The sequence below is a fragment of the Balaenoptera musculus genome, chromosome 3 (assembly GCF_009873245.2).
Source record: "Balaenoptera musculus isolate JJ_BM4_2016_0621 chromosome 3, mBalMus1.pri.v3, whole genome shotgun sequence".
In the NCBI taxonomy this organism is placed as follows: domain Eukaryota; kingdom Metazoa; phylum Chordata; class Mammalia; order Artiodactyla; family Balaenopteridae; genus Balaenoptera; species Balaenoptera musculus.
The window spans coordinates 125,500,619-125,633,229 of record NC_045787.1 but is presented as its reverse complement, the minus strand read 5'-3'; the positions used below and the strand labels follow the sequence as shown (position 1 = coordinate 125,633,229).

At 51.7% G+C, this 132,611-nt stretch overlaps 2 protein-coding genes and 1 long non-coding RNA gene across 5 annotated transcripts; all 3 read left to right on the top strand.

Annotated features, from left to right (window-relative positions):
• The first annotated feature begins 17,231 nt into the window (after window positions 1–17,231).
• LOC118893354 lies at window positions 17,232–40,150 on the top strand. Its single transcript, XR_005019456.1, has 3 exons — window positions 17,232–17,488; window positions 37,340–37,480; window positions 40,089–40,150. It is a non-coding gene; the product is annotated as an uncharacterized LOC118893354 (long non-coding RNA).
• Window positions 40,151–52,549: 12,399 nt separating this feature from the next.
• ARSI (arylsulfatase family member I) lies at window positions 52,550–59,910 on the top strand. Its single transcript, XM_036849372.1, has 2 exons — window positions 52,550–53,372; window positions 57,653–59,910. The coding sequence occupies exons 1-2, from the start codon at window positions 53,056–53,058 to the stop codon at window positions 59,055–59,057; spliced, it is 1,722 nt and encodes a 573-aa protein (XP_036705267.1). The 5' UTR covers window positions 52,550–53,055; the 3' UTR covers window positions 59,058–59,910.
• A 6,332-nt stretch (window positions 59,911–66,242) lies between these two features.
• Window positions 66,243–132,168, top strand: CAMK2A (calcium/calmodulin dependent protein kinase II alpha). 3 transcript variants are annotated; one of them, XM_036847235.1, is made up of 19 exons: window positions 66,245–66,501; window positions 83,450–83,544; window positions 91,068–91,127; window positions 97,907–97,961; window positions 98,852–98,917; window positions 99,030–99,102; window positions 102,095–102,197; window positions 103,508–103,591; window positions 103,739–103,833; window positions 104,903–105,025; window positions 105,385–105,468; window positions 107,016–107,058; window positions 109,578–109,618; window positions 114,319–114,351; window positions 115,309–115,357; window positions 121,913–121,988; window positions 124,647–124,741; window positions 128,501–128,729; window positions 128,993–132,168. In XM_036847235.1, the coding sequence occupies exons 1-19, from the start codon at window positions 66,440–66,442 to the stop codon at window positions 128,994–128,996; spliced, it is 1,470 nt and encodes a 489-aa protein (XP_036703130.1). In that variant the 5' UTR covers window positions 66,245–66,439; the 3' UTR covers window positions 128,997–132,168. The 3 variants fall into 3 exon arrangements, with proteins under 3 accessions (XP_036703132.1, XP_036703130.1, XP_036703131.1); XM_036847236.1 differs by lacking the exon at window positions 114,319–114,351; XM_036847237.1 differs by lacking the exons at window positions 114,319–114,351; window positions 128,993–132,168 and having other exon boundaries at window positions 66,243–66,501; window positions 128,501–128,733.
• The last annotated feature ends 443 nt before the right edge of the window (window positions 132,169–132,611 follow it).

Below are 132,611 nucleotides of genomic sequence, written 5' to 3'. Positions count from 1 at the left end.
TGCACCTTTGCTCCAAGGGCAATAGATAGTCTCTGACTGATTTTATGCAGGAGGGTGACCTGGATTTATGTTTTTAAAAGATTGCTATGACCAAAGCATGGAAGATGGATTTGTGGAGAACAAAACTGGACGTGAGGGTGTTGTAGTTGTGGAGGGGAGGTTGGCAGGGAGAGGGTGACCTAGGCTGGGGAATATTTGAATCAGCTGTTCTTAACTTCATGGATCCATCGAGAAACTGAAGACAGCACGAACCTAACCTTTGCTGCAGAAAAATTTGAAGTGTACAGACACATAACATTTTCCATCCAGTTTTAGGACATGGATAAGCATATACCTGAACCTCCTAGGCTTAGGAACTGCTGCTCTAGGAAGAAACAGGGACAGGACCAGGTGACTGATGGAATGTGGTGAAAGAGGAGACTAATCTACATTCAGCTATTTAGGAAATATTTATTGAGTACCTACTATTGGGGATAAAACTGTCTCTACCCCAATAGAGCTTATAGTCTAATGGGGGAGACACAAGCTAAACAAATAGTCATACAAATACATTGTTACAAACAGTAGTAAGTGCAGAAAGGAAAAGGATAGTGTTTTCTTATGGAAGAATTGGAGACTTCCCTGGTGGCGCAGTGGATAAGAATCCGTCTGCCAATGCAGGGGACACGGGTTTGAGCCCTGGTCCCGGGAGATCCCACATGCTGCAGAGCAACTAAGCCCGTGCGCCACAACTACTGAGCCTGCGAGCCACAACTACTGAAGCCCGAGTGCCTAAAGCCCATGCTCCACAACAAGAGAAGCCACTGCAATGAGGAGCCCGTGTACCGCAACGAAGAGTAGCCCCCGCTCGCCACAACTAGAGAAAGCCGGCGCGCAGCAACAAAGACCCAACGCAGCCAAAAATAAATTAAAAAAAAAAAAAAGCTACAGTGGAGTCATGCTGCCTGTGTTCAAATTCCCGCTTTGCCTCTTATTAACTAGGTGACCTTGGGTAAGTTACATAACTTCTTGGTCCCTCAGTTTCTTCACCCATAAAACAGAGATAATTATAATGTCTACCTCATAGGGTTGCCATGAGGAGTAAATGAGTTCTAAGCAGAAATGCACAGAAGAGTTCCAAAGAATAGTACTGCGCTTGTGTGTACGTTAGCCATTACTGTGAAAGCATTTGACAAGATGGAGGGACCTATCTCTTCTTGGGGAAGGATTCCCTGAGGAAATGATCTTTGTGAGGAAATCTGAGCTATATGCAGGGGAGGATGGGGTATGGGGAGAATCCTAGGCAGAAGAAAGAACCTGTGCAAAGGACCTGAGGCAGAAGTTACAGCTAGAGAAGAGGTGAGAAAAGGCCTGTGTAACAGGGCCAGAGGGAGAGCAGGGGGACTGGGGAGTGCAGAAGGTGGGCAGAGGCAGATTTTACATTAAGGATCTTTCTCTTCATCCTCCGAGTGATAGGAAACCACTGACAGCGTAGGCCCAAGAAGGACAGGATGACATTTGCATTTTAATGTGACCCGTGTGAATGCCTAGTGGAGAGTGGAGTAGTGTGTGTATGAGTAGCTGCAGGATAAGTTAGGGTTAGGAGTACCGGCAGGCATCCAGGGAGACTATAACAGAGGTGGTGCTGGTGGCAGTGCAGTTGGAGAGCAGTGGAAGGTTCCAGTTATCAGGAAGTAAAATCGTCACAAAGATGTGTGGGAATGGAAGGTAAGGGAGAGGTAGTGTCAGGATGGACTCTGAGGTTTCCCTGCAAACAGGCAGGCAGTAGTTTTCACTGGGATGGGGAAAACTGGAGACCACTGGGAGGCGGTGTTGGGTGAGCGAGGATGGGAGGGTGTGGAGGGGGACGTGAAAAGTGCAACTTCCACTTTAGATGTGTTGAGCTTGAAAGGCCTTTGGGACACAGTGTAGATGTTGAGTAGGCGCTTGGAGGCCTGGGTTTGGAGGCACATGAGGATGGGAAGTTGTCAGGAGACAAATGATCACGAGGCTGTGGATGAGGGCTGGATTGTCCAAAGAGAAGGCGCCCCAGGATGGAGCTGTGAGACACACCACAGGTTAGGGTTGTGCAAACGAGGATATACCTGCAGAGGCTGAGAAGGAGGGCATGAGAGGTGCGAGAAAACCCTGGAGAGTGGGCGTAGGGAAGGCAGCCAAGGGAAGGAAGCTGAGAGTTTCAGGAAAGTGGGAGGAGTCAATGGGGAATGCTCTGAGAGGTCAGAAGGATGTGGATGGAAGCAGCAGCTTTGGTTAATGACAGACATGGGAAGATGTTGGTAGCTTTGGGGAGCACTGTTTCTGCAGAGTGATGAGAGGGTCAGATGGCAGCGGGTCTGATGAGTGAAGGAGGGGTGAAGGAGGCAGTGGGTCTTTTGAGAAGTATTTGTGTGAAGGGGAGGAGAGAGATGCTGTGACGGGGTCAAAGCATATGTCGGGGAGGGGAAGGTGTGTTAGAAGGTGGAAGAGACCTGAGTTTGTTTACAGGCTGATGGCAGATCAAGGGGAGAGATTAATTAAGGGTGTGGGAAAGAAGGGAGATAATCAGCGAGCGGATGTTCATGAGCATGTGCGAGGGGATGGGATCAGGCATGTAGGTGGAGAGGTTGGTCTTGGAAAGGAGGAGGGATGACTTCTCTAGAACCAAAAGAAGGAACAAAGAGAGGATGGGTGCAGATGTAGATGTAGGTTTGTAGTGGGATGTTAAGGGAGATTTCATCTTGAGCTTCTATTTTTTCTGCACAGTGGGAGGCAAGGTCTTCTGCTGAGAGTGAGGAAGAGGTGGTGAGGAGTCTGAAGGAAGGAGGAGAGCGTGCATTCAGACAGCTGAGGAGCAAACTTGCCCACAAAATCCCCAAATGTCCGACACTGTTGACAACCAGCGTGTCCTGTCCTGTCGGCTGGGTGATTTCCCCCACCATGGGTCACCTACCTACCCACGTGCAAACAGGGGAAAGTACTTGGTGGGGTTTATCCAGGCCCAGGGCTTTGCCAGATGGGTGGGGAAAAGGGCAAAGTGTTCTAAAGTGTTGGCAAAAGAGATGCCCGATCTTTCGGCCCTGGGAACTAGGCTGGGCGGGGTGGGAAGTGAAGACAGATGGGGTCCATTTTCAGGGAGAGAGTGGAAGCCTCCATGGACTGGGCAGCCACAAGGTCAGTAACCAGGAGCCTGAGCTCAGGGTTGGCAACTCGAATTGATGACCATGCCCTGGTGGCTGGTAGGGCTCCTCACTGAGACAGTGAACAGGCTGATAAGCATGCAAATCATTAGGAAGATAAAGGTTTTTTTACCCCTCCAAGAACCAATTTTCATCCCCTTGGGGCATTATGGCCCCAGTTGAGAATGCCTGCCTTAGTAGAATGTAAATTCCCTGAAGGCAGACTGGTGGTCCTCTTGTTGCCTGCATTATTCCCAAGCCCGGTCCATAAATACTGGCCAGTGCAAGGGTGGTTACAGCCTGTCTCCTGAAGAAGAGAGGAGGGCAGAGCAGGCAGGGCACACACCATGAGTACAGGGCTGGAAGCAGAAATGTGGAAGTCTTCTAGAAGACAGTGGAGAAGGAACTGGGTCTTCCGTCCTTGGCTGACCTGGGAAGAAATGGAGAATTGGTATTAAATTAAAAAACAAAAACCAAACCAAACCAAATCAGGATGATCTAATACCTTTGGTCTGGCAACAGGTTGCTTGTTTTTGTTTTGTTCCTAATGAAATTCATTTTAGGCGTTTATGGTTTATCCTTGGCTCCTGGGAGGCAGCCTCTTCTGTGGACAATTTCTCTGTTTCCTTGATTTTCCAAATCATACCCTTCACTGCATTGCCTTGGGGCCCAAGCACAAAATCAAAACATTAAACTGATAAAATATAACATGGCAACAATTAAGACAGCAACAAACAAAAGAGTGCATTAAAAAAAAACAAAACAAAACACACACAAAACTGGCCTCAGAGCATTTTTCTACCACTTACAAAAAGATGTCTTTGTTAGTGTTAGAAACCAGAAGCTTCCAGGCCACTCAACTGTGAGCGCCTCTCGGGTAAGCAGTATGCCTTAGTCATCTTGAATTTTCGAGCAGGGCACTCAGGAAATGAGTGAAGGAAAGACTGTCAGTAGAAGGAAAGGAAGCTAAGCAGGTAGGGCTCTATCCCCTTCTCTTCCCAGCAGGAGTGGCTCCTGCACAGAGGTGGGAGGTAGCTCGATACAGGGGAGAGGTTACTGGGCCAGGAGTCAGGAAACTGCTTTTTTGGCCTGGCTCTACTGTGTGACCTTGGGTTAGTCTCTTGCCCTCTCTGATCTTCAAATTTTCTTTTCGTCAGAGAAGCTGGACAAAAACCCTTCCAGCACAAACACTCTCAAGAGAGGAGCCCATGTGGGAAGACTGCCTTTGCCCCCAGCACCCAAAGTCGGCCCCTTCATCCACTGTGAAAATGGACTCTCCCTGGCCAAGTCACTTGTGCCAGCTGTGTTTCCTGCAGCTTCTTTCTCTCTCCTGGGATGACAATTTCTCTGTTTCTTTTTTCTTCAATCGCACTGGCGATTTTTTAAAAATTAATTAATTAATTAATTTTTGGCTGTGTTGGGTCTTCATTGCTGTGTGCTGGCTTTCTCTAGTTGTGGCGAGCAGGGGCTACTCTTCATTGTGGTGCGTGGGCTTCTCATTGCAGTGACTTCTCTTGTTGCGGAGCATGGGCTCTAGGCGTGCAGGCTTCAGTGGTTGTGGCATGTGGGCTCCGTAGTTGTGGCTCGCGGGCTCTAGAGCGCAGTCTCAGTAGTTGTGGCGCACGGGCTTCGTTGCTCCGCGACATGTGGGATCTTCCTGGACCAGGGCTCGAACCCGTGTCCCCTGCATTGGCAGACGGATTCTTAACTACTGGGCCACCAGGGAAGTCCCCGCACTGGAGATTTTAAAGGTTATAAAAGATTGAAAAGTTATTACTGCAGTAACAAATAAAACAATTCATAGATATATAAAGACTGAGTTAATCTTCCCTTCTCTCATCCATTCCCAGCCCATTCCTGAAACCGAGTGAGGCCCTTTGGGGTTCCCGGGCACGGAGGCCCTTTTGCCCCCAGTTTCTTGTCAAGACTCCAGCCTCCATGACCGTCCCTGAGTTCCAAAGGGCAGATTCGAACAGTTGCTAATCAAGTTGCTAATCCTTCTTCTGCAGTCAAGAAACCACCTGAGGAAAGATTAAAGGAACCAAAGGGACTACCCTGGTGGTCCAGTGGTTAAGACTCCCACTCTGGGACTTCCCTGGTGGTCCAGGGGTAAAGAATCCGCCTTACAATGCAGGGGATGCAGGTTCGATCCCTGGTCAGGGAACTAAGATCCCATATGCCGCAGGGCAACTAAGCCCACGCGTGCCACAACTACTGAGCTCGCCCGCCTCAACTAGAGAGCCCGAGTGCTGCAAACTGCAGAGCCCACGTGCCCTGGAGCCTGCGTGCCACGACTAGAGAAGAGAAAACCCGCACTCCACAACTAGAGAGAAGCTCACATGCTGCAACGAAGAGCCTGTGTGCCGCAACTAAGACCCGACGCAGCCAAAAATAAATAAATAAATAAAATAAATAATAAAATAAATCTTTAAAAAAAGAAAAAGACTCCTACTCCCAATGCAGGGGGCCCGGGTTCGATCCCTGGTCCAGGAACTAGACCCTGCTGCAGCCAAATAAATAAATTAGAAAAAAAAAAAGATGAAAGGGACGAGAGAAGCTCATCAAGATTAGGAGACAGACCACCTGAGACGAGATGAAGGGAGCGCAAGCCCTCCTCACCCCTAATCTTGTCAGGGACCCCACCTTTGAACCATCGTTATAAGCCCCTCATCAGATCCTCCCCTGTTAGGACACATAGTTTTTCGAGGCAGGAGCCCCCCTTTGCCTGGCAAAGTAATAAAGCTATCCTTTTCTACTTCACCCAAAACTCTGTCTCCAAGACTTGATTTGGCACCGGTGTACAGAGAGGCCAAGCTTTCGGTAACATTCCCGACCCTCAGCCCCTCCTTTCCCCAACCCGTCTCAGGGGCCTAGTGTCAGATCCCTTCATGTCCTTCGTCCGCGCAGACACAGACATCCTTCACCAGGTTTCAACCCCCTTTTCCGTTCTCTCTTCTTTCTATTTTACGAAAGGGGATCATACGAAACACACAAATCTGCAACTTGCTTCTTTTCAGTTAATAACATGTTAGAGCCATTTCTCCAGATGTTTGGATCTGCCACGGCCTTTTGAGTAATACTAACAGCTCACATTTGTAGAGTGGGTACCATGAGCCTCTGCTGTGCACCCTAGGCAGCATATAACTGGTTATCAACCCTGTTTATAGATGAGGAAACAGGCTCAGAGAGGTCAAGGCCTCAGCCGTGCAGCCAGGGAATGGCAGCATTCGGACAGGCTCCCGCTGCTGAGTGCCCTTAACCATTCCCCGTGGCACCACTGACCGACAGAGGCGGGAGAGAGTGTGATATAGGTTAGTCCCTTCTAGTTGTTTGGCTAATACAACAGTGCCGCTCAGAACAGCCTAGTAAATACATTCGTACAGACCAGAGCTTTAATTCTCGTAGGATGGAATCAAAAGGGGGTCAGAGGAGATGAATAGGTTTATTTTAATAGCTAAAGCCAGATTAACTGCCAAAAGGGTTGTAACAATCCAGTCTCGTCGGCGTAATTTCTTTTTTTTTTTTTTGACTCAAATACACTTTCTTTCTTTCTTTCTTTCGTTTTAATTTTTGAATTTTTTTTATACAGCAGGTTCTTATTAGTTATCCACTTTATATTTATTAGTGTATACATGTCAGTCCCAATCTCCCAATTCATCACACCCCCATGCCCACCCCCCACCCCTTGCAGCTTTCCTCCCTTGGTGCCCATACGTTTGTTCTCTACATCTGTGTCTCAATTTCTGCCCTGCAAACTGGTTCGTCTGTACCATTTTTCTAGGTTCCACATATATGCGTTAATATGTGATATTTGTTTTTCTCTTTCTGACTTACTTCACTCTGTATGACAGTCTCTAAATTCATCCACGTCTCTACAAATGACCCAATTTCGTTCCTTTTTATGGCTGAGTAATATTCCATTGTATATATGTGCCACATCTTCTTTATCCATTCATCTGTCGATGGGCATTTAGGTTGCTTCCATGACCTGGCTATTGCATAATTTCCTCTTTATGTGGTTATTTCTCAGAGCCGAAAGGGTCCTTGGAGGGCATGGAGCCCAGCTCTCTCGTCTTGCCCATAAGGAAACGGGCCCAAAGGTAGGAACTGACTTGGAGAAGTCCCCAGTGCGGTAGAGGCAGAGGTAGGCCCTGTCTCTCTTCGCCTGGACCATTGCCACATTGCTCTTCCCTCCAGGCAACCTCTGCCCTCATTCTCTTCTCCCCGTCACTCTCCCTTGCCCTGTGTGTTCTTCACACTGCATTTGGCATTGCACCACTCTGCTGCTTACCAAACCTTCCCCAGATGAACCACTGACCATGGGATCAAATCACAGTTTCCTAATAGGCATTCAGGCCCATCCCAGTCTGTTCATCCTTCAAAACCAAGTACAAATGCCACCTCCACAATGATGCCTTCCCTGACTACCCCAGCTTCTCATCTCAGCATCGTCGTCTGCAGCAAGGCCCCCTCTTCCGGCTGCTCCTTCCAGGAGGAGCTACATTGCAGAAGAACAGGCCAGGAGGGGGCAGTGCACAGCCAAAGGAAGGTCTCCCTAAAGGTCAAGGTCGCCAGGGTGCCTGGGGCCCACTGAGGGCCCTGTGGTGTGTACTCCTTAGTCTCTCCAGTGTGGATGCCTGTGGGAAAATGAGGTTCCACCCAGGGCTGTGACCTGTGGCAAATGCCACCTCTGCCTGCACCTCAGTTTGCATCTCTGTAAACAAGAGGGATGGACAAGTTTAATGTTTCTGAAAAGTGCGGTGACTCACAAAATGATTTCAGGAGATACATAGATGGACATTTCAAAATGGAAATCATTATGTATTTATTTGAAAGTGTATTAGACAAAAAATAACCAGCACATCAAACCTATTATTTCACAGATATCATTGCTTAGAGTGGGGCTAAAGTAGGCATTCAAGTAAAAAAAAAAAACAGTGAGTCAATGTAAAATAAAGTATCAATTAAATAATAGTACAGGTGGTAAGACAGCGGTGAATGGCTGCAATTGGGAAAACATTGGTCTGCCTCTGACATTCTAGTTCTAGAATTCTGTGATTTGCGGTGACTCCTGCCCTTGCCCGGGTGTGGAGGGAGGGAGGAGAGGAAGGAGCTGTCTCTAGGGGCTGGGGTGCTGGTTCTTGGGGCGGAGGGGCAGAAATTATGCAGATGGGCCGTGTCCCCACCAACAGCCCCTCCTCTCCCCGTGGAGGGTACCAGTGCTTGCCCCTCTCCCCGCCTTCTTTCTCAGTTTTCCTGCAGTTACTAAGGAGTGGGAGGCTGAGAGGGGCTGCATTCTGGAAACTCATCTGCTCCCTCATTCTCACCCAGCACCCTGTTTGGCATAAACTATTCAGGGTGATGATTAACGAGGATGCAGGAAGGCACTGGGGGTGGGGAGAGAAAATAAGGTGATGTGGATAGAGTTTTCTCACAGACGTGAATATCCAACCTGGAATGACTGTCTAAGGATTCCCAAACTTGCCCAGGCATTGGAATCACCTGGCGATTCACTAGAAAGACAATTCCAGGGCCCCACCTCAAGCAATTATGTGGCCCTTGCATCTGCATTTTTCAAAGCTCCCCAGTAGATGCTGATGCTTCTAGGTTTGCATCTCCCTCAGTGTACCTGGGGAGACACTGAGGCTCAGAGACGTTGTGTCACTTACCCAGAGTCACCCAGTAGATCAACAACAGATGTCCTGACTCCCAGCTCAGTTCTTCCAACTAAGCATCCCTTGCTGAGCCTGGTCCACTGTTAGCAAAGAGAACTCCACTGACAAATGTGGTGCAATTCATCTGAGCCGTCTTTTCCTCTGAGCTTCTCAAGGACTTTCCACAGAAAAGAACATGCTGTGTGAGCAGCCACCTGCTGAGAGGGCCGGAAGAGGTGGTGAGGGGTGGAGGAGGGTGGCAATGGAGGGGACGGCTGGGAGATGCAGGTTCCTCTCTGCAGTTGCCAGCCTGCACAAGTAGCCTGCTGAGGGCAGGAGCCAATTCGGATGTATGCCACCAATAGTTGGGTTTTCACATGGGATCCTGCAGAAACAGAATTAGGAGCAATGACTAGGAGTACATTTCAGATGGAATTCTCTAACCGTGATCAGTGACCTGAGAGACAATTGACCCTGGAGCAACTATCCAGCTCCCTGCTTTTCTTTATTATAAAACATTTAACATGAAAAATATAGGGACAAATACATACAGCTCCTATGTTCCCAGGACCTAGATTGTGAAACATGACATCACAAATAAATAGGAGCTTCTCAGCCTATTCCCCTCCCTCCTGCCCAGAGAGTCACCACCCCATTCCCTGAGGTTGGTGTGAATCCTTCCTGTACATGTTTTCATATTTATGCTACATATGTATATATTCATAAAACACATAAAGTGTTGCTTTGCAGATTTTTGATGTTTTCGTAAATGATATAATATCGTACGTTATCTTCTGCAACTTGTTTTCATTCAACCTTTTGTTTGAAATTTATCCACGTTAATGTGCAGAGCTCTGCAGAATACATCATCACTATTCTAATCCTTTTCATTGTATGTACCACAATTTATTAATCCATTCTCTTGTTGATGGGTATTTATTTCCAGTTTTCCACTGTACAAAACACACAGCCATGGACATCCTTGCATCTGAAGGCCTGGCTAATTTCTGCCGTTCCACATCCAGGCTTAGGCAGGCAATTGTCAGACTTCAGAATTTATGTCACTCTGATAGGGGCTAAATGCCTCTCCTTCGTATTTTTAATTTGTATGTCTTTGATCAGTGAAGCAGAAACGTTTTCATCATTTTATTGGTCTTTTGCATTTCCTCTCCTGTGAATTGCCTCTGTATCCCGAGCCGTGTTTCCCTGGGTTGTTTGTGTCGTTCTTATTGATCTGTGACAGCTTTAATCCTGGGTCTGTTTCTACTATCTTCTGCCAGTTGGTGGCTTGTCTTTTCACTTTATTTATGGAGTCCTGATGCACAAAGGTTTTACATTTTAATATAACCAACAGCACCAATCTCTTCCTCTACTGTCTGGGCTTCTGCGGGTTGCAGAAGCTGAGGCCATTTTTCGGTCATAGCGCCCTTCTCGGGAGGCCCTGGGGTGGAGTGAGAGGTGAGTGGCTTCTCCAGCTGGGCCAACCTGGGCTGAATTCAGCCTGAGAGGTTTATAGGCTTGGTGAACTTGGGAGGAAGTTACCTTACCTCTGGGTTCCAGCTTCCTCACTTGTAAAATTGGGATGAGGGGGAATTCCCTGGTGGCCTAATGGTTAGGACTCAGCGCTTTCGCTGCCATGGCCCAGGTTCAATCCCCGGTTGGGGAACTGAGATGCCGCAAGCTGCGTGGCGTGGCCAAAAACATAAAAAATAAAAATAAAAAAATAAAATAGGGATGAGGACAGTCTTGAGTTCTCTGGGAGGCGGGGAAGAGGAGGGCAGTGGCAGGAAGTCCTGAGGCCCCCAGGCAGGACTCTCTAAGAAAAGTCTCTGGAGAAGCTGCACCCAGAAGGCCATCCCGTGAGGCTGCCCCAACCTTGTCTGGCCCAAAAGGATCAACACAGTCTCTTCAAATCTAACTACATCTCGGAGTGGGACTGGGTCTCTGGAGGAACTGGGACATGGGGAACCCAGATCTATCAGCCCTGGGTCCCGAGGCATGTTGGCTGGCTCCAGAGACAGGGATGTGAGTGGAGTGGCGTTCCTGGCCTCTCAGGAGAGGAGGCAGGATGCACACCATGGCCGCAGAAAGCTGCCCATTCGCCCGTGGCAGCAGGCTTGGGAGAGCACCGGACGGCTCCAAGGAAAACATTTGTCTGGGGAAGAAAGGGCCACACGTGCCTGGTCACTTTCACTCATATGTGACCACATGATGCCCACCAAAACAGGTCTCTTGAGGCCACAGCAGGGCGGTTACCCCTGTTTCCTCCAAGTAATTCATCCTGGGCACAGCACCCTGTTGGGGGGATCAAGCTAGGGGTGGGTGGGCAGAGCCCTCTCAGGTCAGCAGCCTCTTGGACGAGGCCATAGAGCCATGGTCGACGAGGCCATAGAGCCATGGTCAACAAGGCCAGGGGATGTCTCAATCTTTTTTTTTTTTTAGGTCATTTAGCTTATCTTTTTTTTTTTAAACATCTTTATTGGAGTATAATTGCTTTACAATGGTGTGTTAGTTTCTGCTGTATAACAAACTGAATCAGCTATACGTATACATATATCCCCATATATCCTCGCTCTTGTGTCTCCCTCCCACCCTCCCTATCCCACCCCTCTAGGTGGTCACAAAGCACCGAGCTGATCTCCCTGTGCTATGTGGCTGCTTCCCACTAGCTATCTGTTTTACATTTGGTAGTATATATTAGTCCATGTCACTATCCAGGAGATGTCTCTTTATTCACCTCACTTACTGACCCCAAAGTATTACCACTGACACCATCACCACCACAGAGGGGTCAGCCTGCTCAAATGACCAGAGCACTGGGATGGCAGTCAGGAGCATTGTTTACTCTGAAACATCTCTGGATGTTTACAATTTTTTTGTAAAAAAAATTCCCAGGAGGAAGCAATGTTACCGCTGAGTATATACATACATGTATTTACATGACATTGATAGTGGCACATTATACACACTGTGGTAAACCTTATTTATGTTTTCCTACCCTATCTTCTCTTTCCCAAGTTGAGGACAGGCAGGAGTGAATGTTCTAAGAATGATGGATTAGTGAATGGGGTGGTGGATGAATGAATGATGTTCGATCAGGTTTAGGCCTTTTTTACTCTGTATTTCGAGACCCATCCCTGACCTTGGGAGGTTCCCTCCTCCTTCGGCATGTCACTGCAGGTGGGTAAATTCAGGCCTTCTTGACCCTGGCGTGGAGCCATAATGAGGGAACTAAGTGAACCAGGCAGCTGAACAGCTTAATTGTCATTTCCACCAGCAGATGGTTACCAGGGAGACTCAAAGAATGTTAGAACTGGGAGGGGTTTTTCAGCAACGTGGAAGCAGCCAGACAGAATCTCAGATTGGGGGCGGGGGGTAGTCCCCAAGTTCATTAAGACTTTAATTTTTTAATGCTCATTTCAATGATAATCTAAAACAATTAAGAATTATACTTTTGGATCATCTGCTTGTCTGTCTCATGTGCCTCATGTTGCATGGCCATGTGACTACACCCGTGTTGGTGTTTGTATTTATGATCACACGGGCACTGGGAGAATCAATGATTCCACAGTCCCCTGAATAAACCAAGATTTTCAGGTAGATCAAACCGGGAAGGTTCTTATATTTTGTGTCCGCAGACCTCTGCAGTCAAGATCCCTTGATGTATTCTTAGGATCGGTGAGAATTTTTTTAAAGGCATCTGGACGTTACTCTAGTACCAGAAACCCTGGTGAAGACAAGAGGATGCCAGGCAAGGGTCAGGAGGCCGTTTGTGGGTCCTGTCTCTGCCTCTGATTGGCTGGGTCACCTGGACTCTTCTGTCTCTTCTGCTTTAATTTCCTCATCAATAAAATAGGGATCAAAATGCCTTCCTTGTAGGATATTATGGAGGCAAAATGAGACAGTAAATGTGAAAGTTCAGTCTTTATAAATGTGTTCAGCCCTCTCATTTTACGAAGGAGGGGGATGAGGCCTGAGAAGGTGAAATGACTTTTCCAGCATCAATTATTGGCAGAGCTGGGAACTCAGGATCCTAAATCCCACCTGGTGCTTCTCCCACTGCCCCGGGCACCTAGGCCATTAGCAGTAATGGTGTGACTCTAATTCTGGAAAGTGTAGTAATAACATCTCAGGCGGGGCCTGCCACAATTTGGGCAAACATACTATCTTTATTTTTGTTAAAGAGATTAAATTAAGGAAACCAAACAAATAAATGAGCACATTGAACTCCCCACAGCTATACCTCTCTTCCTGGAGCAAAAACAAATTCTTCCTCAGGCAAAACGTCAGACAGGAGGTCGATGGAGACAGAACACCCAACCAAGCACTGCAGTGCCTGATGCTTTGATTTACCAGTTTGCTGGGGTGAAGGGATACTGAGCCAGGCACGTGGGCTTCATTTCAGCACCTGCTATTCTGGGGGATGCAGTTTCAGGTTCAGGGTCACCCAGGGCAGACTCTGAGCTTCAGGAATCAGGGACCATGTCTGGTCAGTGCCGTTTCCCCCAAGCTCAGCTCAGAGCCTGGTATACAGTACGTGCTCAATCAACGTTTAGAGAATGAAGGAATGAGTGGCTTGTGTCACTTTCTTTGTGTTTAAAGATTCGGAGGGGCTTCTCAGAGAAGATTTTCGCACAAATCCCCGTTCAAAATCAAGGAGTTCAGGAAGTGAGGGAGATCAGGGCAGAAATGGCCTGTGGCCTGGATTTCAGGGATCAGGCAGGTGGTAAGCGGGCGTGAGGGCAGGTCCAGAGGCTGAGGTCAGACACAACAGGTTGATTGATTGATTAACTGATTGATTTGTTGGATCAAGTCTCTGTGCTGAACATGTTCCATATGTCAGGCTCTGGGCTGGAGGCTGGGGATCCCAAGTGGAGAAAGTCCTACATCCCAGGAACCTCCAGTCTGCGGTGATGAGCACACAGTAGTGAAGAAGAGTTTGGGCCTCGGAATCAAAAAGACGAGAGCGCAAACCCCAGCTCCACAATGTGTGACCTTGGACAAGCCCCTTTACTTCTTCTCTACATGTCAGTTTCCCTCCCTGTAAAATGAGATGAAGACTAGTAACTTCCTCCTCCGCTGGTAAATAAGATACAATCCAAAGGCACAGAACACCTGGCCCAGAGTGATGGCTTAGTACCTGCTATCCAGCGTAACCATCTGACTGGGACTGGGCCCCACTAAGTATGGGCCCAGCTTCTCCCTCTACCCTGAGTCCTGACCAGCTTCTCTGACCCAGCAAGAGGAAGCAGCTCTGACGGGCACCTCTTGTCCGTGCACATCAAGTTATTTAGAGTTGATTTGTTATTGTAGTTGTCGTGGTTGTTATTTCTCCTAAGAACATTGATGCTATGAATAAACTGTGCATTTCTCTTGATGAATGTGGAAAAGAGTTTCTCTCTGGTGTATATAATAATAATAAACAACCGGAAAAATGAGGACACTGAGCAATCGGGATGAATGCTATGGAGCTGGAACCTGGCTTGGAGGTGTTCTGAGAGGTCAGGTGTTAACCGTATAGTTGCTGGATCATGGAGAGGTTGGGGGTGTCCCCAGGGGAGGATCTGGGGCAGCCAGAGCACAGGGCGTCACATGGTGAAGGGATTGGGGAGAGACTCAGAGTAGTAGCTATTTACTAACTGGTATTATTTGGTTACTAATACCAACATGGAATTATTTCAAAATTTTAACAACCAGTGTGGTCAAAATGGTAAGCACTGGTGTATATACACCTGGGAGTATATATGTCCAGGAGTGGAATTGCTAGATTGTAGGGAAAGTGAATGATCAACTTTATAAAATATAATAGGACTTCCCTGGTGGCGCAGTGGTTAAGAATCCGCCTGCCAATGCAGGGGACACAGTTTGAGCCCCGGTCCGGGAAGATCCCACATGCCGCGGGGCAACTAAGCCCGTGCGCCACAACTACTGAGCCTGCATTCTAGAGCCCGCGCTCTAGGGTCCGCGGGCCACACCTACTGAGCCCGCATGCCTCGAGCCCGTGCTCCACAACAACAGAAGCCACTGCAATGAGAAGCCCGCGCACTGCAACGAAGAGTAGCCCCCGCTCGCTGCAACTGGAGAAAGCCTGTGTGCTGCAACTGGAGAAAGCCTGTGTGCAGCAAAGAAGACCCAACGCAGCCAAAAATAAATAAATAAGTAAATAAATTTATTTTAAAAAATGTATATATATAATAACAGACTGTTTTCCAAATCACTTATCCCCACAGACATTTCCTCTAGCAGGAAGCATCTGGTTGATCCCCATCCTTGTCAACACTTGGTATTGTCAGGTTCCTCATTTTTTTTTCCCAATGTAGTGGATGTAAAAAGATATCTCATAAAGGTCTTAATTTGTATTTCTCGGAATCCTAACGAGGATAAACATCTTTTCATATGTTTATGGGCCTAGAGTTATTTGCTTAAAGGACCTGGGCCTCTGACACCACAGAGAACATTCTGCTACCTGCCTTTATCAACAGCCAGGCGGAGTGGTAAAAGCACCTGGTGGGAAGCCAGGAGACCTGGGTTCCAGGCTCAGCATGGTCACAGCCCCACTCTGTGGACTTAGGCAAGGCATTTGCCTTTTCTGAGCCTCAATTTTACCATCAGCCATGCTGGGGAGAGCCTTATTCTTCTCACAGGTTGGGCAGTGAAGAGATCAAGTGAGATCATGGAAGTGAATGTGCTTTGGGGACTGAAAAATCCTGCAGCAGGCAGGGAGACGTATTCCCTCTTTGAAGACAGTTTAAGAAGGCTGTGAAGCCCGGGAAGCAGGAGCACCCAGCCAGCCTCCTGGAAGCAGAGAGCACCAGCTCCAAGGCTTGAATGAATGTCTTCTTCCTTCTTCCTGTCACCACCTCCAGGCACTCTCTACCCCCCATCAGGCAGAGAAGGAACAAATCCCTTTCACTCATGGCACAAACATGCCTTAGGCACTCTGAGGGGCTTTGGGAACCCAGATTCACACCCAGCTTGCTCTAATGTGAAGACGGTGGGCCTCCTGGGGCCTGGTCCTTTCTTGGGAGGCCTGCCGGGCAGGCTTGCCAGCAGGCGGCCACGGACTTAGCTGTCCAGGCCAAGTCCCAGAGATGCAGCCACGTGACAGTGTCTAACTCTTACATTCATGGCTCTTTCCTCCATTTCTTCTGGCCTCACATCCCTCACCTGTTCAGTAGCAGGAAGGTTAGCCTAGACAGGCATTTCTCAAAGCGTGTGCTGTGGAGCACCAACCATCATGGACAATGGTTAATAAGAGGAGGAAAGATTCTGTGGCGAATGAAACATTGAGTTAAATTATTTTTGCAGCTAACATTTGCTGAATGCGCCAGACGCTGGGCTAGGCACTTTACAAGCATTTTCTCATTGACCTCTTGCAACAACTTTCTGAGGCAGGCCCTATGGCTGGCTCCATTTTACAGGTGAAGAAACTAAGCATTTGCAAGGTTAAATGACTTACTCAAGGTCTCTCAACTGGTAAGTGGTAGAGCCATGATTCAAACCCAGGCGGCCTATTTCCAGATCTCCTGTTCTCAATCAGGTTGAATTAACAGGACATGGTGATAGATGACACTGTGGGGGTCTGAGGAAGGGGAGGAAGAATTCACATGCCCTTTCTCTGATTGAGCTCAGTGTCATATAGTAGTGTCCTGGTGGCTGGAGGAGAAATACAATGAAAAAAAAAAAACACAAAATCCCACCCCACTCTACCCTCCCAGAAGTTCAGATGAGGAGGAAGATTTAGCAGAGCATGAAAACACGCTGAGGTGGGTATGGGGAGACAAGGCTTCCTGAAGTGGTCTCTTTTAAGCCAAGACTTAACGGACCATTAAACATGGGAAGAGGGCGGGAAAAGGGAGCCCCAGGCAGGGAAAATAGCATGTGCAAAGGCCAGGAGCTAAGGCAGAGCATGCAAATCCACAGACACAGTGGATTGAAGAGGTGGGGACAAGGGAGATGAGAGCCTGGACGTCAGCATCCAGGGTAGTCACCCAAGGCCTTGACTTTGAGGCTTCTGGCATGGGACTGGGACAAGGGAGGGGAGGGAATTTGAGGAAGTACTGGGGGAACAGTGGTCTATTGGCTGGAGCTGGGAACATGGGCAGAGGAGTGAGGTTGGGGGTTGAGGGGCTGGTGGTAATGAGCTTGGCTTTGGCCTCTCCAGTGTTGAGGGAGGTCACCGTTAAGGTCTCTTCCACTGCTGACCTTCTCAACTTCCCTGGAAGGGAGGAACATCTCCGGCCCCTCCACCCTCAAATATTCTAGGCAGGAAGGAGCGGGATCTGTTTTGTCAACGCAGCTTGTAATAAAGAGTCTCATTCAGGGAGGCAAACAGCTGCTTGACTATTAATAGGCAGGGGCCTCAGCCGCAGCCTGCTGGGAGGGCCTCGGCATCCAGTTCTGCAAAGGTGAATCGCTTCCTTCTGCCTGTCTGGATTTTGCACCCCGTGGCAGAACAATTGGCCAGGTGCTCATTTCTCAGAAGGTCTCACCCGAAGACTTGGCTGGGGCAGCTTAGAACACATGTGGCAGGGCCCTGCTGAGGTGCCTACCCTCCCCCTTCACGCTGGACCCAGCCAGAGGGAGAGGGAGCCCAGAGGACCCAGAGCTGGCCTGAGAAGCAGACGTCCATGCGGATGGAGGGGAATGTCCGGTTGGGGTCTCCACAGCTGCTCTTATGTAAGATCAAGCACCCACCCTGAAGGGGGTCATGGAGAGACCAGAGTTGGGTGGCTGGAAGGGAAGGGGGGTGTGTGTGTGAGTCTAGAAACAAGAGAACTGATGAAAGGAACTGAAGGGCACAGGAGGTGGAGGTTGAGCCTGCCTGGGGTCAGAGAGAGCCCATGCATGGGGCACCCCTGGTCACGAGCCAGGCCAGGGCTCAGAGGAGTCTGGAAGTCGAGACCTGAGAGGGTGAGGCCTAGGGAAGGCCACAGGCCCCTTCTGGCTGCTGCCATCACGACGCATGACCTCGTGTGTGGCCAGCCAGATCGCCCCTCTGAACGGGCCTGTGGAGAGGGCGGCTGGGAGTGAGCTAATGGAAACCCGACGGGCGCCCTGCTGAGGCCAAGGTCCTGCCGTGTGAGCAGCCCCGTGCTGCCTGCCCGAGCGGACACAGGCCTCACAGGCTGGCTTTGTTCCCACCCTCTCAGGTGGCTGCTTCAGGTGGTGGCCACTTCAAAGAAGCCCCATTTAAAGCAGGGCCTCGCCTCAAGTTTCCTGAGGGCCCTGTCTGGGCTAACGAGATCATTAAGACGCTCCTTGTTAAATGGTTTAAATAGGGTTTGCCTGTACGGCCTTTGGCTGAGCCCTGCGCCCTGGGTGCAGTTTTTTAAAAAATTTTTATTTAATTTTAACATACGTGTATTTGTATCTGCATACATACTTAACAAGGTGCTTGAGAGCGTAGGCTCAGGCCTTGGATTGCTGGGATTGCATCCTGGTCCCCTCACTTTCTGGTAGTGTGACGTCAGGCCGGTGACCTACCACTCCTCAGTGCCTCAGTTTCCCCATCGGTAAAAGGGGGCCGGTAGCCGTACTGCTGAATCACACTATAGAACCATCCGCTGACTCCCCGTTGCCCTCAGGAGAGTGACCAGGCTCCTCAGACTGGTCACAACTTCATGGCCTGTGCATGGCCCCGTGCCTCACCACACCCCTTTCTCACTCTCCTCACGTGGACCACACGCACCCGCCCTCTGGATCAGCCTTCACGTGTGCTCTTTACCCATCGTGGAAGGCTCTTTGCCTTCATCTTTCCCTGCCTCGCCTTCCCTCTCCTTGAGCTCCCCGTTAAAGTTCTGCTTCCTGGGAGGCCTCTGCCGATCACTCACTGGTTCCGTGTGTCCCCCCGACAGCACCCGCTGCATTGTACTGAAATGCCCCGCCAACTCGGTGGCTTTCTTTGCTAGACTAAGCTCCGTGAGGGCGGGGACTCAGCCGCGCTCCTCACGGTGCCTCCAGGGCCCAGTGCTGCACGTGATAGTTTCTTAATAAGTCTCCGTCATTCATTCCCAGTTCTTTTAAAGGTTAGGGCTGCCTCTGGGTCTTCTGTCATTGGCTGTTCTTGAAGTTGCCCCCTGTTCCTTCTCACTGGCCTTGACTCAACCCCAGTGCAGCGAAGCGTGTGCCAGGAAGGAAGCACGGGGTCGGGGTAGGGGTCCAGATCCAGGTGCCCTGGAAGCCAAACCCACCTGGATGCGGCTGTCATTCCTCCATCGACAGCCCGAACTCCAGCCTCTTGATTAGGCCTATCTGGCTCCACTGGGCCTTCCGCTGAGGAGAGGATGCAGCTCTCCGGAGCATTCTGAATCTTTGTACTTCTTCCCCCCCAGAACCCCACAACACTGGTGTCTAGATTGATAGGGAGGCCCATGAAGTGGTGCCCAGCTCCAAGTGGGAGGTCTAGGGCTGTCTGGCTGGCATAGCAAGACGGAGGTCAGGATCCTTACTGAGGGAGGATAATAGCATTTTTCAAGTCACAGGGATGAGGAAAGAGCAGATAAATGGGAGGCAGAGTAAGAAAACTAAAGTTGGGGGTGGAGCAATCAGGCGAGAACCAGGGCCAGCTTGGAAGGGTGAATGGAGGCTGATGGTTCAGGACCAAGTGCGTCAGCAGAGTGAACCCACCACTAACTTGTGCCATTGGGGACAACCGGGCAGCTTACGGGGGCCACTCAGGCTAAATACTCACCTTCCCACTAAACCAGGAGGTCCTCAAGGAGACGGACCATGTACTCTTCACGTCTGTGTCCCATGGATTGCAGAATGAATCTCATATCCTTTCACACAGTCAGCATTTAACAGATGGGTTCTCTTCCCTGGGCACGTGAAATTGATGACACTCCTCCTCTCATAGATATGGATGTAATTTGTTGAGCTCTTACCATGTACCAGGCACGGTGCTGAATACTTCACATCCATCATCTCCAATGCCGTCAGGTCCACGAGAGCAGGAACTGGGTCTGTGTTGTCTCACCACTGCGTCCCCAGGGCCCAGCACAAGCCTGACACAGAACTGATGCTAAATATGTATTTGTTGAATCAACAAACACTCCTGCCTATAATCTGTATTTTACAGATAAGGAGATGAATCTCAAATAAGCTGAGTAACTAAGGTTATTTGGTTAGTGAGATGGGGAAGTCAGGATTTGCACCCACGTCTGTCTGACTCCAAAGTTCATGGGCTTAGCCATGCTCTGCTGTCATGGCTGTTTGTTATCTCAGACCTCGCTAGCAAAGTGTGACCTGAGAACCAGATCACTGGCATCACCTGGGAGCTTGTTGGAACTGCAGATTCTCAGCTGCACCCCAGACCTATTGAATCAGAATCTGCACTGTAACAAGATGCCCAGGTGATTCAGATACACGTTAAGCTGTGAGAAGCCTGTTTTCAGTGGCACACACTTCCTCCCTCCTCCCCAGCCAGTCCATCCCCACAGACCCTCAGGGGGTCTTCGCCCTTGACTGCCAAACAGCCTCATTCAAACTACACTTGGCCATTGCGTCCTTTGTCCTTTGCCATGAGACTGCTGAGTGTAATTGTAGTGCACCTTTTAAATCTTGTATGCCCATCAAGTTTCTAGCACCGGGAGGTACATGTTCATGACAATGGAGAAAGAGTTTTCCAGATGGTGGTCTTGCCTCTGAACAGGACCATGGTGGGGGGGGTCTTGTCTGGACGGGGCCCTTCTTGATTCTCTGCTGTTCTACATCCAGTCACAGAGGTTGTGGATTCTCAGCCCAGCCTCTGTTGATTATGAACAGATAATTTAATCCAATAATTTTATTTATAAACAATTCCCCAATGATTTAAGAGGCTCTGCTTTTTTATGTTTTGAAGATTATGAGTTTGGTCTTTCAAAATAGCTTAAAGAATTGCTTTGTCTAACAAAAGGAACAGAGAAAATGGCTCATGGTTTACTTCACCCAGATTTCCCCCTCTCCCTTCTCTCTCTGGCTGAGGCCCCCCAGGTCTCTAGGCCATTGACCCCCGTGTGTCTCTAGCCTCTCCAATAAATTGTGTGCTGTTCTTGTTCAAGAATTCAATGTAGGAAACAAACTTGTGGTTACCAGGGGGTAACGGGGGTGGGGGAGGGATAAATTGGGAAATTGGGATTGACATATACACACTACTATGTGTGAAATAAATAACTAATAAGGACCTACTGTATAGCACAGGGAACTCTACTCAGTACTCTGTAATGGCCTATATGGGAAAAGAATCTAAAACAGAGTGGATATATGTATGTGTATAACTGATTCACTTTGCTGTACACCTAAAAGTAACGCAACATTGTAAATCAACTATACTCCAATAAAAATTAAAAAAAAAAAAAAGAATTCAATGTAGGGATTTTCTCCAGACTCACCTGACTTCTGCTTATAGGTTTATCTAAGTCAAGAGTTCTTAACCTCAGGTTTGTGAAATGAACTAGGAGGCCTTTGATCACCAAGAAATTGTATGTGAAATTTGGTGTCAGCATGCATTTTTATGGGGGAAAGTCAATAATTTTCTTAGATTCTCCGTGGGGTCTGTGACCTCCAGAAGATTACTGGTCTCTCTGGCCTCTGGACTTTCAGGACCTACATCTGCTTCTCTCCTTGTATTCAGGTGACTTGGATTCTATTCTATTTGTAAAACTGTAAGTTCCACGCGAGTGAGGACTAGAGCCAGTGCCATTCACGTCAGAGGTTCTGCCTTTTAACGTATGAGACCCTTTTGCGAAGCGCATCATCCTCCTTACACCAACACACGTGAAAGATGTTGTAATTTCATGTATTTAGTTTGCAGACAATTCTTTTTTTTTTTTTAAACAATGGAAACTTTTTTTTTTAAAGAATTCTTTATTGATTGATTGATGGCTATGTTGGGTCTTCGTTTCTGTGCTAGGGCTTTCTCCAGTTGCGGCAAGTGGGGGCTACTCTTCATGGTGGTGCGCGGGCCTCTCACTATTGTGGCCTCTCTTGTTGCGGAGCACAGGCTCCAGACGCGCAGGCTCAGTAGTTGTGGCTCACGGGCCCAGCCGCTCTGCGGCATGTGGGATCTTCCCAGACCAGGGCTCGAACCCGTGTTCCCTGCATTAGCAGGCAGATTCTCAACCACTGCGCCACCAGGGAAGCCCCTGCAGACAATTCTTGATGCACTGATGACTTCCCAGACCTCTTAAAAAAAACTCTGCCCTCCTCCCCGCATCACATCCCCCCCACCCCCACCCAGGAATCTGTAGCTCACAGGTTGAGACTTTGGTCATAGATGATAAGAAAGGAAAGATTCTTAAATATTATCAGTCCAATTCCCCCATTTCACAGATGAGGACACTAAGGCTACTAAGAAAAAAAAGTGACTTGCCCAAGGTCAGAATGTCTGTCAGAGCTGGGGCTAGGAAACAAGTGTTCTGACTTCCCGAATTCCATGCCTGTCCCCCACTGAGGTCTGTGTAGCCTCAGCTACACAGACATTCTCAACAAATGTTTGTGAAATAAATGATTGAATATTGGGCATGGTAAGGATACCTGTAGATTTGAAGTTTATTTAGCTAAAAGAAGTTAATAGTCTCTCTCTCTCTCTCTCTCTGTCTCACATACACACACACACGCACACACACACACACACACACACACACACACACACACACACACACACACACACACACACACATGCTTAGACTGCGCCGATACAGCAGTTCGAGCCTGGAGGAAAGGACTGAAGGGATGAGGGGGCTTCTCTCTTTGGAGCTTAAGGTTAAGGAGCCCTAACTTGATTTCATTTGACTCCAACTTCAGTTTCTAATAATAATCTTATCATACCACTTTTCAAGCAGGGATGCATTCATTTGATTATTATTTATTGAGCAACTTTTATGTGTTGAATACTGTGCTGGGCTGAGGATGTGAGGGTCAGTAAATACAGGCGTGGTCCCGTCCTCTTGTTGCTTGCAGAGGTGATGGCTACGAACCTTCTCTAGAAGCCATGGAGACGATTGTCTCCATTTTCCTGACTGCAAGTCTGATACATCTTCATTGATCCAAGGGATTCCAAGTAGCCAGGATCACTTCCTTCTTGTGGTGGGCACTGCTGCATCTGCCACTCCCAATGCCAGGACTGAAAGGAACTTGGAGGACGTTCAGTTTAATGTTTTGTTTCATATGGGGAAACTGAGGCCCAGAGCAGCCACGGGACTTACCTAAAGTAATCAGAGAATCATGGGTCCAGCCAGGACCGTCACCTGGGTCTCGGAATTTGGTCCTGTGGGCTGGATTAAGCCAGGGGCAGAGAGGAGGGTGAAGGCAGGAATAAGGGCAGAAGGCAAGAGGCGGGAATGTACACGGGCTGAAGGGAGCAGGGAGGAAGGCATCCCTGGCTTTTCAGATATTGTTCTGGAGTCAGATGAAGAGAGGTTGCCTTGGATGTGAGGTCAAGGTCACCATCACGGAGAAGTTGTTCTGTGCCCAGCTGCCGAAGCTGAGCCCAGTTCAGAGACTGATGCTGCCGTCAGGAGCCAGGGGGCCTGGCAGGTGGGAAACAGAATTGTTACCAAATTTATGAAGTACTTCCCTGTACTAGAACATTTTTTTTTAAGATATTTTTTTTGGATGTGGACCATTTTTAAAATCTTTATTGAATTTGTTACTATATTGTTTCTGTTTTACATTTTGGACTTTTGGGCACGAGGCATGTGGGATCTTAGCTCCCCTGACCAGGGATCAAACCTGCACCCCCTGCATTGGAAGGCGAAGTCTTTTTTTTTTTTTTTTTTTATTTAATTTCTTTCACTAGTGTATTTTTTAAAATTTTATTTATTTATTTATTTATTTATTTATGGCTGCGTTGGGTCTTCATTGCTGCGTGCGGGTTTTCTCCAGTTGCGGCGAGCGAGGTTACTCTTCTCCAGTTGCAGTGCGCGAGCTTCTCATTGTGGTGGCTTCTCTTTGTTGCAGAGCATGGGCTCTAGGCGCGTGGGCTTCAGTAGTTGTGGCTCATGGGCTTAGTTGCTCCACGGCATGTGGGATCTTCCTGGACCAGGGCTCAAACCCTGAACTGGCAGGCGGATTCTTAACCTCTGCACCACCAGGGAAGTCCCGGAAAGCGAAGTCTTAACCACTGGACCGCCAGGGAAGTCCCTGTACCAGAACATTTATATGTATTGACCCTGTCAATAAGAAAGTTGCTGCCCACCCCACCCTTCCCCAAAGAATTGTGAGGGTTAAATAATAATTATTATTGTTATAACAATAATAGCAGGAGCCATTTATCTGAGATACAAATATGTGAGTTGGGAGTCCGCAGGCAGTCAGACGCAATGGTCAGAGCCGGTGCATCCATCACGATTTTACAGGGAGGAAGGAAGTGGCTCCACGGAGAAGAAATTTGCCCACGGTCCCACTGTGGACCAGCAGTGGGTGGGATTAGGACTTGGGTCCCCCTGCCCAGAGGTCAGGGCCTGGCCTGATGCCCCTAGCTCTGCAGCCAGCCCCAGAGAGGGTGAGCACCGCCTTGAACAGGCCAGGCAGTTTCTGCAGCCCCTCACCCTCCCTGACCTGGGGGTGCAGCCCCACTGGGTCTGTGCCCGCCCTCTCCACCCCTCAGGCAAAGGCATCACCCACAGGCCCAGCTGTCATCACACCTGCGCTGAAGCAAGAGCACTTCTGCCCAGTTGAGTCCTGCCAGCGTCTCTGGGGCCACGGATGTCTCTGTCTCCAGGTGGTTGGCTTTGGGGGTTTCCAGTCTCCCCCTTCTTAGCCAGAGGGGGACGAGCAGAGGAAGCCCCAGGCCTAAAGTTGAGGGCAATTATCTCTGGATAATATGTTTGTGGCCTGGGAGGTGAGAGTTCTGGTGCCTTTACCCACGTAGCAGAGCCAGGGGATTTGCACAGTGAAGGGACACACTCCTGTGGTGAATGTAGGTGATGTCCAGAGATGGCACGGCACACCGAATCCCTTAATGAGTACGAGATGAAAAGTTCAGTTTTATTTTCAGGCCTTCTCAGTATACTGTTTTAATTTGATGCTAACATGTCTTTAATACCTCTTTAAGCCTTGCTAGCCTGTGTGTGTGTGTGTGTGTGTGTGTGTGTGTGTGTGTGTGTGTGTGTGTGTATATATATATACACGCTCACAGTTAAATAAATTTTTTTTAAAGCAGGCCTTGGGCTCGGAGCCTTTGGCAGGCAACAGTATCTAGTTAGAATTTAATAACATTGTTTTTATGGTATTTATTTTTACTTTTAGCTCCTATTTATGGCAGGTGAGACTGGTTTTCCATTTGCAGTAGTGATATAAAGTTTCCATTTTAAAGACATTTGTTTAAGTTAAAAAGAGTCTATTTAAAGAAAAACACTAAGTGAATAATAATACAGGTGGTATGCAGACATAACCTACATGGTAAATGTGGTACGGGTACCACTGAAATCTGGGAAATACTGACACATGGAATCGTGGAACAAAAAAAGTCGTATGTTCTCAGAATCAAAGACCATTGAATTTTAGAAGCCCAGGATTCTAGAATCCCAGGACACAGACTCTTAGCACCATAAATCCTAAAATGAACAATATAATATATATGATACTATAAAACATAGTCTCTCGCAAAATCTTTGCATGTGGAGGAGAAAGCCTTGAAGCCATCTGTTGGTTCAATTCCCTCATTTTGATGTGGGGAAACTGAGGCCCCAAGAGATTAAGGATAGAATGAAATAACATATGTGAAAGAGCCTTGTAAAACATAATATGTTCTTCAAACGCGAGGGATACTTGTAAAAGGGTTCCCCAAAGGCACAGGGCTTTCTAGCAGGGAACTGGGACTGAAGTCAGCTTTCTTGACTCCTGCCCCTGCATCTGGTGCTTTCTTGTCCTCCTCAGCTATGACGAGTTTCTTGAGGCTCCTCTGGCCCAGGCCCAGACTCTGCTGGGAGCAGGGGGACATCTGCATGGGGGTGGCCGGCTGGGCCCCCTCCAGAGGTGGGAGCAGAGGAGAGGGAGGCCGGGTTCAGGGGTCCTGGACATAGGGGATCACGCAGTGCAGTGGGGTATGGGGGTGGCGATGGGGGCACATTTAGTCCTCTCCCTTCTCTTAGCTGTAGAGTTCCCACTTGCCAGACCAGAAGGTTGCCAGATGGCCTCCAAGGGAAAATCCATTTTATGATTCTAACTCAGTTTATTCTGGGGCCTCAGTTTCTTCTTCTGTCCAATAGGAAGCTAACTAACACTTTTCCTGACCCCCAGGTCTGCAAGAAGGATTCCCAGGGTCTTACCTGTAAAGAGAGCAGGGCTCCATCCCAAGGGTGTCTTGGAGAGTCTCAGCGGGAACCAGGACGTTAGGCAAAGCAAGGTCTTGAGAGCTGTTGATGGGATGAAGCGAAAAGAGGTCCATTACTCTGTTGAGAAAGACCTCTATCCCCCAGCTTCTGCCAGAGTGACCTTCCTTCCTCCATGGGCCTGAAATTTATGGGCTCTCCTTGGCCTGGGGCCAACTGCCCTGCAAATTGGGGCTCCAAGCTGTGGTGACAGGCTGGACCACGTGGGGAGGTCAGATATGCTGATTTGACTTAGTGCCTCTGGGTACCCAGTTTTTAGAATTGCCCACTGAGCCCCAGGCACAAAATGTGGCCCCATGCAGGTCCCAGCCCTTCTTCACGCTGTAGGGAGAGGGGGTCTCTGGCAGGGGTCACGGGGGCAGCAATTCCCTCTAACCACACAGCCAATGAGCCCTTTCTCCTGATGACCAGACCTCAGGGAACTCCTTCAGACTAATTCTCCAGGAGATCCAAGGCCACAGAGTTGCCCCCTTCTCATGGGGCACCTCATCTGCCAGGCCCAAATTATCACACCCACATCTGAAGTATGTTCTCTCTCCATCTCCCCCAAGAACTGTTTCATGTGGCTTGTGGAAGGGGAAATGTCACGGGCAGTTGCTTCCCTGTAGCCTCCTAGCTGGGGCTGCAGCAACCTCTCTTCCTGAGGTGGCCCGCAGCCCACCTCCCGGGTGCCAGGGGCCCTGTGTGTTCAGTGAAGTGGATTCCTGTGCAAGTTCCAGGTGGCCCAGCAGCAACCCACACCAACACGCCTGACCCTTCCCGGCCCATCATCCTCCAGACAGGCGCCTGAGGAGGAGGAAAAAAAGGAACCACTTCTCAGCGTCGGCCCTCAGAAGTGTCTAAGCCATTCTCCCTACATTAATCATGGAAAAGACAGCACGCCCCAGCCTGGGAGAGAAAAGGCGCCTTTTTCATCTCTCTGGCTACATGGGTCTCAACACAAAAGTTCAGCTCTGACTAAGCTCTCACTCTTGACAGCTGTCCCACCACCTCTGACCCATCTCAGCCTCTTCCAACCACACCCGCAAAAGGTAACAGGATTAGGTCAATTTCACTTTGCCGAGAAATCGTTCCATAGCCTGTCTTGTCCACTGTGCAGTGGAGGCCAGCTTGGGCTCCTTGGCACCCAGTGGCGGGATCCCTGCCCTCCCTGGCTGTTATCCTGGGCTGGGGCTGTTAAGTATTTCCTCATTAAAGCCCTGGCAGCTCGGCTCAGGTCTGCAAGCCAACACCAATAGTTACAACGGCCCCAGAATGTTTGGACAGATTTCTGCAGTTACGAGTTTATGAAGTTGAAAGGTTTTATCGGCGGGGACCATACTGGTGTTAAGGGAGATCATTCCTCTGGGAAGGGGGCTCTGGTGCTGAGTCTGCTGTGTCTTAAGATCCTAGCGGCAGGAAGAGGAGAGGAACGTGCCAGAAGGAACGAGGGAGGGCAACCAAAGAGCAAGAATAACGAGCCCAGACTGCCAGGAGGTAGGGGCAAGAGTGAGAGGGGCACCAAGGGGCACTTTTCCCTCCAAATGAGGAAATATAAATCCCGCAAAAGGCGAGAAACAAATCCTGACCACCTTTTGCAACCAAAGGAAGCACCATTTGATCTTCACTGTTTTCTATTCCCAAATCTGAAAACCTCAGCAAGGTCAGGGTGCCCAGGGTAGGTATCAAAGGGGCTGAGGACCCCTCTCCCCAAAGCCGATGCAAAATATTGTGAATGTGCTTTCTTGGGGAGAGGATCTCTAAACCGTATGACATTTGAAAAGGTGTCTGTGACCAGAGCTCTGGAGTTATACCTACCTTCCCATTGTGTTGATAGGAGAACTGAGGCCCATTCTAGTCGTTCAACCACCCGTTCATCAAATATTTATTGACTGTCTAAGCACTGAGGCCACAGTAAGGAAGCAGACAGAAGGTGTCTGGTGGCATGATGCTGATTGTCACGGGGATGAAAGGGGGAGGGGTGCAGACATGGGGCCGTGGGACGGGGCTGGTGGTGGGCAAAACCTCTCTGAGGAATGACATTGCAGCTGGGGTTCCAGATTCAAGAAGGAGGCAGCCATGTGAAGGTGTAAGAGAGTTCTAGGCAGAGGAAATAGCCAGTGCGAAGGCTCTGAGGGCATATGAGCTTAGAGGTAAGGCAGGGACCTAGTGTGATAGGAGGGGTATGAGCAAGAGGCAGAGATGGGAGCAGAGTCAGCTGGTGAGATGGATCACGTGGGACCATGGCAAGGAATTTGGGGTTTATTCTCAGGGCAGTCGGAAGACACAGAGAGTCTGGAGTAGAATACTCCAGATAATGCCCACCTAGAGAATCTTCAACTTAAAATTCCAGAAGGCAAGCCCAGTGCTCTTTCTGCGGTATCACGCTGCCTTTCTCCAGGTTGCCCTGCATCCGTCACTCTCTGCTCTTTTTGGAAAAGGAGGAACCTCAAGAAAGGATCTGGGGGGTGGGGTTGCCTCCTTGACCACTGCAATAGTTCAGCTGTAGGCCACTCTGTATGAAAGGGCCCTACTGTAACATCTGGCCCAGAGAGGGAAAAGGGCTTGCCCAAGGCCACACAGCACATTCATGGCAGAGCAGGAAGTAGACCTAGTTCCTCTCCCAGGCCCGTGGTCTCTCCACTGGTCCATATGCTCTGGTTTATCACAACACACTCTGGTCTTGACAGTTAGCCATAGGCCAGGGCCAGGCTGGGGCCCTCAAAGGGGGTGGGTAATGGTCTAGAGCCAAAGGGAATGACAGACAAAGAGGAAGCAAGAAGTCTGGTCCTGGAAGGGAAGCTCAGAGAACGGCCAGAAAACTCCATAAATCTTGTCCTACTGGTAAAACCACTAAAACAATGAAGCAAAGCACCCACCTCTTTTCTATTTTAAAGAAATTCACTCTTATATGAAAAATGAGTTATACAGAAAAGTAGAAAAAATTCACCTATGGTCTCATTGCCCCAAAAAGCCATTGATGAACAATTTGGTATACTGTAGATTTGGGTTCTTCTTTCTCTATTGAACTTAACTCTACCATGGAATGGAAAGCAGCAGCATAGACAGGAAAGAGCCAGACTCTTGGGCCACCTTGCGCGTGACTTTAACCTTGCTGTGCCTTCCTTTCCTGGGGGTTCAGAGGGGGATAATTGGGTACATTTTTTGCAGGGTTGTTGTGAATACACACGATCAGCTACTGGGGGGAGCCTGTGGGCAGGCAGTTGTCCTCTCAGGGCCGTTGTGCTTCTTCCTCTGTGGATTTGCTCCTTCTGTCCCCTCTCCCTGGAGCAGTCCCTTGGCCCTGGGTGTGCAGTGGTCCCTGCGCTTCCTGGCCTAGACCAGTGCCCCCTCCTCTAAGACGCCTTCCCCAGGATGTGCATCTGGAGACAGCCCCTCTGAACCGCCTCAGCACTTTGGCCAATGTCTTATGAGGTCTCTTTCTACTTTGGATTGTGATAACTTCTGCCCAGATCTTCCTTCCTCCTCAACTGTACACTCAGACCTGGGATTTCATAGGCCAGATGCATTTCAAAACAATTTTTTAATTGAAAACTGGGAGACTGAGATAGGATTGCCAACTATTTTCTTTCGCTAAATACACTTGTAAAAGACTATTGTTTCATAATCTTTTAGCGATGATTTCCTTAAAGAAAGGACTTTTTGATATCAAAGCAGGAAGGGCATAACTCCTGAACAAAAGACAATTCTTTAAACTGAGTGAACGAAGCTTTAGGAAAAACTACGTTGTTCTTACTCTCACTTTGCTGTAGATCTATGAAATCTTCCCCTTGGACCAGATTTGGAGATGTTCCTCATCAGACTCTGCCTAGTTCTGCCTAAAAAGACCCTTGGCACTGCTCTCTGCCCCAGCGGGGTTTTCCCCCAGACCCTCACAGCCGTGATATTCAAGGGGTAATTATTTTTTTCACCTCGAAAGAGAAGCAGGGTCTGTGGATTCCAAAAACTGTTATTAATCCTTTAAAAAATGCCATGTTCCAACCAAAATGTGGACATGCTTTTAAATGTTTGTAGTACCTCCCTCTCCCTCTCAACTTTCAAGAAGTGAGGACTTCAAAGGCCATTTCCTTGCAGAAATAAACACTGGGGCTGGAGGTAGGGGAGAGAAACATGGGCTTGCTGAGTGGAAAAGAAAATTGTATTTTCCTTCTAAAAGGCACCCAGACCCATCACCGAGAAAATGGCCTCAGGTCTGCAGGACAATCGTTCAGAAGGTTGAGGACAAGGGCTTGGGGGTGTATGCGGGCTGTGATGACTGGTCCCTTTGCCCTTGTGGGTTCCAACATGGAGTGGGGTTGAGCCTGGGCGATTCTATGAACAAGGGCCATGTTGGTGCCTGAGAACTGCTTTATCAGTTGAGCTTAAGAGCTCGACTCTGGAGCCTCCTAGCTTCATTCACTGCCCAGTCACTTAGCAGATGTGTGGATATAACTTTTCCTTGCCTCAGTGTTCTCCTCTGTAAAGTGGGGGTAATAGTCTTCATGAAGATCAAGCCAGCTGATGCATGTGTAATTGCTTACAGCAGTGCCTGGCATGTCGTAAGCACTAGATAAATGGTAGCTGCTGTGATGGTCATTATTTATGAAAATGTCCAGCGAGCAGGATGGCTGTCTAATTCCCTTCCCCAAGGTTTTGCCCAAACTTGAAAATTCCTATGGTTCTGATCACCTCCCAACCCTATCCCACTCCCTCATCAGGGGAAACTGCTGGATTCCCTGGAGAAGCAGCAGGCCATTGGCTCACTTGGCAGCCCGGGCAAGCCCCGCCACGGGGGTGCAGAGCAGATGGACCCTGCAGGCCCTGCTCTTCCGAAAGGCACGGAGGGAGAGGTGGCGCAGAGGGCTTTGGTGCCGGCACCCTGGCTTAGAGCCCCTGCTCAGCCCCCTACTACGGCAAGGCCAGTGTTATAGGCCTTCATCTGTAAAATGGGACTAACAAGAGAGTCCTTGTGAGGATGCAGTGAGATGATTTTTTTTTTTTTTAAATTTTATTTATTTATGTATATATGTATGTATGTATTGGCTGCGTCGGGTCTTCCTTGCTGCGCGTGGGCTTTCTCTAGTTGTGGCGAGCGGGGGCTACTCTTCGTTGTGGTGCGCAGGCTTCTCATTGCAGTGGCTTCTTTTGTTGCGGAGCATGCGCTCTAGGCGCACAGGCTTCAGTAGTTGTGGCGCGTGGGCTCAGTAGTTGTGGCTCATGGGCTCTAGAGTGCAGGCTCAGTAGTTGTGGCGCACGGGCTTAGTTGCTCCGCGGCATGTGGGATATTCCCGGACCAGGGCTCGAACCCGTGTCTCCTGCATTGGCAGGCGGATTCTTAACCACCGCACCATCAGGGAAGCCCGAGATGATGTTTGTAAAGGGCACGGTGCAGGGGAGCTCTTCTCCCCCTCCTCCCCCTCCTCCCCCTTCTCCCCCTCCCCCCTCCCCCTCCTCCCCTTCCTCCTCCTCCTCCTCCTTCTCCTCCTTCCTCTTCCTGTCTGTCTCCTTCTTTTCCTTCTCCATCTTTGTCTTATTCTTCTTCCTCAGTGGAGCCTGCATGAAAATGGCCTCCTTACATGTCCTTCAACATCACCTTGGACTTCCCTGGCAGTCCACTGGTTAAGACTCCACGTTTCCACTGCACGGGGCACGAGTTCGATCCCTGGTCAGGGAACTAAGATCCCACATGCTGCTCAGTGCAGCCCAAAAAAAAAAAAAAAGAAAAGATCACCTGGGGCTGGCCAGGTCCTGATTCTGGGAAGAAACATGGGGTTGCACCCGAGCCTCAGGGGAAGGGAAAAGATGAGGAAGGAGAGAAAATAGCAGAAGGAATCAGAGAGGATGCCCCAGAGGTGAGGCTGGAGAGAAAGGAGCCCAGTTTGGAAGCTGCGGCAGGGCAGAGGTCAGGGAGCGTGTCCAGAGCCTGACCCCAGTGTGTGTCACAGTGGGAGGAGAGGGAGTGCTCCAGGGGGGGTCGGGGATCAGGCAGCTGCCAGCCCACCATGAGACGGGGACAGCTCAGAGAGAAGGGACCTGGCCACCTCATGTGCAGAGAGTGGAGAGGGGGCCTTGACTTGGCTGGGGGCGGGAAGGCCCAACCAAGCAGCTAGGGAGAAAGGATTCTCAGGGGTACAGGGAGAGGAGGCCCAGGCTGGGATGGCTCAGCACTGGCCCTGGACGGCCATGGTCCACACCGGGAACCCAGCCTCCCAGGCTCCCTCCCCATCCCCTGAGTGACCACGCGGGTCCCACCTCACTTTCTCTGAGAAGCTTTCCTCTAACTCCTCCCTGCTCCCCCAGCCTGTCCTCAGTCCCATTGTCACAAGGTACTCTGTTGTCTGTTTTTGCACTGACTGCAAGCCTGGTTTATTGTTTGGCTTTTCCTCACAAGATGTAAGATCTGGGAGTAGACGGCTGGGAGCATCAAGTTCACCTCCATATCCCCTGGGCTCAGCTCCATGCCTGGGGCAGAGCGAGCCAGCAGTAAATATTGGTTGAACAGATAAATACGAGCTAAAAAAGACATTGCTTAGCAACAGCAGTGGTGAGAAAGAAAAGGCTTCTTAGGTGATCTTGGCTAAATTCATGGCTATCCCTCCCTCCCTTCCTCCCTCACTCCCTCCCTTCCTTCCTTCCTCTCTCCTTCCCTCTCTTTCTTACACAATATATCAAGCACCTACTATGTGCCTAGTGCTATTGTAGGCACCGGGGTGTTGTGTTGAATGGACAGAGGGTCCCTGTCATTATAGGGCAGATATGCTAGTGGCAGAGCCTGGGAAACCACAAACTACAAATAAGTGTATAGTATAATGTCAGGTAAGGATAAATGTTTTCAGGAAAAACAGTGTCAAGACTGTGTATATGCGTGTGGTTTTAGGTAGGGTGGGAAGGCGAGGCTTTGCTGAATCCTGGAGACCTGAATGAAGTGAAGCAGTACATTTACACTGCAGGACGGTGCTCCTGGTGGCAGGCACGGCAGGTGTTAAGGCTGGGTGGTGAGGGCAGCTTTGGCATGTTCCAAAGGGGGGTTGGTTGTTGAACTGCAGAAAAACAGACTTGAAGGGCTTTCATCTAGGCTAGCCTCTTCTGTGATGAAGGAGGAAAGACCCCCAAAGAGGGGAAGGAATTGTCCAAGCATGTCAGTGGCCGAGCAGGAAGCAGAACCAGGAGTCCTGGCATTTGAGCTCCTGCCACTGTGCCTATCCTCAGCACCTCCTGATCTGGGGCCAGAAGTGCCCTAAAGGACCACCTCAGGCTAGAATCACACAACAGGAAAGCTGGAGGGGCCTCCCAGAGACTGCACAGCCTCAGACCTTCATTGTGCCAACGAGAAGACTAAGGACCAGAGAGAGCGGGGCCATTCCCCAAGCCTCACAGCAAGCCTAGCCAGTGCGATTTCCCAACAAACCGGACCCATCCTCTTTGAAGCCTGGCAAGGCACTGAGTAGGGGGCTGCATCGAACGCTGCTGGATGAAGGTTTGAATGAAGGCCCAGGGCTAAGGGAGATGCAATTACTCTGATGCACTGGCTGTCTCTATGTTGTATGTGCTATTTCCCGGTGGTGATGATCAAATCAATACTAATGAATATTTATTCAATTTACCATGTGTCAGGCACTGTGCTGACTTAACTGCATTGCCTCTAAATATAATCCTTGCAATAAGCATATGGGGTGGCAACCAATCCTCCTACTTTACAGGGAAGGAAACTGAGACTTGGAGAGCCAAGTAACTGAACTAAGGAAGCCAGGAGAAAGGGTAAGTTCATGAGAGAATCTCAGAGATGGAGACTGTTGGAGGGCTGAGGGCCCAGCCTCGGGCATGTCTAATTAGCAGAGTCAGTAGAAAAACTGTCATTGCAGTAAGTCTGCCCAGCTCATGGGTGAGGATGGGAGAGCAGTCAAGGGCTGAGAGCAAGCCTTCTGATCTGTGCATGGGGTTTCGATTGGCAAAGCCCCTTCACACCATACCCCACCTTGTTTGGGTCTCACAAGAACCTGGTTGGGGGTGGAGAATGCTTTTCCTTGTCTTACCATGAAGAAAAATGAGACCAGGAAGGGGAGTGCCCAGGGTCACGCTGGGAGCAGAAGACAGAGTCCAGGTGTCCTGATGCCCCAGCCAGAGCTCCCCACTCACCTGCGTCCCAGTTTCTATGGCCCATGGGGAAAGTCAGAGGTCAAGGGGCATGTCTCCTGACTCCTGGTGTTTTGGGTTGAATTGTGTCCCCCCAGAAGATATGTTGAAATCCTAACCCCAGTACCTGTGAATTGGACCTGATTTGGAAATAATCTTGCAGATGAAACCAAGTTAAAATGAGGTCATATTGGTTTGGGAGGGAGGGCTAATCCAATAGGACTGGTGTCCTTTATAAAAAGAGAAGAGACACACACACACGGAGAACACCACGTGAAGACACAGCACACGAGGAGAACGTCCCATGATACAACAGAGACAGAGACTGCAGTGATGCTTCTGCATGTGAAGGAAGGCCAAGGTTTGACGCCCACCACCAGAAGCTAGGAGGAGGCAAGGATTCTACCCAGAGTCTCAGAGGGAGCATGGCCCTATGGAAACCTTGATTTTGGATATCTAGTCTCCAGAACTGTGAGAGAATAAATTTCTGTTGTTTTAAGCCACCCCAGCTTGTGCTACTTTGTTATGGCAGCCCTGGCAAACTAATGTACTTGGTACCCAATCTTTCCACCAAAGGGACCCTCAGGAATAAGGGGGAGGGTCCCAGGCCTTCCATGCACAAGCCAGAAGCAAGGCGGAGGCAGGATTCCAATGAGCAGGGAACATACTGATACTCTGATGCTTATAAATATCTTCTTATGCAGCAGGCATTGTTCTATGTGCTTTACACTTATTAACACACTGAATCCTCACAACAGCTGTGAATAGCAGAGTCCTATCGCCATCTTCATGTTATAGATGAGGAAACATCCCCAGAGAGGTGAAGTGATGAGTCTAGGATCACACAGCTAACAATCAGCTGAGCCTGGATCCAGACAGAGGCAGTCTGTCTCATTACCATGACACTGGCTGGGGCAGAGATGGCAGTGTGTATCATTCCTGCCAGAGACAAACGCACAAAAGCAAAGCTCTGGAAGGGGGAGAGTCAAGGGCACTTTGGGGGAATGGTTAGTTTTCCAAGGTAGTGAACCCAGGGAAGGAGACCTGGTAAAGGTAAGAGCGTTCTGTAAGGAAGACAAAGGCTTAGGCTTGGCCAATGTCAGCACCGCACGGGAATTAAGGCTGTGGGCTCTGAAAAGAGGGCTGCATCTTCAGTATGTTTCTGGATGACATGCTCTATTAGTCAGAATAGTTAGGTTATGCTGTGTTAAATAAACAATCCGAAAGCCTTAATGGCTTGCGACATCAAGGCCTATTTCTTGCCCATGTTACATATTCACTGTGGCTCCGCTGGGGGCTTACTTTCCTTGGCACTGTCCTTACTCTGGGACCTAGGCTATGAGGCATCTGCTTTTTGGAAAAGAGAGCGTTGGAGGACCTCAAATCAGCAATTAAATGCTGCAGCCCACAATAATGTACAATTCAGGACCAGAACTGGTCATGTGACCCCACCCAACCACAAAGGGACCAGGAGGTGTCATCCTTCCATGTGCCCGGGAGGCAGAAACCCAGAAATGTTTGGTGAACGGCACTAACGAGGACCACACAGCCAAGCTGCATTAAAGGACTGGGAAGAACACAGTGAAAAACTGACTTCCTTTTCCCTCTCATTTTAGCTTTCAGATTCTTTCAAAGAGAAAGCCTCCGTTCAGCACTAGTGTGTCATAGACACCTACCCAACACGTGCTAATCTCTCTTTTTCATCATTTGAGAGCACCTCTCAGGTTCAGATCTTTGACAGCAACAGTATTTAGTTAGAATTTAGTTAGGATTTACTCACGTTATTTCGTTTTCATTGCACTTATTTTTACCTTTGCCCAAGATGGACTTTTATTAATAGTAGTAATAAGAAGTTTTCTTTGAGAAAAAAAAATTAAGTAAATAAAACACAACCAGGAAACAAAAACCCAGAGTGAGCTTTAGAGTCAGAAGGCCTGGGTTCAGATCCGGATTCCTCCACTTAATAGTTCCTTGACATCGGGCATGTAATTGAATCTCTCTAAGCCTCAGTTTCCCCATCTGTAAAATGGCAGTAACAGGAGTAATCACATCACAGGGTTGTTGTGAAATGTTGGTCAAGTTCTTACCACCATGAAGACCCATAATAAGTTCTCAACATTAAGAATTATTATGATCTAGCTAGGCGACCTCAGTTTCCCTATCTCTGAAGAGGGTTCAGGGGATGATCTATGGCAGGCTGTCATCCGGGCCTAGGACAGTCACCGTAGAATCCAGTGTGACTGAACTCTGTAGGCAGGGGGAGGACCCCAGCGAGCCTGGCAGCCCCCTCCCTTCTCCAGTCCGGGTCCCTCCCTGCAGGTGTTGTGTTGGACCTCTTGCTGACAGCTGTGTTTTCTCTGCTCAGCAAAGGCCTTAACCATAAACAGCAGAAATCTAGTGAACTCCGGCCCTCGGAAAGCCTCATTCCAGGGGCCTGGGTGAGAAAAGGCTCCTTGTGTCTGGGGTAGGGGTGGTTCTGCATTCCTCAGGTCCAACCATTTGGGCAGATCTGCTCCAGGAATGCAGCTGCAGGGCCCAGGCACCCCCTCCCCTGCCAGAAATAGCCGGTGCTGGGCAGCTTTGCTGTGGTCTCCCTGCTCCAGGGAGGGCCCTGCTGGCGCTGGGAGGGCTGAGGGTCACAGCATCCTGGACAGGACACAGGCTGTCCCCTGGGGAAAATGGTCAAGCTTTCCCCAGCTGAGTTCTGACTCAGGAGTTTGGGAGTGTTGCTCTGGAACTCCAGCCTACAGAGGCATGGAATTGCATTTAGAAAGAAATGAACATGTTTTAACACAGCTTGAAAAGTCCTGCCGCTCTGGCAGCCCCATTAACCTCCTCACCCTTGCTTCCCCAGCAGAATTTTGCCGGGCGCTGGAGCTCACCCTTGTCCTTGCCCTGGCAGAAGCGCTCTACCTCCTGCCTCTTCATGGGGCTGGCCTCTCACAGTTCAACCCTCTCATCTACAGCGTAAACATCATCCCCTTAGAGAGGCCGCTCCTAGCCACTCCATCTAAGTGGCCTCCCCAAATCACCCTCAACCATATCTGTCACTTTCTTGCTCATTATCAGTTTGCCTATTTACAATGTCACTTTTTCCCATTAGAATGTAAGTTCCATGATTGTGGAGACCACGCCTGTCAACATCCATGTTTTCTCTGCTCAGCCAAGGTCTCAACCATGAACATCAGCAACTAGATGACCTCTAGTCTCTGGAAAGCCCGGTTCTCAGCTTTGTCCCCACCTGGTGAGTACTCAATAAATATTGGTTAAGGGAATGAATGAGTGAATGGGTGAATGAATAAAAGAAGAATGCCAGAAAAGAGCCTGGATACTATTTACTATTATCTTAATAATAGCACTCAATTCTTAAGTGCTTTCTCTTTGCCCTGCCCTGTGCTAAGTGCATTATGTACATTTAGTCCTGCCACAGTTCTGTGAGGTGGGTATTGGTCTTCCCATTTTCAGAGGTCCAGAGAGGGTAAGTAACTTGCCAAGGTCACATGTGAATAAGAGGCAGAATCGCGACTCCAGCTGCAAACCAGGTTTGTCTCATGGCAAAGTCTGTGCTCTTAACATCCCCCATCCCCTCTGCACCACCTCCGCACCCAGAGGTGGGGAGTGACTTGACCAAAGAGCGGTGGAGGGCATGTCAGAGAACCTTCTCACTGCTTCCCACCTCCTCTCCCAGCCTAGACCGTTGCCAGGACCTTCCACTCCAGACCCCTTCACAGAGAGCACATAGGGTCAGCTTCCAGCTTCCAGGCAGCACAGACGCGGCTGAGGTTTCTCTGAGTCATCCGAACCCCTGAGACCCCCGCAGGTCAGCTCCCAGGTCATTAGGCCATGACCTGAGGCCACTCATCCGGCTGACTCTCTAACATCCAGCCTAGCTGGAGGAGGCACCAGGCTCACCGAGGTACAGGGGAGGGCCTGTGGCTGTGCTGTGTGCTCTCAGCCCTGAAGAATGCTGCTGACTCACAGGAGGCGGGCTGGCCACCATGACTCAGGGATAGTACAGGCACGGCCCTAGGGAGAGGAGGTGGGGGTTTCCAGGTGGAGGCCAAGCCCCAGCCCTGAACTGACATGCCATAAGGGCTCTCTCCACATGAGCCACTGTTACCCTCCAGCTCGGTGACCTCAGGCAGCCCTTCTCTCAGTGGGCCTCCACTTTCCTGTCTGTGCATGAAGCAGAGACGAAGCATGATCCATGACTGGCTGTCATCTGCGGTGAAGATAATGAATGTGGATGAGAACCAGGTGATGCAGGGCCTTGAGTGCCATTGTGAGGAGGTTGGACAGGATTCGGTGGAGGCCAAAGCCCTGAGCTGGGAGCTGGGAGTCTTGGGTTCAAGTCTCCGCCTTAACACCAAGTCGTTGCGTGACCTTGGTAAAATTACCTCCCCTCTCTGGTTCCCTCATCAATCAAAGGCTGGCTTCTAGTGGGCAGAGTGGACGGTCACTGACTTGGCTTTTGTCCACACTGTTCCCGCTGCTGAGAAAGCCCCAGCTGCCGTCTCTGCCTCCTGATCAGTCAATGGCCTGTTCAAATGCCACTTCCTCAAAGGAGCCTTTCAGAAACTTCCACTCAAAAGCCATCGCTCACAGATATTAAAATGATGGAAAATGATGGCATGAATCTACATTTGATGACATTTAGAAAAAGTCCAAAATAGATTAGGTGAAAAAAAGCAGGAGACAGAATAAAATGCATTAAAGGCATTTTTATCCATATATGTGTGTCTATAACTGGAAATGCATTAATGAAAGGTCTTGGAGGATATCTCTATCTATCTATCTATCTATCTAAAATGTTAACCATGATAATCTCTGAGTCATGACAACTATGGTGATATTTATTTTTTAATAAATATTAAAATATTTATTTAATATTGATATTTGATATTTAATATTTTTATTAATAAAATTAATAAATTATGGTGATAATAAATTAATAAATTATGGTGATATTTAATATTTTTCAAGGTTTTCTAAATTGATGCGACAAGCATGTTGCTTTTGTAAACAGAAAGGCTTTAGAGCTTCTTTCCAGTTCTCTTTTAACTCTGATCTTTAAAGGTTCTTTTATTTATTAAACTAAAATATCATTTTCTAAGAAGAGCACGCTGTCTCCCACCTCTTCAGGAAATGTAGCTTCTCCCAACTGCAACCATGTGACCAATGGGAGCTGCCATCTCTTTGCAGATCCACCCCTAGTCCCTGTTGATTGGCCGGGGTGGGCACCTGATCCCAAGCTAGGCCAATCAGAGCTCTCCTATGGGACTTTTAAATTCTATTGTGGTGAAATTCACATAACCTATGATTATGTGAGTGAACAATTCAATTCAATATTGTGCAACCACCACCTCTATCTAGTTCCAAAATGCTTTCATCACCTCCAAAGGAAATCCCATACCAGTTAAGCAATTGGTCCTGATTTCCCCTTTCTAACTCCCCTGGCAACCACCAATCTATGTTCTGTCTACGGATTTACTTCTTCTAGATATTTCACATAGATGGAGTCATATAATACGTGAAATTTTGTGTCCGGCCTCTTTCACTTAGCATATTAGTTTTGAGGTTCATCCACAGTGTAGCATGTATCGGGACTTCCTTCCGTTTTATGGCTGAGTACTATTCCATTGTATGTATTTACTATAATTTGTTTATCCATTCATCCCTTGAAGGCTATTTGGGCTGTTTCCACCTTTTGGCTATTGTGAATAGTGCTGCTATGAACATTCATGTACAAATATATGTTTGAGTCCCTGTTTTCAATCTTTTGGGGTATACAGCTAAGAGTGGAATTGCTGGGTCATGTGGTAATTCTATGTTTAACTTTTTGTTTCCCACAGTGGCTGTGCCATTTTACACTCCCATTCACAATATATCTACAAAGTCTCTAGGACTTCTTAACTTGGACCAGGAAAGACTGGCTCTGAATCTCTTCCTGGTGAGTCTGGGGCTACTTGTCTGGAATAACGAAAATGACACCCACAGAAGGGAAAGGGCAAAAGATGGGAAAAATGCAAGTCATCCCCGAAGCTCCCCTCCATCCCACCTCCATCCTCGTGGTTACGCAAGTCTTGCCTAAGCTGGCCGCTTGGGTTTCTGTCCCCGCAAGCGTCCTGACTGATACCCTCTTCTCAGTGCTCAGTTCAGAATCTTGATGGCTCAAGCTGTGCTTGAGGGTGCTCCAGATGCAGCCCTCTACATGGGGAGCCACCTGGACCCTGCAGCCGAACCGCTCAACCAAAAGCTCCCTCTGCTGCTCCCCAGGTCCTTAGCCAAGAGCCCAGACAGACCCTAAGGAAAATGTGACACTGGCTGGTCCTCTAATGAGAGAGTCAGCCAAGGAGGCTGGTGGTAAGGGCGGGTGGGAGGTGGGTTAGAGGGGAGAAGAGGGCAGGGGTTCTTCTGAGGACACTGTGGAGCTGGGAAAATGGAAGGGAGGCTGGAGGCCAGACCGGGGGAGGGGGGTAGGGGTGCCGGGTCGGGGTGGTAGGAAGAGGAAAAGGTGGAAAGAAAAACCCAGCAGAATTGTCAACGTTTAGATGGCCTTTCACAGGGTAATGGAGACAACACGTCTGTGGCCAAACATAAAGGCAATGTTCCTTCAGGTTCTAAGAGGAAATAACTCCAATTTTGTTTTCTGGGTAGGGAAAGGGGATGGAAAATGATGGGGAAAGGTGGTTTCAAGAGTAGGGTCCAGGCCATTCTGACCCCTTCATTCTTCAGAATCTCAAATCTGTGATCTGGGCCCATGGGAACAGAGCCCAGCTGGTTGTTTTTCTAAACAGGATCTGGGGAGCACACACTGGCCCCAGGATGAGGGCCACAGGGGTGGAGGTAGGGAAGTCCTAGTTGTGGACAATGGGAGAAAGTTCTGGATGGCCAGAGCAATGTATTATTTAGGGAATGACGGCAGGCCACAGGTGCCATCTTAGGTATAATCTTAGGAGGATAGGAAAACGACTTTGTAATCGTTTTCTATAGAGAAAATGGAAAGGTAATCCACTCTTTCCTCTTGCATGTTTTTTAAAATTAATTAATTACTTTATTTATTTATTTTTGGCTGTGTTGAGTCTTCGTTGCTGCGCACGGGCTTTCTCTAGTTGCAGTGAGCGGGGGCTACTCTTCGTTGCAGTGCGCGGGCTTCTCATTGCAGTGGCTTCTCTTGTTGTGGAGCACGGGCTCTAGGTGCGGGGGCTTCAGTAGTTGTGGCTCGCGGGCTCTAGAGTGCAGGCTCAGTAGTTGTGGCGCATGTGGGATCTTCCCGGACCAGAGCTTGCACCTGTGTCCCCTGCATTGGCAGGCGTATTCTTAACCACTGAGCCACCAGGGAAGTCCCTCTTGCATGGTTAATTGCATTTTTCTTTTTAGTTTCTGATAGTTAGAATGCATAAAACGTGGGACTTCACACAGGGATGTACTCACTGTTTGTGGTACTACTCCAGGTTTGTAGAGTACAGACACAGGTCTTCTGGCAAATTCTATTCCACATGTGTATTAGTTTACCAGGGCTGCCATAACAAAGTAACACAAACTGGGTGGCTTAAACACCAGAAATGTATTGTATTATTGTCTCCCATTTCTGGAGGCTAGAAGTCTGAAATCAAGTGTCCGCAGGGTTGCTCCTTCTGAGGGCTGTGAAGGAGAATCTGCCCAGGCCTCTCTCCTGGCTTCTGGTGCTCTGCTGACCATCTTCTGTGTTCCTTGGCTTGTAGATGCTGTACCCCAATCTCTGCCTTCATCTTTACCTGGGGTCTTCCCTGTGTTTGTGTCTCTGTATCCAACTTCCCCTTTGTATAAGGACACTGGTCATATTGGGGTAGGTCCCATCCTATTGACCTAATTTTAACTTGAGAACCCCTATAACCCGTTTTTCCAAATTAGGTCACATTCTGAGGTACTGGGGATTAGGGCTTCAACATATCTTTTTGGAGGGACACAATTCAACCCACTGACAACATGATATTCATCAAAAGGAAGTAAAAGGTTATGGTGCATTTCTAATTGTATGAACTGTTTTATAGAGAATATTGCTGACAGGAAATAACTTCCATTTTGTCTAAGTATCTCTGAGCACCAAATCCTCTACTTACAATTGGACAGGCCTGATGATTGGTAGAATTTTCCACAGCCTAGTTTCTGGTTCCTTAAATTTCAAACTTCACTTATTCAGACACATAGTTCTGTTGCCAGATACCGGGGACACGTTCGCATCACTGTGTGAGCTCTGAGCCTGCACCTTTGGACAGGTGAACTGGCTCAGTGGACAGAAAGAGGGTCCCGAAAGCTTTTACATACAAAGACAGCTGACTTAACTATACATGGAACCTACACAGCCACCAAATGCAGACTAAATGTTTTCCCAATTCACCTTCCCCTTAGCCAGACCCCAAAATGCCACAGCCATTCTAAAGCCATCTGACAGGAGGAAAATATGACAGTGAGGAAGGAGGTCAGAGTGGAGTCAGTGATCTCAACCCTTTGCAGTTAAAATGACTTGTGCAAATGTTACAGAAGCATATGACCATGTGAACACATTGCTGGGGCCCCTCCCGGGGCTTAGGGAAGGGCCCGTGCCAGCAAGGGATCCTGAAGCTTATGCTGTACTAGTTTTATGGTCAGTCTGCCTCAGAATGGGCACCACTCTCCATCTTAAAAAATCCCACAAACATTCATTTGAGAAAAACGTATTCATCTACTATATGCCAGACCCTGTGCTAGACACGGATGAGGCAGAGACAGATAAAGCAAGCTGAGCGCAAATCCAACTTCTAGACATCACAGCCTCCCTGAGGGACCCAGCCCTGGAGAGACTGGGTTTTCCCAGGCGTGAGTCATTGGATAAAGTAGAAAAACTAGCCACAGCTTAGGCCCGAAAGTGGGGCCCTTCCCTTTGAAAAATGTAGTGAAAACTCCTGGGAGAAGAAGCCTCCTCCCAGATTTTTCCTCCCAAGATAATCTTGTTGCTGGAGAGCCTTTAACAATCAGAGTTCCAGCTCAAAAGGAGAAGCTGTCCATTAAGCCAAGAGCGTGGGAGTCAAATCCCCCAAGTCAGATCTCAGAGCCATGCTCCTCCCAGGAAACTGTCACCTGCCTGGAGCTCTGAACCCAGGCGACCAGAGCCTCAGCCTCTGCGTCCAACCTCTGGCCTGGGCCCAGAACCTTCTTGCTTTGACCTGGGATGAGCAGAAACTCATGACTCCCTAAACCAGTCCTGCTGGTAACTGACAAGTCCCAGCTGCCTGCCTCAGCTCCTGCCCAGCTTCACTCAGGGTCTTGGTCCTCTAAATCATCTGAAGGACACATACTTTGGGGCGTCCCCCTCCCCGAGCCTCAGTCTCTTCATATGTGAAGTGAGATGACAATAGACTATTAACTCCCAGAGAGCCTGGTGTTATCCTCTCCACCACTGTAGCCTCAGGCCAGCTGAGTGGATGGCAGTAAGTGTTTGTTGAGTGAATGAATGGGATAAAGAGATCCTTGACTTCTGTGTGGAGGAGCAATAGCTGGTACTTGTTCAGGTGCAAGTGACAGACATCAATGCAAACTGGCATGAGGAAGACCGTATTGGTTCACGTCACTCACATCCAGGGGGGTTCTAGCTTCAGGATTCGCATGCTCAGATGCTGTTATTATGGGTCCGTCTGCCTCTGCCTCTGCCTCTGCACTTTGCTTTCCTCTCTGTCAGGATTAGCCCCAGGCAGGTCCAGGCTTATATTTCAGCAGAAAAGAGACGCTCTTGTTCTCAAAAATTCAAACAAAAATCTCAGACTCGAGTCTCATTGGACAGACTTGGACCCCTTGTCCATCCCTGAACTAATCACTGTGGCAGAGGGACATCTGATGCTCCGATTGTCCAAGCCTGTCCCTGGAGTTGACACCAGTGGAGAGGAGTAATTCTGCAAAGGGAAATCTGGGTTCTGCTTCCAGGAGAGGGGAAGTGGCTCCAAGGCAGACAGCAGGTGCCCACCACAGCACTCACCTGTTGTCTGAACATTTAGGCAACTCTTCCCCTCTCTGAGCTCAGTCTCTTCATGTGTCATTGATGATAACACCGACAAAAGCCCTGCCCTTCTTCATATCCTAGAGCTTTTGTGGGGTCCAAATGAGACCCCACAAAAATGATAACAGCTAACATTTATTGAAGCACCACTAGGTATCTGGCCCTGTGCTAAGTAAACCTTTTACACTTTTATTTTATTTTATTTTTTATGAATTTATTTTATTTATTTATTTTTGGCTGCATTGGGTCTTCGTTGCTGCACGTGGGCTTTCTCTAGTTGCGGCGAGCGGGAGCTACTCTTCACTGCGGCGTGTGGGCTTCTCATTGTGGTGGCTTCTCTAGGCATGTGGGCCTCGGAGCACGGGCTCTAGGCATGTGGGCCTCGGTAGTTGTGGCGTGCAGGCTTCAGTAGTTGTGGCGCACGGGCTTAGTTATTCCACAGCACGTGGGATCTTCCTGGACCAGGGATTGAACCCGTGTCCCCTGCATTGGCAGGCGGATTCCTAACCACTGCGCCACCAGGGGAGTCCCTACGCACTTATTTTAATATTTACAACAATCTATTTTACTGATGAGAAGCCGGTTGAGAGCATTTCCAGGGCTTGTACACTGTCACACAGCTAGCAAAGGTGGAGCTGGGGTTTAAAGCAGTGCCCTCAAGCATGAAGTTATATATAAACTATAAATAATTTTACAAGCATAAGGGATTATTAGTAATGGTCTGTACTGTTAATAATAGTAATTTTTTAAAACCCTGAAAGGGAAATTCAAATAAATTCAGACTAATATTTGTTTAGTACCTACTATGGGCTGATCACTCACCAGGGGCTCAGAAGGAGACACATAAATAACTGTGAAACAGGCAGACTGTGATCTAATAAAGCCATAAGCACGCCCCAGGGGAGTGTGGGGAGCAAGAGATAGACTCCACGTGGGGAGGGGAGGGGTGAGGGAGTCTGGAAAGGTCTCTTAGAAGAGGTAGGATTTGAGCTGAGCTTTAAAGATGAAAGGACTTCAATAAAGGGAGGAAAGAGAAAGTCAACTTTATAAGGGACCTGGAAGGATCTGAAGACCCGGAACAGAGTTCCTGGATAAGAGTTAAGCATTTCTTTGCAAAATAACTTTCACACCAGCAGGAGCTTCAAAAAGTGATCGACTAAGTGGAGGGCCACAGTTGCCATGGGAACAGAGGCAAGCTTCATTCTTGTCATTAGTGAGCATCCCTGCCTTCGAGCTGTCGAGCCAAGGCCAGGAGGCAGCGGGGGCTGCATTGTGCTGTCCCCGAGAAGAAACAGCCCAGCAAGATTGCTGCCCTGAGAGGCTGACTCTTGTTTCACAGGGAAGCAGAGCTGACAGGTGACATCTGGGTCTGAGAAGATAGACAGCCAGGGGAAGCCTCTGTCATGAAGGGCTTTGGAATATCCTGAAGCTACTGGAGCCAGCAGTGGGGCCTCAGGGACAGGGGTTTCAGGGCAGGGAACAGGCCTGAGAACAGGCTTCCAAGGTGGCTCCCATCTCCCTCGGGGCCTGAGGGGTGAAGCCATTCAGGAGGCAGCTCCACCTGGGATGTTGATGTGAGGGAGCCTCCCAGAGTATGTATCTGTGACATTTCCAGGCCCATTCAGACCTCCCAGGGGCCCTGGGACTGCCAGGGCATTCCAAGTACATTGGGAGAGTTGATATTTAACCACTCAAGTGCAGAGGGAAAAATGGAAGTGAAGACACTATTGGCGGGCCTGGTGTCTCTAATGGGAGGGAGAATGGTACGGTATTTAATATAGCAGGTGTTAGATTTTAGACCTAGGCTCAAATCCTGGTGCCGACACATCTCAGCTGTGTGACCCTGGGCAAATTACTTACTCTTTTTTTTTTTTGGCCACGCCACAGGGCATGCGGGATCTTGGTTCCCTGACCAGGAATCGAACCTGCACCCCCTGCAGTGGAAGTGCGGAGTCTTGACCACTGGACCTCCAGGGAAGTCCCGCAAATTACTTACTCCTTCTTTGCTTCTCAGTTCCTCCATCTGTAAGATGATGGTAATAATTTTACCTACATCATAGGACTACATGAGAATTGTGAGATAATGGATATAAAGTGTCATGTATGGTACCAGGCACATAGTAGATGTACAGTAAATGGAAGCTATTATTATTATTACTTCTGAATTTCAATTTGGTATTGATTCAGGGTTTTTTTTGGTCCCCCAGGCAGGGTCACCTTATAAATTTGTGCTAAAAGCCAGTTTCTCTAAGTAGTACAATAGACGATGACCATGACAACCGTAATATAGTGATGGGACTTATTTACCTTCCATGTATCCAGTGACTATAATGAAGGAGGAAATCAAAGTTCTACCCCTAAGTGCCAGGCCAAGGGGCTGGATTTTTTACTGCAGACGGTTGGTAGCCATTGAAAATTTTGGAGGAAAGGAATGACTTGATCAGCAGAATGTGGATTTTTGTCCCTGAGGCTGCACACTTGTAGGAATAGACTCTAAATATAATGACAATAGAATCTAAGTATAATGACAATAGAATCTAAGTATAGTAACAATAATAACAATAGCTATCTATTCTCGAGAGCTTATTATGCACCAGGCACTGTGCTAAGAGTTTCACTTGCCTTGTCTGCTGAGATCCTGACAACAAATTTATGAGGTGGGTACTATTATTATTTCCATTTTACAAATAAGAAAACTGGGGTACCAAGAGGTTAACTCAGATAACTAAGTCACACAACTAGCAAATGGCAGAGCTGGGCTGGAACACAGGCAATCTGGTTCCGACGTCTCACATTTAACCCGAACACTCTTGCCGTCCCTGAACCTGCAAGGAACTTGGAGCCCTGGGGTGGGCGAAGGGGTGGCAGCACTGGTGCACAGCCTGCCATCCTCTCTTTTAGGAGCCCCTCCATTTATCTGGATCTCAGTGGCCCCCACTCTCCATCTGATTCTCTGAGACTTCACCTCTTTCTTTGAAAATCCCATCTGATATGTGTGTGTGTGTGTGTGTGTGTGTGTGTGTGTGTGTGTGTGTGCGCACGCGCATATGTGTATGTGTGAGAAAGAGAGAAACTTCAGCTGACCAGCGAGGACAGAAGCCTCTGGACATCAAAGTGGGCAGAGCCTCAGATAGGTGGATGGATGGGCTGGAGGCAAGCCTGGGACACGTTAGGCTAATTCTGCCCAAGGCTGGCAGAGGCCACAGCGGGAACTTCTGAGAAGGCGGAGAACAAGTCCTTTCATACGGCCTCCCTCTAGCGAGCTGGCCTTGAGGTGGGGCCGGGGTCGGGTGGGTGGAGGGTGGATGGTGTGTGGAGAGGGGAGGCCGCAGTCGGGCTGGGCAAACAGATTGGGCAGTGGCTGTGAGCACAGAGCGCCCATTGTGTATCCAGAGCTCTGCTTTCAATAATCTACTCGGAAGAATGTTTCATTGAGCGCCAGAGAAAGGAGCCATTGAAATGCCCAGGGCCAGAGCCCCGTGAAGGGTTAAAGGCAAGGGGCTTTGGGTGCCCGGGCTCTTGACACTCCAGGCTCAGATGTCTGATATGGGATTCTGACAGACAAGGGGCACTCAGCGAGACCACCAAGAGGGCCTGGAAGCAGGGGTCAGGGGAATGTGTGTCTCCCCTGGAAATGCTAAAGGGGCTGCCCCAGCATCAAGGAGGAAAGCACTTTTCCTCCCAGAACGATTTTGCCCAAATACAGCAATATCCAGCAAGAACCAGGCCTCAGCCTGCCCACTGGGGAGAACGGCTTACCTCGGCAGGCCGGTCTCTACCTGGACTTCTCACATGCACCCTTAACTGGGGCCCTGGCAATACATTCTCCATAGGGCAACCATCCTGGCTTTCTTAAACACCTCTGACCTTACCATTAATCATTAATTAATTATAATGAATGATGCACTAGTCGAGAGCATGGGGGTTAAGGCGAGAACCAGTGGTTACTAGATGAGGTGAACAAGGGCACCTGCAGAATCTTCTCTTGCGGGAGGTCTTTACTCCTCAGTAGGAGGATACAGCCCAACTGTCAGAAAGGGAATTTCTGTGCTCCCACTTGGTGTGCTGCTTTCCCGAGGGCCACTCACCCTTTCAAGCTACAGAGGCTCATGGGGCTTGAAGTGCAGGGAACATAATGCTGGCATCTGAGGGCAGTGAGGAGGAGGCAGGAGGTGGATGAGCTCGACCTGTCCCTGGGGATCATGCTCTATGGTTGCTGAGCCTGACCTCCAGCATCACAGCTGTGCACGATCCTCAGCGCCACCACGGAAGCACTGCAGAAGGCACTGCCTCCTGAGCCTGCAAATTCTGGGAGGATGTTCTACCATGGAAGCTGAGCTTACACCATGAACTTGTCATAGTAACCATTTTGGATGGAAAAAATAGTTGATGCCTTCCCCAGCTTTCTTCAAAAGAGGATCCCGAACAGGATTTAAACTCTGGAGGGCGACCCGTCATTCATTTCTGTGCTGGGTTGTGATCTGGTGATGCCCTTGGTTCTGTTTGGGTAGATATGGCTCTTTGCTTCTGCATCAAATGGCCCCAAATTCCCAGGCTTTGGGAACTCATCAGTCTGATTTTATGTTTGTTCTTTTGTTTCTCCCTAATGTTTTCACTATGAAACTGTATTACTGTAAAACAGGCAGGTGCCTCATGCCACCTTCTTATGTATTCCCTCTGAGCTGCTTGCAATATTCTTGGGCTGGCAAATGAAATCATTAGCCTTATAAGAATTGTGTATGAAGTAAGAGTCAGTAGGCTTGGAGTGAGGAAGGCCTGAGGAGCTCTACTCGAAGTTAAGGAATTGAACTCTGTGACATTTTTGTCTGTCCAGAGGCCTTCTGTGTTTTCTTGTAGCTCCTTGATTTGGTCCAGCATAGACAAATTGACTTCCAGAGGATGACAACATGCATGATCTGTACATAAGATCTTTGCCAAGGTCAATTAAGTCAGAAGGAAATAATAACTGTACTGAGATAATCTTACTTCAAAGACCGCCAAACATAACATACACAGTTACACACCTACACACATACACACCTACACAAATACACACACACCTACACACACACAGCCCCCTACACAAATACACACACACATACCACGCACAGCAATGAAAGACAAAGGCACAAAAAAGACTCACCTGTGTTTCACTTTTATATCTCTGTGTCCTAAAAAATTTTCTGGGAATAAATAATTAGAATCATAACATTTTCAAGTTGGAAAGAACTTTCAAAGTCCTTTAGCTTTGCTCCCCATTTTAGTTCAGGAATCTCTCCTATTACCTCCTGGACAGACGGGCACTTTTTCCCCTTCTTGCATAGTTCCAGTAATGAGGAACTCAGTGCTTTTTAAAGTCTGATTTCATCAATGGAAATCTCCAACAGCAAGTAACAACACCACACCCCTGCCACATCTGATCTGCATTTCGTGTGCATGTGTTAGGCTTCTAGTAGGGTGTTAATGTGGGTGTCCTTTGGGGGTTATGGCATATGTGTACACCTATGCGAAAGGAGGAATGGAACTTCCCTGTGGATATTCCTGCTGTCAATCATCTTGGAATCATCTTGGATACTGAGATAGAAACTGCAAAGGCTGGTTTAGCTGGAGAAGGGACTTCTGTTTCTCTGAGCCTTACTTCTTGGGTCTGAACTTAAGACATCTTGGAGTGCTTGAGATCTACCTGGATGGGGTAGGGCTGATGGACATTGTCCCAGGGAAGAGGACAGGTAGGCATACGGTAGAGAACACAAAGGGAAGATGAGTGAGCCACATTCTGAAAGTGCCATGACCTGGATTCACATTACTCTGTGTGTTTATTTCCCCCCTTGTCATCCCTCAGCCTTTGGAAATGTCTGGCTTCAATGTTGCACCCTGGCCCAGTTGTGTAATGGCATTAAAGGAAGAGTTGAGGGTCAGGGTTCATTTCCCTAGAACATTAGAGGGGGGGATGGAGCCCTCTGAAGCCACTGTGGGTTTCAGTGATTACTGAGGGACTCTTGAAAGAAATGTGAATATTGGGGAACAAGAGTCCACCCACTCTTCTCCACATGGTGATTCACCCATCACTGCCATCCTTTTATTAAGCAAGCTGCCAAATTTCCTACACAAGTAATCCCTTAAATTGGCCTGAAATCTGTTTCCCAGTAACTTTCACCCACAGGACTCAGTCTTTTCTCTCAGAAGCGCAGAGAACAATCGTCATAACCACTGACATTCATCAAGTGCTTACTATGTGCTGGGCATTTACTGAGAACTGTGTTGTGTCTCATTTGTATTATCACCCCATTTTACAGATGAAGAAATTGAGGCTGAGGGAGGCAAAATAATTTGGCCAAGGCCTGACCTCAACTAAATGTCAGGATTTGAACTCAAGCAGTCTGATGTCAGAGACCACGGTCTTGAACTCTCAGAAGTTTTGCTTGTCTTGTCCCTGTGGCAGCTCCACAGAGATCTACAGCCCGTGGGCTGGCCTCCCTGGACCTATTTCTTCAAGGCTGAATCCCCACCCCAAGCGCCTTGCTGTTTCTCCTTGTGCCATTTCTCAGGAGGAACTTGGTCAGTTCCTCCTGACCAAGGTCTGGGACAGACAATGCAAAGAATACAAAACCCAAGTCCATCTGACTTCCTGTGACCTGTCCCACTTTGACACCCTGGACAGCCTCAGGCTGAAGCCTCCGGAAGCACCATTTTAGCTGCATTCCCCTCAGGAGGCTGTATTTTTCCTGTCCGTCCTCAACATTTCTTCTGCCAGAACAACAGGCTCAGTTTTCCCTTCTGATAAATCTGGTCATCCTAAATATGGGGCTTTGAGCAAACAGGAGTGGCCAGCCCCACGCAGCCCTCATTTCAAAATGCAGATTCACTTGGGCTGCTATTTTGGAGGTCTGGTTTCTTTCCCCACACACAGTGGTTTTAAAGAAAAGGGAAGGGAACACGGCAGAATATTGGCAGGGGAAAGATGCTGGGAGAGAAGACCCACCTGGGCAGTCTTTGTGTTTCAAAGTTCCCAAAACACTGGCTCTTGGAGAAGCTCTGTGAAAAAGAGGGTCCTCAGTCACATAAAATTGGGAAATACAGTTTTAGCAACCCCTACTTTTGGAGATGAGCATATTAAAGATTGAAGTTCCGGGAGTAAAAAAGCCTAACTAGTTTTGTTTAATTCAGTTTTCCCACTAAAAAATACAGCCTCGTTAAAATCTGGAAAATAATGATGCAGAGTGGAAGTTGCAAACAGGCGCCCAATGGCCTAAAATATTCCTCAGATAGGTTTGATTTGGCCTGTACAGGGCTTCAATTTACTTTAAATTAGTTACTAGCTCTTAACAATTGGAATATTTCTCATAATAATCTGGATTTGGGTGTTCTCGGAAAATCAGGAGATCTGGAAACACTGGTCCACATTCTTGCATGACAACAGTCAGCTGGACACAAGGCTGAGGTCTTTTGCTCCATGCAGCCCCTGCCTTCCTCGGCCAACACAGTGGCCTCTCTGCTTTACTCATTTGTGATACTTGCCTGGCCCAGGAGTTCCCCAACCTTGCTTTCCCTGCTGTGGAGATTTCCTTGGGTGGGTGTTGGCCTGGGCGACCTCTGAGGCCCATTCATCTATTCATCCCTGCAATACGTACTGATCGAGCTTCTGAAGCCTGTGGAGAACGAGATGCATACAACAGCTTCTGTCCTCGGGATTCTAGGGCTGCCAGTCTAAGATTCAAGCTGTCAATTGAAGAATGAGGAGGGGGAGGGGTTGGGGAGAGAGGTAAGCTCCCGGCAAGGCCAGAACCTATTGCTGGTGCTTGCCAAAGTCGGTGCTTGCCAAAGTCGTCCCTACTCTCCATTGCTGTCTCTCCTGCCACTCAGCCAGCCGCTGTTAGCCCCAACAGGGAAGAAGCCACCAACTTGCTCGTGATTTAGACGAGTTCCCAGCCATCTCAGGGCCTCAGTTTCACCAGCTGTAGAATGACCGGCTTGGCATAGAAAATTATGCGCCTCCCTTCCAGGACTGGCACTCAGAGAAGCTAAGACTCCATGATCGAGGAACGTCCGACCGGGCCATTCCAGAGCTGTTCCATCGAATTCCGAGCAGCCCCCTCCCTCCTTTCCCCAGTCTGGGCCAGGGCGGAGGCTGGAGCCAGAGGGCCCAGCCGACCCGGGCTTCCCGCCCGGGGGCGGAGCCGCCGCTGGACGCCCCGCCCCTCTACCTGGGGCTCGGCTCCGGCAGATGTTACAACTTTTTCGCATTCTCTCCCGCGTTGTCCCCCACAGACCCGCCCAGCCCGTGCTTCCTCCCCTTTCCCCGCTGGGGTCCTGCCCACCACCCTATGGAGCCGACAGTTCTCGGGACTCAGGGCGGGGCGAGAGGCTGGGCCAGGGGCTGGAGGGTCGGGAGGAGGAGAAAGAGAAAGCAGAGGCGAGAGAAATTAGGAGACGGGAGAAATCGAGGGGTAGAAGGAAGAGGGGAGTCAGAGGATGGTGGAGAGCGCTTTCTGGAAGCCGCCACACCAAGTCTCAGGCTGGCCTGGCTGAACTGGGGGAGAGGGAGTACGGGCGGCGCAGAGCTGGCGCTCAGGCAGCGGGAGGCAGCTCGGCGCGGGCCTGACCTCCCCAGAGCGCCCCGCTGCGGCCGCGCAGGTCCGGCCTCATAGTCCAGCCCGTCCCGGACTGGCCGCTGGGCCTCCCCTGGGGACGCTGAGCGCTCTCGCGGTGTCCGGGTGGGCTGGCCGGAGGGCGTGCGGGCCGTGCGCCCTGGGCGCGCGAGGCGGTGAGGCCCTGGGAGCCCTGCGCGCGGGGACGCACGGGCCGGCATGGCGATGCACGCCCTCACCGGCTTCTCTCTGGTCAGCCTGCTCAGCTTCGGCTACCTGTCCTGGGACTGGGCCAAGCCGAGCCTAGTGGCTGACGCGCCCGCGGAGGCCGGCGAGCAGCCCTCGGCCGCTCCACGCCAGCCTCCCCACATCATCTTCATCCTCACCGACGACCAGGGCTACCACGACGTGGGCTACCATGGCTCAGATATCGAAACCCCTACGTTGGACCGGCTGGCAGCCGAGGGTGTCAAGTTGGAGAATTATTATATCCAGCCCATCTGCACGCCTTCGCGGAGCCAACTTCTCACGGGCAGGTAGGCATGGCCCAAGCCACTGATGCTGGTGGTCCAAGCCCCAAATAAACCCAGCTGTAGGTTTCACTTGTACCGACATTACCCCCACTGGGAAGCTCGGGCTCACGGCCAGTTCTGTCCTCAGTTGGCTGTGATCATTAGTAAGTCCTTTGCCCTTTATGGGCCTCAGTTTCCCTACTGTACGCTGAATGGGTTGGATCATCTTTGGGGTCTTCTCCCCCTGATGTTCTAGGACATTCAAACTCCACACCATGTGAAGGAGACATCTGGTCATCTCTTTGTTAGAGGGACATGGCAGCCTCTGACGTTTAGCTTTGAGTGCTGCTTCTATTTACACACCCTGAGACTCTGAGCAAATCACTTAACTCCTCCAAGCCTCAGTTTTCCTGTCCATAAAATGGGGTGAACAGTTTTAAATCTTGAAAAGGAGTGGTGAGGATGAAACCAGTTGCATATAGCCTGCTTGGCTATCAATAAATGGCAGCCTCTATGTCACTGGAGGGATTAGGGTCCCCAAATTGTTTGATGACAACATTGGGAGGAAACCAAGGAGTTGATAGGTGGAGGAGAAAGACACACACAGGATGCAGTGACCTATGTAGACTTAGGCTAGTCACTTTATTTCTCAAAGCCTCTGTTTTTTCATCTGCAAAATCCTCCCAAGTTGGCTGGGGGCCCCAAGGAGACATGCTGCTTTCTCCATAAGGAGTTGTCCACAGGCAAGGTGGTAGGATTACAGGATTAAAAGAGCAGGGAAACAGGAGGCGGGGGTGGGGGGGTGCGGGTGTGTGTAGAAGGCAAAACGCTGGCCACTTAGGAGAAAATCCTTTGGCATGGCTGAAGCTAATCCTTGGATGGGGCGTGCTTTCTCCCAAGTTCTACCCAAAAGCCACTAGTGTGATCTCAGAAACCAGAGCCGTAGTCTCCCTGTTTCCTGGATGGGAGAAGCTGAGGCACAGAATCAGGGAGGGCCAAACTCGATGCCTGTGCCAAACTTCGGGGTCTGTAGGAGAGAGGACTGAGAGGCCAGGTGCTTTAGAGGGGCCCTGGAGCTGGGAGTCAAAAGGGATGCCTTTTCTTTCTTCCGTCTGCTGCTCAGCATTGAGCTCTAGGAACTGGGAAAGAGAACAGGAAAGAGGAAGAGACGCCAGTGTAAGTGTTGAGGGATGGGGGCCGATGGTAAAGACCAAGTGTTGACCAACCTCCAGAAGAGGGAGGAGGAATCTGCATTCCTGAGAGTTGTGCACATGTTTGCATTTCTCTCCGAGAGATGACTTTTGGTTTAAGCAGGGGAATGAACAGCATGCAGGGCAGCGTTCCAGCCCCCCCAGCACTGCCCTCCCCCAATATGCAAAGTTAGCTGAGCGTGGCTGGGCAGCGTCTGCCCTCCGCCCCCTGCAGCTGGCTCCATCTGACTGATGCTGATTACTCTCATTAGTATTTGTTAGTGCATCCAGTCGTGTTTGGTAAAGCCGGAGAGAGACAGTTTCCTGCGTTACTCACTTGCAGACAGGCTGTGGTGACTTAGCTGGCCCACCCACTTTAGGAACCAGTGTTCCATGGTGCCCAGCCCCTATGAAGAGAGGCTCGCTGTGACTCAGGGGCCTAGGGTACTTCCTGTATCAAATCTGATCGTTCATTAGCTTGACTGAGGTCTGCAGAGGCCACGTCACTGAGAGATTTTGAGCATGAGTCGCAGAGACCTGGGCTCAAGGCTCAGCTCCACTGCTTGCCAGCTGTCTGAACTTGGGCCTGTTGCTGCACTTTTGGGAGTCTCAGTTTCATCACCTGTAGAATGGAGCTAATAGCAGTCTTCACTGTAGGTTTCTTATGCAAAGTAAGTGAAATAGTGTGTGCGGCATATAGTGTTAAAAATGGCAGTAGTGGGACTTCCCTGGTGGCGCAGTGGTTAAGAATCCGCCTGCCAATGCAGGGGACACGGGTTCGAGCCCTGGTCCGGGAAGATTCCACAACTAAGCCCATGCGCCACAACTACTGCGTCTGCACTCTAGAGCCCGCGAGCCACAATTACTGAGCCCGTGTGTCACAACTACTGAGGCCCTCCTGCCTAGAGCCTGTGTTCCGCAACAAGAGAAGCCACCACAATGAGAAGCCCGCACACCGCAACGAAGAGCAGCCCCCGCTCGCCACAACTAGAGAAAGCCCGAGCACAGCAACGAAGACCCAATACAGCCATAAATAAATAAATAAATAAATGGCAGTAGTAGCTAATGATAGCTAACAACCAAAACAGCTTTTTTTTTTTTTGCGGTCACTTTTGGAGAGGGACACAACTCAACTCACCCCAGCAGTGAAGCAGCGGGGCCAACAGGCTCCAACTCTTTTTTTTTTTTTAATTTATTTTATTATTTTATTTTTTGGCTGCGTTGGGTCTTTGTTGCTGTGCGCGGGCTTTCTCTGGTTGCGGTGAGCGAGGGCTACTCTTCGTTGCGGTGCGCGGGCTTTTCATTGCGGTGGCTTCTCTTGTTGCGGAGCACAGGCTCTAGGCGCGGGGGCTTCAGTAGTTGTGGCGCAGGGGCTTCAGTAGTTGTGGCTCGCGGGCTCTAGAGCACAGGCTCAGTAGTTGTGACGCACGGGCTTCGTTGCCCCGCGGCATGTGGGATCTTCCCGGACCAGAGCTCGAACCCATGTCCCCTGCACGGGCAGGCGGATTCTTAACCACTGCGCCACCAGGGAAGCCCAGGAAAACAGCTTTAAGATACGGAAACCAAAACAGAGAAACCCACCCCAGTGCCTGGCTTAAAGTTGTCAGGAATTTAGGTCTGGGCTTGACTTTGATGCCCGGGAGTGAGAAAAACGTGTGGGGTTCTAATACACGTGTGAAGTTCCAGGCTTCTTATTTAGTTTGGGACTTGTAAGACTTGAGTAAAGGCAAGACACCCTAAGCAGATCACATGGGTGCCTTGACCACAGAAGGAATGGGATATGAATGAATAAACGAGGAATGCAGAGTTCTGTTAACCATTTGCTCCTGCCTCAGGGTGTTAGCCTGTGTGAGTGACCTGGATCTAGGGGCCACATAAACTTGTGGGCAGGCACATGAGAACTTGTCTCATAAAATGTGGGAACTGGAAGGTTTTTAGAGGTGTCCCATTCCAACCAACTCACTCCTACACGTGACAAACTGAGGCCGCCGTGAGGGAAGAGAAGTGGCAGCCTAGTTTGCCAGAAGAGGGTCTGTGCTTGGACTCTGATTGGATTTATGTTCAGGTCCTGGCTCTGCTCCTGACCACTGAGTGACCTTGGGCAAGGTCTTTCCCCTCCTCTGGACCTTAGTTTCTTTTTAAGTTGAGGTGAATAAACTAGAAAATGACTTGGGTCCCTTCTGGCTCTAAAATCCTTTGAGGGCCATTCTTCATTCATTCATTTTGTAATTGAGTGTCCTTGAAACATCACCTGAATGCTAGGAATACAAGGAAGAGTAAGGGACAGTCTCATTAAATATCATCGGGCCCAAGAGCATGTACAGATGACTGAGTAGAATCCTATGGCCAAGTTGGACCAATGAAGATTTGTACTAAATGCTGTGGGAACCCAGAAGCAAAAGTGACTCATTCTTTGAGTGAGAAACTGAGAAACTTTACAGTGAGGGTAGCATTTGGGCTGGGCGTTTAAGAGTGAATAGGAGTTTTCTTGGGAGTGGAAGACTTGCTCCAGGCCCCATGGCAAGTTAGTGGCTTAGAGTGTAGGGACTCTGAAACCTGGAGTCAGACTGCTGGGGATACAGATCCCAACTCCAATTACTAATTGTGTGAATCACTGGACAAATGACTTAATTTACTGAGCCTCAGTTTTCTTATATGGGAGATGGGAATAATAATAACGATAGGCACCCCCTAGGTTACGGTGAGGATTTAGTGAGATAATTCCTATAAAGGGCTTAGCACAATGCTGAGCATACAGCAAGTGCTTGGTGTCAGCTTTTATTATTGTCGTTGTCGTGATTAGCCTGGGTTCAACTCTTAACTCCCCAACTTCCTAGCTGTGTGATACTGCATGGGTGGCTTAACCATTCTGAGCTTTCTCCTCCTCATCTGTAAGATGACAATGATACCTGCTTCAGTTGATTTCGAGGATTCAATGAGATAATGCATTTGAAGTGCTTGGCACATTTGATAACACCTACTGGTTACTGTTACTTTGCTTACTGGTAGCGCTTGGATCAGAGCCTACCTCAGGGTGAGCGTTGGGGGTTGGGTGGCCAGAGCAGTGGTTCCTGGCTCACTGGTGCCTTCTGTGTCCTCCCCTCTTCCCACCAGATACCAGATCCACACAGGACTGCAGCATTCCATCATCCGTCCTCGGCAGCCCAACTGCCTGCCCCTGGACCAGGTAACACTGCCCCAGAAGCTGCAGGAGCTGGGTTACTCTACCCACATGGTGGGCAAGTGGCACCTGGGCTTCTACCGGAAGGAGTGCCTGCCCACCCGCCGGGGCTTTGACACCTTCCTGGGCTCGCTCACAGGCAACGTGGACTACTACACCTATGACAACTGCGACGGCCCGGGGGTGTGCGGCTTTGACCTGCACGAGGGCGAGAGTGTGGCCTGGGGGCTCAGCGGCCAGTATTCCACTCTGCTCTATGCCCAGCGCGTCAGCCACATCCTAGCCAGCCACAGCCCCCGGCGGCCCCTCTTCCTCTATGTGGCCTTCCAGGCGGTCCACACACCCCTGCAGTCCCCTCGCCAGTACCTGTACCGCTACCGCACCATGGGCAACGTGGCCCGGCGGAAGTATGCGGCCATGGTGACCTGCATGGATGAGGCCGTGCGCAATATCACCTGGGCCCTCAAGCGCTATGGTTTCTATGACAACAGTGTCATCATCTTCTCCAGTGACAATGGTGGCCAGACCTTCTCGGGGGGCAGCAACTGGCCACTGCGAGGACGCAAGGGCACTTACTGGGAAGGGGGCGTGCGGGGCCTGGGCTTCGTCCACAGCCCCCTGCTCAAGCGAAAGCGATGGACAAGCCGGGCACTGGTGCACATCACTGACTGGTACCCAACCCTGGTGGGTCTGGCGGGTGGCACCACCTCGGCGGCCGATGGGCTGGACGGCTATGACGTGTGGCCAGCCATCAGCGAGGGCCGGGCCTCGCCACGCACGGAGATCCTGCACAACATTGACCCGCTCTACAACCACGCGCGGCATGGCTCCCTGGAGGGTGGCTTCGGCATCTGGAACACTGCTGTGCAGGCCGCCATCCGCGTGGGCGAGTGGAAGCTGCTGACGGGAGACCCAGGCTATGGCGACTGGATCCCACCCCAGACACTGGCTGCCTTCCCCGGCAGCTGGTGGAACCTGGAGCGGATGGCCAGCGCCCGCCAGGCTGTGTGGCTCTTCAACATCAGTGCTGACCCCTACGAACGGGAGGACCTCGCTGGCCAGCGGCCAGATGTGGTCCGAGCCCTGCTGGCCCGCTTGGTGGACTATAATCGCACAGCCATCCCCGTGCGCTACCCGGCTGAGAATCCCCGAGCCCATCCTGACTTTAATGGGGGTGCTTGGGGGCCCTGGGCCAGTGATGAGGAAGAAGATGAAGAAGAGGAGGAAGGCAGGGCTCGAAGCCTTTCCCGAGGGCACCGTAAGAAAAAATGCAAGATTTGCAAGCTGCGATCCTTTTTCCGTAAACTCAACACCAGACTAATGTCCCACCGGATCTGATGATCCTTCCCCACGCAAGCCTGGCCCTGGTCCTCACCAGCGAGGGGCCCCAGGTCAAGTCCTCATCTGCAGGGAAATGGAGGGTGTAGGGCTCCTCAGTTGAAGGCTGGGGAGCTTGGTTTAGGAGTCGGGAGAGAATAAACTAGACTGGGATCCCTGGGTCCCAGTCCCACCTCTCCATTGACTTGCTCTGTGACCTCGAGTGACCTGCATGAGCTCTCTGGGCCTCAGTTTCCTCATCTGGAGAATGAGCTCTAATAGCTTTGTCGCTCTGTGGTGTGGACCTGGTGCCTGGGGCTGTGGTGGAGTTCCCATCAACTTCGTCACCTCCTGGCTCACTTAAGGCCTTGCTCTTGAACCCTGGACCTCTGTGGTACTTCTTGGGTGAGGGACCACCTGGAGGCAGCTCCAGGCCTGGACCCCAGCCGAGGCGTGGTGATGTGGCTGCTCTCTGAAGGGATCCCCTGAGTGCTGAGGGTGGAGGTGCAGGGACCCGGGGGTGACCTTCCTGGATCTTCATGTGGCCTGGGCTAGTCCTGGGAACAGACTAGTGGCGGGAGCAGTGGTGGTGAGCTCCTCTTCCTGGGAGGGGAGGGGAGGACTGGGCATGGCTGTTAGCTCCTGCAGGATCAAGCTGTGAAAAGAGCCGGGCACCAACAATCAGGACATCTGGGTTCTACTCTGACCTTTGGCCCAGTCCTTTTCCCCTGGGCCTCGATTTCCCCACCTGCAATGGGAGTGCTAGCCCTGGCTCTGCCTACCTCACAGGCCTGTAGAGGACTGGCCGAGGTAAGGGTTGTGGAGGAACCCGTGAACTTGATTAAAACGCAGTAACACAGAAGCGAGGGCTGCAGTGCTCATGTGGGTGTGTGCACGTGCGTCCTGGGCCAGGCGTGAGCTCACTGTTGGTCCAGGGAATGGGAGAGGAGGTGGGCGCCCTGGCCAGGAGGCAGAACGTGTGGGACCTGGTCACAGAGCCACTGTGGGGCCTCGGCAAATCTCAGGCCCGCTCCGGGCCTCACTGTCCCTGTGTACAGTGGACAAACTGAGAGCCCTCCCCCTAGGTGTTCTGGGCGCCCCTAGGTGTGTGAGTGTTGGGGGACACGAGCTGGGCGGTGGGGAGAAGAAGCATGGGGGTCTCGGGGCTCACTGGCTGTGTAGCGGGCCTCTATCCGCACACTGCGTTCTGCATATCTCCCTTCAGCTTCCAGTCGGTGCAGTGTGTGTAGGCGAAAGCCCTGCTGTGAATTTTGAAAATAGTTATTTTTGTCTCTGGCAAAGGAGGCCTGTTAGGACTCGTCAGCATGTGGATGAGCGGGACGGGTGGGGTGGGTGCGGTGCAGTGAGGGGCCTTCAAGAATTGGTTACAGAGCTGCATCCCTACTGCAGAGGTTGCTGAGCCCAGGAGGGAGGGGCAGGCCTGGGGCTGCGTGGTGGAGGTGACCGTCCATGTCCTGAGGCCCTTCCTCCCAGCCCTGCTCTCTTTACCTCTTATGGCCTCCCCCAACTGGAACCCTTCTCTGTCTCCAGGATGTTGATGCCTGGGTCATGATGGAGCAGGGGCAGGACCAGCTGGGGCCTCTGGGTTCCGGCTACCCCCAGTTCTTCTGCCTGCTCTGGAGGGAAGCTCTGAAGTCCCAGGTCTGGCATACCCCAGGGATGGGTTATCCATGGTCTGCCCACGACCCAAGATATTCCGGCTCTGCCGGGTCCTTGTCCCAGCTGCGTGGGCTGGCCCATTCCAGAGTGGCATGGATTCAGGGCTCCCCTGCCGCTCCAGGCTTACACCAGTTGAGTGGAGGCCTCTCCCGTGTCTGCTGAGTTGGCCTGACCCAAGGTGGCCCAGCCTCCAGCTCCAGCCCTGCTTCTCTTCCTGGGTCTCTGCCTTTTGGGGCCACAAGTGCAGGATCATAAAAGGCCAATTTCTGCTCTTCCCTAGGCACCAAGGCCTACCCCCTGTGGCCAATCTGGCCCCAAACATGGAGAGTCCAGCTGGGGCTGGGGGCTGGGGGCTAGGGGCTGGTGCCTGCTCCCCGTGCCCTGAGAAGGAGGCTTGATCTTATCTTAAACCCAGCTTAGAGCTCATCTGCCTCAGAGTCCTGCCTAACCCAGAGCCCAGCTAACAGCCCAGGAGCCCCACTCAAGCTTCAGCCTGTAACCCCATCCACAGCCCAGCAGTCCCCAAGCCTGCCTAACTGGGGCACCGGCAGCTGGCCGGGGCCTGGGATTTGTTGCTCAGGATGAGGAGCAACTCAGGGCTCAGGGCATTGTGATGAGAGGCTCAGCCTGCTTGCTGTGGATTCTGCTCTGCCCAGCAATCAGCATGGCCTCCGACCCCCTTCTTCCCGCCCCCTCTGGCTCCTGCCTTCCCCCCAGCCAGGGCACCTGGGTCTGAACTCTGTGTCAGGCCCTTGAATGGCATCTCCAGGCAGATGCTTGCACCACCTATGGTGAGGAGGGACGGAAGGAAGGGCAGGCCAGAGGCAGCTCTGGCCCCTTAGGGGGGTGGAGCCTGGAGATGCCAGACAGGCCCCCTCTTTCCCCCTTGGCTGGACCAGATGACAGCAGATCTGCCACAGATGGGTTAGAGCCGGGGCGGCCCCGTCGGAGTTGGGCCCTGTCTGTGGAGCCCTGGGCAGGGATAACCAGTCCCCCTAGGAGCCAGGAGAGAGCCCTAACCTGGCTGGAGGAGCAGGGCTCTGGGCCCCACCCTGGGCCTTGGCACTATTTCCTCTTCCTGATTGGTGCCTTTGGGTACCTTGGGACCTAGGCAGGTAGCCCTGAGTGCAGGAAAGAGCGGGGCAGGGAGGGGAAGGGAAGGAGCACTGCTGGGGGAGTCAGGCATTCTGGCTTGTCGTCCTGACTGCCCTGGACTTGTACGACTGCAGGAGGGCAGCTTCCTCTCTCTGGGCCTCAGTCCCCTGTATGTAAGCGGCCTGGGCCGCCTCAGGGCCCTTCTGGAACTAGTGGAGTCCAAGGAACACAAGGCAGGGTGCTGAAGTCAAACAAACCTTATATTGGTTAAGTCCCGCCACATCTCTGCAAAACGGGTGATGATTGTACCTCTCTCACGGACATTTGTTGTGAGGTATAAATAGTGCAATATGTAAAGTGCTTAGCACAGGGCTTGGCTCTAAAGTGGAAAGAACTGTTTTTCACGTCCTTGGAGTCAGTGAAGGAACATCTTGTCTTTACATTTCTCAGGAAGGAATGGAGGCCCTGCTGGGAAAAAGACCTGCCATCAACACTGACAGCCAATGGCAGGACTTGAACTTGGGTCCTTGAGCTGCAGGTTGTGCTGTGCAGACATGGACCCAGTAGCTGTGGTTCTCTGTCCCTTGGCTCCCTGTGTCCCTCTCCCCTGCAAGGAGTGCCACATATGTGGGACACCTCAGGGGACTGAGCTGCTCCCTGACCCCTGGCTCCTCTCCCTTCTGAGTGCAAAGCTGGCATGACTTACTGCAAGTAATGAACCAAGTCGCTCTCCACCTAGACCCTCTGCAGAATCATTTCTCTCTTGGCCCACTTTCCACCGATTCTGCCCCCATGCTCACTGCCCTTAATGGGACAGGCCTCTTGGGGACCGTGCAGATGGCACGTTTTCTGTGGTGCCTACCCAGGCCCTGCGGGACCCTGAGGCACTCGGGCGTGTGTGTGTGAGCACACGTGGAGGCTGTGCAGGGTGGGATTTGAGTCGGGTGTCACCCCCTGCTGTGGCCCAGGAACTTGGCCCTGGTCCCCGTTTGTCCCTCTCCAGCTCCTTGGGGTACAGCCTGTGTTCCGGTTCCCTGTCCTAGCGTGTCAGAGCCAAGCTCAGTGCCCTCCAGGGCTCCCACCCCTGGCCACCAGCCTGTGGCAGGCAGGCCTGCTCTTGAGTACCGCACGCAAGTTGCAGCTGGGGGCACACGTGCTGGCTCTCCTGCTGCCACTTCCCTGGGAAGTGGGGAGTCTGGCAGGAACAGTCCCCCTGCTGCAATCAGCGGCTCGTGCTCTCAGCGCCACCGAGGCAGGGCTGGCTCCTTGCTGCCCGCTGCCACCGGGCACAGCTGCCAGCTTCTCGGGCTCAGGGGAGACAGTGAATTAGCAGTCGTGCCTCCTTGGCAGGGCAACAGTACAGTCAGGTTGGGGGTGCCTGTCTGAGGCAGTGCCCACACCCCTGTGCTAGGCTCTCGAAGGTTCGGAGGGGTGTGTGTGTGTGTGTGTGTGTGTGTGTGTGTGTGTGTGTGTATAAGAGAGTTGCCAAGGAGACCTTTTCCTCTTCTCCCTTCTCTTCCTCCCTCTCCGTCCTCTCCAGGCATCTCGGCACCATCAGGATCCTACAGCCTGGGTCCTGTCCATCCCTCCAGGACCGTGTGCACAGGATCCAGGCCAGCACCGGGAGGGAGAGAAGGATGACTGAGACTGAGAGAAAGAGAGGAAGGGAGATAGAAACAAGAAAGAGGATGAAAAGGAATAGGAAGGATAGGGACACCTGAGAAGGAAGAGCTCAAGGGAAGGAAAGGAGGGGTGAGGAGAGGGGAGAGGATCAGGCCAGCTCCAAGCCAAGCAGGACTATCACCTCCTTTATTCAGAACGTTAGATTCCCATTAATACAGCCTCAGGGCACAGTTGCCTTTTGTCTTATTTGTTAATTTCTAAAGCACCATTAGGTTGACACCTGACAAGCTGGAGGCCTTGTGACCCCTGCCTTCTAGCCCCAGTCCTTTGTTCTATGGGAATTCTGCAAACCAGGCCAGGGCAAGGTGATGTTCAAACCATGAGCTTAACTCCAGTGGGGACTCAGAGAATGGTACCCAAAGTGCTGGGACTTGAAGATAGCGACGTGTACTTGCATGATTCAGAGAGAGCAGTGTGAAGACGGAGGGACTTTTGAGTCCCTTAATAAGAATAATTTCCCGTCTATTGAGCATTTACAGTGTGTCAGACACTGTGCTCATCACATTTAATCCTGAGAACAGCCCTGGAGCTAGGGAATGTTTTACTCTATTTTGCAGATTAAGAAATCGAGACACAGGGAAGCTAGGATACCCATCCCAAATCACACAGCCTATAGGTCATGGAGTCACTCTAACCACTGCAGAACGCTGCCTCTCCTCTCCTCTGGGCAATGATGCAAGTGCCCTCAGTGGTGACTGAGGACTGTTCCAGTGCTTTCATGTGTGGTAGCCATCCCCTCCTGGGGACAGGCTAGAGGGTCTGGGACACGGAGGTGGCGGTGCAGCCCTTCCTCCAGTTGCACGCATTTGCCTCTAGCCTCTAGCGGTATTCTGTGCCCTGCCCGCTGCCCACCGGCCGTGCAACCCCCGAGCAAAGGCCTTTCTTCTCTGCCTCTGAATTGCAACGTTGGCGGCAGAAGCAGGAAGCATATTGTGCGCAGAAACAAAACTGAGTGGTTTTTCCTTTTTCTGAAGGTGGTAATGGTGCAATTAGTGGCTAAGCCATTACTCCCTCCTCCCTGGCTCTCCTCCCCTCCTTCCCCTCTGCCTCCCTCCTGTTTCTCTCCTGGGAAGAAGTGGCTGCATCAGAGTCAACTCCATCATTCTCTCCCACTCCCAGTTCTCAGGAAGAGGGGCAGAATTTTGAGGGGGGTTACCCAGATTTCTCCAGGGGCTCCTGGACCTAGGGTAGTGAGTCAGGGATCTGCTGGGGTTGGGGATGACCAACAAGCAGACAATGTGTCCAGCAAGTGAGGTGACCAGTAAGGCAATTTGGAGGTTCAGAATGGGTGGGTTAGAAACCCAGAGGGTTTGGATCCTGGATCCTTTTATCCTGTGCTCATTGTGGGCAAGTGCTGGCATGAGACCTCAGCCTGGTGGGCCGTGAAGTGAGCTTGAATGGAGGAGGTGGGTGTGAGGGTCTGAGATTCTGAGTTCAACCTAGAGCGATGGGGGTGGTCATGGTCTCACTTTAGACCTTCCTTTTCCTCTTCTAGAAACTAAAAAGAGGCCTCATAGTTACATACTCCCCAAAGGCCTCTGTAGCCCTCAGCCTGCTCTATCTTCACAGCCTTCCTCTGCAGTGGCAACTTTGTTCTGTTTTGTAGAAAAGGAGCTAGAGGCTCAGAGAGGGGCTGTGACTTTCTCAGCGTCACACAGTTAATACATGTTAGGACTGGAATTGAATTCAGATCTTTAAATGCCAGTCCTTTTCCTTCTTAACCCACCGGGCCTTGGGGTGAGATCTTGGGGCCATAGATATGGTTATTGCCCTGAAGAGTTGAAGTTGGCCAGGAAAGTGCCCACAAAATTTGGAAATGAGGATTTTAGGGCAGGTCCACGGCCGCTCCCCTCCAAGCCAGGCCATGCTCCCCTCCCCACTGCCGCCTCCACCTCTTTCACCTTGACTTGAAGCACAAGCAGAAACTGGGACATGAGCCCCAGGAGACCAGATCTCCATGGCCCCTCTGGCGGCCTGGGGTAAGGGAGTGGTTATGGAAGAGACCTCAGGAGGGGACCAATTGTCATAGCTGAGAGAGGTTGGGGTGAGCAGGCAGCCAGGAATGTTCCCTCCAGAATCCTGATAGCTCCTCTGCACTTCCCCCTAGCTAGAGTCCCAGTGTGATGGACAAGGTAGCAAAGAACAGCGAGAGAGAGCAAAATAAGAAAGACAGAGGAAGAGGCAAAAAAAAAAAAATAAATTAGAGGGGAGCAGAGAGATAGTTACAGAGACTACGGTGATCCACTGAGAGAGAGAGAGATCCCAATGAATTAGCCATCGTTTCCCTGTAAACCTTAGAACCTGGCTGTTGCCAGGGCAACGGGGCAATACCTGTCTCTCCAGAGGAGATGAAGTTGCCAGGGTAACTGCATCCTGTCTTTCCGGGGGACCATCCCAGAATGTGGCACCCACCGGCCGTTACCATGGCAACTGCCTTTTTGCCCCACTTAATCCCATCTTGTCTGTTACAAGGGCCCCACAGTTGGAAATGGGGGAGGTGGGAAGACTGAAGATTACTTGTGGACTAAGTTTGTTCTCCTTCCCCTCTTCCAACCCCTCCGTTGGTCCATCACCTCGGGGGTGCTGTGTCCACCCACCCCCGGGTCCACACAGGCCTGCAGTACTGTGTGCAGTAGGGCCAGGGCGTCCAGTAGCAGGTTTTGAAGTGGAAGGCAGGCAGGTGTTGGGGAGGCAGTTACCGGGGCAACGGGAACAGGGCGTTTCGGAGGTGGTTGCCATGGGGACCTGAATGCTGACGAAGACTCGCGAGGCTGTGAGCAGACACAGTGCTCTGCTCAGAAGCCCCGGGCTCGTCAGTCAAGCCGGTTCTCAGTTTGCACTTGGCAGCACGGGCAGGCGAGTGGCCCCTAGTTCTGGAAGCAGAGCAGCAGCACCCCAGTCCTGGTCCTCCAGCCCCAAGCCTCGCCTGCCCACCCAGCGCCAGGATGGCCACCATCACCTGCACCCGCTTCACGGAAGAGTACCAGCTCTTCGAGGAACTGGGCAAGTGAGTTGCACCTCAGAGAGTCCTGGAGGGCTCAGGGGGTCAGTGTCACGGGTGGGGGTGTGCACCTGCAGTGCTTCAAGTGCACACGCAGGGAGGAAGGCTGCATGTGTTTGGGGGCACTTGTATGTGCAGAGTGCCTAGAGCCAGGTGCGGGCATGTTTGCCAAGATGAGCCAAGGCCAGCCCGGCGAGTGTGTGCGTAGAGGTGAAGGGTTGACAGTGCATGGCAGTGTCTGTGCGTGTACACACACACACACATACACACACAAATGCACATGACCTGGGCACACACAGATTCTTAGAAACCGGATTAAAAAGGAAGGGATCTTCCCAGTCAGCTGAGTCTAAGACTGGAATCCCCTGTTGAGTTTCTCTTGAGGTGGCCATCTCCCTCAACTTGGTTACTTCTGGTGACAGAGAGCTCACCACCTCCCGGGTAGTTCCTCCTGCCTTTAGGCACCTATAGCAGCTGTGCAGAGTGGCCAACTTCTCCCTGTAAGAACATCCCCTCCCCCCTCCCCTTGCCAGATCCTGCCAGGGGTGAGGGCAACAGTACAGCAGGGGTTAATAATGGAGCCACTGGTGAGGCTTCCTGGGTGTTGGGAGGAGGGGAGGGGCAATCAGGCGAGCAGTGGGGGGACACTGCTGTTTCAGGGGCTAGTGATGTGAGGGTGCACCAGCTCTGGTCCCTTGGCAAAGTTTGCCAGCCCCAGAGCTCATTTCCTGCCTCTGATGACTGGTGTAGAGAGAAGGGTGGGAGGATGTGGGGGGTGGAGAGCCCTTTGGGGTAGCCCCATAGATTGTGGAGTGTCAGGGAAGCATTCCCGGATGCCGCCAGCTAAGTCTGTGGAGGATCCGGGCATGGATCCATGGTAGGGGTACAGTTTAGAGGCAGAGTTTGCCCCGTGGGCAGAGCAGCTCCAATGCCCTGGGTGGTCCCTGCTGTAGCAGCAGGAGTGCAGGGGAGAGGGGCCCTGTGAGCAGGTATGTGCTGCTGTGAGGTCTGGATGTGCTCACACAGGGGTGTGCTTTGATGTGTGTTGCTGCGTGAGAACTGACTCTGGGGTACACTTGCATGCACTGAAAAGGTGTGCAAATGTTCACGTGTGTGTGCACCGGAAGGGAGGTGCTGGTGTGTGCTTCATGTGTAAGGCCTGAAAATGCAAGTGTGCCCTGCAGGGGTGGGTGGATGCAGGTGGCACAAGGAGGTCCGTTGGCTGGTTTGCATGGGAACGAAGGTGTGTACATGCGTCACTGTGTATACACATGTATGGCCGGTCAGAGCTGTATGCACATCAGCTGTGCGTAAATATATGTCTGTGTAAGGATGCGCATGTGGGACTTGGGCTCACTGGTGTTCCTGTGAGGTCTGGACATGCACATCTGAGAGGAACAGGGGGGCATGCCCACGGGAAGGTTTATGTGTGTGCGTGTGAGGCCTGGGCCCATGGGCTCGGGTGGGAGTGTGGGTGTTGAAGGCATGTGTGAGCTCAGGCTGGTGTCTGCATATATGTGGGAGGTGGGCCTGTGGCTGTGTACAAGTAGGCTGCCCGCACACACACACACACACACACACTCACACACTTGCACACCAGGCTATCCTGATACCTACAGGCACACACCAGCTCCCTCATACAGACACACACCCATGTGCAGATGTGTGCTCACTCCTGTCTGCAGACTTCCTGTCTTTCTGAGTGTGTTTTTGTGCTGGGGATGTTGGGGGCTGGACAGCAGGAACGAAACGTTTGGGGCTGCTCTGGAGGACCGAGGCTGTCTGCTGCACTTGTGCAGGGACCCCTTCTCAGCTGGGTTCTGGCATCCACGGAACCAAGGATTCCCTGATCAGCTGGGAGCTGCCTTTCAGGGTGCAAGCAAGGCTCGGTTTCGGGAGGACTGCGTCACAGAGTGCAGTGAAATGGAGTTGAGACATGACTCAGGCGCTCAAAGTGAAAATAAAAGTGATGTTTTGCCCCAAGAGGAGATGGATATCATGAAGACTGGGTGCTGTGGGGGTGACTTGTCAAGGAGAGCCTGCGTGAGCCTTCTCGGAGCCGGGACGCTTGGAGGGATTGGGGCACGGGCAGAATTTCAGGGGACAGGGAGCCCTTTCGTGGCCATGGCAGGAAAACTGAGGGTGGCAGGCATGGCCAGGCCTAATCTGATCAATTTCAGACCTTTTCCTTCCACAACCATCAGTGCGCTTAACCATTTTTAGGTCACATATTCCTCCAGGAATCTGATGAAAGTCTAAGTCTACCTTTCCTAGAAAAATACACAAACTTACGAAATGGTACAGGCAATGTCAGGACTTGCAAGACATCGGAAAGCCTAAGGATGGGCCTGAGGTTCAGGATGCTTGTATTGGAAAAAAAAAGGAGATGAGGCTCTACACCTCTAATGCCTGGATCTAAAAGGCCTGGGTGCATCATTGAGGAGACAGGGCTTTCGTGCTCTGAGTGCAGCTTCAGTCCAAGTGCCCAGTGGGACAGGAAGTGGCAGTGCCCAGAGAGGGCACAGGGTCTGGACCTCACCACCCATAGCACTGCGACACTGGGCAGGCTATAGCACCTCTTTCCCCTGACCTGTAACCTGGAGGTAAAGAGGGCTGGGAGGATGAAATGAGATGGTTCTCATAAAGACATAGTGACAAGCCTGGCACACTGGGGTCATTGTTGCCCTCAGACGGACAGGCTGAAGCTGACCTGCCACATCTTTACCTTTTGTCTGGAGTTTTCCTGGCTTGGCAGAGGGGGCTGACCAAGCCCTGCCCCCCACCCCACCCCCCCAGGCTGGCAGGGATGCAACAGCTCCTGTTCTGTTGGGATAAGCAACGAAGGTGCCTGCAGGGCCCATCCTTCAATTGGTGACCCAAGGTCCCTGTCAGCCGGGACACTGCTGTTACCACCCAGAAACCGAGCCCCCGTTCTAGGAGCCCGCTTCAGATCACTGGCACGGTGACTGCCTGAGGCAGCTGGGCTGGCCCTCCAAGGGGACATGGGGGTCTTTGGACCTCCTTCTGAAGGGCCCTGGCTGCCCAGCTGGAGAGGAGGGCACGTGCCTCTCGAGGGCTTCCTGGCACCCTGCCCAGTGAGGCCTGGCTCCTGACTGCAGGCCTTTGAGCAGCTCGTGGTGGGGCTGGCAGTTCCTCCCCCGCCTGGTGGGCAGCCAGTTGAGGGGGCGTGGGCTGGAACCAGGGCCCTGGGGCCTCTTGATGCCGCTGGACGAAGGTCGCACTGCAGCATATGATTCACATAAGCCAGGAACTTGATTCCAGTTTCCCTGGAGGGTTGAGGTGGGGCTGTCTCTTGGGACCCGGAGACTAGCTCACTCCCTCCTCCCTTGACCCCAATCCTCCTTCCTCCCATGGGAGAGAGAAATGGAAGCCCAGACCTTAGGAGCACAGAAGCTTGTTTGGAGGCAGAAGGCAGGCTGCAGCGACGCCAGCTGCAGGGTCAGAGTGGGCCCGGGCAGTGGGACCAGAGCTCCCCTGCAGACTCAGCCTTCTCGAAGACCAAGATCAGGGGAAAGGGTTGGGTTCCAAGAGGTGGAGAAGGAGGGTGCCTCCACCAGCCTTTGACATGCTCTGGGCTTTGGATCCCACTCCCAGGAGAGGTTAGTTAGAGAGGCAGAATTGCCCTGCAGCCTGTGTAATCACTGGGCTGCACAGAAAGAGGCTCGGAAGGGGATTTTACTTGAGAAAGGGGTGGGGGAGGAGGGAGGGAGGCTGGAGAGCTTGCAACCCACTCTTTCCTCTCTAGAAACAGGGGTCTGAAACTGACTCAAGGGCGGTGGTGGGGCTAGGGGAGGGGCTGCAGGCGCGAGCAAGTTTGCCCGAAGGAGGGGGGAGAGCTAGCTCCAGAGCCCCCAACCCCTCTTACCTCCACGGCTTTGTATCATGAATGGGGCTTAGGCTGGGCTGATCAGTGGGGGACACTGGGGACCAGAGGCAGCTCCCTGCGCTGGGGGGTGGAGTGTGTGTGGGGGGCCCAGGGTCCTGGGTGCTTAGGTTCTCTCTTGCGACACAAGCTCTAACATCTGCAAAATGTGCTTAGCAATCCCGCCCTTCCCTGGCAGAGCTGTGAGAAGGATCGATGGTGTAATATTGGAGAGGGAGAAAACACATGGGCATCGATGTACTCCCCCCACCAAAGACCGGTATTGTGCTTTTATTTTGCTTCTAATAACCTCTCACCTTCACAACACTTTGGGGCCGGTGTGGCACTTCTCCACCCATTAGCTCTGAGGGAGGCAGAGAACTTACTCGCCCATCTTACAGATGAGGAGACTGAGGCTTGAGAAGGTGGAATGACGGGCTCAGCGGACTGGTGGCAGCTCTCAGGCTTGGGTGTGGGTCTCCAGCACCCTGCGTGTGGGGGGAGGGTTGATGAGAGGGGCCGCTTCTGGTGCCCTGTCTGGGGAACACTTCCAGGGAAGAGGAGTGTGGCCTTGTGGGTGAGGGAAGTCTGAACTGTCACTTATTGTCCAGTCATGATTCTACTTCTAATTTGAGGCACCACCCTGGGTGGATTCCTTGTCCTTGGTGTAGCTCAGCTTTACCATCTGTGAAATGGGGATCAGAACACTTCTGCAGATGCTGAAATGTGCCGTTAGAGTTGCTACCCTCTTTAGCCTCCGTCTGTGGAAGGCACCCTTGGGAAATTTCAGGCTTCCAGAACACCAGAGCTGGGAGGACCATAGACACTGTCTCTCACAAGCATCGACGGTGGAGCCAACGCCCAGGGAGAGGTGGTTTGCCCAAGGCCACAGGGAGAGGCAGAAGCAGGGTCTGGTAGGGGACCAGATGGTGTGCAGGGGCCAGAGGCCAAGGATGAGAAGTTGGGGGGCAGGTGGGAAGGGGACAGCCTTTCCTCCCTCCTCCTCCGAGCCAGCAGAGCGGAAGGCACGCACATGTTCTGGTGCATGCCGCAGGCCTCCGCCTCCACACAGCCTGAGACACACTGACACTGCCGAGCTTCCCTCCCGCCTGCCCGCCTCCCTGCACAAGTGTGCGGTGACTGCTGCCAGCACCCCTGCAGTCTTGGGCCCCGGTCCTCTCAGTGGGGTGATGACAGAGCCTTGGAATGCAGCGCCTGCATCCTGTTGCTAGTGCACGAACACACACACACACACACACACACACACACACACACGGGTGCATGTGGACGTGCAAGTACACAAACACACTGGCTCCAACAGGGCATCGAGCAAGAGTCTTACCTCCCAGTGCAGGGAGAGCAAGATGATGCTGGCTAGGCTTCTGGGCTGTCTCTCTGTCTCTGTCTCTCTCTCCCTCTGCCCTTGCCTCTCGTCCTTCCCTGTGTCTCTCTGGTCTCTGTTTCTTTCTCTCCGCTTCCCTCTTTTTTGTGCTGGTCCCTTGGCTGTAGTCCACCCCTCCTGCACGCGTGTGGCCCGTGTCACGGTCTCTTCCGAGCCTCTCTCTGGCACAGTAGGAAGCCTCCCTCCCCGGGCCAGCCTGGTGCAGCCCCCTGAGCATGTCCCAGCCTGCTGAGACCCAGCCCAGCCACTAGATCTAGGTCCTCGTGGGGTTTAGCTGCCCACCAAGGCGTCAGGTGGGCCTGTAAGGCCGGTGGGACCTTCTGTGCTGGAAAACGCTGACGGCCTTGGTGTCTTGGCATCACATAAAAGGAGGAACATGTCTGTGACTCTTGCATCCACTCAACAAGTATTTCCTGACAACAGACTCTGTTCCCAGCCCCAGGCTGAGCCCAGCAGATACCACATGCCAGACTTATGTCATCTCTGTCCCTTTGGGGCTTATGGTTTAGTGAGAATCTGACATTAATTAAATCACTTCAGATATTATTATTTAAATGCAACTGGTTAAGGGCTGTGAGCACAAACATGGGGCTATGAGCTGCAAAGAGACCTCAACTAGTTGGAACGAGGGACGTATCAGGGAAGGCTCCCCTGAGGAGGTGACACTGGGGAGCTGGAAGCTGAATAAGAGTCAGTCAGAGGGAAGAGTGTGGAATAGTGTTCCTCAGAGTGGGAACAGCACAGGCAAAGGCTTTGAGGTGTGTATTTTGATGGAGCATGTCAGCCCCCGGGAGGTTGGTGGCCCTACTCTTCTTAGGCCTGCTCAACTTGCCTCCAACTTTTGGATGCCTGGGTACTAAAAGGAGTATTAAAAACCTATAGAATGTCTAGAAGAGGGGGCCTAGGCAGGGTGGCCAAGGTCTGGAAGCCAAATCAAGTGAGAGAGGACTAAGAAGCTGGGGGAATTTAGCAGGGAGAAAAGACCCCTCGGGGGTGTGTCCTCTCCCCTCATCTCTGCAGGGACATCATGGGGCCCCAGAGATGAGACAAGGCTGCTCTGTATGGCCCTGGAGGGCAGAGCAGGACCAAATGTGTAGAGTAACAAGGAGGTGAATTTCAGCTCAACGTAAGGAAGAACTTTCCAATGGTCAGAACTGCCCTTCTACCGCCCAGACGGACATGGCCTTGGGAGATAGTGAACACTCTGCTAGCAGAGATATGCATGCACTTCCACAGCCCTCTTCTCACCCCGTGCCTCCAGTTCCCTCCTGCCCTGCATCCCTGTCCTCGCCTGGTGAGATGCTTTGCTGCAAGCACGAAATGGGAGACGGTTTAGGGGCCAGAATAGCCTCAGTTCTGCACAGAATACCAAAATGAAGAGTGCTCCCTTGTCTTAGGGACAGGGAAATAAGGCCCAGAGAGGGTCAGGGCCTTGCCTGAGGTCACACAAGCCAGTGACACATGAGGTTTGGGCGCTCCAGCCTCCTTCCAGTCCAGTGCTTGCCTTTTTACCCCTTGGAGCCTCTCTCTCTGAAGCTCTGAAAGTCTTTGCTGTGTACGTGTCGATGGAGCCAGGCCAGGAGGCCCTTGGAGCCAGGGGAGAAGGCAGACCCTCAGCCTTTTTCCTGCTTTGCCTGCTCTGATCCTGTCACCAAGCTCTGTGGATGTATATATATTTTTTATACAGCAGGTTCTTATTAGTTATCCATTTTATACATATTAGTGTATATATGTCAATCCCAATCTCCCAGTTCATCACACCATCACCTGTGGATATATTTTTTATTTTCCTTTTTGTAACCCATTCAAGAAAACCCAGGCATAGCCCAAACAAGGAATATGTTGGAACTTCTGTTGGTTCAATGTTCCCTGCAGCAAAGAGACTCTTCTGGTTCCCAGGCCTTCCGTGTCCCCCACAAGACTTCTGCTGGGTTGGCGCACGGCAGGCCTGTGGGGGGTGTGCAGGATATAGCTCAAAGACACTGTGTCCCTGCAGGATCTTTTGGAGTCTGGAAGTGGGCGGCTGCAGCGGCTTGGGGAGGAATGTGTGGTTTCAGAAAAAGGTCCTAGGATTTTCTGGCTCTCACATGCTAGTTTGCGGAGTTTGGGGCAGAGCTGCCATGCTGAGCTGGGGAGAAGAGAGAGAAAACCAAGTGGAAGGGGTCCTGAGCTGCCAGCCCCTACCATCTCAGCTTTATTTGCCGTCTGGTGACCTGCATAGCTGTGTTTTGTTTGTTTGTTATTAAGAAATGATACTATTGCTTCAAACGGAAAAAATAAAGAGGGGGCTTAAAAATGATCAACAGTTGATTTCACAGATGGGTAAACTGAGGCCCGCCCAAAAGTGAAGGGAATTGCTTAAAGTATGTAGAGGTGGGTGTTATGGAAACCAAGATGTTCCTTTCGTTTCTGGACAAATCTGATCGCAGATTTTTAACTGTTTGAGGAATCTAGGAGCCCTCAGAGGATCTCATATGAGCCACAGTCACCCCTGAAAACACACACTCACTCCAACTCACAGAATGTTGTATATTATTTCCCACAGATCCCCCCACCCTAACACCCATCTGTGGACCCCAGGTTAGGGCCCTCTGATCCGAGAGTATGGGGTATTGGAAAGAGCAAAAGACGATGAGTCAGGAGTTCTGGGTTCAAGGTCTTGGCCTCAGTTTCTTTATCTGTAGAATGGGGAGAGAATGGACCTCAATGGAAAGATACTATTGCAGCTTCTGATGTAGCCACATGTGGCCCACACTCTGACCCCTGGGGTGGAGCTGCTCCGGTGGCCAACCCCAGCTCTGTCCCTTCCCCCAGACATTCAAACCCCATCTGCTCTGGGTTCCATGCCCCCAGGGCTTGCTCTTTGCCAAGTGATCAGATCAGCTAACCTGGGCTGTAAGTTACTGACCACCAAGAGGTATTAGAAGCTAATCCTCTCACAGATAACAGGTCTGTATACATTTGAGCAGGAACGTTCCTTTTTTTTTTTTTTTTTTTTTTTTGTCATGTGATGCACCATGTGGCATGCGGGATCTTAGTTCCCCAACCAGGGATTGAACCTGTGCACCCTGCATTAGGAGCACAGAGTCTTACTACTGGACCGCCAGGGAAGTCCCGAGCAGGAACTTTCTGAAATCACCCCAGCTTTTCTCAGAGAGGTAGAATGTTTAGGTATATTAACCCAGAGTGGGGAGATTTGCGGGGAGGAGACTGGACTTTGATTAAGAGGTGCCTATCACATAACATCCAGGCAAGATGGTGAGTAGGTAGAAATTTGGGACTAGCATTCTGAAGAGAGGACGGGCAGTATAGAAGCAGATTTCAGTGATAGTCAGTGGCTTTCATCATTTTTGGGGGTACGGGTGTCAGAGCATCCTTTGTGAAGCTAATGAAAAATATGCATCCTCTGCCCAGAACAATGCACAGACACAGAATAATTTTGTTAAAATTTTAGGTGTGTTCATGAACGCCCAGAGCCTCCCCAGAGATCCCAGCTAATGGTCCTGGGTAGAAGGGATGGAGGGGGAAGAGGTAAGAATGGGTGGAGAGAGAGCAGGGAGCATCGATGCTGTGGGAAGGAGGGATGAAGAAGTGAAAGCACTGTCAGCAAGTGGGGGGCGGGGGTTCCGGGGAGAGTGTGGCAACCCAGAAACAAGAGGAAAGCTAGGTCTCAAAGCTGGGTGGTCAGTGGGGCAATCAAGGCAGATCAGACCTCGTGGGGGCTGGCGGGGCTGGCGGGGGGCTGGGGGGACGGGGGGGACGGGCCTGGCACAACTTTTCTTCCAGGGAGCCTGGGGGTGGGAACCAGATTGTGGTGGGTTCATGGAGTGTGGGAGGTGGGAAGAGGAGGCGGTGGATGTCGGACACTTGTTCTGGAAGTTTGGCAGCAACGAAGGGAGGAAGGAAGTGGCCCAGGTTGCTGGGTCGAGAGAAACGCTCTTGCTTTTTATTCAACTTTTTAAGTTTGGGAGAAGGAAGGTTGTTTATTTTTGCAGAATGAGGGAGACCTGGGTGTGTTTGAGGAAGCAGCCGATGAAGGGAAGACCCTAGAGATTGTCAGGACTCCTGCTAATCAGACCCCCAAGGAGGGGAGAGTGGTGAGAGGGTTTGGTGACTGAGGCCCCGTTAGCAGTGTCCCTGTCTGCTGACACCCACAGGCATATGCCCTGGGCTCTGGGAGGCTCCGGCGTAAAGGAGGGGAGGGTTCCTTTAGGGGAAGTTGGCAGTAACCAGTCTTGGGTATCAAGAACCTCTTCTTATCACTACGTAGCAGAGACTTCTCACAGCTGGCCCAGGAGGAAGTGGGGCTGGGGCTCCTCATCTCCATTTCTCAAGTGGAAGGATAAGCAGGCTGGCAGCCAAGGACCCAGGTCTTCTGAGTCCCCATCTAAGGTTCCTGGTGCCGCCTCTGCTGCCATGTCAGCATTCTGGGGTGTTTTAGGCCAGAGAGGGTGATGAACCTGCTGTGGGTGGCAGCCGGCAACTCCCAGGACGCGCTGCCTGCCAGGCAGCTGAGAAGCAATCCCACAGTGTGAATCCTGCTTTTCACGGCCCATTAGCACGTTCGCACGTTCTCAGCCGCACCGGACTGCTATCACGGCGCCCTCCCCACCCGTCAGTCAGAGAACCAGGTGCGGCCTCCCTGCCTGCTCATACCCAGGGGCAGGCTGCTGGGCCCTGGGGAGCACCCCACCCCCTCACCATGGCCTCCCCACACCTGTCCTGGCTTCCTTCTTCCCCGAGCTTGGCAGACAAGGTCCATTTTGCCTCTGAGGATGCTGGCTGTTCTCATCACTTCGGAGATCATGATGCCTATACAAGGTGTTGTTTCTTGAGCATTTACTACACTCCGGGGACTGGGCTAAACCCACTGCATACATTACTCTCTCACTGGATCCTTGAAACAGCTGCTCAGGGTGGGTACTATTCTTACCTACATTTTACAAGGGAGGAAATAGTCTTACCAAGGTTAAATAACTTGCTGGTAAGAGGCTGAACCACGATTTGAACTCTGGTTTGCCTGGTTCAGGAACGCCTGTTCTGATCCACATAAAACCTCACTATCCAATATGGTGTTCACTAGCCACTTATAATGATTTAAATGAAATAAAATTAAAAATTCAGTCCTTCAATCCTACTAGCCACACTTCAAGTGCTCTATAGCCATACGAGGCTTGTGCCTGTCACAATGGACAACACAGAATATTTCCATCATCATAGAAAGTTCTGTTGGACAGCTCGGTACAGAATATTGAAGGTGGAAAGGCCTCTGTACTTTTTAGCCCCAAGCCCACCCCACCCCCAGGTCGCAGACGAAGAAATTGACGCCCACTCTGGGCCAGACCCCTGCCCAAGACCTCCCAGCAGGGCTGAGAGCTGAGGCCTTTTCCCTCCACTGTCTATCTCACACACACACCCCTCCCTGCCCACATTCTGTGACCCTCTCCTAACATGGGTACTTACCCAGGGTGACGCACGTGTGCTTTGTCACACCCAGAGCCTCTTGGCATCACATACACAAGGGCACTGATGGGCTGCTGACACACACCTGCGGGCAGACACACCCCCTGAACCCTATTCACCCAGGAACGCTGTCACAGGCACTCCCAGTACCTCCCATGGACATCCCCCACTCACGTAGGGCCCTCACATGCAGGCCTCATCCCTTCCTCTTGGGACCCCTGGTCACTCCCTCCCACCCTGCCCTCCCCACCATGGCCTCCTCCCCTCTTCCGCCCTGTCCTGTTTCCAGGCTCCTACCCACCCACCCACTGGCCACCTGCTCAGCTCAGGGCCGTGGGAGGAGTGGGCTGGCTCTTCCTTTTGCCAAGGCTGCTGGGCTGTGGCCACTGGCTCACGCGGGACGAGAATGCAGAAACATGCCTTTTTTAAACAAAAGATAAAAAGGAGAGGAAGTTAGGGCTGCGAGCTTGCTGCCCGCACTCTCATTTTTGCTGCAGATTCTCCTCTGCCCCTCCTCTCCCTGATCCCCAGCACCAGGGCAGGCAAGGAGGAACCTTTCCACTTGTGGATGGAGACCTGAGGCTGCGTAGGTAGAAAGAGGGGCTCCTTGGCCCAGACCCTTTCCTCGCCCCATTCAGGGATTTGTGTACCTGGCACTGTGCCCAGTGTTTTGCATGTGTTACCTCCCTTAATCTCCCCAACAAACCCAGGAGGGAGATATTATTATTGCCCCCATTTTATAGGAGGAAACAGAGAGTTGAAGGGCCAAATTCAATATCACACAGTCGGGGGTCAGTCACGATCGGATCACAGGGCTTTGTGAGCCCAGAGCCCCTGCTTTTTAGGGTCACACTCTCTTGCCTTTGGTGGAGTCAGAAGAACAAGGGCAGGTGACCTGGATTCTCTTCACAGCCTCGAGAGGATTATGCCTGCTCCCTTGAGGCTTCAGTTTCCTGATCTGTGACATAGGGGATCATAATTCCAACTTCACAGGGTTGCTGTGAGGGCCAAGGAGCTTAGTGGTGAACGTGCATTTGAAGAGAGGACATCTTCTGGGTATGTGAGAGGCTGGTGTTCTCTGGATCAGTAGCCCTGAACTGGATTTGATAAACTCTTCCCTCTGAGCATCTGCTAAAAGCTATGCATTCTTGCCCCAGAAAAAAATGCATATGCCTACTATGTTCAGAGACACAGGGCTCCTGCAGCTGCTCCGGGCTTGGCCTGGACCCCTAGTTAGAGCCTGGGATTTTCACAAATCTTGGTGCTGTGTTTTGAGGAGGAAGTTCAGCAAGTGTGCCTTCTCTTGTATTATAGACATGGCTCTTAGGTCCTCAGCTCCTGGGGCAGAGCCCAGGGTCATAGAGCCTCTTGAGCCTCTCCACACGAGCCCCATGTGATGGCCCATCAGTGCTGATTTGTAGGGGGACCAGGCATCTAGCAGGACTTCCCCAGAAGGCGGGCAGGGCAGTGCCAAGCTGGCTGGGAAATAATCACTTGGGCAGCATGTTAACTGAAAATACTGATTTCTGGGCCCGCATCTGAAGGTTCTGATTTGGTAGGTCTGGGAAAGGCCTTGGAATATGTTTTTTTGTTTTTTTAAAATTTATTTTTGGCTGCATTGGGTCTTTGTTGCTGTGCGTGGGCTTTCTCTAGTTGCGGCGAGCGGGGGCTACTCTTCGTTGTGGTGCACAGGCTTCTCATGGCGGTGGCTTCTCTTGTTGCAGAGCATGGGCTCTAGGTGTGCGGGCTTCAGTAGTTGTGGCATGCGGGCTCAGTAGCTGTGGCTTGTGGGCTCTACAGTGCAGGCTCGGTAGTTGTGGCGCACGGGCTTAGCTGCTCCGCGGCATGTGGGATCTTCCCGGACCAGGGCTCGAACCCGTGTCCCCTGCATTGGCAGGCGGATTCTTAACCACTGTGCCACCAGGGAAGCCTGGAATATGTATTATTAAAAGATTCCCGGACTTCCCTGATGGCACAATTAAAAAAAAGAGTAGCCCCTGATCGCTGCAACTAGAGAAAGCCCGCGCACAGCCACAAAGACCCAATGCAGCCAAGAAAAAAAAAAAAGAAGATTCCCAAGGCATTCTGAAACAGCCAGTTTGATAACCATTGATCTAATGTCTTTATCTAGAATGGAGTTTTGTTTCTCTAGTAGAGAAATTATATTTCTCCCTCCCTCCCTCACATCCTCCCTTTCTGCCTCACTCTATGCATCCATCCCTCCATCCAAGTTAATTAAACTCCAGCTCTGGCCCAAGCATGAGCTAGATGCTGGTGAGTGAGACAAGCCCTCCTTCCCTGCTCCTCCTCTCCCTGGAGTTCGCAAAACGTTTCCCAGAAGTGGCCCCTTGAAACATTCTCTCTCCTCGGGCTTCTGAGAATCATGGCCTCCCACTGGGCAGAAACCTCCCTGTTTGGGTGTGGTGGGCACCTTTGAGAGACCAGCGTGCGCACCTTCCTCAGATGCCTGTTCCTATTCCTAACACCCCAGACTGAAATCTTCTCCCCGTCTCATTTCAGTCCCTCTCACATAAATCTGCCTCCTGTTCCTATACTAACATTTATGGAGGCCCTGTTTGTAGGTAGCATTGGGTACCTGGGCATGGGTGTGGAGAACATTCCAGTCCTGGCCCTCAGGAACCCTCCGTCTGGTGGACAGACAAGCTGAACGAGCAAGCACAGTCCTAGGCTAGATGGGGAGGTGTGGGGTGCTCTGGGAGCACAAAAAATGGAACATGTCACCAGGAGGCTTCTCAGGGAGGGACACCCGGTCTCCTGCTCTCTCCAGGTGGAGGACAGGCAGGGCTGCACACCCCACGGACGGTCTGTTGCTGTGCCCATGAATTCCGGCCTTCCTCAGCTTTCCTATGAGGTCATATTTCCTGGTCTCTAGCCCTCCTCCCAGATCTTCCTTCCTCATCCTTCGCCACAGTTTCCCACCCGTTCCCTTCATGCTGCCCGGACACGAAGAAGCCAGTGACACAACGCCCAGAGGTGTGTGTAGAGCAGGCATCTCCGCCAGCCTGCGGGCTTCCTTGGTGCCTGCCAGCACCCGCCCCTGCTCCCATCAGCCTCATTTTTGTGGCTTGGACCTGCCTGTGTGCTTAGGAGAGGGGATCAAAGTTTGGAGGATATGGTGGGGTGAGGCCATTTCAGGAAACTGGGCATTCAGGCAAGCAATCGGCAGGCTCCCTGGGTGGAAGAGAAGCCAAAAACCTGGGGGAGCAAATATCTGAGTTCTAGACATGGCATGGCCTGTAGCTAGCTGTGTGACCTTGAGCAATCAATCTACCCTGAGCTACACTGAAGCTCAAAATCTTGGGCTCCGCCTCAGACTTAAGGAATCAGCACCTGCCTTTTAAACAAGATGCCTGGGTAATACATTAAAACTGGGGAAGGCTGCCCAGGAGACTTGCTTCTTGCCATTAGCCTGTGGTTAAGGTGGTAATGGTGGTGACCACAGGTAGTGTCTGGCACCTTAGGGGCCTCCTCTGTGATGTGAAGGGGTTGGACCCGATGACCTTTGTGGTAGAGGGTATAACATGGCACCTAGATGACAGATCTAGCCCTCAAACTAGTTTTGTTTGGCAAAATACTATGTTTAAATTTTTTGGAATAAGGTACCAGTATTTAAAAATTGGGAGACGTCACGAAGATATCCAGACTTCCAGTTTTTCTCGAAAAATCAAACAATCTGGGAAATGGGCCACATTCCACATGGCAACAATGTCTCCTATGAGCAGTGAAACCCACAGCCCTTGCTCCAAGTTCTCCCAGCCACAAATACTTTGAAGATAAAAACCCAGGAGTCTCTGAAAACATGAAAAACTGCTCAGCTTCGCTCTTGATATGAGAATTCCAAATCAAATCTACACTGAGTCACCACGTTCCACCTCTCACTAGCAAAGATATGAAAGTTTGATAACACATTGTGTTGACAAGGGTGGAGGAAAATGGTCCCCTCACATACTAGTACGAAAGTACGTTTGTACACCTCTAAGATGGATCATCTCTCATTATCTATCAGAATTACCAATCAGCACCTACCCTTTGACCAAATAATACCAGTTCTAGAAGTTTAGTCGCAGACACTTGTACACATGGGAAATGTAATTCTAATGCACGCATACAAGGTTAGTCACTGCAGCACTGTTTGTAACAGCTATAGATCGGAAGTAACCTAATTGCCCATCGATAGGGGACTGGCTAGGTAAGTTATCGGACAGCCACATGATTAAATGAGGGACTCTTTTTTTAAAAAAACATTTATTTATTTATTTATTTTAAAATTTTTATTGGAGTAGAGTTGATTTACAATAGGAACTCTTTATGTTATAATACAGAAGGAGGATCTCTAAAAAATTTCTGAAAAAGAGGAGAATGGGTGAAAATTTATATTAACATATTTCCATACAAATGTTAATATAAATGTTTCAGACATTACATGAAATTTCTAAAAATCTTATATTTGTATTTGTATGGAAATATGTTAATATAAATGTTTCAGACATTACATGAAATTTCTAAAAATCTTATATTTGTATTTGTATGGAAATATGTTAATATAAATGTTTCAGACATTACATGAAATTTCTAAAAATCTGATATTTGTATTTGTATGGAAATATGTTAATATAAATGTTTCAGACATTACATGAAATTTCTAAAAATCTTATATGTTCTGGTATAATGTTATAAGTAATAATCCTAGTTATTACTTTAAAATGTATATCTCAGAAATAACTAATTTTCTTGTCAACTGCATTATTATGAACTTTCATCAAATCTTTAACCGTGGTCATTTTTAAGTCTTTTGTCATTTACAGACAGTTCTGGGTGTACTCTGATGATTTTGCAAATATGTTCCTATAAAAGGGTTTCATCTTCAAGAAATTCATGGAAAAGACTCTGACAAGTACAGGTTTCTGGTAACTGACTGTACTGCTGAACTGAATGAATAAGCATTTTCAGAACTCTAATGAAAAACTGATGAACTCATAAAAGTGCTAACAAAATATCAAGATGAAAAAAAATATTAATTACATGGGACTGAGTGAACTGATGAGGATGAGTATAATTTTGTGACTTTCTGTCTGAATTTAAAAAAAAAAAAAAATCCCACAAGAACTCAGAGGCAAAGAATATAGAAATCAATTTTCACTGCAAAGTAAAGGAGCTGTTACAGTGGAGGATTACTGGACTGAATGTCAATATTATGACATAGTATGAGTGTGTTTCATGTTTGGTAATTGCAATCATTGTTGCTTTTGTTGTGGTCATCCATGTACAATGCTTGGTGTTAGTCTATTTATCTCTTGTAAAAATAAAATACAGTGTGTGTGTGTGAAAAAAAAAAAAGAGGAGAATGGGGGCTTCCCTGGTGGCGCAGTGGTTGAGAATCTGCCTGCCAATGCGGGGGACACGGGTTCGAGCCCTGGTCTGGGAAGATCCCACATGCCGCAGAGCAGCTAGGCCCGTGAGCCACAACTACTGAGCCTGCGCGTCTGGAGCCCATGCTCCGCAACAAGAGAGGCCGCGATAGTGAGAGGCCCACGCACCGCGATGAAGAGTGGCCCCCGCTTGCCGCAACTGGAGAAAGCCCTCGCACAGAAACGAAGACCCAACACAGCCAAAAATAAATAAATAAATAAATTAATTAATTTAAAAAAAAAAAAAAGAGGAGAATGCAGAACAGCATGCAAGGTCCAGTATCTAGTATTGGGGAGAGTATCTGTGGAAAGATTCTCTGGTAACACTGGCCATCTCTTGGGAGGGGACTTTGGAGACTAGGGTACAGGGATGGGGAGGACTCTTTTAACTATCTACACTTTTGTATCTTTTGAACTTTGAACCATGTCAATGTGTTACCTACTCAAAGAATAAAAAAACGAAAATTTCCAGGGACCTAGATTCTGTGATTCTAACACTGCATGATTCTAATGTTTTAGAATTTGGTGAACCTAACTTATTACGACTCTACAAGTCTCATGTCTCATGAGGCCAAGCTCCTAATGATTTACTACCAGTGGTTCCCCTGGGTCTCCGGGCCTTCTCCCTCCCTGAATCGGGCCACAGCAGCCCCTACGAGCTCGAGCAACCCTGAACGAGGGCTCCCTCCCAGCACGGTGCAGCTGCATGAACTGTGGTGTCTCTTGGGGACGCAGCCCTTGGGCCCTCCCTCACCCTCTTTGCCTTCTCTGTCCTAGGGGAGCCTTCTCCGTGGTGCGCAGGTGTGTGAAGGTGCTGGCTGGCCAGGAATATGCTGCCAAGATCATCAACACTAAGAAGCTCTCTGCCAGAGGTAGGCGGTGGATCCGTGCCTGGCCTGCCCTCCGGGGCTCTCCTCCCTTCAGCCCTCCCTCTACCCCTTGGGTTAGAACCAGGATCTGGGGCTGTCCGCCTGGATGATGCTGCTGTCAGAGGTGGGGGCTCTTCTTCCTGCGGGTATGATGAGAATAGACACCTCCATATTCCTTCCTTAGAGGGTCTGGGCTGGAGGCCACAGCCTCTCCCACAAGCCAGGCTCTCTGCCCCTCATCCACCCATGCAGGTAAAGACTAAGGTGCCAAGTAGGCCTTCCTTTCCCTGCTTTTCTGCTGCTTGCCTCCATTCTCACCGCCAGATCTCTGCACCTACCTTTCTCTCTGCCTGGATGCTCTTACCTGGCTCCTTACAAGGATAGCTCTTTCTCAACCTTCAGGTCTCAGTTCAATGTCACCTCCTTTGAGAGACTTCCCTGACCCCCAGACCTGAGGGGGACTTCCCCATTTTATATCTCTCATTACTGTTTCCTCTCTTTGTGGCTTTCTACCAACCTGGAGCTATCCTATTTACTGGCTTGGTGCCTTGTTTAATATCTATGTTCCCTCATGACCATAAGCACCAAGAAGGTGGGAGTGAGTCTCATTCCCTATATACGCCCAGCACCTAGGACAGCGCCCGACGCATCCAGGGCGGGGGCTCAACCAGTGTCCCGTGAACTCCAAGTGCATGCACTCTGCTTCACCCAAACCAGTCCACCCTCTGGTCCCTATATACTCCCTTGGACAGTGGCTTCCCAGTCTGGAATCCCCTGGAGAGCTTCAAACACTCCTGATGCCTGGATCCCGCAGGTTGCGATTTAGTTAGTCTGGGCTGTGACTTGGGTTTTGGAAGTGATCCCCAGGTAATTCTAATTTGGACGTGGTCCTAAACCAGTAGCATCAGCATCACCAGGAGATTGTTAGGAATGCAAATTCATGATTCCAGATATGAGGAATCAGAACCGCATTTTAACAAGACACTGGTGATCTGTATGGACGTTAAAACTTGGAACGCCTGCACAGAAACTTTGCTTCTTGCCCTTAGCATGTGGTTAGGGCGGTAATGGTGGTGACCATAGTCAGCGTGTTGGGGAGGATTATCTTCAAAGATCTCCGCTCTGAATGGTGGGTCTGTGCTGCCTTGGAGACCCCCAGTGGGTGGAGGACATTCTGTTGGGTGAGGTGGGTGCAGGTGCGGTCTGTGCAGACCATGGCTTGTGCAGCGTGGAAGACATCGTGTGAGGGGTTGGTGAAGTGTCCAGGTGTTTGCCTGGCATCGTGGCAGCTGTGTCTGGTCCAGGGCCCAGCAGGTGTGGCTTTCACAGAGGCTGGCACAGGATGTTCACATTGTCCCCCACAGGCCTCCCAGCATGTTCCGTTTGGAACGTGTGCTGCTGCCTTTCATCTCTCTGGCTCAGTGTTGCTGGGAGCCCAGTGCTTTCTCCTAGTTACCGAACCCCCCCATAGGCAGACCAGTGTCCTGCAGGGAGAAGAGGCTGCCCTGGGGGTGGGGGTGGTTCTCTGAAGACCAGGGCCTGCCGTGCTACACAGTCCGCATGAACACTGGCGTGGAAGGGCGAGACCTGTGGAAGGTCAAGGGCCAGAGCCGGGGGCAGGGAGCCAGGGCTGGCAGGAAGGCCAGTAGGAGCGCTGCCTCACCCAGTTGCTGGGACTTGCCTTGCCGTTGCTGTGTGACTAGTGGCTGTCTGGTGCCCTCTCTGTGCTTTACATCACTATTGATAAAGGGAGATGTCCCAATCCCTGAGATACAGAGGGGGCGGGACTAGAGCCACGGCTTGGGGTGATAGGTTGGGTTGCCCCCAAAATGAGGGAGGGTCAGAAACCAAGGTCTTGGGACTTCCCTGGAGGTCCAGTGGTTAAGGCAGTCCTGCCTTCCAATGCAGGGGGTGCAGGTTCAATCCCTGGTAGGGGAGCTAAGATCCCACATGCCTTGTGGCCAAAAAAACAAAATATAAAACAGAAGCAATATGGTAACAAATTCAATACAGACTTTAAAAATGGTCCACATCAAAAACATTTTTAAAAAAAAAAAAAAAGAAAGAAACCAAGGTCCTCCCTGGATTCTGGGGAATCTTGGGCCAGTTCACCACATTCTCAGAGCCACAGCCACACATGCGCATGACAGAAAGAGACAGATGCGTATGCCTGGAATGGAAGGAGCATTGCCTATTTTCTGGAAGGTGACTAAGCACTCCAGGGACAGTGTAGACTCTGGGCTGTGCAGTAACTGCCCCCTCTCTGGATTTGAGGAGCCTTTGACCTCCTGGGAGGAAGGCGCTCAGGCCTAGGTGAATGGGAAGGGTGGGAGTGGGAAGGTTCTGAGAGAACCTTCCCAAAGAAGTCTGCCAACTGCCAACGCTTTTCTCCCCGACAGGAGATGAGGGGCAGAGCTTCTTTTAGCAGGTTTCTTTGTTTGCCACTCACCGTGCCTGGGGTGGGGAGTGGTTTGATGCTGAATATTTGGCAACACATTCCAAGCTTCTCCTGCTGGCACTCCCCGGTGACTTTGGCAGTTCCCAGCGGAGGAGGGCATGCCCCCCTGGGGTGTCTCCGTTCACTCCCCAGGGAGCTGTGGCTTCCCCTTCTCCATGGGGTCAGCCTCTTCTATCAAGCGTTTCCCAAACCCGGGAGAGATTTTTTGTGTCTATTTTTAAACTACTCTTTTATATAAAATGCTCATAGTATAAACAATTCGAGGAAGCCATAAAGACATGAAATGAAGGTAAAAATATTTTCCTGTCCCAGTCCCTGACACATCCCTCTGGGGGCCTTTTGAAAAATACAGCTGCCCCAGTTCCACCCCTGAGGGTGTGGGATTCAGTAGGTGAGGCCCAAGCTCTTGCATTTAAAAAGTCCTGTCAGCAGTGACGACAGCCAGTACACGCTCAGCGCCAGCTCCCTGCCAGGGGCTCTGGAAGCTTCCTAGCTATAGCCTCGCCAGGCAGGCACACACAGAATTCATCAATGTTTTAGGGCATGCTGGGCAAGCAGATGTGGCTGGTGCCGCCAGAGGTGACTGGCCCTCATACGGCGACCTCCATTAGCCCCACTGTCCACCTGAGCACTGAGGGGTCACTTCCTCCGCTCCCCGGCCATCAGTCCCAGGACACTGGGTGGGAAGCACGGGGTGAGCTCATTCAGGCTGCCCCTGAGCTTCGGGTCCATGCAAGGGAGCCTTCGAAGAGGCAGTAAGACACATCTTTCTGGTCTTTCTCATCTCCTTCCCCACCCCTGCCAGGCACTCTTGGCCCTCGGGATTATTTCTCCAACCTCCTAGGATCTGGAGGCTTATTGAAGTCCTGTGCGGGGAGGGGACATTTTCTGTTCTGAGACTCAGAGGTCTATTTTCTGCCCTGGTTCCTGTGCCTCTAGCCAGAATCCCGCTGCCCACCTGCCTGCCGGAGCCCAACCTCTCTGCAGGCAGAGCCCTCAGGCTGCCTGACTGCACTTCCCGGGGCTCTGCTTTGCCCCACTCTGCCCTGCTGGTACTGTGTGGCCCCAGGAACCTCCCCCCAGAGTTTCCACCCACCCGCTGCCTGCCGAGCTCTGGGCAGGGCTGGCCCCCTTAACCCCAATATCTTGCCCCCAGGCCTGCCCCAAGGGACAGAGGGAGAAGATTCACAAAGCATTTATCATAATGGGCATTGGGAGCAAGTCTTCCTGGTACCCAGGCAGGAGGCTGCAGACTAGCTTCTCTCAGTCCCCTCACCATCATGGGCCTCTACTGAGCTGGATGGATTAATTTATCAATTATGAGAATAGGAGGCAATATAGTACAGTAATTATGAACATGGGTTGAAATCCCAGCTCTGCCACTTCTTGGCTATGGGAACTTGGACAAGCTGCTGTGTGGCTCTAGGCCCTGGGAACAAGGCAGAGACCAGCAGACAAGGTCTTGCTCTCATTGCACCTGTTTTCTACAGGAGGGAGACAGAAAAGAACATTAAACACACAAGTAAGCTGGGTAAATTTCAGGTAGCAATGAGTGTTACAAAGAAAATAAGACAGGGTAATGGGGAAGTGATGGGGCTGGAGGGACATTCAGAAAAGGCAGCCGGGGAAGCTCTCTGAGGAGGTGACATTGTGCTGGGACATGCCTGAAAAGGAGGCAGCCATGAGAAGACCCAGGAGAAGAGTGTTCCAGGCAGAGGGTGCAGCAGGTGCAAAGGCCCTGAGGTGGGAAGGGGCTTGCAGTGCCTGAGGCCGCAAAGGAGGCCAGTGTGGCTGGAGCTTCAAGGCCAAGATGAGGTCGGACGCAGCACCGAACAGTCTTCCTGGATGTGATAAGGAGTTTGGATTGTATTATAAGTACATTAGGAAGCTGTTGGCAACTTTGAAGTCAGTATCTAATTTATATTTTAATAAGAGGTCCGTGGCTGCCCAGGACTATTGGCTGGGGGTTGGGGGGAGTGTTCAGGAGTAGTTCCTCAGAGCTCTGAGTTGTAATAAGGCTTGATCACCTTGATGAACACCTTGATTTTGATAAAGAGACTGTTCCTTTAGCACGGGGCCTCAGTTTCCCTATCTGCCTAATGGATCAAGGCCTCAGAGGTCAAGAGGAACTCAGTCCCTACGTTTCTTGAGGTTCCCTATATATTAGAAAATGCAAACATTTCAGACAGAGTTACAAAAATTATTGTATAAAGTACATGTTTACATTCAACAAATTAATGATTTTAGCACTGAAATTTACAATGCAGTGTAATTGTACTATGCACAAGATGATCACAAGATTTATAAAAACAATTAGTTCCTAGCTTTTCCAGCAGTGAGGTCTGGTAACCAGGCACATTTTTTTTTAAAAAAATAAATTTATTTATTTATTTATTTTTGGCTGCGTTGGGTCTTCGTTGCTGTGCGCGGGCTTCCTCTAGTTGCGGGGAGCGGGGGCTACTCTTCGTTGCGGTGCACGGGCTTCTCATTGCGGTGGCTTCTCTTGCTGCGGAGCACGGGCTCTAGGCTCTTGGGCTTCAGTAGCTGTGGCTCGCGGGCTCCAGAGCGCAGGCTCAGTAGTTTTGGCGCGCAGACTTAGCTGCTCCACGGCATGTGGGATCTTCCCAGGCCATGGCTCGAACCCGTGTCCCCTGCTTTGGCAGGCGGATTCTTAACCACTGAGCCACCAGGGAAGTCCCCAGGCACACATTTGAAGCTGTGTGACCAGCGTTTTCTTCTTTCAATCCTGTCAGTGTAGCTCTGCTCCCGGGTGACCGTGCATGGAGAAAAACATCAGAATTCTGGATTTAGATCCTTTATCCCTTGAATGTGTAGCCTGGGCCAGGAGGCCCCCAGCCCCCTCTGATAGGCCCTACTTTGAGCTGCCTGGTTTCTGGTTCTGCTGGGGATGGGTGGGTGGGGGACAGGGTTTGGAGATGGGGAGGGTCCAGCCTTCCTCAGCTCAGGGGTGGCCCTTGGCCAGCCCTGGATGGGGATCCCCCTCCTTTGCCTGGGAATCAGCTTTCCTCCCCCTGCCCTGGAGGATATGGAAGGATGCAGAGAGGGAAGAGGAACCGGGGGATGCCCCCGAGCCTGGAGCAGCCTCCCCTCCCCTAGCCTGTAGCCGCCTTTAGCTGGGGAGTGGAGCTTCCACTCTATGGAAGGAGGATTGGTCTTAATTCCTTTGCTGATGGAAAAGCCACATTTCAGTATTGATCTTGGTTTCCGCAGCCCTTGGAGGACGGCTGATGATTCCTCTAATGGAGGGGGAAGGGGAGAGGGGAGCTGGCTGCCTGGAGACAGGGCTAGGACTTTCTCCATCTTCATCATCCTCCCTGGTGCCCACCTGCTTTGGAGGGGCCATTCAGAGACAGGGGTTCTCGTCCTGGCTCCGCCTCTGAGTGTCTGTGTGAGTTCCCTCCTGTGGGCCTCAATTTTCCCATTCAGGAATAGGGGGCAGGTGGAGGAGGTGGTGATGAGTCAGGGTGTGGAGAATGGGACAGCACAGGGTTGTTTTTTGTTGTTGTTTTGTTTTGTTTTTTGCCGTGCCACACGGCTTGCGGGATCTCAGTTCCCTGACCAGGGACTGAACCTGGGCCACGGCAGTGAAGGCCCGGAAGCCTAACCACCAGGCCACCAGGGAACTCCCTGACTTAAGGTTTTAAAGCTTACGCCTGGAGCCTGACTGCCTGAATACAAAGCGTGGCGCCACTGCTCACCACAGTGTGACTTTAGGCCAGATACTTAATCTCTCTGATCCTCTGTTCCCTCCTCTGTAAAGCCAGCACAGTGGTAGCACCACCCTCAGAGGATTGCCATGAGGGCTTGAGATGCATATAAAGTGCTCTACATAATGCCTGGCCCATAGTAAATAGTCTACATTTGCGATGGGCTCCTTTTATATACTGTTTTGCTTTTTAAAATTAAGGCATTCAATACCAAATTGGAGAAAAGCACCAAAAAGGAAATTGCAAAATGCTTAAAATGGGGACAGTGAAGCCCATAGCCCAGGGCTGTTGGGAGGACTGAGTGGGGTCACGGGTGTGATTGCTCTCAGCAGCCTCAGTATCAGAGACCACAGGTGCAGACCCCGAGCAAGGCCTCTCTTCCAGGCGGGCAGGGAAATCCAGGGGATTTGGACAAAAGTCCTGAGAAGCAGGTGGGAGATCTCTGAGTAAGCCCTGAGGCTGCCATGGCCAAGTTCTACCTGCAGATTCTTTGGGATTCTCTGTGTCCCTGGTCCCAACTCCTCTCACGGGAGGCGGCTTCTGTGAATTAATACGGCCCTTCTCCTGCAGAGAATTCCCACTCCCTTAGAAAGGTTCATTCATTCAATCGTTTGTTCTTTCATTCAGTTATTTCTTGAGCACCTACTATGGGCCAGGCATTTGGGTAGATGCCACAGGCACAACAGAGACCAAGTCCTCGTCCTCAAGGACAGCGATCTCCCTGAGAAAGAATGGGACGTGCTGTCCAGGGGCCCCGAGAGCACAGAGGAGGAGCCCCTACTAGCTGGTATTCAGGGCAGGCTGCCAGGAAAGGGCGACATCGAAGGATGGGTAGGAGTGAATGACGGCTGGTGAAGAACAGGTGGGAGGCTGAGAGGGAGCTTTCCAAGCTGAGAGAACCGCGTGTGCGAAGGCTGCAGAGTGAGAGGGCTGAGCGGCGCGTGCCTGGAGAGGTGAAGTTCAGCAGTTCAGTCCGTCTGGGGTGTAGTGTGAGGGGCAGGGCTGGAGGAGGGGCAGCTGGAGCCTGTTGTGGGAGTGAGGATGTTCCAGGCTGCCTGGAGCTTGGCTCTGATACAGGAAGGAGATGCCCCTCGTTTGAGAGCCCTGAAAGCCAAGGGAGGGGAAGGGACTTCTGCGTCACTGCAAACCCAGCCTCTCTCTCTTTCGCTGCAACCCACTGCCCTCCTGGAGGACCCAGAGGCTCTGCCCGAAAGGCGAGCTTGCCCAGGGCCCAGGTGCTGCCCTGGGAGGTAGAGGTCATTAGAGGCTGTGAGGAGGGAGAGATGGGATGGGTGGAGGTTCCTCCCTCACCTGGACTCACTTGGGCATCTGTGTTTCAGACCACCAGAAGCTGGAGCGCGAAGCCCGCATCTGCCGCCTGCTGAAGCACCCCAACATTGGTGAGCACGGGGGATGGGTGAGGGGTACAGGTGGCCTGGCCCAGCTCCCCTGCCTGCCCTGGTGGGTGTTTGTTGACGAGAGGGGGTAGCTGCTCTCTTCTCGGGGACCGCGGCGATAGAGGTGGGAAAGGGGGTGTCTTGGTTTCCGCACTCCTCAGCGAGCAGCTTGGTTGGGGGCGAAGGTGAAGAAGGGGCCCTTCCTCCCAGCCCACGCTGCCGGCAGCCTCCTTCAGAAAAGCTGTTTCAGGAAAACTCCCCAAGCTCTGAGAGAGATGAAAATAGCCCAAGCTTGGCCTTGACCGGTACAGCCCACTCCCCAAACCTACCCCCATGCTGAGTCAGCCTGGCGCCATGGCCCTGCCCACCTGCATAGACCTGCAGTGCCGGCCTCTCCGAGACCAGCCCCAAGGCGGCCCCTGCCCAGGGTGGACTGAACGCAGCCTGCATGGAGCGGCTGAGCCCAGGGCGGGCAGGATGGCACTGAAAGAGCACATCGCTACCTGACCTCCCCTCCCCCACCCCTGCACAACTACTGGGGGGCTGCGTCCCAGCCTGGCAGGGTTCTGAGTCATGGAGGGGAGGGAGTGCAGATTCTAGAGATAGTTCTGTCAGGGAACGGCTGTGTGACTTTGGGCAGGAGCACTACCCTCTCTGAGCCACGTCTCCCATCTTCACAAGGAGGGGACTGTCTGGACCAGCTGGGCATCTTGTTAAAAGGTAGATTCTAGTTGAGTGGGTGTGGATGGGGCCTGAGGTTTTGCATTCCTAACACACTGCAAGGTGATGCCACGGCTGCTGGCTCACCAACCACACTTGAGGAACAAGGTCTAGGTGCTCTGTAAGGAACATTCCAGCTCTGACAGCTACCAAGCCTTCTCCCTCAGGAGGGAAGCATCTGTCTATGTCCAGGGCCCCAAGGGTTAACTTCCCTGCTGAAGAGAAGCATCTCCATCTGCTATTTATACCCAGAAGGCACCTCCCCTTCCCAGTGCCTGGGAAAAGGAGCAGAGCTGTACACACAGCAGCTAGAGGTTCCAGGGCTAGAATCGGAGAAGGGGTGGCAAGGCGGCTGGCGGGGAGCAACCCTGGTTGGATCCTGGCCCCTGACCTGTTTATGACCGCGGGCAGCTCCTACCGTCTCTGGGCCTCCAACTCCTCAACTGTACAATGGAGGGGGTCATGAGTGGTCTCCAACTATAAAATCCCATGGTGCTTAGAAAGGCCATCAGTCCTGGAGGAAGGAGGTGGGGAGTGTGTGTGTGTGTGTGTGTCGCTGCACAATTGCAGCTGTCTCAGGTCAACGCTGCCTCCTCCTTCTCCCGCTCATTCCCAGCTCTAAAGGGGAGGAGTAAGTTATGGGCTCTGGGGCTGACAGACTGCAGCTCAAATCCTGGGTTTGCTGCTTAATTGCTGTGTGATCCATGACATGTTGTTTAACTGCTCTGAAGCTCAATTTTCTCATCTGGAAAATGGAAATGATACATACCTTGTAGGATTATGATGATCACATAAAGCATAGTACTATGAGAGCCCCCCGTAAGTGCTTTATTATCATTAAGCTGCTCCACTTTTTCTCAGTCTATACCCTCCCACAGAACAACCTTACCTGAAGTCTTGCCTCTTGCCTAAATCATCATATGATTCTCATTCCTTTGAGCCATGAAGATTTTGAGTCATCAGTTTGGGGCATTATATATAACACAGTGGTTAAGAGAATGGAGTTTGTAGTTAGACACACCTGGGTTCAAATCTCAGCTCTGCCTTTTTAAAAATTAATTAATTTATTTTTGGCTGCGTTGGGTCTTCATTGCTGCACGCCGGCTTTCTCTAGTTGTGGCGAGCGGGGCTGCTCTTTGTTGTGGTGCGCGGGCTTCTTATTGCAGTGGCTTCTCTTGTTGCAGAGCATGGGCTCTAAGCGCGCGGGCTTCAGTAGTTGCAGCACGTGGGCTCAGTAGTTGTGGCGCACGGGCTTAGTTGCTCCACGGCATGCGGGATCTTCCTGGACCAGGGCTCGAACCCATGTCCCCTGCATTGGCAGGCGGATTCTTAACCACCACACCACCAAGGAAGTCCCCCAGCTCTGCCTTTTATATGGTGTTTGAGTTTGGGCAGGCTATGAACCTCTCAGACTCAGTACCCTTCTCTGTGAAATGAGGATAATCATGCTACTCACTTTCCAGAACTGTTGTGAGAGTTAAATGAGATATTGTAAGTAAAGCACTTAGCACAAGCCTGGCAGGTGGTAAAATCTCAGAAATGACAGCTATCATCTTCATCATCGTCACTGAGTCATTTACTCCATTTGTTCACCTGATGTCAAGGGCATCCGAGGCCCCACCATGTGCCAAGGCCTCTGCTAGTCTCTGAGGATGTGCGGAAGAAATGAGGATGGGGGGGATTCCCGGGCGGTCCAGTGGTTAGGACTCCTTGCTTCCACTGCAGGAGTTCCGGGTTCAATCCCTAGTCAGGGAACTAAGATCCTGCAAGCCGTGCGGTGCAGCCAAAGGAAAAAAAAAAAATAGAAATGATGGTGGGGAGGAGGTGGGGCTGGCTGGTGGACAGGGACGTGGAGAGCAGAGCTGAGATCCAGAACAGGAAGACACTCAGAGGAACTTGAAGCTATTGTTAGGGCTGGAAGTGTCCTTGGAGGGTACCACTTCCTGAGCCTCCAAGCATCTCAGTTCAAAGTAGATTGGAATCTGCCCAAAGAAGTGCAAAGAGGTCTAGATGTGGATGCAGAACCTGAGAAGTGGGTCTGTGCCCAGAGAAACTAGGCTGAGTCCTATTCAGGCTGCTTGGTGAGTCCAGCCAAGGTCACTGGCTGCTGCCTGTGTACGGCCACTGCCCAGCCATACACAGGGGACTAGGTCAGGGAGGTCCCTGGCTCAGCACAGGTGGGTCCAGCTGTGCTACGCACAAAGCATTTACCTCCTAGATCCTGCTTTGGGGAGGACAGTACTCTATTCTCTGTACCATTAGCACCTGGTGATGAGGCAGACCCGCCCCTGAACCCCAAAGGCCGCCCCAGGGAGCAGGAGACAACCTGAGAGTTTAGCAGGTGATTTGGGGTGGCCAAGGGAAGCGAGGTTAGTCAGTGATGAAGATGATGATGTCTTCATTTATTAAGTTCTTCCTAGTGCCAGGCACTGTGTTGAGTGCTCTACGAGCATCATTGCATTAACCCCCCACACCAGTCCAGTGCAGTGGTATTAGCGCTGCTGCTAGGAGAGGAGGCTCAGAGAGGTTACGTAATTTGCCCAAAGTTACACAACTTCTAAGAGGTGGAGCCGGAAGGCAAACCCAGAGAGTCTGACTGCGGAGCCCATGTTCTCAGTCCTTCTGTGAATATCAAGAGTGTGCTGTAGCGGAGGGGGGGGGCAGTGGCCAGGGGGTCAAGTACGACCCTTCAGTTTCAAAGAAAACAATGGTAACTGTTGGAAATAGGACAGGAATGTCAGAAGTTCATGAATCCAGCTACACACATGAAAACTAGGTTACAGATTTGTTTGTTCTTTGACAAGCAGTGACAGCATAAGTCAATGAGCACAGACATGCCAGTCTCCCCACCAGGAGATGGGACTGTCACATAGGCCATGGCCCTCGAATCCTTGCCTCTCTTGGGCTCTGGGTTGAGTTTTTCCTGAGGATAGCCTCCATCCACGGGAGGGGAGGTTTTGTGTGTGAAAACAGCACTGAAATGAGGAGTCCTGTCTCCGGGGCTCTGAGCCGTGATTCAGCCACCTCTCGGGGAAGCCAACTCCAGTATCATCCGCAGGTGGAGGCCGGAATCCAGCCCATATCCCCCTCACCTGGCTGATCAGAGGGCCAGCCTTTTACAATCAGCACAAAGGCACCCTCTGAGCTACAGGCAGCTCTGGAGACGGCTCTCGCCCACGCATTCTGTCCATTTCCCTGAGCCCTGAGGACCTTCTCTAAAAGGGGCTGAGGCTCCTGGCCAGAGGGTAGATCTGGAACCCCAGTCTTCTTGGAGCTGCTTCCAAATGGCTGTTGACCCAGTTCTAAAAGCTCTTTTTGAGATGGTTCTGGATGTAGCTTGGCTTCTCAGAGCTTCTCACACTCAGGAAAGAGGAGTTAAAACACCTGAGCAGAGTAGACGGGAAGGAGTCTGCTGCCCAAGAATCCTCCTGGAGGAAAGGGTGTTTTTCAAAACTTTGCCCTGATACACTGTTAATACAAGTTTATGGTAGCTGAATGAGAAGACTAATAATTTTAAAGGTATCTCCTATAACCTCAGCATCTAGAGCTAACATTGATGATATATGCTTCCGTGTAATATCTGATATCTGTACCTTCTCAAGTACATCTAAACATATTACCTCAGGTCAGGTTTCTTAGAAGCAGAGCCTGAGGCAGGGATTCAGGTGCGTGTGGTTTACTGAGGGTGTGCTCCCAGGGGAAGCCTGTAAGGGATGGGGTGAAGCAGGAGGGAGGGAGGGGAGGGAACTGAGCAGAGATGTGGCCTCAGGTCAAGTCTAACTCTGACCCGGTCCCAGGTAGGGGGGTGCAGTGGGGAGGCCTCTGGAACATAAACATCTGGAGTTGTCCCTCCTTGGGGTAAGGAGACTGGCCCTTTGCACAGACTCTGCCTCCCCACATTAGTCCATCATTGGCTGAAGGCTATAGGTAACCTTGTGGGCAAGGTGGCTCCATCAGCAGTGCGCAATTCTCCAGAGAAGGAGGGCAACTGTGAGTGGCAAGCCAACCCGCTGCAGCTGCAGGATGGCTGCACCCTCTTACTAGAGGGGGTCTGGGCAGGGCACCAATGTACAGTTGTCAGATTCTGCACTCAGAAGAGACAGGATGCTCAGTTCAAAACACATACATTTCAAAAGTCAAGCCTATCTTTGCTTTGAAATGCATTAACAAATTGATATAGGTTAAAGGATGAAGGGATAGATAGAAATATAATAAAGTAAGTATAATAAGGCATTAATGATAGAACCCAGGTGGTGGGTACTTGGGTATTCACTTGACTCTGTTTGAAATTTTTTATAATAAAATGTTGATAAATAATTAAAGCAGGATTATATTATATGTACTCTCAGGCTACCTACTTTTTAGTGTTGCTTTAAGATAGTTTAAAAACATCTTTCAGTCATTATTTATAAGTATATATCATTTAAGATTTTTTTTTTTCTTAAAAATTTATTTATTTTATTTTTGGCTGCGTTGGGTCTTTGTTGCTGCACGCAGGCTTTCTCTAGTTGTGGTGAGCGGGGGCTACTCTTCGTTGTGGTGCACAGGCTTCTCATTGGGGTGGCTTCTCTTGTTGTGGAGCACGGGCTCTAGGCACATGGGCTTCAGTAGTTGTGACACACAGGCTCAGTAGTTGTGGCTCACGGGCTCTAGAGTGCAGGGTCAGTAGTTGTGGCACACAGGCTTAGTTGCTCTGTGGCATGTGGGATCCTCCCGGGCCAGGGCTCGAACCTGTGACCCTACATTGGCAGGCAGATTCTTAACCACTGTGCCACCAGGGAAAGCCCTCATTTAAGATTTTTAAAAGACATTTTATTTAAATTTGTATCCCCTTCATCCTCCATCTCCGATCCTCATCTCTGTAGACACAAACTCTGGGGTATTTAATGCCTGCTTCTCCAAACTTTAGGTGCCAATATGAGGACCATAAGCTCTTTAGGGGGCTCAGTATTGAATCAGAAATACATGTACATGGCAGGAATTCAGATGGCACTAGGACTTACAGCGAAAAGTCACAACGACCCACAACCCCAGCTGTCCAATTCCCCTCCCCAAGGCACCCTCAGTGCCCACATCTCTGTATCCTTCCAGAGAGACTTATGCCATACACAAGCTGAAATACATCCTTTCAGAAAAGGACTATGCATACTGCTTTGCTCTTTGCTTTTTCACCAAACAGCATAATTTAGAGATGATTCCAAACCAGTGGATACATAACTGCCGCATTATTTTAACAGCTGTGTAATTTTCCATTGTGCAATGTATCATAATTCTTTGAGCCCACACCCCCCTCCACGGCCATTTTTAAGTTGTGGTGCAGGGAAGGACATGAACTTGTCCTGGGAGAACTTGTCCTTGGCTGGCAGGGTGTGGGACCCCCCCACAGAGTCAGCCCCAGGCCTTGGGCCCCCTTTTTTTTCCCAGAAGCTCAGGGGGTAATTTGGAAGCTCTGGGCTCCTGGGAGCTCTGCCTTTGTTCTTCGTAAATGAGGTATGAAGAGATGACAGTTTCTCAGCAGCCAGAACTCAGGGACCAATGTCATTGCCCCCTTCACCAGCTCTACTATCTCCTCAGACCTGGAAGCAGAGCCGGGCCATTAGCTCAGGGCCAGCACTGAGTAAACATCGATTGTGTGCCTCATGGAATTCTCACAAGAAGCCTGCGAGTCCAGGAGTTTCATTCTCATTCCAGGCAAGGAAAGAGAGGCTCAGAAAGGGATAGCAATTTGGCCAAAGTCACACAGCTAGCAAGTGGCAGAGATTTGAGCCACAAGTCTTTCCATGACACTGGCCTTCCCAGCAGGGAAACTGAAGGTTGGAGAGGGAAGGGGACCAAACTTTGACCAAAGCAGGGGTCTTTAGTCTTTAAGCCCAGGCATCTTTTGGGGATGCCTGATGTCAGTGATCCTTTGTTCATATGTATTTGTCAAGGCACCTGGCAACTGGCTTGTGCTCAGTGACTCTTGGAGAAACTGGAATGTTGGCTATTTGAGGGGTGAGAGGGAGGCTGGGAGTGGGGAGCCCTGGGTCCTGTGTAACCAGCTGCCTTGGCCCCTCCTACAGTCCGGCTCCACGACAGCATCTCCGAGGAGGGACACCATTACCTGATCTTCGACCTGTGAGTCTGGCCCCATCCTGGGATGTAGAGTGGGGATGGGGACGGCCTTGGCAGGGATGACCTCACTGGGTCTCTTGGCCTGAAGAGTCCACATGCCTCCTAGGTTGGGCTGAATTCCCTCTTCTGATACAGAGTTTCCCGAAACATGGTAGGCCTGCCACCTGAGCAGTGCAGGCTGGTTTTCCTGACACACCAACGAACACTTTTAACTTTCATCATCATATATTTCGTTTCGTTTCTATTTGTGGCCAGTGATGCTGGTCTTCCATTTCTAGTGGTGATATAAAGTTTCCTTTTGGAATAAGTTTAAAGTTTTTAAAGCCAGTCAATTGAATGAAAAGCAAACATGAACTGAGAGGTCTCAGTGGCTCCTGGTCTCACGGGTAAAGAACAATACTTGAGACAATGGGGGAGTCTGTGCATGTCGGGGTGGGGGGGTGTGCAGCGGGGCTATAGGAAATCTCTGTACCTACTGCTCAATTTTGATGTGAACCAAAAAATGAGTTCACAAAAAATTTCACCACGTTCACCAAAAATTTAGCTACACCCCCTCCCCCAAAAATAGTCTATTAAAAAACACAAAAAGCTCCAGCCATTGGGTTTCCAGGAGCCTAATGAATCATAGTGATGTGTTCTGAGTGTCTCACCCCCAGTTCTAACCTCAGCCTGGCTCTCCCCGAGCGTGGAGGGGAGAGAGGTCAGTGGAAGGGTGGGCTGGAAGTCAGGAAGGGGGTTGTCGTGGGGAGCACCCCTGTGGCTTCTGAGGCCCCTCCCTTTGGAGCTGTGGTTCTGAGGTCCCTGGGCCCCACTCTTAGCTTCCTGGAGACTTTTCCAAAAGACGTGGCACCTGGGGCCTCTGTGCGTGAGTGACTCTGTGCCTGTCTCCCCAGCGTCACCGGCGGGGAGCTGTTTGAAGACATCGTGGCCCGGGAGTATTACAGTGAGGCAGATGCCAGGTGAGTGCCAGGTGCAGCCTGGCAATGGTGCCTGGGGGCAGGGCACTCCCTCCTGCTGGCTTCCCAGGGGAGGCCCGCCCTCACCCCCTGCCCCCTTCCTCTCTCTCTTCAGTCACTGTATCCAGCAGATCCTGGAGGCTGTGCTGCACTGCCACCAGATGGGGGTGGTACACCGGGACTTGAAGGTGAGTGACCCACGTGAGGGTGCGGCTCACCGGGAGCCTGCTCCTCCGTCCCCTGCCCTTCCCTCCACCTGCACAGCCAGGGGTACTATCAGAACCCCGTGAGCTTCCCTGAATTGGGCTGGGTGGGGAATATCTCCCCCACTCTTCAGATGAGGAAACCGGGATCAGGGAGGTGGAGCATCTGGGCTGGGGACCCAGGTTTCCCGACTCCCAGCCTCAGGTGCTTTGTGCCAGGCCAGGTGAGAGGCAGCTAGGCCACCAAGGCTGGCTCTGGTGGAGTCCAAATCCCAGCTGGGCCACTTTCTAGCTGCACTGCCTCAGCTTCGTTAAGGTGGGGGTTGCCATAGCAACCTCGTTACAGGGTTGCTGAGGATGTCAAAGGAGACAGCACAGTGCCCGGTACACAGACACGTTATCAGTCTTGCTTCTAGGCCTCTGAGGGGAGTGGTGAGGTAGGAAAACAGGCTTTGGGGCCCTCCAAGTCCTCCCTCTTCCCACTTGAAGGAGTTGGACTGGACTAAGCAGATGTGGAGTCTGAGCTTGTCACCAGCTGCGCGGCCCCGCCCGGTCAGCACATGCTTCACGGCGCTCCTCTGCTGGGCTTCAGGGCATCAGTGTGTGGTAGCTGCATAACACCACCCCCATTTTACAGAGCAGGAAACTAAGGCCTAAAGAATCCAAGGGATTTGCCCGAGAACAGGCAGTTCAGTTGTGCCTGAGCCAGGGCTGGAGCCCTGGACTTCTGGCCCCAGATCCCATGCTCCCGGTGGGCTGGGACCAAAAAGCCACTCACTGCACCTCCTGCTTCTGCAGGTCACATAACCCTTCTAGGTGACTCTGCCAGGTGTCCATCAAACCTCTGCTTTTTGACTTTCAGTGACTATGAACTCACTTCTTATGGGGTAGCCCCTTGAACTATTAGGAAATGCTCCTCCAATCTTTCCTACTGTGGGGCTTCACCTGTGAACCCCAGTTCTACCCTTTGGGGCCACACAGAGGTCAAGCCTCCAGCTCAGAGCACCCTGGAGGCACGTGAGTGGCTTTGTAGTAGCTCCTAAGGCTTCTGCAGGCTGTTTTCCTCCATTCCCCCCTAGGATGGGATTTCCAGGCCTTCCTCATCCCGGGTACCCTCTCTGGGCATCCTGCAGTCAGTCTAGGTCCCTCTTTGGGGTGCAGTGCTCTGACCAGAACCCCTGCTCACCTCTGACTGCCACGAGCCATCTGTGGCTCTGCACCTGAGCCCAGGTGAGCTCCCAGTGTCTCAGTCTAGACCCGCAGGCAAGTGTGCACACAAAGAGAGTCTCTGGTCAGACTGCAGGGCAGCCCTCCCCAAGGGCCTGTTCCCATTATAACCAGAGCCCCCGCACGAGAGGAGGAGCGGGGAGAGGCAGCGCAAATTTAGGCCATTCCGGATAGATTAATTAGTGGCACATTCATCAAATCAGGGCAGGACAGCTACTGAGACCCAGGACATGTTGGGAACACTGTCCCCAGAGGACCAAAGAGGCCTTAACGAGGGGCAGAAAGAGCTATACTTGTTTGCATCCTGCCTTGTTTGGGGCAGTGAAAGGTCAGGTGTGGGACACCTCAGAAGTCCCAGTAGGGAAGGGGGTCAGAAGAAACTAGTTGTCTCCAGGGACTCGGAGCCCCTGCTCTTCCTCCCCAAACAAAAAATATGAGTACTGATACTTATCAAGCATTTGTAGGCCACTGCGAAGTGCTTTGCAGGGATTATCGTAATTAATCCATATGCCACCCCACAAAGTAAGCATTAGCCCCACTTTTTGGAGAGGAGACTAAAGCTCAGAGAGGTGAAAGAATTTGCCTAAGTTCCACAGCATAGAAGTGGCAGCACTGGAAACAGAAGCTAAGACTTTCTAACTGAAAAGTTCCCACTTTTAATACCTCTCTGCCCTGAGGAGGGGGATTTCCTGTCTTCCAGACCCAGCAGAAGATGACAGCCTTCATGCCCCACAGGCCAGGTGGCACAAAGGAGGCCCCACATCTCTCAGCCTAGAGTGGTTCAGAGCACGGCTCTGGAGCCAGACTATGCCTCGATCTGGTTCTATCAGTTACTAGCTGTGTGATCTCAGTCAAGTCACTTAACCTCTCTGAACCTCAGTTTCCTCATCTTTATACATGTGACAAATACTTAAGTGCCTGCTATGTGCCGCCCACTGTTTTAGGTGCTGGTGATACATTGGTGGACAGAACACATAAGAAACTCATATTGTACAGAGGTGACGGATAATGAACAAGCACATAGACAGATGGGAAAACACATTAGAAATTGTGATGAGATCTATGAAGGTAACAACAAGGAGCTAAGACAGAAGATACCTGGGGACTCCTCCTTTAGATAGAGTAGTCATGGAGGGCTTCTTGGAGGGGGTGACATGAAGGTGAGAGCCGGATGATGAGAAGGAGCCAAACCTGCGACGCACGGAGGGAGAGCAAATCAGGCAGGGGGAGCAGGAAGTGCAAAGGCCCTGAGGTGGGAACAAGCGTGACTGTTTCAGGGGATGTAAGAAGGCCACTGTGGAGAATAGAGATAATAATGCTTACCCCAAAGGGTTGTTGAGATAATAAATGGAATGATGTGTGCAAAACCCTTAGCCCAGGGGCTGGCACATAGTGGAAGCACAATAAATGTTGCTTCTTTTTCCTTATTGTGGTGATGGCTGTTTCCCCACTGCCCCACCCCCACCTCAGCCCCAGAACCAAACCCTGAGGGAAGGGGAAGGAGGGGTTGGCTGGCTGAAGAAGGGTCTTCCTATTTCAGAAGGTGGAGGGCTACAGCGGGGTAGTCCTGTCTCTGGGAAGCTCAGGGTTCTGTGTTTGGGGCTGGGGGCGGGGTGCGGGCGGTGTGCCTCTGGGTCGCTCAGCTGCTCCGCCTGTAAGCCCCGAGCTCCAGAGGTGAGGTTCTGAATCAGCTCACTGTCCTCTGGCTTTTTCCCCTCCCCCTTTCCCTCTTTTCTCTGGTCCTGGGAAGCCGGAGAATCTGTTGCTGGCCTCCAAGCTCAAGGGTGCCGCGGTGAAGCTGGCGGACTTTGGCCTGGCCATAGAGGTGGAGGGGGAACAGCAGGCATGGTTTGGTGAGTAGGGGCAGGGGGTGTCAGGGGGTATTGGGGGCCAGCCTTGAGTTGACACATCAGCCGCTAGGAACCCTCTGCCCGAGCAGAGGAGATGGCTATTGCCCCATCTGGGGTTCAGGGAGCAGAGCCCCCCATCCCTGCAGCTTCTGAGTCAGTGGGGGTCACCCACCCTAGCTCCCTGGGGGCCTGGTGCAGGGACATGGTTGTCATTAAAACAGTATGTGACTTCTTCACACGCACACCCGGCAGTGTCGGCTAGGGGCTTCCATGAGTTCCCCTAACAGCCTGGGTGCTAGATTATTATCCCGATTTTACAGATGAGGAACGGAGGCTAAGAAACTAAGAAAAGGTCAAAGGAGATGAAAAGGGGTAGAGCCAGGATTTAAGCTCAGATGATCCAGTGTGCTCTGAGATTTTGGCATAATTGAGTCCTTTCAGCTCTCTGGGGTTACTTTTTAGTGGGCAATGTTGATCAGTGGTTAAGAACCAGAGCTCTGGGTTCAAATCCTGACTCTGCTGCTTACAAGGTATATGATTTTGGGTGAGTCATTTCACTTCCCTGAGCCTTTGTTTCCTTATCTATAAAATGGGGATAATAATAGTATGTTCCTTGGGGTGGTGTGAGGAGTAAATGAGATCAGGCATAGAAAGTTCTCAGCCCTGCTTAGCACACACACTCATTAAATAGGAACTATTCTCACAATTACTCGTTAAAACATTTTGGGTGTCCATTATTTCAACGAATCCCCCCAACAGTGCTGGGAGGTGTTTAGGATAGGAATCCCTAATCTGCTATTCTCGGATGAGGAAACTGAGGCCCAGAAGGAAAAGAGACCTACCTCAGTGACTTAGGGCAAAGCCAGAGTTAGGGACAGGCCTTCTGCCATCCCAGGACCAGCTCCTGGAAGGGGTGGGGAATGGGTGAGGGTTCAGCTCAGCCTGGAACTGACAGGCAAGGACATTTCACCTCTAGAGCCACCAGCGATTGATTGGTAGTGGTTGCCAGGAGGGTTGTGCTAGAAGTTTGTGACTCTGAGGCGGGACCCTGGGATGGATCAATGACTCTGCCGTGAGGCTCTCGGTGCTGGGGGTGCGTGGTGACAGGTATACTCCGTCCTCGTCCACCTTGGTCTAGAGGCGTTGGTATCTTACCAGGCCAGGGCTTCCAGCCTTTGGCCGGCTCTGGGGGCAGGGGGCGTTTTCCCCATCTCCAGGGCAACCTCATCCCTCTTCCAGCAGGATCTTGTTCCGGGTTACTTACTTGCCGACCTCTGTGTGTGTGTCTGCCTGTCTGTGTGTCTGGGGAGCAGGGTTCGCAGGGACACCCGGATACCTCTCCCCAGAAGTGCTGCGGAAGGACCCGTACGGGAAGCCTGTGGACCTGTGGGCCTGTGGTGAGTCCATCCAAAGGCCCCTTAGTCCCCCTGGCTGCCTGCCCCTCTGGTGCCCTCTCTGTCCTTTCCCATCGTTCTCCTCCCTCACCCCCCCCACCCCATCACTCCTCCTCATGAGGCTGAAGGTTCTGCTGGTCCTCTCCTCAGGGGTCATCCTGTACATCCTGCTGGTTGGGTATCCCCCGTTCTGGGATGAGGACCAGCACCGCCTGTACCAGCAGATCAAAGCTGGCGCCTATGATGTGAGTGTTGCGCCTCTCTCCAGCCTCCCTGTCATCCCCTGGGCCCCATCCAGTGAGGCCAGAGACCCGAGGACGACCCTGTCCCACCCTCCCAGCGCATTTAGGCCTCCTGCCACTCTCTAGCTACGGGGTGGGGATGGGGTGAACAGCAGGTGGAGCCTGAGGGCTGACTGGGGCCAGGCCATGAGCTGGCAGTGCCTAATGACTTGGGCATCTAAGGGATGGGATTTAGTTCATGGGGCCCCAGAGGGCAGAAGCAGCACCAACGTGGTGTGAGAGGTCAGAGGGCAGGCCCCAGGAGCCAGGTTCTCTCTATATGTATAGAGAGATAGATAGATACATACGTACATACATGTATACATACATATATACATAGATATATGTACACACACATACACACATATTATATGTTGTATATACAAATAGTAATAATAACTAACACACGTAGCAGTCTTCTAAATGCTTTCTATATATTACTACAGTTCATCCTCACACCAGTCATGACATAAGTACTATTATTACCCCCATTTTAAGGATAGGAAAACTGAGGCACAAGGAGGTTAAATAAATGCCCAGACCACTTAGCTAAGAAACGGTAGAGCTGGGATTTAAACCCAGGCAGTCTGGCTCTAGTGTCCATGCTTCTAACAACCAAGCTGTACTGCTTTTCTGCATGGCTGATGCCTATTGAGCTATATGCTACGTGGTCTATATCATATTTAATCCTCACAACATCTCTCGGGGTCACATGACTTGCCCAAGCTCACACAGCCCAGGAGGCAGAGCCAGGACTTGAACCCAAACTTCTGATTCTGAAGTCTGGGCTGTAACCACTGTCTGGCTGCTTTGCAGATAAGGCACGGCTTCAGAAGAGCAGAGGGAGGCCTCCTTTCCCCGGCCATTGTTCTGATTTGTCCTGGGGTCGGGACCCTGCACCATTTCCTGGTTGTGGACGCCCGAGTAGAAGGACACTAGGACCCCTGCCTGCTCCCCTGCCAGTCAGGGGCTGGGGGATCGCAGGGGTGGCCTGGGGTAGGCTGGGCAAACCTGGCCCCTCTGCCCCTTCCAGTTCCCGTCACCAGAATGGGACACCGTCACCCCGGAAGCCAAGGATCTGATCAATAAGATGCTGACCATCAACCCATCCAAACGCATCACGGCCGCCGAGGCCCTCAAGCACCCCTGGATCTCGGTGAGGCTTCCTCAGCGAGGCCCCTCCTGGGAGCCCCTCCAGACCTCAGAAATAAGGCCCCTATGGAGGCCTGGCCCCTGCCCCTGGGCCTGAGGGCCCAGCATGGGGCCGACGGAGCTTAATCCAAGAGACACTGACCCCACTGTTGTTCTCAGGGGGAGAGTGGCAAGTGGGAGGTATTCTGGGTTGGCACATGACTGGGGGTGCTACTGGCTTTGAATGTCCGTTGCCAGGATGTTTATACCATCCCCTTGAACAAAAAATCATTCCCCCAAGATGACAACCACATCCATAGGATACTCTGGAGGGGGAGGAAGGGCTTGCCTTCTGCTCATAGACCTCTCCCCAACTCCCTTCAGCACCGGTCCACCGTGGCCTCCTGCATGCACAGACAGGAGACCGTGGACTGCCTGAAGAAGTTCAACGCCAGGAGAAAACTGAAGGTAACAGCAGGTCCTCACCCTCCATGCCCCCCGGCTGTGGGAGTAGCTTGGCCTGGGTCTCCACAGTGGCCAAGAGACCCACTCACTAGTTCTTTCCTTTGTTGAGTCAACAAGCATTATTGAACGCCTGCTGTCTGGGCTGGGCAGTGAGCGGCGGTGAGGACAGACAAGTGATGGAGACATTATGGGGCAGTGGTGAGTGCTGTGACCACATGCCCTGAGGCTGTGGGAGTGCATAGCAGGGCCATGGAGCAGGTCTGGATGGACCAGGGAAGGATCGCAGAAGCCTTCCTGGGCAAGTGTCATTTGAGCTGAGATCCCGAAGGATAAGCAGGTATTAACAGTATAGAGACAGATTGGGCAGATGTTCCAGACACAGAGAAAAGCCTGTGCAGAAGTCTGGAGGCGTGAGCATGACCCCTTAGGGGGACTGCAAGTGTTTCGGCATGGCTGGGAGAGGTTTCCGGGGGTGACATGTGACTGGGCAGGAGACCATGGTGGGGGTGAGAGACCCCAGCTGCCAAGCACTGGAGAGGAATGGCTGAGGGACTAGACAGGGGTTGTGGCTCCAAGGAAGCCACAGTGTGACCCAGGTGGGCCCTAAGCTGCCAGCCTCTCAGCAGGTCTGTGTGTTCTCAGGGCCGTGACATCTCCTGGCCTAGACCTTGCCAGGGACCCCGTGAGCAGGTAGGAAGAGCACCCAAGGGGTCCCCAGCTGGTCGGAACAGAAAAGCCATCAACATGCTGAGTGACAGATGCTGAGGCCCCGGCTCCTTTGGAAGCTCCTCACCAACTGCTCCCAGGCCTGGCATGGTGGCTCAGGACAGGGACATGGGCCAACGGGGTGGTGGCCAGCATGATGCCAGGAGAATTGCGTCTCACCCCCAAGCCCGCAGTGGGAGCTGTCACGGAAGAAGTCTCAAAATGTCAGAATCAGGGAGTCTTAAAATCATGGACTGTCAGACCCAGAGAGTGTTCAGATCAGACAGCAATTAGAACCAGGAGGGCCATTGGTCCCCAGCCCCTTCATTGACAGAGGAGGGTTTTTCCTCTTTAACCCAGGGTTCTGAACCCAGGAGCCACAGAGGGGCGAACTAGTACTGGAGTGAGGAGCTGAGTGCCCTAGGCAGAGGGTGGAGACAGGGGGGGACCAAGGGGTGCAGAGTCTACTGTCCTTGCCCCGTCAGGAAACTTCCTTGGCCTTTAGGAGCCCCACTGACAGGTGTCCCAGAGCACAGCCACCAGCTCTGGCCAGGCTGGTGGAATCTATTAATATCTGCTCCTAGGATGGCCGTGTACCCAGAGCGGTGCCAGCTAAGGCCTAGCTCACCCCTGCCTCACTCTTCTCCAGGGAGTTGGGGATGGTCTCGGGGCTGTGGGGTGAGAGAAATGGAGGAATGGAGGGCAAGGGGCAGAAGGTTTTGGCTTTGTGTCTGAATGGAGCACCTGCCTCTCCTTCCCCACTCCCCTCCCATTTCTCTGTCTCTCCTCTCCCCCCTCACCTCTGGCCTCCTCTCCCCCAAACCCCCTCCTCTTATCTGTTGCAGGGAGCCATCCTCACCACTATGCTGGCCACCAGGAACTTCTCTGGTAGGTGGTAGGACCTCAGATTTCCAAATACATCCTGCAGGAGGTAGGGGCATTGCCGTATGGGATATCTGGTGCCCTCAGGCCAGAGGGCCTGGGGAGAGGGGGGCTGTAGGGGACCCCATGACTGGGGACTTAGCTCACCTGATGCAAACCTGCGGAAGTAGATAAAGGTCAAAGGTCATCAAGCCAAGGGCCCACCAGGAAGGGTTAGAGGTTAAGTCTGGCTCCCCCACCTCACAGCAGTGCTGGGGTTCTCAGGCTGGGCTGGCCAGAGGGGAGGGCCTCACAGACGTCAGGGTACAGGTCCAGGAGGGACTGACCCAGGCCCAGGGAGTAGCAGTATTCCTGTTCCCTACAGTTACGAAGCAGTGCCCATGCTTTCACTCACATGGTCTTTGTGACAAGGTGATTGCCATCCCTGTTTTCTGAGTGAGGAAACAGAGGATCAGGGAGGTAAACTCTGCCTTGCTCCAGGTCACACTGTTAGAGGGAGGCTTTCAGTGCAGGTATGACCAGCCCCAGAGCAAGTGCCTTACCAGGCTGGGTCACCAAGGAGTCCAGGGTAGGAGCCTTTGGCCTTGGCCTAGGCTGGTTCAGGCGGGAAGTGCCCAGTGACCTGTGGCATGTGGCCCTGAAGAGAGAAGGGGAGGGGATTAGCATCAGGGCTTAGCAAGAAGCTCCCCTTGGCATGTTAGAGAGTGCCGTGGAATAGCATCCGCCAGCATCCGAGAGAGGCTTCTCTCTGGGGAGCCCGGGGCGGCGGATGGGGCAGTTGAGCAGATACAGCAAGGCTCACCCAAGGGGCCCTCTGGTTGGGGCAGCTAGAGCTGCTGCGGCACGTGGCTGGCTCCACTGCAAGGGGTCGGCTCTGGGCAGCTACAGCCCTGGCTTCGCTGAGAGGGTCCACCTGCACATTTAACCAGCTGGGAGAATGAGACCCAGGGCTGCGAAGACCCTGCGACTTCAGACTCGGGCTTTCGCTACCACACTGGACTGCCTTTCCACTCTCTCCCCAGACAAGGATCCTGCAGTTCCTTAAACTGAAAGATGAGCCACCCAGGCAGTCAGAGTCTTTTTTTAACAACTGAAGGGCCTCTAGGGCACTCTAGTCCAGAGCTCACAAAACGGAGCCCATGGGTTAGTCCCTCTCTCTTGATGTGTTGGGGGCACCAGTGTTTAAAAAATTTTTTTTGGCATGAGTTTCCAGCACTTAAAAACCAGGAGATTTCATAGAAAATCCCAGATTTCTGACTTCCCTTGAAAATCAGAATATGTGGCTTCACGGGACCCACAGTCCTGTAATAGTGGGTTGGAGCTGAGAGGGGACTCCTTGGAGGCTTGAGGGGCAAGTCCCCTCCCTGCTGCTGTGCATCCTGGTCTAGCTCACAAAGCCCATGATGATGGCTGGCCATTCCTCTCGGCTTTGGGATCCAGAGGTACTCCCCCGGCCCCACCACTGCCTTGCTTTGCAAGAGGGAAATTTTGCAAGAGGGAAAAGTTGCATGAGAGCCCGAGAGGGGTCATAGGTGGAAATGTGAGGATGACTGGGGAGCTGGACCAGCCATGAACCCCATCCCTCCAAGCCTCTGGGGCATCAGTGTGCAGTAACCACCCCTCCTCCCCAGCTCGCTCTCTCCAGGCCACCAGGAAAAGGACTTACAGTGGCTACCATTTACTGAGCATCTACCGCATACACGTCAAGTGCTATGCTAAGCACTTTATAGATACTGTCTGGTTTAACTTAAGGCCATTTGCTTGAGGTTTAAAGCAGCCAGATGTCAGGCTGCACAGGGCTGGGCATTGATGCCATTTCCTGACTGATGCCCTCTCCAAGGGCTCTGACCAGGAGGTGAGAAGGAAGGGAATGGGAAATGACAGGTGGGCCCTCCCTGAGAGCTGTTGCTCTGCTTTTCCCAGCCACCAGGGACACAGCCAGCCCCAGTGTGGGGCTCTGGAGTTTGAGGGTAGGGAGGCCTCTGCAGGGGATGGGTGCTCTGGCAGGGGTGGGCCCCAGAGTGGGGGCATCTGCTTCTTATCACCAGCAAAATGCAGCTTCGCAGCTGTCCAGAGTGAGTAGGCAGGGCTGACACATGACCTCCGCAGCAGCATGGGGCTAAAATTAGAGCGGGTCGGGGCGGGGAGCGAGCATCCAGCCCCGGGCTGGGCAGCCGGGCCTCCGTGTTGGCCGCCACTAGCACGGGTGGTGACCAGGATCTGGAGGGAATCCCCAGACTGAAACAGCAATCCCACGGTCCTGGGACACATTGGGCACCTCCCTCAACCCATGGAGCCAGAGGGTCACACTTGAGATTGCTGAGAACCCAGGCCCACTCCCACCCAGCGGGCCACCGGCAGACCCAGGGCCGCCCAGGAAGGAAGAGGAGCGAGGGGAGGAGGTCTCCCCACGTCGCTGCTCCGGCTCTGTGCCCTCCGCTGCCCGTGGATGTTGCTCTTCCTCACCCTGTGGGCCCTGGTGCCCTGCCTGGTGTTGGTAACCCTCTACTTTTTCTCCTCTGCAGGCGGGAAGAGTGGAGGAAACAAGAAGAACGATGGTGTGAAGGTAAGTCCCGGCCAGCCCGGCAGGGCCTGCCTCTGACAGCGTTTCCGCCCACAGGGCCCAGCTTGCAGGGCTGGGACAAGAGCCAGGCCTTGCTGATGCTGTTCTGGGCAGATGTGCTCACCCGTGCAGCCTGGCATCCCCAGACCCAGACCTGGGCTTCGGTGCCCACCCTCCCACCAGGACTGGTGGGGGGCCGGTGGGGGAGGGGAGGATTGAAAGAGGGTGGGAGAGGCAGGTGGCCTGGGGTTGGGGTGGGCATGAGGGCCGGTCAAAGGAGATTTCTGCAGTTCTGGAGGACTGGTGAGTGAGTGGGTGCAAAGAAGGGACAGAGATGTCATGAGGGGTGACCTCCTCCTTCCCGAGTGTAGGCTGGCTGGAATGGGCCCCTGACCCAGTGCACGCCCCAGTCCAGCCTACAAAGCCTGCAGGGGATGGACAGCCAATCCTCTTGGCTTTGACACCCAGAGGTACCCATCCCCATCAAGGCCTGCCGGTTCAGTGCTAAGAATCCCCTCCTCTCCCCGACCCAGGCCTGCCCTGTCCCCACCCCTGATGCCCGAGCTGCTTTCCTCCACACCCCACTGACCCCTCCCTCCCTCCTCTCTCTTCTCCCTCTGCTCTCTGGGGCCTTGTCCCCTACTTTCTGCCTGGTCCCCTACTCTCTGCAGCTCCTTCCTCCCCTGCCACTGGCTCGCCTTGTGGATTCTCCTCTCTTGAGACCCTGCCTTTTTCTGGGCTCAGATCCCTGCCTGGCCAGGGCCCCAGGGCTGGGCTGTGCCCAGGACACTGGAAGGTGTGGGATGCTGTCCAAACACAGCCACCCAGGTGGGCTGGTGGCTTCATGGCTTGGTTTGTAGTGGCATTTAGGGTCTCAGGCCCCTGGCTTTGATCTGCCAGGGGTTGCATGGGAGGGGATCTGGGCTGTCTGCCTGAGGCCAGGATATGGCCCTCCTCTCTGCTCTTGGCCCTCTGGGGGCTTCAGTTTCCCCATAGGTACAGTGGGAGGGGGGAGGGCCGTGAACTCCATGATTTCCAAGATTTCAACTTTAAAATCAAACAAGAAAAAATCATTTTCCCTTCTCATCTTGGGTGCTTGAGGAATATGTAATTAATTTGGTTATCAGTCAAAGCCAGTGGTTTTCAAATGGAACTCCTTGGAGCCCAGAGGTTCTGGGGAGGTACCTCTGGCAGCAGATGGGGAGGGATTGGAAGGGGGAGGCCAAGCAGAGAGGTTTTGGGGCTTCTCACACCCACTTCAGCCAGAACAGCTCCGTGGACCAGCTATCGCAGTGGCTGAGAGAGCCTGGGTGAGCTCATAGCCCATTATTTGAATCTCCTGAGCCCGTGTTTCCTCATTCAAGCAATGGGTGAGCAGGGTCTCCCACCTCCCAGGGCTGTTTGTGAGGATGAACTAAGATACTGCGTATTGAGGACTTAGCACGGTGCTGGCGTGCGATACATGCTCATGAGATGCTAGTCAGTAGTATTATCTTTTCTGCTTTATGTGTTGGGCTTTCGGGTAAGATTTCTCTTGAAGTTTGCTCAAGAAAATACTTGGAAAACACAGATCTAAAGCCAGCCCAATTTATAAAGTTAACACACATCCATCCCAAATGCTGTAATGGAATCCAGAATTGAGTTTTGGCTTACCTGCTGTTTTGGGTTACCCATGAGTCACCCCCCTCCCCTCCCATTTTGAAAGGGTGATAGAGGGATGTGCAACTTGCGGGGGAGGGGGGCAGGCTTGGAGCAGCTGGGGCTCAATCTGGCCCTAGTGTGTAGACACTGGGGGTACTGGGTTCCCTGGGGAAAATCATATTTGGGCGATACGGGGCAGAGGCCACAGGCGCTAGTGGGCTGGGGCCCAGGTAGGTGGAGGAGGAGGGTCTGAGGGAGGGCTGCCGCCGTCTGCTTGGCGCTCGGGTGTAGCCCTGGCAAAGCCCTGGTCAGGGCCTGCCTCAGGCTGGGTCATGAGACGAATCTCTAGTCTGGCTCCTCTCTGGGCAAGGCCAGGAGGCGGAGGCTGTCTGAGGGCAAGGGCATCTCGTAGCGTGGCGGGGCTCTGGCGGTTCACTGCAGGGCCTTCCAGTGGGCACAGTTGAAGAAAGTGCTGCTGCTTCCTGTAGGGCAGGACAGACCCTGAGTGACTTCTCAGGGTGGCCTGGGTGTGGAGGAAGAGACACTCAAAGGCTATTCCTGGCCCGTCCCTTTCTCTGCAGCTCAACCTCCTCCCCTTCCTTGGGATGGAGGAGCGGAGACATCCAGCTGGAAGACGGGAGTAACCCAGGGGGATTTGCCCAGGATTTGGGGAGCCCGGCCTGCAAGAGGAGGGAGGTCCATTCATGTTTTTACTATGACTGAAACTGGACCTCAAGTCAAGAAGCCAGGGGTTTGAGCCTGGGACCCACTGTTCCCTCCCTTGGGGACCTGGGCCATCAGTTCCGTCATCTGTAAGAGGAGAAGAGCTGTTTTCAGGGAGGCTGGTGAGAGGTTCCCACCAGGGTGGGCCTGGTGCAGCCGCATCGTGATGCTCCTGTAGCCAACATGTGCTCGGCCAAAGCAGGAAATACAGCTTGGTCCCTAGAGACAAACCACTGATTCCACCTGGGGCTTAACTGAAGAAGCAGTGATCGGTTCCAACGCTGGAGGAAAAACTGGCGGGTTGGAGTTCAAGATATGACACAATACTGTACTTTATGGGCTTTTAAGGGCTTTTCAAGGCTAACTTTGACCATCCTCTGTTTCTACCATCCCTGCCAACCTTAGAACCATGTTCTTCACGTGGTTCTAAGAGATGTGACTCTACTTTTGTTGACAGTTCACTTTTTAAATGAAACTAACATGCTGGTCGGTGTAGGGTTATTATTAGTATCATCATCATTTTGTGATTCAGGAAAATCGAGTCTTTCTATTACCAAGAAGCGATGCCCCCCGTCCCAGCCACTCCTAGGCCTCTACTTTCATGAAGAGGGGCTGACCGCTCCCACCCCTCAACCCCACTCACTGCCCCCTGTTGGTGTCCCATCCGTGCGTCATGACCTCTCTCCCCCATGTCCCATCCTGTCACTGTATGTCCGAATTTGATGCAGTCTCTGCTCTGTGTTCCCTCCTCGTGTCCTGCCTGGAACCTCCTGGCCCTCATGCCGCTCCTCAGGTTTCTGCTGACAGCCGAGCTGTGTGGGCCTGTCCCCTCCAACACACACTGTGCCTGGCCCGGCTCCAGCCAGGAGTGAGGCCAACGCTAGGAGGAAAGGGCAGGGAAGGAGGGGCTGGCTGCAGGGTACTGACTTGCAGGAGTCACACTGCCCGGGCCAGCTGGGGCAGAGGCAGGGGCTGTGAGCACTTACACTGGAAATGCCCAGTGAGCCACCTCCATGCAGAGGCCGTGGGTGGAGAGGACAGGATCTAAGGCTCCTGGCACACAGAGACTCCTGGATCTTGGAGTCAGAAAGCCCAGACTTAGACCTGAGGACCCTTGGAGAATATCCAGTGCCTCCCACTGGCAAAGGCCTACCCGGAGGGCATCTCAAGTCTCCCCTCTGCTCCCCACACAGAGCAGCAAGGGGAGCAGCCTCCTGGCCTCTCAGATGTAAGTGCTTCCAGGATAAGCCTTTGAAGAGCCATCAGGCTGTGGGTACCTGGAGACCTGGACAGAGGAGAGGGCCTGCACTGGGGGTTCCAGCCTCTGCTTTGCTAGTAGCTAGCTGAACGACCTTGGGTGGATCACTGCCCGTCTCTGGACCCTAGGTTCTTATCTGCTCAATGCAAGTGTCAGTCTTGGCCTGTAACCTTCTACGAGTGTGAGTCTTTAAGACTCCAGGCTTAGAGCTGAAAGAAGGAGAAGATAGTCTACATGTTCCTCTCTCCTTCCCTTGGTTCCACAGTTGATAATACAGGGGAAATGACAAATCCCCCCAAAGCTAGAATAGGCTGAATGGCAGGGCCCAAAGAATTCTGGGCTCAGCTGTGTGTCTGCCTTTGCCTCAGTTTCTCTATCAGCATAAAGGAGCCGAATAGGCCAGTCACTGGGAAGCTGTGAGCACAAGCAAGACTTCTGAGGCCACTTAGAGGAGTGGTCCCCACACCTGTCTCTGCTTTGGAATCACCTGGGGATATTGTTTAAAATAAAGATGCCCAGGCCCCAGCCCAGACCTAGTTATCAAACTCCTTAGAGGGGGCCTGGTTATGTATATTTTGGACAAGTTTCCTGAGTGACTATGACACTCAACCAAACCAGGAGTGGGGTCTTTTCAGCAGAGACACAGGAGGAGTCTAGGAGGAGACATTGGGCCTCATCTCCAGACCCGAGCACCTTTTTGTCCTTCAAGAGCTTTGGGTTCTGGAGGCCTTAGGCACCTGGTATCTGAGACCCAGGATTTTCTTCCTCCATCTGAACTTAGCCTAGGGGGAGCCCTGATCCAAGAGAGGCTTAGCCCGCAGCTTGGTGGTTGGATTGTTGAGACCCAGGCAGCTGTGCACGAGGCCCCAGAACTCCAGGCTGAGAGAGGCCTGGCCCTGCCAGGTCAGCTGCTGCTGGTGGCCCTGACTCCTTGTCCCGATGCCATTGCCGGCAAGGGACCACAGAGGATGACCCCGAGGCCCATCCTCCTTCCAACCCTCCCCTGTTGTTCGTTCCTCTGCTCCCTGCCGTTTTCACGCTGTGTCTTTTCCTGTCCCATCTCTTCTCCTTGTTTTTCCAGAAAAGAAAGTCCAGTTCCAGCGTTCAGTTAATGGTGAGTGTCTGCCGTCTCCCAAACGCCGGTAAATCCTGGGCCTCGAACCCTCGCTCCTGCCTCGCTCCTGCAGGCTGCACTGGGAACCCGGGCGGGGAGAGGGTGCTCAGGGTGTGCTTGGTACGTGTGCCTCGTGTGACAATATGTGTGTTGTGTGTGCGTGTTGTTGGCGTGTTTCTGTTGACACCTCCAACTCCATGACCCAGGCCAGCAGCCTGACGGTAGACCTGAGAACTCCCTCGGACGCGAAGGTTGATTTGAACCCCATCCCACATCCAGCCCATGGCTTCTCGCTTCGCCTTGCCCTCTGCTCTGGAACTCAGCTCAGGACTTGGTTTGTGCCAGTTGTGGCCACTGGGGGGCTTGGTTTGGCCGAAGTAGCGGGCGCCGTAGAGGCCCTTCTTGAGCTTCTGTGAGGCTACCCAGGGCCTGCCGGTGGCAGAGGAGCCACCAGCCCCTGCCACTGTCTAGGGGTTCCTGCGGTGGCATGGTGGCCCACGTCCCTCTTCTTCTGATTCCATTGCTGTCTCCCTCAGTTGTGTGGTTTTTCTCCCCCTGAAAAGCCCAGCCTCTGTCACACCGGGCCTCCCCCCGTCTCTCTCTTCCTCTCCTGCCAGTGTGTGTATTCCTTCCCCATCCTGTGGCCACCATGTGCCTCTCTGCCCTCCACACCCACTCTCTGCTCCCTCAAGCAGACAGGGCTCAGGACCCCCTTCCAGAAAGGCCAGGGCTCTCCACGCATCCACCCCTTCATTCACACCCCCGTCCCCGCCACCAGCCACCTGCTTAGTTGGGCCTGTCCCCTCCTTAGGCTTGGGAGTCTGACAGGGTTTTCAGTGCAGCATCTGGATGGCAGAGCCAATGAGGCTTACGGCAACGGGGCCGCAGCATCCGGCAGACCACACCTCTTCCCGCTTGACAAGCGGGCCTCACCACCTCCCGTGTTCTCTTTGGCAGGAATCTTCAGAGAGCACCAACACCACCATTGAGGATGAAGACACCAAAGGTAGGAGGGGTCTTGCCTGCAGCATCTGGGCCCCCGGGCCTCTTGGCAGGCCCCTTTCACTGACAGTCTCTGGCCTGAAAGGACCCCAAGGCCAACTTTGTGTGCTGTTTCTCTACAAAGAGCCTCGCTTTGGCTCCTTGTAGACTGGGTATACAGTGGGGTGCCATTTCCCTATGTGAGGTGCCTGGATGGACTTTTCTCATGGTAGCAGTTATGTGTTGACTTTAACATGTATTAGAAAAAATTAATTTAACATAGTCAAGTCATAAATGTATCATAGTAGTATACATTTTCCTTTTGAAGTGTTTTTGGATTTAAAAAAAAAACACAAGTTGATTTTAAAAACTTGAAGTAATAATAGTAAAGGAAGGGAAAGCAAAAATGTATCAATAGGAAATTCAACAAACTGGAATATGGGAAACACTGCCTAAGACCGACCCAAAATGCAGGGGCTACTGTAGCCAGTGGCTAATAGTCTTCACAAGCCCTCAGATGAAAGGGGGCACAAGACCCCAGATAACGGTGATCTGATAGTAAGAGAGGAAATAATAGGATGGTAATAGGAATAATGGCTGCCTTTTATGGGGTACTTGCTGTGCGCTAGACATGTTTCAAGTGCTTGATATTCACCTGAGCTTTACAACAAGCTAAGAAGTAGGTACTGTGATTAACCCCATTCGACAGCCCAGAAACTCAGGGGTTGAGTAAATTGGCCCAAGGTCCCAGAGCTCGTAAAGGGGACAGTTAGGATATGAACCCAGGCAGTGTGGCTCCAGGGCCTGGCTCAGCTGACGAGGCCTTGGCATGTGGAAAGATGTTTGGAGCTTGGAGGAGGGAGGATGGAGCGCTGACTTCCACCCAGGGGACACCAGATCCTTGGATGAGTTAGTGACGTCCTGCTGTTCTGCCTGTACCCAGCCCTTCTTCTTCCCCCAGGACAGGGAGACCGGCAAGGGAGGGGGTTCTCACACTCAGGTGTGTGTCAGAGATGCCTGGGGAGTCTCTGAAATCTAGAAAAACAGCATTGACCTGGAGAGATCACAGCTGTGCCAGTTGAGATATTTTCAGGAGTTTAGATGATTTGCCTCTAAAAGAATATACAATGATGGGGGAAAGAGCATTTTATTATGTAATAAATATTTTTGCACCATTGCCATTCAGGCTTATTTAAGGCAGTTTTGACACACTAAATGCCGTTGACTGCCTCCTGACTCTGCCACGGTGTTTGGAAGACCAGCCCCACCCTATGTGTGTCCCTCTCTGGTCATTCCCAGCTGGGGCAAAACAGGGGAAGGAGATGGTCACTCCATCACCATAGCCTGGTGCTAGAGCAAATCAAGCGTCTGTGAAAGCACCAGGGACAACCTTCAAAATGCATTATCTCGAAGAACTCCCTTGGGATCAGGTCAGCAGTCTAAGTCCCTCAAGTATGATTATTAACCATTCCACTGGCCCTGCTCCAGTGGAATCTGATTCCATAGGTTTGTGGTGGGCCGAGATAGGTTGTTTCTGAGACATTCACCATATTTGAGGCTCATTGTAAGGTGCTGGGATTTTTGAGGAGACTTGTTGTGGCCTCATAATCCTGGTCTCAGAGCAGACAGGGTCTGTGGAGGCAAACTGGCTCTGTGATTCTTCACTGGAGTCCATCTGCTGGGTGACCTTAGACAACTTACTGAACCTCTCTGAGCCTCAGTTTCCTTAACAGTAAAGAGATGATAATAGTATCAAGCTCAGAGGACTGCTGTGCAGATGAAATGAGAGGCTGTGTCTAAAGTGCCTACACAGTGTTTGGCATGTGGCCACTGTTTAATAAATCTTAATTTCTCTTCTTTCAAACTGGAGCTTATGGTTGAATGACAGGAAGCCATATGACGTTTTCTTGGAGCATCAGTTTTTACTCAAAGATTATTTTAAGACAAATATTTATATGTTCGACGGACAGAGAAATGTTTGGACTAGAATGTAAAATTTGTGTGCGCTATGAATGTAAAACGTGACCCGTTAAAGACATTTTCCACCTGGGGTGACGGCTCTGGGTTACATCCCCGAGGCCTGACATTTACAATCATTATCCTCTGCTTTAGAGATATCAGGATGGGAACATTTGCGAAGTCTTGAATTTTAGTTCACTTATGCCCCTTTTAAAGAGTGGAGGATGGGACTTCCATGGCGGTCCAGTGGTTAAGACTCTGCACTTCCACTGCAGGGGGCACGGGTTTGATCCCTGGTCAGGGAACTAAGATCCCACATGCTGTGCAGCATGGCCAAAAAAATAAAATTTAACTTAAAAATAAAATAAAATAAAGAGGGGAGGCTGAGGCCTAGAGAAGAGAAAGGGCATGTCAATGTTATTAATGGTAAAACTGGGACCCCGTTCCCTGCCTCAGTTTCCACACATGTAAAAGGCCATGTCTGATGGAAGAGATGCTGGCCCATCCAGGAGCTTCTCCCCCTGTTTGGCAGGAGAGAGGAGTTCTGTGCCTCCCCCAGCTTCTCCAGGCCTCAGAGAAAGTTTCCAGAGAACCATTTTCTGGTGTTAATTTGTTAAGTCTTCTTACTAAGTGAGAATAGCAGCTGGTGGGGTGGATTCTGACCTAACATTAAAGTTAATTAGAAATGTCATCCTCCAGGGAACATTCTCCCCTCAGCAAAGAAAGGGACATTAATATTTCACAGCCCCTCAGGCTTAATACACAGGGCTCTCACCCTCTGAGCTGCACGGGGTTCTGCCAGATTTCCTCCCCACCGCCCTATCTCCTCCTGGTCAGCTCCTTGAAAATTCAATTTCCTCTCCAACCCAAAGAGCTGCCTTAGAATCTGGGCAGAGACATTCTGGGAAATATCAGTCAGGAATGCTGATCCCATCTCAGCCTCCTCATACTGTGTGACCTTGAGAGAGTGCCTTAACCTCTCTGGAGCTTCAGCTTTCCCATCTATAGCGGAGCCCTCCTGGTTGCCTGGGTGAACACCTGGCAGATGAGAAATGCCAGAGGGTGGCACTGAGCAGCTGCTAGATGAATCTTTCGTATAGCAATAGGTCTGCCAAGGGCATGGGAGGGGCTCAGAACCAGAGTGAATTTCTCCCGATTTAAGGAGCACCAGACCCCCAGATCTTTGGCCCCAGAGAATGAAGCTAGGGAGAGTCCTGCCTGCTAGGTTTCAATTGTTGGCAAACTTGGTGTCCTGAGTGGCTGGAGGCCAAGTTAGGCACTGTCTCAGGCTACATTAATAGAGGTGTAGTGTCCAGAATTGGGGAGGGGATAGAGAGTGCTACCCTAGACCTGATATTCTGCAATATTCAAGCCACATCAGGGATTGTGTGCTCACACTCAGAGAGGCAAATAAACAGCTTAAGTACCCTCGAAAATAGATGGCCAGCTTGAGCCAGATCCTGCAAGCCACATGCGGGAGGCCTTCAGCCCTGAGAAGAAAAGACTGGTGGGGGAAGGCACAGAGTCTGGAGAAGCAGGTACACACTGAAGGATCCCAGAAGGCAGACCAGAAATATAACTAGGGGCTTTTAGGGGGAGATTGCAACTTGAAAGAAGGAGGTGGATGCAAATGGCAAAAGCTGTCCAGTAGTGCGGTGGCCTACCTGGCAGGCTGCAAGCCCCACAGTTCCAACCAAAACTGAACCATCATATATCAGGCTGCTGGGAAGTGTCCCTGCCCGGGCTAGAGGCTAGAGACTGTCCTCAGGGAGAACTTCCAATTCAGAGCTTTCCAGTGATGATAATCACAGCCCTTGCTTATGGAGTGCCAGGCACCGCTCTCAGTGCTTTACATAATGCATCATTATTTACATAAGTGAGTTGATATAAAGGGCTTGGAACAGTAGCTGGTTCTGAGTGAGGACCATATGTGTGTTAGTTATTTTTATTGATATATTCTTAACTCCATCCTCAGAACCACCCTATGAGGTAAGTACTATTAGTAGCTCCATTATACATATGGGAAACTGAGGTAGGAGGAAGTATCTTGCCCAAGGGCACACAGTTACTAAGTAGCAGAGCCAGGATCCAAACTCAGGGGGTCTGGCTCCAGAATCCATGCCATTGACCACTTGACTAGCCTCTCTGAGATGGTGGTGAGAAGCGGCCCACGGGAGACAGAGCGTTAAGCACGGGCTCGAGGAATGTCAAGTGGGAAGGGTTCTTAAAGCCGTGGATAGTTCTTAAAGCATGTGGATTCGCTCTGGATCATCACCCTGATTTCATGTGGGAGCAGCTGGAACAAGGTGTCTCCTGGTGGAGGTGGGTTTCTCCCCATCCTCAATCCCCAGCTTCCATGAAGGAGGGCAGAGTTGACCAGGAGGCCGGGCTGTTGGGCTCCTAGGGACAGAGGGCACAAGGCAACTTGGGCAATTCCAGGGAACAGGGCAAGGCCAGCAGCCCCAGACCCTGATTTGGTCCATCCGCTCGTTCTTTCATTCAAGCTGCCTCCGTCTCAGCCCCAGGCAAGACCCCAGAGTCACCCGGCTGACCTCATGGTCTAAGACAGACCCGTTCCCAGCCCTGGTGATTCTTCGCAGAGCCAGGAGATAAAGAGTTAGTGGCTCACTGTGGTGACTGACATTGGAGATGGTAACTTCAGTGATGTTACGGCTACTGAGTGCCCACCACGTGCCAAGAGCTGCGCTGGGCACCGGGCCCTGCCCTGCGGGGCAGGTGGTTGGGGGAGAGGGAGATGGGCTTTGGAGCTGCACAGTCTGCTCGGGGCGGTTGGTCCACTGGAGCAGACTATTTCACCTGTCGCCTCCACGGTGACTGGAGCTTGTCTCTGACCGGGAGGTGAGGACCACATGAAATTGTGCTGGGGGGGCTTCAAAGATTCGCGGCTTGAGCACTGGCGCAGTCACTCACTCCATAACGAACGCCTGGCCAGGCCTGCTCCAGGCTCCAGGGATCAGCGAGCCTCCATGGAGCTCATATTTGAGCTGGGGAAGAGACAAGCACGTGGGCCCAACACATCACGGAACGCGTTGGAGCTCCTGGGTCCTGTGGAAAATGTCCTGGGCTGGGAGCCAAACTCTGCACCCAAAATGTTCTATGTCCTTGGGCGAGTCACACCCCTTACCAAGCTTCTGTTTCCCCAATGTTGGATAAGCAGGCTGAGTCCCTGGTCCCCAAGAGTTCTTGCGGCCTGGGTGTCCTGTGATTCTTTGTCCTCTGGGCCTGAGGTGAGCTCCCCAGTGTGAGGGGGGGATGGGATGGCACCTGCAGTTGGTGAGGAAAGGGGCAGGGACAAGGCCTCCTCCAGGAGCCGTCTCCCTGCCATGCTCCCTGCCTGAGAAACGGGCAACATGTCTATCCATCTCACCTGAGGCTGCTCCAGCAGGCCAGCTCACTGACCGGCTTGGAGGTTAAGCTTGAGCCTTGGGGGAGGAAGGGAAGCAGGCCTGGCCCTGGGAAACCGCCTGAGGCTTCTGGGAGGATAGCCCTGCCGGGAGCCAGAACATCTGGCTTCAAATTCCTTCATTGCTGAGGCTCGGTCTCCTCATGTGTCAGATGGGGGGAAACTGGCCTTGCCTCCCCCTACCCCCCAGGCTGTGAGGAGCAGATGCAGTAATGAGTGTGGGAGGATACAGAAGGCGGCACTTACAGTGTGTACCTACTATGTGCCAGGCTCTGGTCCAAGTGCCTCAGGCACATCATCTCATCCCATGCTCATAACAACTCCGGGACGAGGGCATTGTCATCTCCATACGATGGACCAGAAAACAACCTTGTGCCCCACGGTTGCACAGCTTGTAAAGACCTGGGCTGGGATTTAGAAGAAGCCTGTCTGGTACTGAAGCCTGGGTTCTTTACACAACTTGTTCAGCACTGAACGTATGAGAGGTGATGGTGTCCCCATTTTACAGATGGGAAAACTGGGACTCAGAACATCACACACCTAATAAGAAAACTGATGTCTAATCCTCTACCAGGAAGACAGCAGTTGTTCGTAGTGTTTCAGTGGCGGACAGGGGGAGGCCAGGTGTCAGCAGCTGGGATTCATTCTGCCTAGAAAGTTCTGGAAGGCTCAGTGTCTGATTCCTATAGGCACCCAAATGGAACAAAAACTGACTCAGACCTAAGGGATGAGTAAGCCCTAAGCCCTTCCTTAGTGGCCCCAGTTTGGACCATGAGGGAGCCCCTGGTTTGTGGCTGCTGGTGACAACCTCCACAGGTGACCTTGCTTGGATTCAGGTGGCAAAACAAGGTAATGGAGAAGCATATTTTGGAATCAAGACCTGGGTTCAAATCAGGCCTAGAGCCAGAATCATGCATGCTGTTTGGAGGCAGAGGCTGCCAACTAAGACACTGGCTCTGCCCATTGTAGTTGAGGGAACTTTCACACTTTTTCACCTTTCTGGGCCTCAGTTTCTTCTTCCATGAAATGGGAGTAATGATACCCAGGGACAGTGTGAGGATAAACGAGACAATCTCTCTGAGGCCCTCAGGTGCCAGGACAGGGTCTGGTGCATGTTAGGGGCTCAGGAAACTGTGGTTGGTGCTGCATCCCACTCACTACCGCTATTATTTCTCTGTGTTCCCTCCTGCCTTACAGTGCGGAAACAAGAAATTATAAAAGTGACAGAACAGCTGATTGAAGCCATAAGCAATGGAGATTTTGAGTCCTACACGTGAGTCGGCTGGGTCCATTCTGCATGTCCCGCCTGGATTGTTGATCAGGGGTTGCTGATGGCTACCTTTAGGGGTCCTTGTCTCTGACCCTCATTTACTCACTCTGCATGTGCTGTGAATCAGGCTGAACGCATATTTCTGGTTTGCCTTCAGACTTTACGCTCTCATTAAGCTTTCTGTTCACAATACTTGTCTATATCTCAGTCCTGCTCCTATCTTGTTCCCCAGGAGGAACTCCAACAAAACTCTTTTGCTTCCCCAAGGACAGAGCGGGTGGGTCTCCACCACAGCATGGGCCTCCTCAGGAGATGAGCTGGGAAGGAGGGGAGGGAAGCAGGCCCCTCCCCAGTCCTGCCACATGGACCTGGGGCCTCACCCTGGACCTCCTCTGACCTCAGATGGGCAGGAGCAGGCAGGAACCCATAGCGTTTGTACCTCCAGTGAGTAGGGGTGAGCAAAAGAACCTCCAGAAGGAATCTTAAATCCTCTGGGGATAAGGCAGAGTGCACAAAAATAGCATGATATGAAACAGGTGGTATGAGACATCCCCTACACACCTGATCAGCTGCTGGAGGGGCAGCTGTGTGCAAAGGCTGGGCTGGAGCGCCCCCTGGTGGCCACCCTCAGCCTTGCTGGTCTGCCCTGGAAGCAGGCCTTCCGCTGGCCCCCAGGAGAGCCAGGATTCTGGGCTGAGGCCTCAACATCTTGGCCAGAGCTAACAAGGCCTGGGCCCGAAGACCCCACATATGCTTTTTGGTGGACAAAATCTGCCAACTAAGGGCAGAATGACCTTTGCCTATTGGGTTCAGGTGAGATGGGAATAACTGGGCTGGGCTTTGCTCCTCGGGCAGCCTGATCTTGGTCACCACTATGTCCAGGAGCTGAAGTTTGTCTCTCAAAGGCTTGGCAGTCCAGGCACATCCTAACTGTGGGAGGGTTTCAGCAGCAGCGGATGGCAAAGCCCCAGCCATCTACTGATTATCTCTGGAGGAACAAGGATCTTGGAAGATGCAGGTGTGAGACGGAGGCCACTTGTACATGTGAGTGTGATGCACTTGCCCACACACGCACGTTTGTGACTGCGTGCACAAGGGGTGTGCACGGGTGTGTGTGCACGTGTGCCCCTGAGGGTTGCATAAAAGCATGGAAATGCACTGTTGAACGGGTTTTGCATCCAGTCCTAGAAAGAATTAAGTCAGCGATGGGAGAGCCCGAGCGTGGCTCTGGAAGGACACAGCCAGGGAGAGAGGGAAAGAGAAGTGGCTCCTATGGACCCCAAACCTCTCACCTCTGTGATGTCACTTCCTCTGGCATCTGCAGCCCAATCTAGGTTCTGACCACTTGCCATGACCTCTGGGGCATATGGCGCTGAGTCTGGCCCTGCGTCACCCTGGATAAGCCCCTTCGTCTCACTGAGCCTCAGTTTCCCTACACGTACAATGGAATTGGAGCAGAGGGTCTCTGAGTCCCTTCAGAGGCAGGGACACCCAGAGACCCTCTGGAGAAGGGCTCCTCTTGGCCGGGGGCTGCTTAGTCTTCCAGACGGTCAGGGCTCAGACCCCCAGCCTTAGAGGATTCTGGATCTGGAAGGGTCCCGAGCATCCCATATGGTCTGAGCACAACCCCCCAGCTCCTGGCTAATCCATCTGGAGAATCTGAGGTCCTGAGTGGAGAAGCGAGTTGTCTGGAGTCACAGAGACAGGGCAGTCAGGGCAGAGCAAGGGCAGAGCGCCCTGCACTCCCTACGGCATCCAGTTCAGACGATGCTGGCCCAATGCCCTCCTCCACTGTCTTCAGTCCCTCCCCGTGTCAGGATCTTTGCTTGGCCTGGGGTGCTTCCTGTCCCTGGCTTCATTGTCATCATCACAGGGGTCCATGTTGTGTTACAGAAGATCCCAGAGACCTAGGGGTGGGGGAGACAGTTTTTTCCTTCCTCCGTCTGGCTGTCAGGGTCTCCCAGAAAACAGACCTGGGTGGGAGCACTGAGCCGAAAATGCAGAGCAGTGGGCCTCCCCGGCCATGCCCTGTGCTCCTTCCTCCCAGGCGTCACTTCTTGGAATGCTGTTTTCCTCATCTTACAGAAGAGGAAAGTGTGGCTCACCAGGAGGGCTGCTGCCAACAATAGGGCAACTTTGTTTAAAGTAGCAAAACGCACTCCCTCCAGGGACACACCTGCTTGGTGAACAGAAGTTGCTTCACTTTAGTGAAGGAAAATGTCTCCCCGCCCAAGGAAGACCATTTAGGAAAAGCCCTCTCTGGATGGATCTGCTGCCCTGGGCGGGGGGTGTAATTTGGAGAGGAGTGTACAGGCTGAATTATCCCCGCCGGCGCCCTGGGGCAGCGCACAATGCACGACATTCATGGTTCTCTTGCTTAGAGAGGTTAAGCCCCTTGCTGGGGGTCTCATAACCTGTAAGTGACAGAGCCACGACCTGGACCCAGGCTTCCCAGTTCTCAGTGGCACTAGGCAGTCAGCAGTGCCCACACTGTAACTGGACCAGCCCTGTCCCATCCGCCAACCTCACTGATCCTGTGAGGTGGGTGCAGTCACTTTTATTTCACAGGCTTGCCTTCCCGGGGTCCAGGCCCCTGGCATTTAGAGGGGGGCGCCCGAGAGGCCACCCTAGCCCATCTTTCCTCTGACTTCCTCCCCCCAGGAAGATGTGTGACCCCGGGATGACAGCCTTCGAACCCGAGGCCCTAGGGAACCTGGTCGAGGGCCTGGACTTCCATCGATTCTATTTTGAAAACCGTGAGCAATCCCTTCCCTCTGGGCTGCCTGTTGTCTGCTCTTTTCTGTGTCCTGCCAGATGGCACAGCAGGGTGACGGGCAGGGTGAGGGGCAGCTCAGGAGGCAGCGAAGAGGAAGGTCCTGTGTGGACAGGGGTTGGTACCATCTTGGCTCCCTCTCCTAACCCTGGACCGTCCGACCCCAGTGGCTGCGGATGGGGACTTGGGATAAGCGTGACAAGCCCTCCCAGCCCTCCCCTGCCCATGACTCTGGTAGGGCCTGGGGAAGACCTTTCTTCCCTTTCTACAGATAAAGGAGCCTTCCCACCAGGGCACACCCCTAAGTTACAGTCACCTGAATGCCTGCAGCCACCCCAGCTGCCCAGCTGGTCGCAAGCTGGCGCATGGGTTGTTGCTGTGCAGGTGCCCCCGTGGGTGGGCAGTCTGGGGAAGGAGAGGACCAAGCTCACACTGCTGTGCCCTGCCTGTTTGTCTAGGTCTCTGTCCGCATGTCTGTCCTTCCCGGGCCTCTCCTTTGCAGGAGAGACCCTGGCAGCTTTGCAACCCGGGGCTGTCAGGGGGCTGAGGCTGGGCCTGACCTAGGGCGCTTTCTGCCTGTGTCTGTGTCTCACCTTGGCCAGGGGTCAGACAGGGACGAACCAAAGCACACACAGGTTAGACTCCTGCAGCTCAGGACCCGGAGGGAGGCCCTGAGAAGTGGCACATCCAGGGTCCCCCAGAGGGAAGGCACGTACCACCAAGGCTATGCTAGGTGATTTCCAGTGCGTGTGGACACCAGTTGAAACAGCATTGGTTCACACAGTGAGAAAGTTTGTCCCTTTCTAAATTCTCTTTCAGTACATCTGGCTCCGCCTAGAGGAAAGGCTCAGTTTAACGCTAGTCTGTCTTAAGCACCGAATGCTTTCTAACTCACCTCATTATCAAAAAGAGAGTGGTCTCAGGCTCAGATCCCTTGCAGGCAAGAGCGTGGAGCTAGGATTACATAACTTGATTTCATTTTAACTGGACTTATTATTAAAATTGTATTCTATGAGACTGATTATTCATTAATGATTGTACTAGAAAGTTTTCTTTTAGAATAAATTCATATAAATTAATAAAGTGAATCAATTTAAGGAAATATTTTCATAAAGTAAGTACAGGTAGATGGTAAAAAAAATAAAGGTGGTACTTAAGCAACTGAAGTTGGATCTAGTCCAACTCTTCATTGTACAGAGGTCCAGAGAAGGGAATGACTTGTCCAAAGGAACCCAGAAAGTTGGTGGCAGAACCCGGTCCTGATTCTCTCCAGTGCCTCCTTCCTTCCCCGTGCTCCCCCCTCACCCGGGCATTAGTGTCCCCTAGATGGACACTCCTCTCCCGCCTGCATGCAGTCTGATGGGATCTTGCAGAGTACGAGGGCTTAAGAGTATCCCCAAAAAGCCGTGAAGAAGGAAGTTGCATTTTCCTTTGACAAATCAAACTGTGATTTTCTAAGGCTAGCAATGGAGATAGAGTGTGAGGAGAGGTGGCTGGTCCCCACCGTCCCCATCACCCTGGAGCTCCCTAGCTGATCACCATGGCCACCTCTATACTCGTCTGTCCTGGGGTGGGGGTGGGGCACTGGTTCCCCAGAGAATTCCACAATCCCCACAGAGCAGAGCAGAGACCAGGATGAACTGGCTCTGAAGACTGAGGGATGGCAAAAGGGAAAAAAAAACACAGATGGCTGTGCTAGACCTTGGTCTGCATCCTGGCAGCAAGCCCCATCACAGCACCAGCCCCCTGGACTCTGGGCTTGGACACCTGGTCACATCAAAGGACCCACAAGACCAAGACCCAGAGTAACTGCCTGCCCTGGGGCAAGTCCCACCCTCCTGCCTGCTTTTTCCTGCTGGAGGACCTGGCCCTTTCTCCCATTCTATCCATGAGGGTAGAAAATGGAAGCCTAGAGTCTGTTCAAAAGATACCACATTAGGGTGGCCATTGCTTTACAAATGACCCTCAGGACCCTAGCCCTGGCAGACAACAGTAAGGCCCAGTGCCCTCAACAATGCTAAGCTCTGTTTGTCCCTTTGGAGATTGTTCTAGATTGTCCTAATTTAGACCCACCTCGAGACTGACTTCCTTTAGGTTCTACTGCATTTGTTTCAGAAACTGGCCTAGCTTTGGACAAGTCCGATTGCTTCTCTGGACCTCAGTTTCCAGGTCTGCTAAATGGATGCATTGAACTAGACGGTGTTGAGTGCCTCCAGCCCCAGATGCTGTCAAGGCTGCTTATGGAGGCCGCCTTGCATTTTGTGGGAGGGCCATGGAGTGACCTCTGACCTTGAGGTCACCCCCAAGCCTATAACACAAAAGCTCTGCACTCTTTCTGGCCAAGAGCCCAGAACTGTAAAAGTCTCTTAGACTGCATATCTAAGGCTCAGTGATTTTGAGTCATTTATTCAAAGCCTGGGTATAGTGTGATTGTAATATTTAGGGGTGGATACTATTGGATGCTTTCTGAAGTCCTGGAAAAAAAATTTTTTTAAATATTTTTCAGGAAATCAGTGGCTCACAAACCTGTCTGGGCATCAGAATCAGAGGATGGGGGAGGGAGAGGGAGCTTTTTAGTATTATAGATTCCTGAACTGGCATCTCCAAGGGTGGGTCTGGGCAGTCTATATTTTAAATCAGCTCTCCATGGATTCGGATACATTCGGGCTACACTAAGGAATGGCATGAGGGTTCCTCTGAAGCCCAAGGTCCTGGTGATCCCTGTCCAGACCCTCCCTAGGTCATTGTCTTTCTGTGCTTTTGTTTTCTATCTTGATGAAAATATTGAGAGTTCCTAGAACCAAGATGATGATGATGATGATAGTGATGACGATGATAATAATAATAGTAATATTTCACATAGAGAGAGCTGGTTTCTGGTACTTTTGTCAGTTCTATCATGATTACAAGAGCTATGCATTGCCCTCTAACTCTGAAAAGTTCCATGACTTCACCCCATCACCACCAGCACCATCCTTATAATTCCAAGATTCTAAGATTATACAATTTTAATATTCTTCAGGTTTCCATCATTCTACATGTTGAGAATAGAGGTGGCAAATGAGGGACCCACAAGCCATAGCTGGACTACACATGTTTCATGTGGTCTGTATGATGTTTTAAATTTGAATTTGATGCCAATGATTAAAAATGAGGCATTCGACATAAAAATCCAGATTTCTAGATTCTCTTGAAAAATCAGGTGTGGCAACATGGGTCCCACTTACATAGCAAACACCAGGGAAGCTGTGTGCAGGGCACCTCCATAGAAGGGACATGGTGCCCTATTCACCACAGTCTCCATCACTCCCTATTGTCCCCCTGACCCAGAGACAAAGGGTCCGTTGTCATTTAGCATCTTATACCCAGTTCAGCCTCCTTGTTTATGTACTCTCCTGGTCTCTACAGGGATCTGGGTTGAGTCTCTGGTGTAAGCTCACCTGATTCTCCATTCACCTGCGTGTCTGAGATACTATGAGTCGAAAATTCCATTCCCCTGCATTTGAAGAATTCAGCTTGTCTTGAAGTCCACTGTATCTCAGCTGGGATATGAGCTTGTCATCTACAAGTTCTGCTTTGACTCCCAGGGAGCTGAGCCCTGTCACAGAGCCCCACTCTTCGGGAAGCGAGGCAGGCAGAGGTGCCTCTGCCGAGAGGGTTGCTGAGAATTGGGGAAGTGAAGGAAGCGAGGCAGGAGGCCCCCAGGTGCGACCCCTCTGCCCCCTCCCATCCCCGCCTGCAGTGTGGTCCCGGAACAGCAAGCCTGTGCACACCACCATCCTGAATCCCCACATTCACCTGATGGGTGACGAGGCGGCCTGCATCGCCTACATCCGCATCACGCAGTACCTGGATGCAGGCGGCATCCCCCGCACGGCCCAGTCGGAAGAGACCCGCGTCTGGCATCGCCGGGATGGCAAATGGCAGATCGTCCACTTCCACAGATCTGGGGCGCCCTCCGTCCTGCCCCAGTAAGAGCCCCTCCTTCCTGCCATCTGTCATTCAGGACAATCTAAAGGAACGGGGGTGGTGCCGGTCTGGAGATGGTACACGTTGGGGAACCTGGCGGCTGGGAAGACCACAGGGAAGAGATCAGGCCTGGAGGTCCCAGGGGGTGAGAGGGAAGAGCTGGGGGGACCCACAGGAGGCAGCTTGAACTCCATGCAAGGAGGTGGGCAAGGGGGTTGCCCTCAGAAGCACCCACGTTACGCACCGCACATACCATGTCTTTCAGCTGAAGGACCAGGCTGGGGGCACTGTACCGCAGAGATCCACCGTTCGTCCGTGGAATGTGGCTGCTGGTTCTCCCATTTGGATTTTGCTGGAATTCCCCCAATCACATCATCCCATCACCACCACCATCACCGTCACCTTCATACCTGTGTCAAGAAAACCTGCCTGTTCGCAAAAGCCATCATGACTTCAGAGCAAATGGCGACATCTCCCCGTCACCACCCGTCTCCTGCCAGGGCAGGGCTTCCTCAGGCCCACGTGCCCTGGGTGCTGGACCCGAGGACACCCCCCCACCCCCGCACCGCCGCCAGCTGTCATTGGCCTGGTGTTGCCTTGGCCATAAGCCACAGTGCCCAGCTGTGTATTCATCCAGGGGCTGGGGAGGAAGGGCGGAGCTGGGAGGAATGTGGCATCCGCCAGATCCTCTCCCTGATCTCGCCTCTTCCGGGGTCCTCTAGGGAAGGGCAGAAGAATGCCCAGTCCCCCGAGCCAACCTCCCCCAGGGGAGAGGGGGAGAGAGGAGCAGATGCCAGGAGCCTCCCACCTCAAACTGCCTTCCTAACTCTTCTCCCATCCTGTCCTGCCCTCCTGCTCTCCAGCCGACCCTCCTCCCTCAGTGTGGGGAGCGCGATCCTCTCAGGGTTCCCCCACTTCTTTCCTTCCTCCTTCTGCTGATGTTTACTTCCAACACTAACTGCCCATTCCACCCTTCCATCAGGCCCTGAGAATTCCAGCTTCATCGCATCCAAGGGAGAGAATCTGATTGCTTTTGGGGGGCAAAAGAAAACAGCGTTTAGGTATCACTTCTACTTGGACCGCATGCCTTTTTATAGCCAAACTTCTGCGTGTTTCGTAAATGGATTTTGAGTTAATGGATATTTATGTAATAACTAGACCTCTCAAATTGGTGAGAAGGGCTGGGTTGGGAAGGGAGATGGGAAGAGGGCTGAGGGGTATTTTTTTCTGTTCTTGGTCTTTTGTTTTTTTTTTTTTTTTTGGTCATCGCTGAGATGGACTTTGTCACTTGTGGTTATCTGGGGCTGAGATGGACTCAGCCCCCGCTGGAAGGATCTCTCTGACATTTTGACATTTCAGTCCCCAGGTTCCCTTGCGGACTGGAGAAGCATCAGGTGTTAGTGCTGATGAAGAAACAGCAAATCAGGGCAGAGATAGTGGGGGAAGCTGTCAGGGTGGCAGTACCTGGGCTTTACCTTGCTTGCCTCCCAAACTGGGGTCCTTACTACCATGCTTCCCAGGATTTCATCCCCCACAACTGCGCATCCCCCTCAGCGCCTGCCACCTAGCTCTGGGGGGTTCACGAGCATGTGTCTTCATGTGGGTCCAAAAAGAGCACTGGGATTTCTCCTCTTCACACCTCCTCCTGCAGCTGTGGGTTTGCATCTCTTTCTTCCTTTCTCTTTCCCTCTTCCCTTGGGATTGACTCTGATGTGGAATGCCTTGGTACCTCCACCAGGATCTACTGTCTGCACTGTTTTCTTTGCATGACTTTATATGCAGTAAGTATGTTAAAAAAAAAAAAAGAAAGAAAAGAAGAAAAAACACTCAGCAAAACCAACCTACATGTTTTGGACAAAAAAAAAAAAAAAAAAATAGAGGTTGTATTCTCAGTGTCCGACTCGGAATTATGTTGCTGCCTCTCTGTGCTTTTGGCCTCTGTGTGGCCGTGTTTTGCCAAGATGAGATACTTTCCCCTCTGGAGGATTTTAGGGGAGGAAGAGCCACATCCCCAAAGATTTGGAGGAGTCTCTGATTCCCCCAAACCTCTGGGGAATCCTGGGTGTCGAGTGGAGCAGGACTGGTGGGGATGTGACCCAGGACTTCCTGAGTTTTCCCCAATCATGAGCTGTCTGCTGGGCCCATTCTCAAGAGTTCCTGCCCGCGGGACAGGTGAGGCAGGCTGGGTGGGGGCCGTAGGCCAGGAGAGAGGCTGCCCAGCTCTCCTGGTCTCCAAACTGGTCGATCACTGGCCTCTATCCTTGGCAGAGACCCTGCTGCCGAGGCCCGAGCGGGCATTTGGCCTGCCCCAGGTCCAGAGGGCTTCCCAGTAAGGCCCAGTGACCCCGGCGCTCCAGCAGCCAAACCGCCTGCCTCCCTTGCGATCTGCCAGCTCCCATAGCCATCCCCAAGCCAAAGGTGAGGGGTTGCTGCCATTACCAAGGCAAAGTCTGGTCCTTCCTTCAGCCTCAGTTTCCCCCTCCATTAAAGGGGTTAAATATTCCCGCCCAGCCTATGTGGCAGGGCTGATGGGGAATCAAACAGGATGGTGAGGTGAAGCCCAATACGCCCATGAGAATTGACAGTGTGAGTCACTGGCTGGACTCCTGTTCTTTTCTGGGCCTGGCCAGTCCCCCCTCCCTCCCCCACCTGCCCCTCATCCCCCTCTTTGGTGCCTGTCCTCTGCTAATCAGCAGAGGACTGCGGGGGAAAGAGCCACAGTTTGGGGGTTATTAGGATTCCATTCCCAGCTCTGACCAGACTTGCCGTGTGACCTTGGGAAAGTCCTTTCCCCGCTCTCCCCTCGGTTCCCCACCAGAGGGAGCTGAGCTGGAGGACACCAATGTCCTGCCTTTCATCTGCTGACGCACCTCCTGTCCACTGTGCCCCTCTCTGGGTGCCAGAGAAGTGGAGGCCGGTCCCTACCCCAGGCCAAGATGGCCCCACTGCGAAGGCCAAGCCTGTGGGTGTGCAGCCAGCCGGTGTGGACCACAGGGCACCGGTGTGATCCCAAAGCAGCAGGCAGGGGAGACTGGCAGACAGAGCGCGGCCCAGAGCCCAACCCCACCAGACAGTCAAACATCCTGCAGATGCAAAAAATCCAGACCTAAGACGAGTCCTAGGCTCCAGCATGCAAACACATTAACGGGAAAGCATTCTCCCGGGTGTGCGCCCAGCAAGCGCTGATCCTGACCCCTGGCCTCCTGTCTCCCGTCAAAGGGAGACCCTTTTGGGGATGTATTTGCCAGACTCCCTGTGCTGGTTTCTTTGTTACTATTTGTTTGGGGTTTTGTTTCCGTTCTTCCTTTTTTAAAATATGTGGCTGTGAACTTGAATGACCACTGCTCAAACTTTCTGCTATTGCGGGGTTGGGGGGAAGAAGGGGTGTCTGTTTTATTCTTGGTGTTTTCAGTGCAATAAATAGCTACAAACTTCTGTGCACTGGCTGTCTCTCTGTCTTGGTCAAGCAGGGCACTGGGAGAGTTTGTCAGTTTCCTGTTCTAGTTCTTGGCATTTGCAAAATGAAGGCCCAGGTCTTCATTCTGATGGGACTAACTTGGTCACGTGCTTAAGTCTGAGCCAATCACTGTGGGATTATGCCTGGACCACGTGCCCCAGCCTTAGAGCCTGGGATGGGGCTGGCTTCCTCTCAGGCACGTGGAGTGCGCTTAACAAGAGCAATGGGTAGGCGTGAGTTGCCTCCAGTGGCCAATAGCAGAGTCTCCCTCAGGGGCCTGGGGCAAGGCTTTTCTCCTCCGGGCCTTGGTTTCCTTGTATAATGAGGAGGTTGTTCCAGAAGAAGTCCCTCCCCACCCATTCTCTTTCCTCCCGCTCAACCTCACAGGCAAGCCCCCAGGCCTCAGAGCCTCTGGAGAGGGGTTTGG

Bases quoted from the DNA above. Each gene is read 5' to 3' on its own strand.
- ARSI (XM_036849372.1), top strand. From the start codon at position 53,056: ATGGCGATGCACGCCCTCACCGGCTTCTCTCTGGTCAGCCTGCTCAGC. The intron at 53,373-57,652 runs GTAGGCATGGCC...TCTTCCCACCAG, and splicing joins AGCCAACTTCTCACGGGCAG to ATACCAGATCCACACAGGAC.
- CAMK2A (XM_036847235.1), top strand. From the start codon at position 66,440: ATGGCCACCATCACCTGCACCCGCTTCACGGAAGAGTACCAGCTCTTC. The intron at 97,962-98,851 runs GTGAGTCTGGCC...CTGTCTCCCCAG, and splicing joins CATTACCTGATCTTCGACCT to CGTCACCGGCGGGGAGCTGT. The intron at 115,358-121,912 runs GTAGGAGGGGTC...CCTGCCTTACAG, and splicing joins TGAGGATGAAGACACCAAAG to TGCGGAAACAAGAAATTATA.